Here is a 120,659-nt window from a genome sequence, read left to right as displayed (position 1 = left end):
ATTATCGGGTCAAATTTTTGTTCATGTGTCAAATGTCCAATAATAAATACATATAATTTAACTAGATCCGCATATTAGGTTGCTTATTTATCCCCCGTACATCCTCTGAAGTTTGGAGTTGGGGGAAATGGCTTTAGGCTGGGTAACGGTAAGTGAACCAGAGTTTCACCCATGTGGCCTTGACTAAGTCACCTGACCCACCTGAAGATCAGATTTCATCCTATAACATATAGGCAGGTGGCCTCTATGATCCCTTCTATTCAAGGAACAAGAGCCTTATGAAGCTGACACCCCGTTGACTCTCCAAGTTGTGACTACATCATCTATTGGAAGAAAACAACCAGGAGGAAACGGGAGAATGCTGACCAGTAAATTCTTAGACCAGCCTTTCTCAGATAGCACATAACAAAATGCTAGGATGAAATGAGTTACATAAAATGCACATAAAAATGACCAAGTGTACCATTTTTATGGCGAAGTTATAGGGAGAATGTGAATCTAATATATATTGATGAATTATTCAACTATATCTCAGTCAGCCAGGCTGAGTGGGTCACAGGGTAGGAGCATTTTTCAAGCACTCCCAGAAGGCTCCTGAACTCTTTTGAATGTTGGCCTGGAGGTTATTTGTGATCAAGAATGGACACACCAAAAATCTATATAAGAAGGGAGATAGGCACTTCCTCTAGAACAGGAAAATCGAAACCATTTGAGATGCCCCCAAGGGATCATTTGAAACCCTTTAAATATATGTCTCGGGAAAAGAGGACTTTATCCTAACTAGATTTCTGACCTGGAGAGTACCTTCAAAGACAAAGAAGAGTGAGGTCATATACAGAGAGGGTAAAAGAGATAGGAAGAAGAGTGAAGGAAGTCTCCATAAACTGAGACCATTGTGTCCAGGAGAGCTGGAGAAGCCATATGAGATTTCAACAAAGGGAGTTTTATTTATACCTTTCTGATATATGCACGATCTTTTAGGAAGCAGACAGATTTCTCAGCAAAATACTTGTTTAAAAGGCATTCGGTCTAAAGCCCTATCTACTAATTCCATCAACAGCCCCCATGGACTAATGAAAATCCCGAGGGCAGCTGGGCATTTGGGTTCTTTCCCTCTCCAGGGATTGGAGGCTCTCAGTCACTCCCAATGTTTCCCACTACCTAAACATTTACAGGTTTATGGGGGCAGATGTACACAATATTACCAAATGTGAAAGCCTCTGAAAAGCACACATTTGACCAATGCTGGAGACCTGTGTCTTCCTGTGGGTTTCTCTTTTATGAAGAGGTCAAAATTTCGCCTCTCCCAATCCTTTGAGTCATGGGGAGAAACCCGAGGAAGCATGGGTGGCCATAGCAAGTGAACACTTTTCCCTGCAATAAACACATTCCTTTGACTCGCCCCCAGCCACGGAGCCCCCACCACCATCTCCAGTGACAAAGGAGATGGCTTCCAGTAGAAGAGAGCTACTACTAATCCCATGATCACAACTGATATTGTCCACCGCATCCCTAGAAAAATACATTTCCTGGAAACTAACATTTGGTCCTTAAGACAATAGCCCCGCGCCCATCTTAACACCTGCTTCGATATTACAAATTAACACACGGTAAAGCAACCGAATTAAAAATTATGTCCACACACACCGTCTCCCCCACCAAAACATCCATCTGCTAATATTATGCAACGCTGGAATCTAAACTGGTCTGAATTTATAAAAAGCCAACAGGCATGGATACACATTCTCGGTTCTCGTGGCCGTGGCCACTCTAGGCAACAGCCCCAGGAGTAGACACGAACGTTCCTGTTTGGTATTCGTTATTATTTGAGGACACGAGACCATAGAAGGGGGCCGTTTGGGCTTTCCCCTTCTAAGGCTCTCCCCAGAAGGGCCCGATGAACGCCCACGCCGTCTTCTCCCACCAAAGGTGGCTCCTGCTCTCCGGAGCCTCCGGATCCTGACCGTAGCGCTTCTGTTCCCGGCCCTGGGGAAAGCCTCGTCTCCTCGAGTGGCCCTCGGCGCAGCCGGCAGATCCGCCCGCGACGCGGAGGCCGCGCGGTTTCATCATTAATGCTCCTGAAGGACAATAGCTCATCAAGCCCCACCGAAAGCCCCGGACCCGTCGCGGAGCCTGGGCTGGCGGGGGATGAGGCTGAGCGACTCCTCCTAGAGGTGGTTATGTGGAGAAGGAGCAATCCCTTCTCCCTCCTCCTCCTCCCCCCGCTACTATCCGCGGCCCGGAGAACTGCCGCTTGCCGCCATTGACAAGCACCGATAGAACCCAAAGAAAGGCAAAGAGTCCTGCCGGGCACCGGCGCCGCGCGGGCCGAACCTGCGCCCCGGGAGCGGCGCGCCGAGGGCACCGGGCGCCCGGAGCAGGCGGCGCAGCACCAGGTGAGCCAGCCATGGCGATGGCATTATTGTTCAGGGGGCTCCGGGGTCTGGAGACAAAACGCGCCGCGGGGGCAGCGCAGGGGCCGGAGAGAACCCCTGCATCTCCTGCCGTCCGGCCCCTGCGGGCGCACCCCGATAGCCGACCCTCCCCGCCAAAGAAAAGAGAGAAGAATTAATAAATCAAGCTGCCCAACTTGCTTCCTCGCGAAATAAAGGCGGGGGGGTGGCGGGGGTGCGAAAGAAGCGGTAAAATTGCCGCGGCCGGCAAGGAGCGGGGGCATCCTTGGCGAGGTGGGAGGAGGCGGCGGGATGCGGGGTCCAGCGGCGGGCCGCGGCGAGGCCGGCCCGGCAGGGAGCGGAGGGCTCCCGGGATGCGGACTTCGGGGCGCCGGAGCCGAGGAGGGAGGCGCCCGGCCGCCGAGGGGACTGCTCCGGGGCGGTGGGCCGCTCGGGGGGCCTCCGAGGGTGCGGGGCTGGGCGCCGGCCCGCTCGGGGCTGACAATGGAAGGGGCGCGGGGGCGCGGGCCAGAGGGAAGGGGGCCGGGGGCCGCGGGCCGGGGGCGGGCCGCGCCGCGGAAGGTCAGGCCGGGGACGCGGGCGGCGGGGGCGACGCCGGGGGTCGCTGCGCGGTAGCGGGGCGCTGCGAGCTCCGTGAGCCCCATGAGCCTCGGCTGGCGCGGAGGAGGGCTCGGGGCCGGGCACTCCCCTCCGGTTCCCTTTCCGGGGCGCCCGGTGCCGCCGCGCGCTGCGCTTTCCCCGGGAAATGGCGGCCCCTCCGCGGAGCTCGCTCGAGCAGTCCCAGCTTCCCGCTTTGCGCGGGAAAAATACAATAATAATAATATAATAATTAATAGTAATAATAATAATAATAAAAGGGAAAGGGGGATAAAAGTAAAGTGGCCGCGACGAAGGAAAGGGCTGCGGCGGGCGCCAGACGGCGTGCGAGGCGCGTGCGGGGCGCGGCGGGCGGGACCGGCCCTGCCTCCCCGGCTCGCAGCCCGCTCTCCCCAGCACCCGGTGCCAGCCTCGCCCGCCGCCGAAATCGCGCCCGTCGGTGTCCTTCCCCGCCTTGCCTCGTGGGGGCGCCCTCCGCTCCTGCCCTCTTTGTTCCTCCCAACAATGGCCAACAGGCCTTCAGCCCCCAAAGGGCCAAATGCGCCTCTTCTCCAGGAGTTCCCGGGAGCTGATTGCTGCGGCCGCGACCTGGGCCACCGCGAGCTTGATTTCGGCCGGGTCACTGCTGGGGTTTAGTGGCAACGGACCCACGGTGAGCATAAGGGGCCAGAAGAAGCTGGCTGAGAAGCCAAAGCGCGGGTCCCTGTGTGTCTGGGGCAGGGCAGCCCCGACGGAAAAGGGGGTCCCCGCACCCCAGCGGCGCTGGTGACCCCAGGGAATTCCGAACAAGGCCCGCGCCTGCGCCCCCCAGACCTCAGGGGCCCACTCCGCTGGAGGCGGTCAGTCCACCCTAGCAAACGGTTTCCTCGTTTTTCTCATTTGTGTTTGTGTCCAAATACCCCTGTGCCCCCTCCCTGGGCTGCACAGTTGCTACTGAAACGGTTCAATAGGCGAGAGGAATAGAACCGTTATCCAGAGCGAAACGCGCCTCCATTTGTACTGTTTCTTATTTAGCGACACACAATTCTCAGCTCGTTCATATTTAACTGAAAGTTATCTCTTACCCTTTTGGAAAACTCCTTTTTTTTTTTTTTCCAAGTGAGTGTTCAGAACGGCAAGATTTGGAACCACGCTCACGGATTTTTAGAATCGCTTTAGCCCAAGATTATCATACAAATAAATATAGGCTCTGCCTGAAGGAAAAGTTTATCTTGCATCCAGTAATTCACACCTCTAAAACCTCCCTTTCCTGTAACCAAATTGAAAATATATTTATTTCCGGTTCTCTGCTCCAGTTCTGCTAGCCTGTCACAGGTCTTCCTCACCTGGATCCATTTATGGCCATGCTTCGGACATTATGAATGATTTCCTCTATTTCAGAACTCTGTAAAAGAATTTCATTCCTTGGATCTAGAATGTTCCAAAGAGGGACCTTACTCCCTCTCTATCTCATCTTCTGTCTGCTTCCCAGGGATTCTGAGGCTTTTCCCAGTGGGTGGGACACCCTGCTAGCTGTTGTCTGAGACAGGCAGGTCTGCTTTCACTGCCTCCTGCCTGCAGAGCACGAGGGAATCCTGCTTTAGGCAGACAACTTTAAATGAACGATATCTGTAACTTGGCCAGGGGGAAGGATGTACAAAAATCCAACCAAGTTTTTGAAAAAATTTTTTTCGTTCTTAAGAAATAACCTCAAAGATAAATGCTTTTTTGGCACAGGGATGAGCAAAGATTGTGATTGGAGATCACTCCCCAAGCATCTACTGGGACCCAATTATTAAACACCTCTGGTTGGGGGAACCAATGCACATATGTAGAAGTCATGGGCCTTGCTCTGAGAGAGTTCAGGTTCCAAGCCTAGGAGATAAAATATGTATGCAAGTAAGACAAGGTAAAAAATGATTACTCTTGGCAAGCTAAGTGGGAAACCAGTTACTTTCTTACACTGCTAACAGGTGTGTCAACTGGTATAGCCAATTTGGAGGGCACAGTTAAAGTCAAATAACAAGCACACTCTGTGACCCAGCCATTCCATTTCTTGGTCTATATCTTAGGGAAGCAGGCACAGATTATGTAATTCCCTCGCATTGCAGAGTTTTGGCAGTTTTGAAACTGAAAGCAACCTAATGGCCATCATATGGAATGGCTAAAAAGAATCTGGTACATCTATCTTCTGGACAGATCAGGCAGCATTTAAAAAGAATGAAGTAAGCCCATATATACTGAGACAGAAAGGTCACCAAGACATACTAATGAAAAAGGCAGTTGCAGAACAATACATACTGTACGGTACTATTTATGTAAAAAACAAAAACAAAATACTATGTATTCTATAAGTAAAAATGCACATATAAAAAGATAGGAAGGGCATAAAGACACCCACTGAAAGAGACGAGAACTGGAGAAATTGTCAAGGAAGAGTTTAGTCATACAATTATTCATACCCATCTGTAACCATTGTTACAACATTTGGAATTTTACTATTTGAATTAATTTCTGTATTACTTGCATAACTAAATACAATTAAGAAGTTACAAGTGATTGATAATGTGTAATAACAGTCCCAATAAAATGCTACAACAGTTTTTAAAGGGAGAATAGAATTTTAGTCTGGAAGAAGGCTGGGAGTAGGCTTTACAGAGAATGCAGAAGAAGGGGATAGGATCCGAGGCAGGCAGAAGGAAGACTGACCAGACAGAGCTTCTCCTCTTTCTTCAATGTCATCACGTTATCACGTAAATTCCCTTGCGAGGCTGCGGCTGGCCTGCCCTGCCAAGGTTCAGGTGGGTGAGGGAACTAAACCAATAGTTTATACTTGTCTACTCGCTATGTTTCTGTGAATATCTTACATTAGATTTAGATGAGAGAAAAAAAAAATGAACCAGTAGAGGAATTTCTGACAATGATACTGGAAGGTAGTATTTTAAAAAGGAAGATAGTGAAAACTTCAGGATGGGGAAATTTTTTTTCTCGTAGATGCACACAGGGCTATATATGGGGAATTAAATTGGAGGGAAAGATGAGCATTTGAGAGGATAATTCACTTCCCCTCCCCCCAAAAATTCACAAAAGGAACCCCCCAAATGCTTTTGAAACAGATATTTAAGGGGTACCTGGCTCAGCCCTTGGAGCATGCAAATTTTGATTTCAGGGTCATGATTCCAAGTCCCACATTGCAGGTGGAGACTACAGTAAGAAGGAAGGCAGGAAGGAAGGAAGGAAAGACGGGGACATTTAAGGCTGGTTTCCCTTATTCACTCAAGGAATATTTATTGAAGATCAAATGTGTACATAACACTGCCAGGTATAACTGAGTACAGGACAAACAGCCCCAGACCAGGGTTCCAGAAGTGGGGGTGAGGGGCTGGTCATAGCTCTGGTCTCACATGGACTGTGTGGTCATAGACAAGCTGTTTACTGACCCCCGCCCCTCCCCTGTCACACCTTCTGTGGTGGCTAAAAGCAGGAGGGGTGCACTAAAAATGGTCGATCACTCTAGTCCCTTTCAGTCTTAGATCATGACCTTGCGAAATCCTAGGATTCTAACCATGTGGTGACTGATTGTGAATTCCCAGACAGATGGAATTTGGGGGATTGGACTAGGAGGGGCCCCAAGTGCCCCATCTTGGGAAAAATAAAGGTACTCACTGTCTTGAAGTTCTCAGTAGCTTGGGTAGCTCTCAGTGTTTCCCCAGGGTGGAAATTTCATCACCAGCCCTTTACACAAGCTCCTAGGAAGCTGTTGCTGAGCTCCAGCTTCGTGATGTACACAGACCACCCAGCGCTGCAGGATTGTCGTTGTTGCTTTTGAACTAGAGGGGAAATGCCTGCCTGCGCTCCATGAAAATCATCCCCTAGAATTGTTTCTTCTCTGGAAATAAGTCCACAATTGGTAAGGTTTATGAAATGCCTTATTGCCTGCCAGGCACTGTTCCAGACACTTTCTCCATATTCACTCCTTTCATTCTTCCAACAGCGCAATAGGCGGGTACTATTATTAGATCCATCTTATGGGAAAGAAAAGAGAGGTGGAGGATGTGCCCACAGCTGGAGGTAGACTTGGGAGTCGGGTCCAGACACCCTCCCTCTACAACCCACATCCTCCCCTCCATGGGGTGAGAACAAGGGCCTGCGGGCCTCCCTAGGGAGTCTCAGATTAGGTTCGATACGCAGATTTTTACTTTAAAAACTTCTCTGCATCACCATTTTACCTGCCTCTGTCAGATGGAAGATAAAGATTATCCGATTGAGCTACACAACACTGTGCTTTAAACTGTCTTGTCACAAAGTATTAAATAAGATGAATTTGGTGGTTTCGCTGAAGCCCTTGCTGTTCATTTATCCATCCCGCCCTCCATCATACTTCGCCCGATTTATTTGACTGGCGTTGCCAATTTGGACTAGGAATGGAGTAAGTAATTCAAGTCAGAATTCTCGTGCTTTGACAGAGAAGTGTGTGTGGAAATCCATGTCCAACCAGCAGCCCCAACCCAGGGACGTTCACTCCAGCTCATTCCGGGGATGCCAAGATTAGCTACGGGCAACCATAATATTGAACCGAAAACTGTGACACATGATCTGATCAGAGATTTGGGGTTATTTCTGGATAAAAGAGGCAATCCTGATGATATAGTTTGGAGGGCTAAATTTGGGGTGTTTCCACCACAAGTGGAAAAAAACCTAACAAAGTAAAAATCAAACCGATCATGGGAAACCCACACCCTGCATTTACTGCGTTTACATTAGCCGGGTGCTAATAACGCCATATATTATGCGATGTATATTTTGGACTGCCTTAACCATTCAATAAAGCCATTAAAATTAGATAGTGGTGGCAGAATATGAAAAGGTAAATTCCAACAGCTTTTGTAATAGACAACATAAACTTTTAGATCAGGTGATTATTCATGGGGTTCCCCAGCAGGATGCCAAGCTTGCGGATCGATCACGCTTCCAGAATTTTCGTGCAGTGCTAACCCACTCCAGTGTTGCCCCCGTGCTACGAAATTGGATTTCACCCCCGCTGCTCTTCAGTGAACACTATAGATTATTGTCTCGGGTGGAGAAGGGCAGTTTCAGAACAAAGCAAGGTAGAATATTCAAGTCTGGTTTTTCTTCCCTATGATTGCTGTGGATGACAAGATAGTCCCTTCAAAGGAAAGGTCACCTGGCTATGACTTCATTCTACTGGGTTGTTCCATGTCTGTGGATGTAACAGAGGGGAGGGGTGTCAGAAGGAGGGACCTTTTGAGCATCTTCATAGAATAGGACCATCTTTCAAGTGGGAAAGGACCTCACAGGTTGGCAGGTGTAATGGCTGTCATTTCTCAGAGGCCCAAAGCAGGCAAGGCGGGGACCAGCCATCAAGGTTCTCAGGGACTTCCCGACTGCACCCAGGACTGCTCCCCTTCCTTCCATCTGTTTCATATGTTGGAATTCCTGAAAGATTGTTCTTTTTGTTGTTTGTTTGAGCAAAGTTAGCGGGGTTGTCGGGGAGAGGTATTGAAAAATCAGTGGGTTTGGCTAAGGACCACAGGTGGTGAGTACAAGACTGGAGCCCCCACCCGCTCACACCACACACCGCCCCCCCGCCCCCCACTCCAGTCCCCTGTACCTCCCATCTGCCATTGTGCCGCACCCTCGAGGTCTAGCGGCTTCTGCTCATAGATGGAAAGGCACCCCACGGTTGCCCTTACCTAGTGCAGCAGATAAAACTGCCAAGCCCAGTCCGTACACGCACACCAGGAAAGGGCACTGTGTGTTGCCCGTATAGAACGCGGCAGCCGGAGTCACAGCCCCCACCCCCACCAGCACCCACAGTGCAGCCACTGCCTTAGGACCGACAGTTAGGAAAACAGGGTGGGAGAGACAGGCAAGGAAGGGATAGAGGAAGAGGAGTTCCAGGGCAGCTGCCTCTGTCTTGAGCACCCACAACCGCCCCCACCTATGCACTCAGGGGCCCACCAGTTATGGATGTCTCTGGAAGCCCCTGGTGGATCAGGCAGTCCCGGGGGGCTACAGTCTCCTTGCTGTCTAATACTGGCATGCTCCCACCCAGCCCTGAAGCGGGCTCCCGCATCTCCTCACCCCTCACCTGAGAAGCTCATCTTGGCTCAAAGTTGGTCCCCTGCTCAGAGGATAAGAGGCCACCACTGATAGCAATAAACCTCACTACGAATCTGAAACTGCTCGATTTTGAAGAAAGAAGACAGCTTGCCCACTGTTCTGGTTTGTTAATTCCCAAGAGCAAAAAGACAAGAGACCAGCCTGGACCCAGGGAAGGGTTTGTTTTTTATTTTGTTTTCCATGAATAAATAGATTCAGGAAGACAGTTTTCTTCCAGGGTGCATGACTGAGATCCAATAAGAATAAAACTCTTTTTTATTCATTCATTTATATCATTTCTCAATCAACTGATACCATAGATAACCAAATATATTTATATTGTGTTAGACAATGGCAGGCTAATAACAAAGAGACTGAATATATATTAACAAGTTGTCCTTTTGTCTTTTAAAAAAAAAAACTTGAGCTCACGTTTAGCAAAGGTAATAACACCTGTTAAAAGTCACTGAGTACCATCCTAGCAGGATATACTCTATATCCAGACCCTATCTGTCCCCCCGGCCCCATGCTCTGCTCTCTCTCGCCCTTCCCTTCTAGAAGGAGATGGGCACACACACTCTGACTCTGGGTTATAAAGAATTCACTGGAAGCTGACGTCCTCCTAGATTATTCCAGGACATGACTTGAAAGACTTTTTTAAAAGGGAATGATTTGTAACCCAGTAGTATAATTTAAATAAATTGGGTTAATGCTTGGTTCTAACGTTCACGGTTGGTTAATTTAGTTCATTTGATCCGCGCGTCATTTTGATGAAATTGCATTTGATATAGCTCTTTACATTATAAATTGTTAATGTGCTCTAACATATATGATGATAAAATTATTGACTGTTCTCATTCACTTAAAGGTGGCCTTGGAAGAAAACGGTTTGGAAAGTATTACTTGTGCAATAATGATTTGCCCTTGGACTTCATAAATGGAAATGTAATAGAGCAGGTGATTTAGCTAGTATTACTGAGAATGGTTTTTACAGCTACAAAATAATACTAGCTATTATTATTTTAATACAGCACATAGGGGAACACACCAAAATATATTAGAATTCTATTAGGTGTGAGACTAAGAGGTTTTTTTTTTTAAACACCCTTTAAAAATATATTTCTACATATAGTTAATACATTTGTATTGAATTCCCTTATGTTCTACCGAGTTTTATTTCATCTCATTTTAGTCTGCCAGAGGCGAGTTTTGAACTGACAGAGTAAAGATGCTTCATTGCGGCGTCTACCTCGTTTTTTTCATAAATATTTACAATATGAGATATTCTGAAGCACGATCCTACAGATTAGAAAAATATCACGGGGATGAGAAATGAGTACATCTCAGCAATTTTAAAACAGTACTTAAAGTTTTAAAAAATTCATCCCCATCATTAAAAAGCTACAAGTGCTCTAATTTCCGGTTTTAAAGTAATATATAGATGAAAGCATTTTGATTCACATACTTTTTTATGGGGATTCACTTGTTCACTGACTTACTCAACAGAAACTTCAGGAGAATCATCTAGGAGGCAAGGTTTGTCTAGATAGTGCATGGATAAAACAAGGCCCCAGGCTTGTTGATGTTCAGGGGTCGGGCCCCTCTCGTTGGCCAACCCCAGAGTCCCTCCTCACTAAAGCAGAGGCAGCAGGACCAGATTTCTCTATCCAGCGGGAGCAGCCTGCAGGCAGATGGGGGACCAAAGCCCGCCCCGGAGCATTTGCTGCCCCCAGCCACTCCCTCCCCACAGCCGCCGATCGCATACTTCTGAAGAGAGCAAGCTCAAAAGAGTAATTTAAAATAAGCTGTCTTGTCATTCCAGATCCTTTGTCAGGGTGGTTCATCAGCCCAACCAACCCTCACCTGTGACGCGCGGCCCGCAATGACTGTTCCCATCTCAAATGACTGCTCTCTTTAAAAGCCGCTTTGCAGCACCTTAACAGCAGAAAAAGGGTCACTGAAATCAGGATCGCTGGCGGCTTCTGATGGACCATCTCGCTGATTGGTTAGAGTGTGTCATAGTCCTCATGAGTTTACATATAATAAACATTGCAAGAAGTTGTTGGAGGCAGAAAAAATGGATTACTCTTGATCAGCTCTTTATGCTTGAGAAAGAATGTATTTAAATTAAACAAAATATTGGTCCAAAGACACCAGACTATTTTGTCTTCTCAAGAAGGCAGGCAGTCAGAGTGTTAAGCAAAGTTTGCTGTTTCCCATCAAAAGCAATTCATTCAATAAGGGCAAATGCTTGGGATTTTTCTTTCCTTTCTTCTCCTCCCTTCTGGGATTACAGTATAATTATAAATATTGTTTATAGGAATCCCATATGCTATAGTTGGGCAAATACAGACACACTGAATTTGATTCGGTTATATTAATGGGTCTTACATAATCTCTTGATAGGAAATTGTATATTCCTCAATTATCTCAAGACCAGTGACTCACCTGGTGATGAAAGCAATCTAAATTTTGACATATGACATTGTTACTCAATTATAAAACAGTTGAGCTTTTTCTCTTTACCAGCAAACTCATTTCTAGGCTGATTCCCAATTGATGTTCTTTAGGATGTTGAGTTATAATGACACCTTCCATTTCCAGTTCTACATGATGGCCAGAGCACAAGGGCTTTCCCTCTCCTGGAGCCCACAAAAATAATGGTTAAGAATTTCAAGGAGGGGCGCCTGGGTGGCTCAGTTGGTTAAGCGACTGCCTTCGGCTCAGGTCATGATTCCAGGGTCCTGGGATTGAGCCCCGCATCGGGATCTCTGCTCGGTAGGGAGCCCGCTTCCTCCTCTCTCTGTCTGCCTCTCTGCCTACTTGTGATCTCTGTCTGTCAAATAAATAAAATCTTAAAAAAAAAAAAAAAAGAATTTCAAGGAAATTCGAACAACAACATTTGCGGAAGGCTGGTGTGGGTCTTCAGCCGGTAGGAGATCTTAACAAATTGCTGGAAGACCCTAGTGCCTCGGACCATGCAGACAGTGTCACACGGGAGAGCCTCCCGTTTAAGGGTAAGACAAGAGGGAGCTGCAAGGAAGGTGAGCAAGGGTGAGAGAGGGGGTGTTGCTGAGAGTCTGTTTCCAGAACAGCCAGCTGAATTGGTCTCTCTCCCTCCCCTCCTCCCTATAGTTTCTGGCCATCCGACATGTATCCATCCAACTAACAATCTGGGTTTCCTCTCTAAAGAAATAGACTAACTATGTGGGGCACCTGGGTGGCTCAGTTGGGGAAGCATCTGACTCCTGATTTCAGCTCAGGTCATGATCTCAGGGTTGTGAGACCGAGCCCTGCTTCCGGCTCTGCGCTGAGCATGGAGCCCACTTGAGATTCTCTCTCTCCCTCTCCTTCTGCCCCTCCCCCTTCAAAATAAATAAATGTACTTATTTTAAAAAAGAAATCTATTAAGATTTTTTTTTTTTTAAAAAGAGAGAAACTGAACAACTACAGGGCAGGTCTAGAATTTCTAGGATGCCTGCAGCTCCACAAAGTGATGCTTTCCCATTCTGGCATTTGGAGGCTCTCAGTCCCTGACTGGGTGCCCAGGTGATACGTGCTTGGCAGGCCCTATGCACGCATCCAGAGGTCCGAAGCAGGAACCATCCCTCGCTAATAACAACAGCTGAGAAAAGCTTTTCTATCTGCTGGTAATGATCAGACTTGGCTTTCATTCTTAAACATGAAGGCATGACCAAACTCACCAGACATTGAAGGAAATCTGACATGAAAGAGAAAGAAAAGAAATACATGGGATAACTGACTGGACCAAATAATTTTGAGAGCAGACGATCACATTAACACACCCTAACTAGTCTCAGAGAAACTTGAAGATGTGGTGCATTCATAAAAGGCAGCGCTGATATGAGAAAAGGAATGATCAGAGAACAAGAGAGAGCTCTTGGAAATTAATAATATGGTTGCCAAAATTAGATGTTAAGAGGGCTGAAAAAATGGAAGGAAAAAGACAAGAGACTTCGAGGAGCAATGCAGGAGCTCCAACCCCTGGCTTACAGGCATCCCAGTAAGAGAAGGGACAGGCGGGAGGAATAAAGAGACAGGGCAAAATGATCAAGTCTGGAACAGAAAATGTCCGGAGTTATTAAAGACTCCAGTCTTCTGACTGATTGAGCAGGGTGAATGGGGTCGGGGAGGACCCATACTTAGACATCATCCTTAGACACATCCTTGTGAAATTTTAGAATAGAAAGAGACAATCTAAAAGCTTGGGGTTGGGGCTCCTGGGTGGCTCAGTGGGTTAAGCCTCTGCCTTCGGCTCAGGTCATGATCTCAGGGTCCTGGGATCGAATCCCGCATCAGGCTCTCTGCCCAGCAGGGAGCCTGCTTCCTCCTCTCTCTCTCTGCCTGCCTCTCTGCCTACTTGTGATCTCTCTCTGTCAAATAAATAAATAAAATATTTTAAAAAGTAAAAAAATAAAATATTTTAAAAATAAAAAAATAAAAGTTGGGGGCACCACACTTCTCTGTAACACGGGATGAAAAAGACAATGGATCGATGGTTTCAAAATGTTGAAGCAAAATTATTTCAATGCTGAAAATTATATACCCTACCAAATGATCACCCAAAGATCATTAAGTAAAGACAGTTCCATTTATAAGAGACCAAAGTGTACTTCCCTGTCCTGTCTCCGAAGAGTTACAGGAGGCTCACCCCAAGCAAACCAGGCAGCGAGCAGAGAAGGAGGAGGTGAGCAGTGAGGGAGGAGCTGGGAAGATGGTGCCGGGATGACCACTGGGCAAAAGCACCATTCCAGACTGGAGCGTGAGGTCAGAGGTCCGAGAACTTTTGGGTAAAAGTCTCTGGGAATTAAGTGGCCCCGGCAAAGAACGATGAGTGAGAAGTGGCGGGGGGGAGGGGGTGTTAGGCTATGGCAAAGCCACACTTAGGAAAGCATGACCAATCCTCGTTATTCACAGATTCCGTATTAGCAAGTTTGCCTGTTTACTAAACTTTACTTGTCACCGCCAAATCAATGCTTTTCAGTCTTTCAAAGACACACACAGAGCAGCAAAACATTTGAGCCAAATCACTCACCTTCCCAGCCAAGTTCTACCGAGACTGGCCTTCCTCTTTTGTCTCTCAGTAAATTCATGCCCTTTCCACGGCCTGTGTAGCGCCGTGGTTTGCACATCTGTGTGCTTTGCATGGATGATTCCACTTTTCGAAATGGCCCCCAAGCACTGTCGTGAAGTGCAGTCCAGTGTTCCTGAGCACAAGAAGGTTGCGAACAAACGTGCCTTTGGGAGGAAATACATGTGTTAGTTGAAGTTCGTTCAAGTTTAAGTGATAATCACTAGTTCCCATGAGTTCAATGTTGATGAATCAACACTACATATTACATAAGGTATCTGTGAACAGAAACACACATAAAATGAGGTTATATATTGATTTCATTGATGAAAAAGTGATGACCAGGGGCTCATGGCCACCTAACCCTGTTTCCCCTAGGAGCCGTGCTCCCTATTCACTAGTCCGGTGTTCCCAGTTGCTTTGTAGAACACAGCTACTGCCCCTCCCCCCCGTGCCCCCTCAGCCAACAGTGACTCCTAACTTGGGGGTGGGGGTGGGGAGCCCTGTAACAAAGGCAGGATCTAAAGGTGAAGCCAAGTGAAATGTGGAACGACTGTTGAACAACACGTTTTCAGAAAGCAGAGAATCCGCTTGTTAATCCTGAGACACAAGGCATCCGGAGCTGGACCACAGAAGGCCAATGTGAGCCCCGCACCCACCTGATTCTGAAGGGCCAGTCTTTATAAAGTCTTAGTCATATAAATGCTGCCTAGGAGCATTTCACTTTCAAAATCAGCCTAGAGCCAAAATGAAGATTTCACTGTGATTCTGGAACCAAAGGAAGGTTGTGAGTGGGGATGATGGTGGCAGAGAGGACAGAGGTAGGAACGGGGAGGAGAGGTAGGGAGTGGAGGACCAGGGAAAGCTCAGGCACACAGCCCCAGCCTACGTAACAGCAGCTCAATAGGGATCCCTGAAGTTGGGGGAGTCAGAGCTTGAAGTGTGTTATTTAAAGTTCCCAAGGTAGGGGTGCCTGGGCGGCTCAGTCGATTAAGGGTCCCACTCTTGATTTCGGCTCAAGTCCTGATCTCAGGGGCATGGGATGAAGCCCTGAGTCAGGCTTCGTGCTCAGCGTGGAGCCTGTTTGTCCCTCTACCTCTGCTCCTTCCCCTGCCCCCCTCTCATGCTCTCTCTCATTCTCAAATAAATAAATAAAATCTTTAAAAATAAATAAAGTTTCCAAGGTAATCAGCAGAAGAAATAAAAACGGTAGTATGCTGTCAACAGCTAGAAAAGGGAGGGGAAAGTCCTTGTCCTTCTTAGGCATTGATAGACTATCTAAAAATGGAAGTAAATCACCAAGTAAAAGTATAAATACTAGAGCTGAGGAAGTGACCTCCAGGACTAAAATTATAGAACTGTTCCAGAATGGCCTCTGGAGGCAAGATTGGGGGTAGAAAAAGTGGGGTGGGAAACTACTGCTTTTCATTTTGTGCATTTCTTTGTCTTTTTGCTTTATATTACTATGTGCAAGTATTACGTAGATTTAAAGATAAAATAAACTCAAATTCTTATTTTAAGATTTTATTTTTAAGTCCTCTCCACACCCAGTGTGGGGCTCAAACTCACAACACCGGGATCAAGGGTCACCTGCTCCACCGACTGAGCCAGCCAGTCGCCCATAAACACAAAATTTTAAATAGCTAATTTAAAATTTTTTTTCTTGCTTCAGGGTGACCTTGAACAAGTCATAATTATATGTTTCAGCCTGCTGGTGATGCGCCCTAACAGAGAAGTTCCCAGACTTTCTCAGTTCACAGAGAAATTAGTGTCTCTGCCATTTTTCTTCCAAGTGCCTAGGCCAGAAGAAACACCTATCGGTTCTATTTATTAAGAGGTGAGGTCCAAACACCTTCGTATTTATGTCCTAACAATTAGGAGCTATTTGAAAGAAACAAAAAAAGAGTACATAAATAAGAAGAAAAAAGGATATTTGTATTCTGTTCTTAAATAGCCACAATGAATTACAAATAGCATGTATGTGTGTGTTGGGCACTGCACAACTTCCCAGACCTTAGAATCAGGTTGGACATAGCCATTCTCATTTTCTGTTCCACATCAATTTCTCCCTGGCTTTTGCTTTAATCACAGCAGCAACCAAAAACTCAGCTTTGTAAGATACGGAACCATGAGAAAGAAGTACAATCTGTCACGAGCCCCTGGTAGGAACACTTTGACCTGGAGGCTATAGGGTCCCACAGTGTTTGGGTATCACTTTATTTCCCTTGAAAGCTTAAACATTTGCTGACTTGTCCCAGGGCATCCTGGTGCACAGTTTGGGAACCATGTCTCTAGCATCTATTTGAAACTCTATCATGGTCTGTCTTGCAACTTCATTGGAAAATATTTGAGGACAAGGGCCATGTATACTCCACAACTAATGTAGTTTCTTGTTCAATAATAAATGCTTCATAAGTACTGTCTTTCATTGAATTGATGATGTCATAGATTGGAAGATGCATACTGATTTCCAGAGATAGTAAAATATAAAAAAAGAAAGCACTATAAAATCAGGGAAATACAGTAGTTATTTGAATAAGCCGGCATGAGTTTATTGCCCGTGTCTGAGTCAACGCTGCAATTTACTATCTACCCTTGTGATATCTGTGAAATCTAGCTCATCGGTGTCCTTATGGGCTTAAAAGCCATTGTAGGAATAAATCCTAAAACAACGGAATCTGAATGTGCCCTCTGCCCAGCACACAAAACCAGTTTTGTTCTCCCACCTGTGCTTTTGGAGGGAAAGGGAAATGAGCAGGCGACAAGGCATTCTCTGGTCTTCTTCCCTGAGCCCCCACTGTTAGCATGCTGAAAACTCTCCCATCCGCTTTGCAAGTCATCAGGAGACCTTATATTTTGGTTTATCTTGGTCTCTCTGATATGAAAGGACAGATATATTGCAGATCTAGGTTCTCTCTGGTCTGGTCCCCAATTCCTCTTAAGGACCCCAGGATTGGCCTGGAGGGTGGGGCCGGTTGAGCTTGGCCAGGCGCAGCCTCCAGGGGGCGCCCACGTGGTCCCTGTAACCACCGGGAGAGCTCCATCCACCCATATTCTCGTCTTCAAACTTGTAAACAAACATAATGCAGGGTAGTCCTTAGCTGTGCCTAATTAGAGAAAAAATTGTTTTAGAGCAGAAGGTAAATAAGTGTAAACATTTAAGTATTAGTCTGATGGAAACAAATTTCACGTTGCCATACTGCTTTTCTCTTTCGACGAGTGGCCCTCTACAATAGATTTCGGAGATTAACAGGAAGTAGATAAAAACCTGTTCAAGTTTTTCACTCCTAACTTCCCAAGACTGGATAGAGTCAGGGGAAAGGGAGTCCTGGGAGGGAAGGCAGTTCGGGGTTACAATGTCTCATCACTCCAGGCAGAGTCCAGCCCAGGCTGGGGGCGGGGATGGTCTGTAAAGGGAGGTCTCTGGAGCAGATGGTGGGTGCCAAGCACTTCCTTCCACCTGTGGGGTCCAGTAGGTGTGACACGTCAGCCCCATCAGCATCCTCTGAATCCTTAGGGATTCCCGGTTGTGGTCTGGTTCTTACAATATCCGGGTCCTCCCAGCATCTGGGGCCCCGGAGTTGGGTGCCCATCTGCTTAAGTGTCTGCAAAGATGGGTTCCCCGGGCACAGTCTCCCTCGGAGACCTCAGACGGAGCCACCTCCCCAGCTCTAAGGCCCTAACCTGGAGGAAAGTCTGGAAGTGAGAAAAAGAAAGCCTGGTTACAAAATGCTATGCATAGGGTGATCCCGACGTTTTACACTGCATAGCTGGTATGCGCCTTTGTCTGATCTGACCCTGCTTTTCCCTACCTGGCTGTTTTACCTTCATGAGTGTTTTAGGCGTCAGTCCCCTAATGTCACCTGTTTTTAGGGAAACTTGTCACTCCACTTGGCTGACATTGGGGGAGTCACTAGGTGGCTTTACCCTGCATACTTAGTCATTCTCTGGCTATTTTCATTTGAGAAAAACATGGCGGGGTGGGGAGGGATAAGTAGTGGGTCCTGCCCCCGTCGTATTCATGCTTTGTGTGTCCTTCTCTCTGTTGGTATGAGAGATCATGTCCGTACAGCGTGCACAGTATCTGCAGGCCAAGTCCACCCTGTGACAGACTTTCCAGGTGGTTTTCTTGGCAACCACACGGACTGATCTTCTCCCTCCCCCAACTTACCTGTTACTACAAAAAGCATATAATTCGCTTAGCGGAGTCCCCAATGCTAATACATCTTTATGAACCTGTACAGGCTCTCAACTCCTTAGAATTCATTTCCTAAAGGAACTAAAGCTTCTTTACCAGAACCATTTGAAAGTGCATTTCATGAACCCTGGGGTGTTTCAGACAGCAGTGACCTTCAGGATCAATGAGTCACCTCCCTGTCTTACAGATGAGGCCCACACCAATGACAATCAGAGCTCTCCTGGCTACTTATGTAGAAGCGGGACCTCGCCCTGGGCTTCTTGCTCCGGATCCTAGGGGCTTTCCATTGGACCGGGAGCCACCTCCGTTTTGGACCCCACCAGCCACTAACACAGCTGTCGTGTAGCTCTCTCTGGGGACAGGACCAGTTCACTGTGCTCTATGAGCACCCTGTGCCCCGGGTCAGCAATGACCAACAGCGGGTACTGCAGACTTTGACAGATGCCTGACCTCAGTTTCCTTAACGTAAATTGATGGTTAGGACCTTAATATTGTAGTTGCTTGTTTCCTCCAAAGGAGGAGATCTGAGCAGCTCCATGAGAGGTAGCAGCCTGGGACAATGGAAGCACAGAAAATGTGGGAGTTTTAAAAAGGTTGTTATTGTTTGATCCCTGTGCCTTATTATGAGAGAGACAATATTCTAAGGCTATTTTCTCCTCTTTGCTCATACTTAACTTTGATGAATACCTACATATTTCGGGGGCAAAACGACTCATAAAATAGGAGTACAGTAAGTACATATGAGCGCGTAAAAAATAACGTATGTGAAGTATGTAATAAAATGCCTCAAATGCACATTATTCACCTCGAGGATGAGAGGGTGTCGAAGACAGGGTTGGTTGCCAATTCTATAGGGTTTATATAAAATTTCTCAGTTGTAACAGGGTAATCAGCTACTTTAGGAACCTGAACTCTTTTCATTCTTCCATCCAGATTGAATACATCCCAGCTTCGTGTCTTTCCCACCAGCCATGCCTCAGTGTCGCACTTTCTTCTGTCATATTTTTGTCCACTTTCTTGGGCCTTTTCAAGGTCACGTTGGCTGTTGGTAAACTAGGCTAGCTAGCATGTGAGACAGGAAGCCTCCGCAAAAAGAGCCAATCTCAATTTCTTTTTGACTTTCTTATTTTGCTTTCCCAAATGAAATAGCCAGAAAGAATGGCATTGCCCTTGAAGCAGAGAACTTTGACTCATTAACGGATTTCCTAGAAATTGTGTTTCCTTTTCTTTTCCCCCCCTTTGGTCATGCCTGTTTGTCCTGTCTCGTTTGCTTTTACTCCCTCAACCAATGGATGAAGCTCTATTATGATTCTCTGAGTGAGCTTTTCAGAAGTGTATAATTATCTTATCTTCATACAGAAGACCGGTTCCTGAAATAACAGTGAGCTATTGGCGTGTCTGTCCGTGCGTTGTATTGAAGTCACCTCTTCAGGCTCTTTCTGAAGTTTCTCCCCCAAATCAGTCTGGACCCCTCATTCAAAGAAGGGGAAGGCTGGGCTGCTTTGCAGCTTTTAATTTGCTGGGTTTTATTCCTCTGCATTTAGCATGTTGAATAAACTGCATCTTCTGATGTCTTTCTGATTTTGAGAATTGGAGATTGGAGAATTTAGAAAAGCACTTTCATCCAAGAAATGTCCAGGAGCTCTGAGTCGTCAGAGCCAACTGTAACAGGCATTGCCCTATTAACAAAGTACCCTGGAGTCAGACAGGCAGAAGCAAATCAGGGCAAAGAAGAGTCCTATTCATTTTCTTGCTGCTGCTATAATAACTTAGCCCCAGTTTAGGGGTTAAAGCAGTATGAATTTATTCCCTGACCGTTCTGGAGCTGAGATGAAATTCAGGTTCTCCGGGCCTAAGTGAAGGTGTTGGTAGGACTGCTTCAAGCTTCTGGAGGCTCTGAGGGGAGAATCCATTGCTTCTCCCATTACACCTGTTCCTACTCACTCATCTCCTGCTCCCTCCTAAAAGAACCTTTGCAGTTACGCTGGGCCTGTTCCAATACTCCAGGATAATCTCCCCATCTCAGGATCCCCGACCTCATCAAATCTTCAAAAGAGTCTTTTGCCATATAAGGTGACATAAGCAGGGATTCTGGGCATCTTTGGGGCCACTGTCCGGCAGACAACCGCACCATGACCCCTTTCTCTAGTGACTTTCTTTGGCCTCTCCCTGTGAGGTTGGGCTGACTCAGTGGGGACGGGAGATGTTGACAGGGTGGCTGGCAATACCCCGTAAAGCCCCCATGCCCAGCTCCCAGCCCTCAGTGGCTGGCGGTGGCTGCCAGGTCTCAGCTGTCACCCTGGGGCCACCAAATGTGTCACTTGGTGTCCTGGTGCCCCATCACCGTTCCCCAAATGCTTGCCAGCCCCACTTCCTCACTCTGCCTTCTTTCCTTCTCAGCATCGTGTTAGAGCCAGGAGGCCTCCGTGTCAGCAAGCTGAGAGGGAAACTGAGGCAAGATGTCGGGCCGGAGCGGGAAGAAGAAAATGTCCAAGCTGTCCCGTTCAGCCAGGGCCGGTGTCATCTTCCCCGTGGGAAGACTGATGCGGTACCTGAAGAAAGGGACGTTCAAGTACCGGATCAGCGTGGGTGCTCCCGTCTACATGGCGGCAGTCATCGAGTACCTGGCAGGTAACCTGTTCCCCCCCCCTCCTGGCTCCCTACCCCGGCCTTCGACCCCTGCCACCCCGGGACAGGGAGGATCACTCCCCTCAGTCACAGGCTCGAGGCTCCTGCGGGTGCTAACGGGGTTTCCACGTGCCTGCTTGGCTAAGATTCATTTTGCAGGCTTTAGGGGAGGGAAGAGGGCACAAAGACAGGGAAACAACATGGAAAGAAGAGACCGCACCATCAAATGGCTTCTCTAGACCAGCCATGAAAAAGGTGTGTTTTGCTTTCGGCAAACACAGCGAGTAGAAGTGTAGGTTCCTGCATAAGAGAAACTCCAGGGAAGACTGGGGGGCGGGGGACATGCTATTCACTTTGTAACAGGGGGTCTTTGCTTTGCTTTGACATCTTCCCTGAGCGTTGGGTCTCCTGGTGTGTAGGCGCTAGTCCTCGGTGTCAGTGAATAGTGTTGACCCCCATCAGAACCAGCGCCACCCAGTTCCGTGAAGCCCGTAATGTTCCAGGTGCACCCTCCGTTGTATACAGTGGGTCCATAGGAAATAATTCCCATATTGATTGTTAACAGTACTTTTTTTTACTAAAAGATGAGATTTTTGCTGTGTGTGGTCTTTATATGTTAGAGTAACTTCCTGTTCAGCTCTTTTTTTTTTTTTCCATAGAAAGAGAGAGAGCACAAACAGGGGAAGAGGGGGCAGAGGGAGAAGCAGGCTCCCCACGGAGCCCGATGAATTCTGGAATCATGATTCTGGGATCATGACCTGAGCTGAAGATAGATGTTTAACTGACTGACCACCCAGATGCCCCTAGTTTTCTTTCTTTTTTTTTTTTAAGACTTTATTTATTTCTCTAAATAAAGAGAGAGTGCACAAGCAGGGGGAGTGGCAGAAGGAGAGGGAGAGAGAGAATCCTCAAGCAGGTGCCCTGTTGGGCGTGGAACCTGACATGGGGCTCGATCTCATGACCTGAGCATCGAAACATCTGCCCTCTTGGCCCCCATCTGTCACCAAGCAACGTTAGCAGTGAAAGGTTTGCCTTAATCCAGCTGTGGAAGCCTTCCCCTGGAGCTTCCTAGGCAGACCTTGGCATCTTAAGCCTGTCCCTTATTGTGAAATGAAAGGTTTGTCCTAGGCTTTTCACTGGCATCCTTTAGGAGGTTGCAGAGAAGGGCTGAGGGCTCTGTAAGTTGGTCCAATCAAGTGTGAGAGAACTGTGTTTTCAAAGCACCAAATATCCTGGGGATCTTGTTGACAAGGTCTGGGGTGGGGCCTGAGACTCAGCCTTCCTCGTGCGGTCCCAGCTGGTGCTGATGCTGGTCCAGGGATGGCTCAGAGGAGCGAGACTCTAGCCAGTCTTGTAGCAGCAGCAGCCTAAACCACTTAGGGAATGCTTGCCTAAAATGTAGGATCCTGGCTGCTTGCCCCCCCACCTCCACCCCACATATACTCCCTGTGGTCTGATTCACTGGGTCTGGAATGCGACCTGGGAATCTGATGTAAAAATCTGCCGGCTCAGAGAGGGAAAGGCGAATGAAGCTTTAAAACTATCACTTAGGAACACATCACCCAGTGCGACTAGGAGATACCGAGTAACCAGAGATCCCACAGCCTCCAAACAGGGAGCCAGGGTTCCCCCGATGTCCTACAACCCTAAGCCATGCACTTCTGCTGCACTACATTGTCCCATTAATGCTGGTATAATCAAATAATAGTTAAGTACATCCCATGCCTCCACTCAGTGAAAGTCTAAACTTGGGGCATAACAGAACAGACTTTGGCCTTTTGACTCACTGGCATCTCTGTTAGTCTGTGGTTCCAATAAAAGCTGGTGTTTCCCTGTTCACTCATTTAACCAATACTTGTTAAGCATCAACATGTCGGTGTACAGCAAGTCCTTAGCCTCTCCCCGGTATTAGAACTGGACCACTGATAGGATTTTTAATTTATGTCGGATTAGAGCCACCAGACCCCATAAGAATGCCTACTGAAGCCCCCAAACAGGCAGGAATCCCCGCCCTCAAGCAGGTGCATTCCGGGGAGGAGAAGCAGCAAACAAATAAGGGAAGTGTGTGTGATCTGGTGACAAGAGCTAGGAGATAAATAAAGCTAGGAAGGAGAGAGGCGAGGGGCGGGCGAATAGCGCTGGTTGAGGACCCACTGGGGGCGGGGCAGGGAGTGAGCATGTGTGTGTGCGTGCGTGCGTGCGTGCGTGCGTGTGTTCGTGCGCGCATGCGTGCGCATGCGTGCGTGCGAGTGGGTGCTCCAGGCAGGGGGAAGGCAGGTGCAGGGTGTTGGAGGAGCAGCCGTGGGCCCGAGAGCCCTGGGGCCGAGGGAGCGGCTTGGCCTATAAATGAGGCGGGAGGAAGACTGAGCCGGTGGGAGATAAGAGCTTGCACTGAGAGTTTTGGGGGAGTTTTGAGCGGAAGTGGAAGTGATGGGACCCTCTGGGGAGAGGGTACCAGGGCTGAAGCAGGGCGAGTAGCAAGACACTCTTGCAGAGATCCGGTGAGTGGGCGGCGAAGGTACTGAGAAGCAGTTAGAGTATGGATATATCTTGAAGGCAAAGCCAACAGCATTTGCCAATGTGTTGGACATGAACAAGGAGAGAGGATGAGCACCTGGAAGGATGCTATTTCCAATAACACTGCTTCCCCTGGGGCCAGTCCCAGCACCCAGTAGGGTTCTGGGCCAACGGGAGGAGGTGAAGTTGGTCCACAGAAGCCCAGGCCTGTTCTCTGTGTGCCTTCCTTCCCTTCCTGTCAGTTTAAATCTGGTGTGTCAATTTACAGGCTCTGTTACCTTGGCTAATTCCTGAGCCTCTTTGAGCTCACTCATTTAACTCCATGAATGAGCTAACATATTTTTAATGCCAGTTGCCTAGAATACCCTCAACAAATGGTCATTCTTCTGTTGTCCCTTCATTGAGAGCTGATGAAATCATTCGGGGCAAAGATAATGACTAACTCGGTTCACGTGTTACATTTTCCAGCAGTACTTGCATTCTACTGAAACAAGTTTTAAGCCAAAGAAATGAATCCTTATTAGTTTTGTTACTTTTGGGGTGGGGTGGCAGCCATCAGTTGGTTTTGTTTAGGAAAAGAGGTTCAAAGCATGAGAGCAACCTGTCACCCTTGAGACGACTTTCAGCATCCATGACACAAATCTCGACTGAACTTCTCCTTCGGATCAGGCCTTGAAGATCCGGAGGAAAGCAGAGGCCAGCTTCTGCCTCGGAAGGCAGGGCTGGAAGAACAGCAGGGCTGAGAGCATGAAGCACAGCAAAATAAGCCGCATACGTGCTGGGCAAGGAAGTTACCGGAGCTCTGGAAAGCATGTGTGGAGTTGGGATGCCGGGGGCTGCCTCTTGTCAAGTAAGAGTTATTAGGACCGAAACTGGGTTCGCAGCTCTGGTTTTTCTTAAGTTGACTGATCTAAAATCCTGATGCTAGGCTCTCATGGGGGTGTGTTCTAGGCATCAGGATTTTTCTAAAGCTCCCCCAAATGATTTTGGTGGCAGGCAGAGTAGAGAATTAGTAGGAATTAAGCAGATTCTGATGGGAGATTGAGCAGGGTGGGGGAGATTTTCAGATGGGGTAGAAACAAGAGTAAAGACCTGAAGTTTAGAGGAAGTGTGTGGCCCCTTCCAGAACGTGGAGGAGGTTCGTGCCTGGAGCAGAGTTGGGCAACGGGAGGGGGTAAGGGACGAGATGGGGAATGGGCAGGCGGGTCCTTGAGGTCGTGATGAAAACGTATATGTTATGCACGCCCAGGGACATAGGCGTGTAGAAGAGAGGCAGTGGCATCTGGGAGACATCACTTGGACTTTAAGTGAACGGTTGGCAGGAAGCAGATCAGAGTGCAGGAAACCACTGGGGCCGTTTTCATGTCACTGTTGAGAATTGATAGTGGCCAGGACAGGGGTGTGCAGAGAGGATGATGAGAAAAGATGGACTTCTAGGGGAGATATCGGGGGGGGGGGGGCAGGTAGAGTCAGCTCTGCTCCATGATGGATTGGATGAGGGGAAGGGCATCAGCGATGGCATGAACCTTTGAGCCTTGGGCTGGCTACTTTCTCTCAAGCCAAGCTGCCATTGGTTGAGGAGTGGAGACAGGGACCCCCATCTAAGAGGACTGGCCAAGGGGATGAGAAGAGCTAAGCAGCTGGTGTGTGAGACTGGTGCCTGTCGCGAAGCCCAAAACAATGGCAGAGAAACTGGGTGCAGGGGGCGGGGCTGAGTGTGGGCCCTGCGAGGTGCCCGGGAGGACAAATTCTGGCTCTGCCACTTATCAGCTGAGGACTGTGAGGTATGTAGGTTTACCCTCACAACATCGTGGTAAGCATTACGTAAGACAGTGCATGAAAGGGGCTTCACTTGGGGGTCCACGGTCGCAGCTCGCCCCAGGGCTATGGCTGTTATTGAGTGAAACCCTTCTAGGCATGCTTGGAGCCAGCAGGGAGCTGTGAGCTGGAGGTACAGATGGGAGTATCGTGGGCAGACGGCAGTAAGGGCCGCACTCTCTCTAGGTGACTACTATATTGCAGATTTTTTAATACTTTGGAAATTACATTTCAGCATCATTGGTTTTCTTTGCCATCCTATGTATTTTATTTTGTACATTTCAAACTTTATCCTGACACTCATTAGGATGGTTATTAAAAGAATTACAATTTTTGATAAGGATGTGGAAAATTGGAACCCTTGTGCATTGCTGGTAGGATGGTCATTTGGTGTAGTTGCTGTGGAAAACAGTTTGTGATTCCTTGAAAAGGTAAACATAGAGGTCAACCAAGGAATCGAAGAAGAAATAAGCAAGTAGCTGGAAACAAATGAAAATGAAAATACAACAGTCTGAAACCTTTGGGGTGCAGCAAAAGCCGTCCTAAGAAGAAAGTTCATAGCAATAAAGACCTACCACAAAGAACAAGAAAAATCTCAAACAGCCTAACCCTACACCTACAGGAACTAGAAAAAGAAAAAGCAAAACCCAAAACTAGCAGAAGAAAGAATAAAGATTAGAGCATAAATAAGTGATAGAGAAACTAAAAAAAATGTTAGAACAAATCAGTGAAACCAGGAGCTGATTCTTTGAAAAGATAAACAAAATCGATAAACCTTTAGCCAGACTCATTTAAAAAGAGAGATGGCTCAAACAATCACAAATGAGAGGAAAAAACAACCAACACCACAGAAATACAAAGGGTTATAAGAGAACATTACGAAAAACTATGTGCCAACAAATTGGACAACCTAAAAGAAATGGATAAATTTCGAGGAACTTATAACATTCCAAAACTGAAGCAGGAAGAAGTAGGAAGTTTGAACAGAGTAAGCGAAGCAGTAATGAAAAAACTCCCAGCAAACAAAAGACCAGGACCAGACGGCTTCACAGGGAAATTCTACCCAACACGTAAGGAAGGGTTAGTACCTATTCTCGAAATATTCCAGAAAATATAAGAGGAAAGAAGAAAACTTCCAAATGCATTCTATGAGGCCAGCATTTCCCTGACACCAAAACAAATTAAAATACCACAAAAAAGAAAGAGAGAGAACTACAGGTCAATATCTCTGGTGAACATAGATGCAAAAATTCTCAACAAAATACTAGCAAACTATATTCAACAATACATAAGAAAAACATTCGCCATGATCAGTGGGATTTATTCCCAGGATGCGAGGGTGGTTCCATATTTACAAATCAAGCAACGTGATACATTGCGTCAGTAAGAGAAAGGATAAGAACCATAGGACCCTCAATAGATGCATAAGAAGCATTTGATAAAGTATAACATCCATTCATGATAAAAAAAAAAACCCTCAAAGAAGTCCATTCAGAAGGAACATACCTCACTATAATAAAAGCCTTATATGAAAAATCCACAGCAAATGTCATATTCAATGGGGTAAAACTGAGAGGTTTTCCTCTATGATCAGGAACAAGACAAGGATGTCCACTCATCATTTTTATTCAACATAGTAGTGGAAGTCCTACGTACAGCAATCAGACAATAAAAAGAAATAAAGGGCATCCAAGTTGGTCAGAAGTAAAACTTTCTGCACTATTTGCAGATAACATGATATTTACATAGCAAACCCTAAAGACACCACAAAAAAACTACTAGAACTGATAAATGAATTCAGTAAGGTTGAGCATATAAAATCAATGTACAGAAATCTGTTGCATTTCTATACACGAATAATGAAGCAGCAGAATGAGAAATTAAGGAAACAACCCCATTTACAATTGCAACAAAACTAATAAATTACCTAGGAATAAACTTAGCCAAGGAGGAGTAGGACCTGTATTCTGAGAACATTGACGAAAGGAATTGAAGGTGACAAAAAGAAATAGATCGGAAGAACGAGTATTGTTGAAATGTCCACACTACCCAAAGCAATCTATAGATTTAACACAAGCCCTATCAAAATTCCAACCGCATTTTTCACGAAACTGGAACCAACAACCCTAAAATGTGTATGGAACCACAGAAAGACCCTGAATGGCCAAAGCAGTCTTAAAAAAGAAAAAACTGGAGGCATCATAATTCCAGACTTCAAGTTATAAAATTGCAGAACTGTAGTCATCCAAACAGCGTGGTATTGGCAGGAAAACAGACACATAGATCAATGGACCGGAATAGGAAACCCAGAAATGAACCCAGAATTATATGGTCAGCTTTCAACAAAGCAGGAAAGAATATCCTGGCACCAACAATGATCTAGCCTCCCAGGCAGAGGGAGAGAAGCTGCAGATGCTGGAGACAAGGGGCCCATCAGGGAAGTAGGACCCATGGGGCCTCCGGAGCTGGCTGGAGGCTCTGGTCGAAGGGGATAGGTCTCTCCTCTGGTTCCCAGAAGCAGAGGGACAGCTGGGTACAGATGAGCACACTACAGTGTCCCCATACGAACACATCAGCCTCTGGGCAACACCGTCCTACCCACAGAGCATCACCTTTGCTGTCTCTCCTCACTGAACCTCGTAAAAGAGCTTATAAGTCTCACCATTCGGCTCTTCTCTCCTGCCCTGATCTCAACAGCAGACTGTGCTCTTCATGCCCACAGTGGATGGGCAAGAGAAAGCAGTCTGCCTTGCCCGATTTCTCCAGACTGGCTGCCAGGTTGGGCCCTGGTTCATACATCACCAGGATGTTAGAGTCATGCAGTGTTTCTAAGTCCCAAGAAAGGGGGAGGAGGTTGCACAGTCTAGTAGCAGAGGCATGCTGAACTGCGCATCTAGAATGTTCCTTCCACCTGAGACATTCTCAAGCTTCCCAGAATGGACATCACATTCATATTTCAGTGTGTCATCTGTAAATGTTGGTCCAGCTCACATCTCCAATAGAAGTGAGGGAAGATGGACTGAAAAGCAAGCCCCCAATCCTGGAAAATAGTTTTGTATTTACCAACAATAGATATAACATAAATGTAAGATATTAAAAGTGAATAATTTAAATAATTTTTGTAGTGAGGAAATGTTCTATAATATACTTTTAATTGATAGGACAAATAGGCCTTTAAAAGAGCTTGAATTTCCAGGTACCTTAAGTCACTGTGTCACATAGAAACCCATCATTTACAGCATTTCCAGACAGTTGGGTCTTTCCATTTAACAACATGCATTTGTTTATCTAATGATTTTCATTTATTACATTTATGTTTTGAAAAGATGACTTTGGCATCCAGGGCCACATGTATGGTTGTACAGGTTGTACACTGTGCAAGGACACACATTCCACTCATGTGTGGGAATATCATTCCGCTCATAACCTTGAAGATTTGTATATTTATTATGAGGATCGCCAGCAGATGGCAGTAAAGGGTGTTGTTCTGACAAAATCAGGGAAGCAAAGTGTCTGGCAGAAAGGACCTGGAATTTGTACAAAGGTGCCTATGGGCCAGCAGTGGTGTTGTTGGCATGGATCTGGAGGAAGACAAAAATGGGGGCAAGGAAACCATTTGGGCAGCCATGACCACTCTCTGGGCTCAAAGAGAAGAGGGCCTGAACTCAGGCCCTCAGGCAGCAGGTATGGAGAAGAGGTATGACTCGTGAGGCCAGGAGGAGGTGAGAAGGGGAGATGGAGGGAAAGACTTGCAGGTCTCTGGAAGGAACTGCATGGAGTTAGAGCTGCCACCCCAAGGAAATGATTTGGATTTGGGGATGTGGTAAGTTCCATTTACGGGTGGAACAGCCAGGGGAGGCTGTCCAGGGGACATCCCATCAGGACTGGAGGTGCGGATCTGGTGGCACAGAGAAGCTAGAGCCGTGAATGGATGGGGTTTCCCTGGAAGACTGCATGGCCTGGGCAGACCAGAGGGCCCAGACAGACCCCTGGGGGCATCATCACCTCATGGGCAAATGGGCAGGAAGGAAGGGGCTGAGGAAGGAAACAATCTTGAAGGCGTGGCCACGCCGTGCCCTCTGCCCCAGCCCTGCAGTCACTCTGCTATTTCCGGGCTCCCGTGGGCTCAGGTAGCCAATGCTGGTCAGACTGTGGACAAAACAAGAGGACCCAGCTCTTCCGAGATTATGTGTATGATGAGATTTCCAAAATCCCTTTTGGCTACAGAAATCATTTTTTTTTAATGACCAGATTCTAAGCCATATTCCAGATGGTTCCTATTGCTGGAAGTGTGAATTCCAAGAATATAGAAGTCTATAGACTCCCAAGGAAGTCTTCACCACTTCACAGAATAATAATCTTCCCACAAAATTTTCAGCGAAACAAATTTGTGCTATAGAAATCCATTTTTCCTACTGACTGCCAATAAAAGGATACTTATGTTCTCAAAATCAATAAAATCACTCAAGAATGTAACAAACATTTATAGTTCATGTGAATATATGGGTCATAATAACATTTGGAAAATATTAATAATAATGTTATTTCAGACTTTTAAACCATGAAGTCCTTGTCCCGAGGAACAATCAGACCACCTATCCAACAGGGAAGTCCTTGGTCTAGATTTTCGGCTGTGTATTGTTAAGAAGTTTTTCTCTTTCTACAGCAAAAGTCTACCTCTGTTTTTCTGCTGGAGTACAGAATTGAGGTTTTTCTCTCCTCTCTGATTTCAGAAAGGGCTAGTCCGGGAGTCCAGTGGCATGCTGGCCAGGCTGTGCTGCCTTGGATTCCGGCAGGCTGTCCGTCTGTGAATCCAATGTGTGTGCATCCTGTCTGTCAAGCTGAAAATAGCCCAACCTCAGGGGGCTTCCTGAAGGCTCCAAGTCTGTCAGGCTTCCCATTTACCCTGCCTCTCATGCTGACAGCTAATTTGCAGAACATGGCAGGGTGCTTAACGTCTTCCTCTAAGTGCGGGAGACAGGCAGAAAAGTGGTAGTCCCAGATCCTGAATTCAATTCAGTGGCTCAGAAGTTTAAAAGTGGGGGGCTCCTTTACCTCCCCCACCCAATCTAGAAAAAGGGCTGAGAGGAGTCCTCCTTCCCCCCAGGGAGAACCCCCTAGATGAGCAGGTGCAGGCAACTCCTTTTTATTGTACAAATGGGGAGCTGTACATTTTAACCTAGAGTCAAAAAAGCCAGCCTATTTGCGAAAACTTCATAACTACAGTTCTTTGTGATGGATACCCTTCTTTCAAGGGAAAAAAGGGTTGGTCAGCAGCTTGAACTAGCCAACCAGATGACCTAATAGGGCATGAATTTCAAATACTCTATCACATCGTCCCAACAAGCGTGGTCATACTTCTTAAACTACCATCCCCCAGTCTTTGATCCTGAAAACACAGCCACTGTATAAATGGATTGTGGGTAAACACGATATTCATTGCTTAATAACCTGGAAAAGATCTTGTGAGAATGAATTTGCAGTGATTTACAACTTTTCATTATGGAAATTCTATATAAATATTTAACTCTAATGCGTATTTTATTCTAATTTTTTGTTAATCACATTTGCTTAGTTAATATGGCATACTTAGGCAGTTTTTTTATTGCCATAGATTTTTATGAGTGATGGCAATTTCATGTGCTATTTATTTGAAATTAGGTTGATTGTAAAAACTCACACAGAATTGCCTGTTAATTTTAGAGCTTAGTATTTATGCCATTGTACCAGCAAATTCTCCCAACACACACACACATACACACACACTTCGCCACCACAGTATCAGTGAGACAACACATTGGCACATGCCTCTAGCGTTCTAAGTGAAGGAATTTTTCCTTAAATCTTCACTAATACTTTTGAAGGTGGACAAATTTGATTAGCAGAACATCCGTCTGAAGTTGATGAAGAAAGAGAGGAAAGGAGGAAAGCATATAGATGGTATGATCCAATTCTACAGATTTTTTTTTTTAATTTTGACTAAAAATTTTGATGACACGTAAGAGAATTGTAGGAAAATTCCTCTTTATCAGCCCTTTCACGTTTATCAAATGACATGTTTGGTAAAGTCAGATCCTGAGGGATATGTGGAACCCCCCCAAACCCCAAATACCTTCCTTCCAAGCCTTGTAGGTATCCCGCATTCAGAATTCACTTTCCGGGTTAAACATTTCCTCATCCCACAGTACGAGTTAGTTCTTCCCATCCACTTTCCTTTAGGACAGGAGGGACCTGGGGCATCAAGTGAAGAGGAAAAGGAGATTCTGGAAGATGTCCCAGTGGGCACCAAAGATAGACTCTGCCTACATCACTATCCTCTTCAGAGATGGCCCTGCTCTCCTGAGACTAAGAAGAGACTCCAGTCCTGTGTTAGGGCTCCATACTGGTCAGCATTAACTCCTGCTGACTGTGGCTTAAATGGGAGATGTTACTTCTCTCTCATACAAAAGAAGCTGAGGAAGACAGTCCAGGAGTAAGGAAGGACAGGCCAGTCAGGAGCTTCCACCATCACAGGAGACTCCAGTTCCTTCTGTTTTGTTCTTCCTCTGGGCCAAATTCCAGCCATCGCGTTCCCAGTCTGCCAGCAGAAAGGGAAGGAGGGCACAGTCCCGCCATTGATGGACACTTCCCAGAAGTAACTCACAGGAGGATGCCTCCCTCTCATTGGCCAGAATCTAGTCACATGACCACAGTTTTCAACAAGACAGGTTGGGAAATACCTTTTTCTCTTGTGACGGTGGGCTCAACAAAAAGTCAGCGGTCCAGATGCTAAGGAAAATGAGGGAGAATTAATGTCGAGGGTCGCTGGAAGACTGCCATGGGATCATAGAGCAGGACTTGCTAAAATATCGTCAACGTCTGTAACCTGAGTTCTTTCCAGCTTTCCGGATTTCTTTCCAGGCCTGGCATTAAAACTCACAAATGCATCAATGTGATCACATTCAAAGACCATTTCCAAAGAAAAGCTCTAGAAATCTCAGACCCCGTTCTGTGATTGCCTATTAACTCTCCATTGTGATTTCAGCGGAAATTCTAGAACTGGCTGGGAATGCCGCGAGGGACAACAAGAAGGCCCGGATAGCACCGAGACACATCCTGCTAGCGGTGGCCAATGATGAGGAGCTCAACCAGGTACGTCTTGTCTGAAACATCACGACAAGCCATGTTTGCCGGACACACAACGGCTCATGGACCCGGTTGGCTACGTTATCATTCCTGCTATAGTTCCCAAGCATATTAAAAAAAAAATTTTTTTTTTTCAGATTGTGTAGGAGAAGAACCATTTCTGCTAGCTCAGTCATTCAGAGAGAAAATTGCTTCTGGAATAAACCCATTACCTACTCTGGGTCTTGCCAGACCTTCTTTTCCTTTCTAGAAGTGAGCTCTGTGTGTGGCTGGGGAAGATACAGTGCAGAGATGCTATTCATGGTTTCTTCACCTGAATTTTGTTGATGATTTATTCTGATGAGGACAGGAGAATCTTCTTCTTAGCATAGAATTAATTACCAAGTGTTGTGAATGCCTCCCCCGGGAAATGTGAGATGGATGGTGGATGGTGTAAGAATTTTTATTCTAATCATTTTCTTCTCAAACTGTGTGTGGTGAAGAATCAGCTCCTATTTCCAGTCCATCATGGACTGATAATTTCCAAATATACAATAAAAACTAATTGCCAGAAACATTTTTAAAAAAACAAAACATACAAACCACAAGCCACAATTCTTTGCTATTTGATCCAGTAGATATACCATACCTTTGTCAGCTTGCTTTAAAAGTTTCTGGGCTCTTCCTTGCCATATCTGTACTTCTCTTGCCCTGGACAGTAACTGCCTGTCTATGGGCCAGTCCTGGCTGCAGACCACCCTTGGAGTCCCCAAGCTGTTTCGGGATGTGCAGACTGGGCTAATGCAGCAGCACATGTCAGTTATGTACAAAGTAAACATTAATGGAGAGGCGCACAGTCCAGCGTACTTTACAGATGGAATGCATGATCCCCAGAGCGTGGAGACCACTGATCTGTTGTTAGCTGGGTCTAGCCCTAGCATGGACCTTTGAACCCAGTTTTGTCAAGCAAAGCTCTCCACCTGCAAAGCTCTTTATCCTCCTTTATGTCTAGAATTCCACACCTGGGCAACATTGCTGGCTGCACCCTTCCACCCTTTCCTCGTGCCTGCCTTGTTTTGCTTTCTGTACGGGACCATGGGATGCCTGGATACCTACAGAGACACGCTCTACCGGTGAAACAGGAAAGCCAGTGAAACCACTAATCACACAGTGTCTCTGGGAAAGCAAAGGCCAGATGTAACACTTGTTTTGCCATCAGTTAGAACAGTATTAAATCCAGAACCAGCAAGCTCTTTGCTACCTGAGTTTACATGTTTCTCTTTCTAGCTGCTAAAAGGAGTGACCATTGCCAGTGGAGGTGTCCTGCCCAGAATTCACCCCGAACTTCTGGCCAAAAAGCGAGGGACCAAAGGCAAGTCGGAAAGTATCCTCTCCCCTCCCCCGGAGAAAAGGGGAAGGAAGGCGGCATCGGGCAAGAAGGGAGGCAAGAAATCCAAGGCAGCCAAACCACGGACATCCAAAAAGGTGAGCCCAGGTTGCTGTGTGAGCCAGGGGCTCTCAGAGAACAGGAGAAGCTGAAACAGTCAGAAGATGAGAGTGTAGCCAGCGTCGCTGATGGGCTGGGGACTCTCCCCACTGGGAGAAAATGGCAAGGGGCCTCTGGGACAAGAGCTTAAACCACCAAGCAAGGTCTACTAGAGGTTTCCAAAGCCAAAGCACGGGTGGTCTTCACATTGCCAGATGCTTCCACTGGCCCCGTCAAAATCTTAAGTGAGAGATGATAGCCTGGAGTTTATCATTTCTCTTTAGAGCTCCTCATCGTGCACAAAAACACCTCTGTCTCCTACAGACTGTGTGTCTGCCACAGACAGTCCCCTGGGTCTAGCCAGTGAGATGTGCTAGGTAGCCACAGCTGGGAGATGCCATTTACAGAGTAAGACTTTCATATGCTGTCTAGTACCAGAACCACTAGCCACATGTGCTCTTTGAATTGGAATTCATTAAAACTAAATCAGATTAAAAATCCAGTTCCTTGGTTACATCACCCGCATTTCAAGTGCTCAATAGGTGTAAAACGGTTCTGTGATCACTGAAAGTTCTACTGGACAACGCTGCTGCAGGGGTTGTCACATTTCCATTCCACAGACCTCTGTGATAACACAAAAGGTTTGTAAGGGTTCATTCCGCTGCCTCCATGCCCCAGGGAAATCCTGGGGAGAAGGGAGGTAGAACAGTGGGCTAGGAATGACCCCGCTTCGTTCTGAGGCTTGCCATCATAAGCTGTAGGCATTGCAGAGGACAAGAATAACACACCTGTGTCCAGATTTGAGTGAGGAATACAGGTACCTTTGAACTTCTTTAACACTCTTTCTTTGGGGCGGTACCCTTTTCTTTCCCTCGTGTCGCTGTCCTTGCTTCCCTCCACTGAAAGGAACACCTAACCACTTCCTTTCATATCCAAGGTGGTCATAGCCACAGGAAGAACTTAATAACGCCACTTGGGACTTTTTCTGGATTAGTTCCCATCTGTCCTTCTGATTTCTACCAACAGTCCAAACCAAAGGATAGCGATAAAGAAGGAACTTCAAATTCCACCTCCGAAGATGGGCCAGGGGATGGATTCACCATTCTGTCTTCTAAGAGCCTTGTTCTAGGGCAGAAGGTAATAAAGACCATTGTGATGTGCTGTAGTAAAAACGCTATTGCATTTTTATGACCTCCTGTTTGCCACAAGCAATGATGCTTCCTTCATCCCTGCTCCCCCAAAAGGACTCTCACTCTGGTCTTGAATTATTTACGTATAGACTAAAGGGCTTTGACAGGGTTTGTATTGTGAGAATCAACATGCTCTTTAGCGCCGAGAAGTGTTCATGGTGCCATCAGTCAGACAAAGATAGAGAAGCTTCCAGGTCAGGCAAAAGAATGGCACCATTGCCGGAAACTCCCCACGCCCCCCTCATTCCTGGACCTGCCCAAAACATCCTCAGCTAACTCTCTCAAATAGCTCTGGGAGTCCAGCCGGACATGGTTCGATGTGATTTATCAGAAAAAGAAAATAGAAATAGATGTTTCCTGAACATCTCCGGTGTTAGAAATGAATTATTTGCCAATAATTCAGTCTGCTTGCCTTTCTAGACTGCAGAAAGAAAACAAATAGGGCTATGCATTTGAACAGTCTGCGGCAGCCAAGACAGACATGCAAATAATTCATTCCCACTAGCATAAAGTTTACGGAATAGACCATTTATCTACCACGTCAAACGGGGCTGAAGTAAGACACACACAGAGAAACAGTCAGTGAATCACATCTCTGGGAGCTGAATGTTTGCAGCCTGGTAAAAGGATCCACCGCGACTGCAGCAGATGGGAAGAGCGTGTTCAAGAAGAGTGTACCTGGGGCGGGTTCCTCATTTTTCACTGATGAGCACAGGGAAGCAAAGAGACGGCATTGAGGTCCCCTGCAGGGGCTGGCTATGGCTGCGCGACAATTAGCTTTCTGTCCCTTACCTAGGGGAACGTGACTGTCGTGCTCACAGGGGAAACAGTGGAAAATGCCCTGCTTTCCACTGAGCTGTGTGCACCTAGGGCAGCATTTCACAAGTGTAGCCCCAAGAATGTGGTCTCCCAAAGGCAAGGTGGCCCGATGAAGGCAGGTCAGGGTCCCGGAGCCCATCACTTTTCTTGAGTGTGGTCCCTCGGCCTCACGTTCCTGCCCCCAGAGGTCCAGGCTGCTCTGGGGAGAATTGGGATGCTGAGCAGGGAGGGGGAGAGCCAGCCCGGGCTTCCCTCCTAGGAGCCACTCAGACTGTGTGTCACCGCACACCAAGGCCCCCAGGACTGGGAGATGGAGGCATAGCTCTAGGGAAGAGAAGACGAGGCGAGGGCCCAATCCTGCTCCTAGAACAGGAAGCAGACTTGTCGCATGCTGCCGTCATCATAGTGAAAACTAAATCCACTGAGCTGCAAAGAGCCCACCAAAGGCCAGATACCTGGCAATCTTGACAGTCACTCTATGCCCCGGTCCTTTCTGCGGACATTCGCTATATATAATCATGAGAATTAACAGATGAGACGTGAAATGTGAAGATTTTAACTGGATTTGATCTTTCCCACACACTCCCATCTTCCCTTCCTGACGCAGCTGTCCCTGACCCAGAGTGACATCAGCCATATTGGCTCCATGAGAGTGGAGGGCATTGTCCACCCAACCACAGCCGAAATTGACCTCAAGGAAGACATAGGTAAGGTCCCGAGGCTCGGGTAGAGGGGCCAGAGCATCACCCACTGCTTGGGCACATCCTTCTGAAGTGGGTCATTGTCGACTTGATACCTTCTCCTGGTGGAACCGTGTCACACCCTGCTTGTCCCCAAACAGCATTACTAGAAAATAATGAATTTTCTTTTGAATCTGCGTGTATTTCTGAAATGTTTATTGAGGTGTTCTATAAAAACATCATTAGGGACACCTGGGTGGCTTAATTGGCTAAGCGACTTCCTTTGGCTCAGGACATGATCACAGGGCCCTGGGATTGAGCCCTGCATGGGGCTCCCTGCTCAGCGGGAAGCCTGCTTCTCCCTCTGATGCTCCCCCTGCTTGTGCGCACATGCTCTCTCTTCTGACCGATAAATAAAATCTAAAGTCTCTTCAAAAAACCCAGCTCGTTAGGGCACACCTGGATGACTTTTCCTCTAAGTGAACACAAGTGTGCAGCGGGCACCTTGATCACGGAGCAGAACCTCACCAGCACCCCAGAACTCTACCTTCCTGCCCTGCCCCAGTCCCCTCCCTCCAAGTGCTGCCACTGTCCTGTCTTCTCACAGCACAGATGGCTGTCCTCTGTTTTGGATTTTATACAAAGTCATGCCCTGAGTCGTCTTCTGTATCTTTTGCCCGACTCTGTATTGTGAGATCCACCCATATTGTCACGAGGGGCTGGAGCTGGGTCCTCTTCCTGGCTCCCCCGTGGACTCTGGCGGCGTGCTGACCATTCCGCCGCGGGTACCATTTGCATGGCTTCCAGTTCGGGCTATGATGAATCATGCTGCTGTAAACGTTGTTGTACGTGTGTAAGCTCACACTTATTCTGAGCTTAAAAATTAACACCTTTGGTAAAAAAGGAATCGGACGTCTGGACAAAGTTGTACATTGAGTCACCTTTCCGGGGGACTGCCACCTGCCGCACGGGTGGTGGAGGGAGCTGCTTCGGGCTGGCTGGATGAAACTGGGGGGTGGGTAAGCTCTCGAGAGCACTGGACATAGTAGCCCTCGGGTGACCACTATCTTAGCCATTTTTTATAAGACGAAGTGCCTTAAGCTCACCAGTGAAAAAGTAAAGTGAGCAAAGAAAAAAAGGTCTTTGTCCCTGGGGTTCTGGGCTTGCTTCTGAGGTTGGGATTTAGGAAGAGGCTGGCAGCTCAGCCTTGGGTGGCAACACCGGGGGCCCCAGAATGCTGGGCACCCTCAGGTTTCCCCTGTGGCATCAGAGGCCACTTGCTTTGCTTAATGGAGACAGGACAGCCTCAGGGGTGAGGGCCGGTGAACCACAATGGGGAGAAGCAGGACTTGCACACAAAACCTAAAAATTTCTCCTTCCTACTTCAGACCCAGCCCTGGTCGTACCAACTGCCCTGAACTCCCCTGGCTCCCCACCCCCGTGGAAAGACAAACCCCGTCCCCCTGACAGAGCTTTAGCCCGAAGCTCTGTTTTGACATATATCCTAGCTTCTTGAAAACAAAACGAGTAGCAGCGTGTTACTTTATCATTTCTGTAGTTTGCATTTTTATATCAGGAAAGTCATCGTGATTTTTTTTTTCATTTTTTTAAGTGGCGGGGCGGGTGATAGGGTAGACAGGATACAGGTATTGGGGCGGAAACTCAGGCCTGGATTCTACAAACCACCTCCTAACTGTGTGACTTTAGGCAGATTCCTTAAGCTCTCTGAACCTCCATTTCCTCCACTGTAAGTGAGGATAGCAACAGCACCTGTGTCACAGGGCCGCTGTGAAGAGGAAGTAGGGTCACACATGGATGAAACTTAGCACAGGGCCGGGCTCACCATTCCAATGAGTGCTTGTCTTTTTTGTTGTCATTGCTCTGTGTTTAGAAGGGGGCTCTGCTGTCATGATTCCATTTTCCACGACCATCATCCAAACCAGTCATCCCCTGTAGATGAGACCCTGGTTTAGTCTATTTTATTTAAAGATTTTATTTATTAGAGAGTGTGCGCGCACAAGTTGAGGAGGCTGGGGACAGGGAGAGAGAGAATCCCAAGCAGACTCCACACTGAGCGCAGAGCCCAACTCAGGGCTCGATCTCTGGACCCTGAGATCCCGAATTGAGCCAAAATCAAGAGGCAGACGCTTAACCAACTGAGCCACCCTGACACCCCTTTGAGTTATTCTTTTTAAAAGCATTGTGTGTTACTACAGGAAAGTTCGAGCACACACAGAAACAGCAGAGCGTGATAAACCCCACACACCCTGTTACAAGCGTATCTACCCAGGGCCAAGGCTGCTTCAGTGCCTCCCACCCGCAGCCCCCAGACCTCACACCATCGAATCCGTGGATATGTCAGAATAAGGGCGAGCTTTTTGACAGCATCACCACGATACCATGATCACAACTAGAAAAAGTCATGTCATCAAATATCAGTCACTGTTCAAATTTTAATCATGTCATTAATATCAATTTATTTTTTAATGTGTTTGATTCAGGATCCAAATAAGCCCACATGCTCCAATTGGTTAAGTCTCTTATAATCTACAGCCTCCTCTTTTACATCTTTTCCTCCTTTCTTGCTCGCTCTTTTTTTTTCAATTGATTTTGTTGAGGAAGCTGGGCGGTTTGTCCTGTAGGGTTTCCCAAGCCTGGATTGTACTGACTTCATCCTCCTGGTGTCATTAAACATGTTTCTTCTCTGTTTTTCTTATAAATTGGTAGTTGGATCTAGAATCTCAGTGAGATTCAGGCTCCAAATTTTTTGGCAAGACTGTTTGGTCACTGTTGGAATGTTCTTCCATCAGGAGGCAGGTGCCGCCCAGTTGTCTCTCACTGACGCTCCTTGTCTAGGTTTGTCGGTTAAGGGTGGCGTGGGGTGGGGAACTGTATCCGAATTCCAGCCCTCCTTCCTTCCTTCCCTGGAATGTTTCCATGGGGGTAAAGTCCCCTCATCCACATTTCAGGTTGCGTTCTTCTTGGAAGTCTTTAGGGAAGAGGGTGGGCTCACCTTGCCTTTCACAGGTTCCCACCTGGTCTCTTACACCTGCTGCCTCTGTGGCTCGGTGTGAACAGGGCTGCCGGCTGTAGTTCCTGGATGTCTCAGGACTCCTATGACCCCACAGCTCAGCACCGGCCAGGAGTCTGAGGGCCCAAAAGGAGACTTGAAAGCCCGAGGTGACCATTCCTAATGATGTCACTGAAACTCAAGCACATTCGTGAAGAGATCCCCTCAGCTCCCCAACCCCAGGGGAGAATGACTGCTGGACATACATGGTCCCCAATATCTTGTGCGACATCCTGTGGCTCTCCAAATACACTTGGGTGTGTTGGTGGGGCGTGGGGAAGACCCCTCACCCAGCTCCCAGGGAAACCCCTCAACTGAGTATTAACCACCATCATAATAACACTGAAGAGAGAGCCAAGACTTGTCCCAGACAGCCAGATGACCCAATCCACCAAAAGCCGAAAGCACCTGGGGAGATAGGCCTTGTCCCACACCCGGGGGCAGCCCCCATCTCGTGTAGACACAATGCCCAGATGTCAGCTCAGAGACTTGGGGATCCCCAGTGTACTGACAGAGGGTTCCTGCCAGCCAGAAGGGGCATCCTGCCATCTCCTGGGGGTTCCTCTTGGCCTCTGTGGAAGCATGATTCTGAGATACCAAGAATTGTCCTAACATCAAAGAGCCAAGGGATCTCCCATCAGGAAGGTCCTTAGAGTTTAGCCTCTCCAAACTGCCTTTTTCCATTGAAAACCACGACCTGATCAAGACTTACCACACATAGGTGGTGAGCTGGGAGTAGGGCCCTAGAACTCTCCACCTACCCCAGCCCCGCCCCAAGGTTCCTGCTAAGTCATCTGTCACTACTGGCCTGGGACCAGCCTTGGGACCTGGTGACAAGAGGCAGGCTGCAGGTTCTGTGAGAAAGCACTGCCTTCAAATCACCAAGACATTGAATTTGACCAACCCAGCATGGGGACTGAACCCAGACTTCAGAACACTGGAACCCCAATTTTTTTTTAAAGCTCACCTTTACTACAGCATAGGGAGTAACGTAGGCAATGGTATTATAAGGGCGCCGAACAGTGCCAGGCAGCGGCCCCCACGGTGGGAAACACAACATAATGTGTAGACTTGTGCCATCACTGTGTGATGTGCCTGAAACTCAGGTAGCCTCATGTGTCTACTATACTTCCATTTTAAAAAATCACCTTTAGGTTTCGTGTCCTGAGGCTGCTTATGACGCCATCACTCCCTCAAAACTCCCCTTAAAAGAGTTTGCTAGAGGGGCACCCAGTTGGCTCCATCGGCTGAGTGTCTGACTCTTGATTTCAACTCAGGCCATGATCTCAGGGTTGGGAGAGGGAGCCTGGCATTGGGCTCCCCACTCAGCGAGGCGTCTGCTTTAGATTCTCTCTCTCCCTCTCCCTCTGCCCTTTTGCCCACTTGCAGGAGAGCGAGCTCTCTCTGAAATACGAAGTAAAATCTTAAAAAAAAAAAAAAAAGAGAGAGAGAGTTTGCTAGAATCTAAGTCCTGTGGGACAAAAGCCGAGACCACGGCCAGCAGTGACCACTGGCAACCAGGACTCCCACTGCAAGCGTGATTCCTGCTTTCTCAGGGTGGTGGGTGTGTTTGTCTTCTGGCCTACTGAAACTATGTGACACGGTGTGGCAAATGACTTTGGAAAGGACAACAGCAATGGCTTCCCTTCTTCTCTTCCTCAGGGAAGGCCTTGGAAAAGGCTGGCGGCAAAGAGTTCTTGGAAACGGTGAAGGAGCTTCGCAAATCCCAAGGCCCTTTGGAAGTTGCTGAAGGTGAGTGTGGCCTCGAGCCCGGGTTCCCAGCACAGCCTCAGCCCCCTCCCCGCCAGCATCACTTGCTTCTTGCACAAGCAGTGTGCCAAGTAAAACACACCACAGTCAAGATGAGACCCACTTCCGCCCCACTCCCTGACTCCTGGCCGCGTCGCTCCAGTCACTTTCTCCTCCCATCACTGCTCCTACCTTTGACCTCCCTGCCCACCCACCTCTGGCCCGCTTAGGAAGACCCAGGTGATTATATTTAGGGCACCCCCCCGATAACCCCAGATAATCCATCCCGCAGGTCTTCACTAACTCACCTCTGCAAAGCCCCTTTCGCCATGTAAGGTAACGCCCCCAGGTTCTAGGGATCTGGATGTAGGACATTGGGGTCAGGCCACTCAGCCGTCAGAGATGATGCTGGCGGGTACCTCCTGCTGGGAACCATGGTCAAGAGGTCACCCACCCTAGCGGCCAGGGGCAGCACGTGAGGGCCGCTGACGCATTCCTCTGGAGCTGGTGTCCACTGCCCACAGCAGGCTGGACAGGGCTCCCGCTCTCAGGCAGCTGTCCGGTCCCGTCAGAGGCACAGAACGGTGCCCAGCCAGCTTCTCTCGCTGCCCCATGCACGCACAGCCGAGAGGCTTCCGTGAGGTCCGGCCTCGGCCCCTGGCTAAAGGGGAAGGTATAGGAAATAACGCGCCGTGTTTCTCTCCTGTCCCAGCCGCTGTCAGCCAATCCAGCGGACTTGCAGCCAAATTTGTCATCCACTGTCACATCCCTCAGTGGGGCTCGGACAAATGTGAAGAACAGCTTGAAGAGACCATCAAAAACTGCTTGTCGGCAGCCGAGGACAAGAAGCTCAAGTCCGTGGCGTTCCCACCGTTCCCCAGTGGCAGGTAAGATGCGTTCCTCCGATGGCCGCGGGAGGCCGGGGGTCTCCCCTTCCAGACTGCGGCCTGCGGCTCTCCCACAGTCACACCCAGTCTGACCAATCCAGAAGAGACGACCGAGGGCTGCCGGCTCAGCCAAGTGCGCTGACCTGGTCATGGGGCCAGAAACCCAGTTTCCAGCCTCGGAAGCAGTGTGAAGGGAGAGGAGCAGCTGGAGAGGAGCTGGGAGCGGAGCTTCTCTGACGGGCTTCCATGGTCAAGGCCCGCACCCGCAGCGGCTGCCCCGTCAGAACACGTGATCGGAAAACCCCAGGCTCTGGGCTCAGCTGGTTAGGCGTCCGACCCTTGATCTCCGCTCAGGCCGTGATCTCAGGGTCAGTCACGAGCTCAATCTTCGCCTTGGGCTCTGCTGGTCAAGGAGCCTCCTTAAAAGAACACCAGGCTCAAATGTCTTGCTATTCCAAGTGTTGCCCGTGGCCGGGCCGCGCTGACTCTGCTGTGTTAGAGTGTTTGAGTGCAGAGTCTCGGACCCCAGCCCCACAAAAAACTACCACCTCAGAGTGCCGGGGGGGCTTGTGAACTGCTGGGGTGGAGGACAGCCTGAGGCTGCGGCCCTCACAGACACTCCCAGAGAAGGGACAGGCTCCCACCAAAGGTCTGCTTTGGGAGTTATAAGAGCTGGTTCTAACTGTCACGGATGCAGCTGAGTGCAAGAGCCGCAGCAGGTAGGGAATGAGGCTGTCTGTCCTCACAGGTGGCCTGTCCTCTCCCATCACCCTCGAAGTCAAAGCGAGCTATTGCTTCTGTTTTGAACATGCTCTCTCTCACAAGATGCCCCTCTGTAACATGGATAGGATTTATATACCCAAGATGTTCTCTGAGGGGAAGGCTCTGAGGGGAATGGTGAGGCCTTGCTTCCTGCTATCATCCCACCCCAGACTGAGCCAGCAGCATGAGGTCTCCATAGCCTGGCCCAGAGGCACAGCGGGCTAAAGTCTTTGTGCAGCCGGGCCCACAAGTTGTGATGTTCTGGGCTGGGACACCAAAAGCAAATGAGAATTCCTGTCCAGCGGGCTCATCCCATCCCGGCCCAAGGGGGCTTGGTGGCCAACCCCAGACGACTACGATGGCTGTGTCCCCAGAGGCTGCTGCCATGGCCCAGCCCGGCGGACAGCCACATCTCCGCTGGGTGCTTGGAGGCCCCCACACTCAGATTACAGCGGCACGTCCGTAGGGGGCCCGTGGCATGTCCCTAGGGGGCCCGTGAGAGGACCAGTGAGCATACATTTTCCCCTCTCACCAACGACCTGACACCATGCAGCAGTTTCAAGGGCGCTCAGAAAAACTAGCTGTGCATTCTAGAACACCAGCTATGTCAGTGCTGAGCTGGTCATGGTTTTAAAGCCTGGCTCGACTGGAGGCAGGGGACATGGATTCCTATGTCCCTGTGACTCGGGCTGAGCCCACCAGACCTGTCCCAGCCAGTGTGACTCCCATAGAGGAGGACCCGCCTGTCCCGTCCCAGGCTGCCCCTCTGCCTCGGCTCAAAGGAGGTGGTCCGTGGCCCCGCCAGCACACAGGAAGACCCCATGAGACAGAAACCAAAAGGCTTGGTGCCAAGATAAGAAGGCACCACGCTGCCCCTGGCCCCGGGCTGAGGGTCAAGTTACCCCGTGGGTCCTGGGAACCAAAGTGACATCAGCTCTTCTTTCCCTCCAACACAGAAACTGCTTCCCCAAACAGATGGCCGCCCAGGTGACCCTCAAAGCCATCTCAGCCCACTTTGACGACTCGAGCTCGTCCTCGCTGAAGAATGTCTACTTCCTGCTCTTTGACAGCGAGAGCATCGGCATCTACGTGCAAGAGATGGCCAAGCTCGACGCCAAGTAGATGCCCCCCGCCCAGCCACGGTGGCCCACAGGAATCGGAGGAGGATCCAAGTCACAGGAGAGGGGTTTCTTTTTTAAGAGGAGAGAGGAAGGGTGACGGCAGGGGAGCGGAGGGCAGCGGGTCACGGGGGCTGCCAGAGCGGGGCCTGCCCACGGAACAAGCCCTCTGCCTTTTCTATTCTCGTTTCAAAGAGCCTCCATCTGTAATCAACCAGGTCTCCACGAGGGGTTTCTTTCCATGTGTTTCCTTCCTGTTGTTTTAGAACTTTTTTAAAAGACAGACTTCGTTTTAGATTTATAGCATTGACTTTTACACACACACACAAAAAAAATCCTTTCAAAATTCTTAAAACCTTGTTTCTCCTTTTTGCAAGGGAAGAGGGCATAAAAGTGACTTGGGCTTTGTCGGCTGTCTGTTTTTGGGGGCAGAGAGAAGAACATGAGAAAGGCGTCTCACTGGTGCTTTCCTTTTCTGTTTTTAGTGCCCCCTCCCCTCCCCCCATGACATCTGTATCTACTCCTAAAAAGATTTTGCTTCAGGCTTTTGTTTTATTTTGTTTTTAAAGAAAAAGAAAATGAAAGGAAAAAAAAAAAAAAAGAAGATCCAGTGTCTTTCTTACAACATAATCTTTTATTGCAACATTTTCCTCAGTTTAGAAAACTGTGTCCCCATGGGTGGACACTTGTAAAATGTTATAAATAGAACAAGCCTGTCACGCACAGGCTGAGACGCCCACCCTGCCAGACCCCAGGGCAGACAGCACGGACTGGTCTGGGCAAGAGGAGCCTGCTTGGCCTTGGTCCACAGGAAGGTAGTCCTAGGCGAAGCCTCCGGTGGGCAGCCATCCTACGGGAGAGAGGCACAGGTCTCACGTAGGCCTAGAGAACAAATGGAACTGACCTGGGTCACAGCCCAGGCAGGGAGGACTGAGAACCCCCATAGGCTGTGTCCTCAGGACTCTGGCCAAGGACCCAGAAGCCACCATCAAAAATGAGCAGGGCCTGCATTTATGCAGATGAAATCAGCAACCACTTCCACTCTGGGGATTTAACCTCTGTCTTCCAGAAGAGACTCCCTCTAATTGAAGTCCTCTCCCCGACACAGGAGTCATTTATGTACCTTAACACAGCCAGTGGCAGGCAGGACCCCCACAAGTGTCACTGGGGTTAGCCAGGAAACCAGAAGTACAGAACCCCAGAGGTTCCCACAGGGTCCCCTGCCCCAGCATCAGCAGGAGTTTTGTCCCCTACAGAATCCACTGAGACAGTAGCCTAGAAGCACACAGGGGTTCACCTGCAAGTCCCACTCTGCTCCCTGAATGTGAGCCCAACGGCAGCCCACCCAAGGGTCCCGTTAGCTCAGCTGCTTCTCCTTAACGTCTCTAGCGGCTGGCCCGCCAGGCTTCGGTCTCAACCCACTAGCTTGGTTAAGAACTCACTCTCCGTTAGGATGGACTAAACGGGAGGGCAGTTTATCTAATTTTTTCTTCTTAAATGTAACCTAAGGTGTATAATCAGAACTTAGAAAAGGAAATATAGAAAGTTTTGTGAAAATGAAAGACCACAGGGACTAATAGTTTGAAATTAGGCTCCTCTTAACAACCTGGGTATCGCAGAATGCACCGGCTTCCCCACCCAGGATGCGACGGCAGAGGCTTGGGGTGCAGGCTATGTCTACCCCAGCTCTCCTTCCATAGCTGGTGTCACCATGCAGGCTCCTCTTCCTGCCCTAACAGACAGGATGCCAGCCACCAGGAGACCCTGCTCTCTCCTGCTCTAAGAGCCCTGAGTCCCAACACATGTGCCCATGCAAGGAGCCTGGGGAAGAGAAAGCCAGCTATACCTCTCGCCAGGACCAAGTGAACCCCTCAGCCAGCACAAAGGCAAGCAGACCTCTCCAAACCCAGAAAGAATCCTCTAGAGGGTGTCTTTTTTCCAATGGCTCACTTGCTCCCTCTCCCAGTTTTGGCTTTCTGTAAGCTGTGTCCGATCAGTACATCCCCAGCATCTCACTCCAGGAAAAGGGCGTCTACCCTTCGGCATTCGTCAAGTGGATAGCACTTAGCGAGCAATCTGTCCCCCATCCCCCACCCCCAACCCCAGCAGTACCTCATCTCCCACCCTGCTCCGGCTCAAGGTGGAGACTGCCGCATGGTCTTCCAGCTGGAGGAGACGAACAGGTCCCGGCTCTTGGCCAGCCGAACCATGAGTCGCCCCACGTAGAAGCCACTGATCTGGCCCACACCATCGTTTCTCCCCATGGCCAAAAGGAACGTCAGTGCCCCTGTGGAGCAGACACGGGTGGGTAAACCAGACCCCCGCTCACCATCCATGGGCCTGCAGTTCCTGGGGCCTCCCATCTGAGGACTAGGAACTGTATAAGACTTTTAGGAAGATGGATGAGTCTCTGAGGTACACGCAGCTTCCTTACCTGGCTTGTAGGCCTTAAGGGGCCTCTGTTTCATGGAGCTGACAATGTTGGCCACAGCCACGCTGGCATGGAGGCCGGCATGATACGCCATCTTGGGCTCCTTCACATCGGCACAGTCGCCAATGGCATAGATGCGGCTGCAGCCTTCCACCTGGAGATGCTCGTTCACTCGCAGAGCGCCGTTGCTGGCCAGGTGACTCTCTGCCGGGCAAAGGTAACCCGGAAACCCTGTTATGTGGCCACTAGAACACCAAGAAGAGGGCCCTCTGGTGCCAGCTAAGCCCCCCTCCAAAGGCACATCCTCGATTTAGTTTGCCTCAAGACCCATCTCAGAACTCTTCTTGCAAAGTCAAGGTTACCATTCCAGGAGGGAAACTGGTCAGAAAGACAGCACCTGCCGTTTTACACAACCTGTGTGACTGTAAATTACCACGACCGACAGTGACTCACAATGACAACGTGGCAGCTCAGCCAAGTCTTAAATTTCCCCTTGAACATGGACCAGACTTTTTAAGTAAATGCAGAACTCTAGTAAATGATAAACTTTTCTTTTTAAGGGACCTAAAAGAATTACTTTTGAAAATATGGCATTAAGACAAATGGGTGTCAAATGCTGGGATCTCTGTCCATTACAGGCCCTCAATCCTCCACCCCACACGTGGCCTGGACCAGTTGTTTCCTTCTGCTGGGACTGGCCAGTTCTTTCCCACAGGACCCAAACAGGACCTCCCTGTCCAGGAAGGGTGCTACGAAGTCAATGGGAGCAGCCTGGGGACACGGCAATCCTGGGGCTCAAAGAAGAGTCACAGAGTCTCCAGCTCACACACGAAGGCCGGGACTCCACCTCCCCCAGCCTCCAGTTAGCCGGGGAGTTCACTACTGAGCCTGAGGCTGCATTATTTCCTCTATTCCCAAGAATGTCATTCCACGTTTGGATCAGGGTCTGGAGAGAACAGCACACCTGTGAATAAATAGGCAAAGGCCTGACCCAGGAATTGCCTCCCCTCCATGTTCACAGAAAATGAAACGGTGGATCTTTCCTTCCCCCTGAAACCTGTTCCCCGCTCTCACCACGAGGGAGTGGGCTCCGACTTTGAAAGATGGGTCACCTTCGCCATTTTGGCCTAAGTCACGGCCATAGTGGAGGAAGGCACCGGGAGAGTGGACCCAAGCCTGAATTTAAAGTTTGATGTCACCATTCAGAAGAGACCTGAGCTGCTGGGGAGGGGGGAGGGGAAGGGAGGCGGGGCGACACTGATGCCTGGGGGAGAGGCCTGCAGGGCCTGCCATGCCGGACAGTGGGGCGGTGGCCCAGGCAGTGGGCCCAGCTCCTGCTTACCGAACGCACTGTGGTAGGCCGAGCTGTTGATCTTAATACCGTTGCAGACGATCACCAAGTTGGTGGCCACCTCTGTGCCTTTGTCCGTGCGCACCTGGATGCAATCCCGATACTCGTTCAGAGGCAAATCCTCCAGGTTGCTCACGCGCTCACCTGTCAAGTGGGATCCGTGAGCGGGAGGCCGGCAGGGGGTGGGCAACGGCATCAAGGCTGGGGCCCACCTAAGAGATCCTTTGGCTCCCACCTTCCTGCAAGCCCCTCTGCCAGTCCACCCTGCTGCCCCCAAGAGGCACAAGGTGGACATCCGGCCACCCCGGAGGATCCAAAGGCAGGAAAGTTCCCAAAAGCAGTGTGGGAAAGTGAGGCTGAATTTCCCAAGAAGTTCTGGGAAAAGCTGTTGGAGGAAGACCTCAAGCACGCCTCCGGGAACGTCAGCCAGCCACGCCATCCTCACCAGGCAGGGAGGCGCTCCAGGTGCACCACCGACTAAGGTGTGAGCAAGAAAGTCCTGAAGAGGGACCAAGAGGTGGCTCAGCCGGTTAAGCCGCTGCCTTAGACTCAGGTCACGATCCCAGAATCCTGGGATCAAGTCCCGCATTGGGCTCCTTCCTCAGCAGGGAGCCTGCTTCTCTCTGTCTCTGCCTGCCACTGCCTGCTCGTGCTCTCCCTCTCGCTCTCCCTCTCTCTCTCTCTGACAAATAAATAAATACATACATACATACATACATACATACAATCTTTAAAAAGAAAAAAGGAAGAAGAGAAAAGTCCAGAAGCTCGCCTACACTCTACGCTGCCTCAGAGGAAAGGTGGTGACACTAGTGGGCAGCCCAGCGCAAGGAGACCAGGAGCTGGGCGGGGTCTGCCCAGAGCAGAAACATCACCCCTCCCTGCGGAACGCACAGAGGCTGAACCCCATGAAGTACGCCAGTCACCGTGCCAGGGTCAGGGCCCCAGTCTCTAAACAAGCTGTTTGGTGCTCTCCCCCTCCTCCTGGCCTCGACAAAGCTCACACTCCTCACCACCTCCTGAATATAAACCAAAGAAAAACACGCGCCAAAAAAAAAAAAAACAAAACAAAACACACACACATTGTACCACAGAGACACCATAATTCAGGTCAAATCCTGGAGAAGCCAGGCCGGGGCTACCCCTGTGGCCCAGGAGTCCCGTGAGCACCGGGGCCTCTGCCCAGTCCTCTGGGCAGACACAGCCCACAGCAGGCCAGCAAGGCTCAAATGCCCAACCCCGGGACGGGGGGGCCGTGGAGCTGGGGCGGTGGGCGGGGGAGAGGGCGAGCAGGAGGGGGCCTCGCACGTACTCAGCAGCAGCTGAACGCCTTTCTGCAGCAGGATCTCCTTCGCTTCCTGCCGAACACAGGGCAAGAGCTCCTTGTCGGCAAGGGCCACCTGGGCATGGATGAGAGTGACCTGGACAGGAGACCACGGGGTGGAGAAGGAGCCCCTGAGTCTCAGGCTCGCAGGAAGAGGCTTACCAACGTCCACACCAGCCTGTCTCCCTCCCCACCTCGGCACCCGCAGAGAAGTCAACTGCCTGAGGCTGGAACCAGGGAAGGCGGCTGGGCGCGAGCCCACATCTAGTCTGACTCTTCCAGAAGGCGCCAGGGCTCTATTCCCCACCCCCACCCACCTCAGGGCCACGGGGAAATTATTTACAGCCTACGTGTAAGCCATGCACACCCTGGCTGTCAGGCAGGCCAGCATTTACACTACAGCCAGGCCCGACGCCCACCCTTCCAGGCGCGGCTACTCGCTGCGGGCCAGCCTGGGGAGGCAGGGGCAGCCTGGGACGGTGCTCGAAGCTCGGGCTTTAAAACTAGGTGGCCGGGGCGCCTGGGTGGCTCAGTGGGTTAAGGCCTCTGCCTTCAGCTTAAGTCATGGTCCCAGGGTCCTGGGATCGAGCCACACATCGGGCTCTCTGCTCAGCAGGGAGCCTGCTCCCCCCCCGCCCCACCTGCCTCTCTGCCTACTTGTGATCTCTGTCAAATAAATAAATAAATAATCTTTAAGAAAAATAAATAAATAAATAAAAATAAAACCAGATGGCCTGAGTGGAAGCCTCATCTCAGACGCTCACTCGGATGCCTCCCGAAGAGTCCGTCAAACAGGGATCCAGGCCCACCCTCAGGAAATTGTGACGACGGACCGAGAAACCCTGTGGTAAGCACGTAACTCAGTACGCACTGAGTCCTGAATAAAGGGGTGGGTACTGTTACTTGTATCCGCCCCCTGACGAGTGATGACTACTTCAGCCTCGTCTTTACCCCATAAATCAAAATTAAAACCCTTTCACATCAATCACTCATAATAAGGTCCAATAATTTGTCAGAGAACAGCTACATAATTCAATCAGCCCATATGGATCTTTTCAAAGCCAACCTGCCTTTCCCTTGGGAGGAAGCAGCAGCCACGTGGCTCTGAGAAGCCGGGCTGGCGTCAGCTGAGCAAGCTGTTGCCTCAAGGACCTGTAACGACCGCACGTCACTGGGCCCTGGGCCGAGCCTCTACATCCTGTGGGTCTTTCTTTCCAGGGTTCCAGGCAGGTCCTCCTGCCGCCCCCCATCATTTTAAAGGGCATTCCTGCCAGGGGCGCTGGCCACTCCTTCCCCAGCACGGGGAGTGAAAGGACAGCATGGCAGGGACCCCCGTGCAGCTACTCAGGGCAAAGGCTTTCGTCACTTGAAGACCAGCTGCTGCTTGCCCCAGACAAAACGCCGCCCTCGGGTGTCTCTGAGCAGGCCAGCTGCCACCAAAGAGAGGGAATCAAAGTCTACATTTATGTCTCAAGAGGCTGAACACAGCAGGGGACATGAGAGCTCACAGTCTGCTAGGCTCACTGACCTTGGCTGGACTGGCTCACAGGCCCCCTCCCTGAAGGAGGACATGCCCTGGCTCCCCAGGACGCACTGCCAGCAGAACAGGACATCAGGGGACACCCCACTGCAGAGGGCGGGGCCTGGGGTCGTGGAGTGCCACGGCCCAGGCCCCGAGTCAGTCCCCCAGCTCCTTGCACGCCATGCAGAGAGCCCAAAGGCAAGGCCGCATGCCTACGTTTTTCTCGGGGAATTCGGTTTTAACCTCGGCTGCCATTTCCACTCCGGCAGAACCGCCTCCCACCACAACCACCGACTGGGAGCGCTGGACCTGGAGGGGAAGAAAGCAGGAAACACGCCCTCAGACCCAGCCTGCCCAGGGGCTCGGCCAGGCTGGCGGCTCCCTGACCAAAGAAGAGTCCAAATTTGGGGTCCAAACGTGCTTCCTCGGAGCCGGGTCGTGCCGGGTGTCTCCCCGCATGTCCTCGCATGGTTCTTGCTTGGCCCCACGAGGCAGGCAGCACCCCCACCCACCATCCAGAGGACCACGACCCAGGTCTGTCTGAGCTCACGGCCAGGACCCTAACCTCCACATCCACATCTGTTTATGATGGGCCAAGAGAGGCTCCCTAGGCATCTAAGAAGCGTGGCAGGGAGGGCAGGACCCAGCCACAGTCACACAGTCGCACTCGCCTTGGGATCCTTCTGTGGGGCTCTGTCCCTTGTCTTTCAGCCAGGCCAGACCCTGCCCACCCCTCAGGGAAAACCACCTGAGGTCACGGACCCACACCTGCTCTGTAAAATACAAAGCCTTGCAAACGGGACCCCAAGGGAGACATGGCAGGGATACACCAGCCACTACATGAGGTCGAGGGTACTCCTATCCGGACTTCGGTGAGGGACAAAGGTCTCTGCCAGGGAGTCTGGGATCTTCTCACTAACTCTCCATCTTCACAGCTGCACCCGGGGGCTCTTTGCTGCTGCCCCATGCATCCCCACAGTGGTTCCCCTCCCCCAGGGCCCTGCCTGACCCTCACAGCCCCACCTGGCCCCACAGGTAGCTCACCTGCTTCACCATGTCCTCGTAGGCCTGGATAGCAGCCTCCCGGCTGGAAACCTTGTTAAACTTGCCTGGAAAGAGCCCGGTGCTGCCAGTGGCCAGGATAAGATGTGAGAAGGGCAGGGCCTGGAGCGGGGGGGGGGTGAGGGGGTGGAGAAAGGAGGTGAGGGCAGGCCCGGGCTTCTGCCCATGATCGGTCCCACCGGGCAAGGAGCATCGGGCGGGAGAGGCCTGGGCACACTGCGGCCGCCCTCCTCTGAAAGGAGTGAAACCATCACACTGAGCAGGCCAAGAAGAAGCACTAGAACCCGGCCAATACCGAAGGGAACAGCTGCGCGTCCTGCCGGGAATAAATTCAAGGAAGACTGATTCGCACAAAGTCACCGAGGACAGAAATTGGTGCCCCTAAGGCCAGGCTGGAGGTGGCCCTTCCCACAACATATGGCAGCTCCCCTATTGTCTCCATCACTGCAGGGCCACACCAGGCTCCAGGCTCTTCCCAGGGCTTGGGAATGCAGGGATGAGTGAGGGCCTCCCAATCCGGGGGATGTGGTATCATGTGTCCACCTGCCCTTTGATCCCACACAGCCAGGATGGCCCCACAGGCCAGCCGAACCAGGACCTGGTCTGGGACACCAGCTTTCAGTGTAGACTCTGGGGTGGAACTGCCTGGGTTCATATCCTGGCCAAGTGTCTTACCAGCTGTGGGATCCTGGGCCACTTACCCTCTTCATAAAGAGAAGCTACACCACTCCCTATGGAGTCATGGTGGGCACAAAATGAGACCACATAAGGCTTAAGACAGTACCGGGCATACAGGAATGGCTCGGGGAAAGTCTGTTGGGGCCAGGCCTTCGCTTATGAGGAATCTGCTACCTGGCCGGCACCACATAGGGGCCATCGAGGGCTCTCCAGCCTTGAGACCACCTGGATCCCCTTCAAGCGGCAGCTGCGGAGCCCTGGGGACCCCCTGAAGCCAGCAGAGGGGTCGGGTCGGCCCCCACCGTGCTTACCTCGCCGTCCTCGAGCAGCACTGTCTGATTCTGCAGGTCTATCTCCACCACCAGCCCCTGCCGGAAGTTCTTCTTAAAGGTCACGGAGTAGGAGATGAATGTCTTTTTGGCAAACCCTGGGGAATGGGCACAGAGGAGGTCAGAGAGTGAAACTGGGCTGCCCACGGGAAGCCAGAAGCACTCAAAACCTTTCCTAAGGGGTGTCCTTGGCCAAAGAGCTGAGCCAGTGGTATTCGGGGAACCCCCGCCCCCAACCCCCCGCCGGAAACAGCCACCTAGGCCTCGAGGCCCCTGAGCCACGAGGGCCGGGTCCTCGGGGAAGCTGCAGCTCCTACTTCTACAGCCTTGATATGATAGCTGCTTAAGGCCAGGGACCTCAAGAATCTCCAGAATTTCTCTAAAAGTGGAATTTAGGCCTTGCCCTAAGTGGCAAAACCACCCCTAAACCCACAGTGGTGACAAGACCACTCTGACAAAGAAAGCCCCAGAAAAGAGTCCATTACCACTTTCCACGGAGGCCCGCAGGGCTGCCACGTTGTGGTGGAAGGAGTCCTTCATGTCCACCAGCACGAAGGGGATGTTCAGAGTCTGCAGCTGGCTGGCAGCAGCAATCCCACCAAAGCCCCCACCCACGATCACCACACGCACGGCTCCCATGTCCACAGACACCTGGGAACCCATCTCGAACCAGGCACTGCTGGGATAGGAGGAGAGATCACATCAGAGTCAGGGGGCTCAAAGGCTTGGGGGGCGCACAGCAAGAAGGCCTCAAATGCCAAGACTTGATCTTTTAATTTATTCCTTATTTTTATTTTTTTGTAAACTCTACACCCAACTTGGGGCTTGAACCCACAACCCCAAGGTCAAGAGTCACCTGCTCTACTGACCGAGCCAGCCAGGTGCCCCATGACTTGAACTTTTTAAATTATATAACTGTCTATTAACAAAATTCCAATTTTGTAACATGTGGGTTAAATTCCAAAGGAATAGGTGTACCCTAATTCCGTCCCATTCCACCTGTCCCCTTCTCAGCGGAATCCGCAATTACCGAGTGTCCACGAATCCCTCCAGAGATGCTCTGCGCACCTACAATATTCCTTTTTGCACACATTAAACAAATCGTTGTGCATTTGTTTTGCCCTTATAAAGGCAGGACTTGCAGACTTCGTGGGTCCAGGTGGGTGAGTCCGATGAGGGCAGACGCAGAATAACAAGAGGGAACTGGCAGGCACGGTAAGGAAACTGACCACACTTCTCTAAGTGCCACACGGGCAGATGACAGACTCTGCCCGGCTCACAGGCCACCACCTTGAGCCCCAAGTCGAAGTAGATCAATTAGCAGGTTATGCCCATCAACCCACAAAACAGGATGTGGTACGATGGAGGTCAGGACAGGAGGGTGGGGAAAAGGGGCCTGCAGTGGGCAGGTCATTCCCCTGAGCGCTCCTGGGACAGCAGGTGTGCACCAAGACGGCTGGCTGAGCCACATCCCCCAGGAAAGGAGACAGGAGGAGACATCTGCGGTAAGAAAGAGGGTAGGGGACATGCGCTGACCGTGGAGGCTCCAGTCAGAGGGCGTGGGGTACAGAGTCCTGCCTGATGCCCATGACAGGGGAGCAGTCACCCGTGAGAGCATCTGCAGAGGGCAGAAGCCAGATCTGCAGGCCAAGGGTGCCCCAGGCTCACACTCACACAGGGACTGGGGCAGCCTGACCAGTTCCTGGCAAACTGAGAACCAACTTTGGTTGAACCCCTAAGAAGCAAAAATTCAAGGACCATTGCCTGGCACCGAATTGGACACTGGAGGATATCTGAGGCAGAGGACAGCATTGGGCTGGGTCACTAGACACTGAACCGCCAAGCCCAAAGGAAAGAGATAGCAGTTTGCCGGGGCTCTCCTAGCCAGCCTGGGGCGCTGCCCAGGGGGCTCAGCCTCCTGAGGGCCTGGGTCATCCAGGCAGAGTGTTCCAGACTCTGCCTCCAGGGAGGGCAGAGGGGCCAGCTTGGGGCTGCAGCTAGGGGCCCTGTCCCCAGCCCAGCTTAGCCCCAGAGAAGGGCAGTCGTGGTACAGGCCTCAGGGCTCGCTAGGGTGGGAGCCCAGCTGTCGGAGGGGCTGAGATGCTGAGAGCATCCTGTGGGGAGAGGACAGCTCAAGGGCAACCAGCCATCAAACCTCCTCCCAGCCTGTGCCAGGCTCCACGGAGAGGCAGGGATTGCTCTCTGCTGGAGAGCAATGCTAAGGAAAGAAAGTCTCCCCTGCACAGAAAGCAGCAAGGGGAGGCACCTGAGTGGCTCAGTCGGTGAAGTGTCTGCCTTTGGCTCAGGTCATGATCCTGGGGTCCTGGGATGGAGCCCTACACTGGGCTCCCTGCTCAGCCTGGAAGCCTGTTTCTCCCTCTTCCTCTGCCTGTTGCTCCCCCTGCTTAGGAGCGCGTGCTCTCTCTCTCTCTGTCAAATAAATAAATAAAATCTTAAAAAGAAGCAGCAGCAGAAAGCAGCAAGAGAAGCCAACAGCTGCTGTGGGCTTCAGGGAGGGGAAGTTCAAGGCTGTGGGGGGTGGGATGTGGAGGGGGGAAGGCAAGGAAATAAGAAATTGAGCTTAAACATTTTTTTTAATTTTTTTACAGATTTTATTTATTCATCTGACAGAGACAGACGGATCACAAGTAGGCAGAGAAGCAAGCAGAGAGGAGGGGAAGCAGGCTCCCCACAGGCATAGAGCCCAGCGTGGGGCTTGATCCCAGGACCCCCAGATCATGACCTGAGCCGAAGGCAGAAGCTTAACCCACTGAGCCACCCAGGCACCCCAACATTTCTTTTTTTTTTTTTTAAGATTTTATTTATTTATTTGACAGAGAACAAGAGAGAGAAAGAAAACAACGGAGAGAAAAGAGAGGGAGAGAGCAGAGAGGGAAAGGGATAAGCAGACCCCTTGCTGAGCAGGGAGACCACCTCGGGGCTCGATCCCAGGAGTCCGGGATTATGACCCGAGCCAAAGGCAGACACTTAACCAAATGAGCCACCCAGGCGCCCCAGAAATTGAACTCAACCTTGAAGGTCAACCTTGAAGGACAGACAGCAAGCTGCTCGAAGGCTCAATGCGGAAGCGTGTTCCAGGTCATCTGGGATCCTCTCAGGCAGCACTACAGGAAAGGGGAAGGCCACTACTCTGTTTTGCATCATCTGTGTGGCCTGGGACAAAATCCCTCCCTTCTCTGGGCCCCCATTTACCCCCTGTAATGGGAGGTGATGCCCTAAGATAGCCTTGCACACCCAAGTTTCCAGGACATGGTGACCCCAGCAAGATGGCCCCCAGATCTTCCCACACTTAGAGAGGCAGCTTATGGACCTCTAGGCATTGCTCTAATTGGTATTCAAATGCCTGCTGCTTCCTTTCTCCCCTGGGGGAGAGAGAACCTGGGCATGGGGGAGGGGGATTTGGCACAGGAAATTAGAAGAGATTTAACTCTGTTTCTCCTTGGCTAAATGGTCCCCAGTGCACTGAGACATTGTACATTCCACCCATTTTACAGATGAGAAAACTGAGTCCTCAGCAGCGCCATGACCAAGACAAGTCTCCAGCAGGCAGTGCCATTTTCACTGCTCCAGGCCTTCAAAAAGGTCATCCAGAGCTGGTCCCCTGAGTGTTCATCAGGCTGAATCTGCCAACTGGGCCAGAATGAGAATACTTCCTGGGGCGGGGACCCAAGAGAGCCCAGGGACCCAGCCAGAGGTCAGTAGAGGATCCCAGGAGCTGAGCAGAGCCTGTGAATGAGGAGGGCTAAGGAAGAGCTGCACCACCAGCCCCCTCCAACACAGCCCCCTCCGTGCCAGCCTGCTCTTGGGGCCAGCAGCCTGAAAGGAGGTTGGGGAGAACACAGAGAACTCGGTTTCCAAGCTGGCTGGACACGGGCACTAGAGATGATACACAGCACGCTGGGGAGATGGGGTCCATCCTGGGTCAGGTCACACCAGACCACCCAGGACAGCTCAAGGAGGAGCCCTGAAAAACAGTGGAGCCAGGGGCCTTCACCACCGAAGGCAAAGCTTAGCCCACAAAGTCCAGGGGCAAGAAGGGAGGGGGTAGAAGTTTGGGGAACAAGGTGGGGAGGCCAGGAGGGCAGGTGACAGGTCCCACCACACACATGTTACGCTGCCAGGGCCATCCTCAAGCCTATATCCAGGCTGTGAGCACCCAGAAAGGAAAGCCCAAGGACCCAAGCCTAGGCCTGATGGACAGTGGGTTGGCCAAAGGACTTGAACCCCTGCTCCCTCAGCCCTCAAGGGTCATCAGCTGGCTTCCCCAAAGGGCTACCTTGGCCTAGATAACCCCTCCATGAAAGCAGACTGCTTCTCCAGACTCCCAGTGGAGGGCCTGGGGCCTGAGGGCAGAGCCAGGCCCCTGAGGGGCTGCCATAGCTAGGCCAGGGGAGGGGAAGGGCTTTTACACTCCAGGCTGCCTGAGGCCTCTCCTGGAATCTGTCCCTCTCCCCTACTGGCCTCTGGCACCCCACTTGGAAGATGGGGGCTGGCAGCTCTCCAGCCCATTCCACCCCTCCTCCTCAGCAGCCTCCCCTGCCCAAGGCTCTAGGACACACCAACGCTCCATTGGCTCTTCCAGTGTCAAGTCATGCCTGGCCCTGAGGACAGTTAGACTCTGCGAGGTCACAACTACTCTGGGGACACCGAATCCGTGGGCTTAAGCCACAGACCTGCGTTCCAGCTACACACCCTAAAGGCGGTCAAAAAGCACGTGGGCTATGGATGACGTTGAGTCCCTACGCTCCAAGCTAACAGTAGTGCCTGCCATTCGAATAGCCTCGATCAGTGGGAGATGCCTCAGCCAATCGAACCTCCATGCATGGCAGACGACTCTATTATACACCCCCACGATGGAATATCCTGGAGCCGTCCATTTTCAGAATGGGTGATTTTTTTACATGAAAATTTTGTCCATGACAACCCCACACCCATAGAACGTACGAAGCCAACCGTGAACCCCGATGAAAACTACGGTCTTCAGATGACTCTGTCCTCGGAGGTTCATCAATGAGTGAGGCTGCCATCGGGAGAAGGTGGGGCTGTGCGGGGGCGGGGGCGCCCAGGAAATGGCGGTGCCCTCCCCTCTGCTTTGCTGTGAACCTAAAACCACTCTAAAAGCATCAAGTCTCAGCGCCGGGAAAAGGTGTCTACGAAAAAGTCTACTAACAGCATGTAAGCCTCATCCCACGAGGCGCACCTGGGTGGCTCAGTCGGTTAAGCGTCTGCTTTCTCCTCAGGTCATGATCCTGGAGTCCCAGAATCAAGCCCCACATCGAACTCCCTGCTTGGTGGGGAATCAGCTTCTCCCTCTCCCTCTGCTTCTCCCACTGTTCATGCTCTCTCCGTCAAATAAATAAAGAAAATCTTCAAAAAAAAAAAAAAAAAGCCTAACCCACTGTGCACAGAAACGTGATGACTCTGTCGGCTAGCATTCATTGTGTTTTTATCTGTACCTCTGTACCCAGCAGCTGTGGATTTCTGTCCCCATCTTAGAAACCAGTTTAATAATTTGTCCAAGTTCAACCCTCAACACTCTGACTGGAACTGAGTTTCAAACCAAAATGCTAATAGAGGTCACTAGGTGATATTTTTACTTTCCTCTTTGAGACTTTTTCTTTTTCTTTTTTTTTTTTTAATTGCCTGAAAATTTTTAACTAAATATGTCATTTTGGTAGAAATAATAAAGGTTTAAAAACAGGGCAGGCCTCCTAACATCTATTTTTATAAATTGAGACACTCTTTTTTCCACTAGTTTAAAGTACACAGTCCAGCAGTTTCTAGTACATTCATAAAGTTGTGCAACCATCACCACAATCTAATCCCAGAATATGTTCCTCACTCCCCCAAATAACCTCTTATCCACTAGCAATAACTCCCCATGCCCTTCTCCCTCCAGCCGCTGGCAAGAACTCATCTTTCTGTCTCTATAGTTTCACCTGCTCCCTACCTTTTGTGTCTGGCTTCCTTCCCTTAGCATAACATTTCCAAGAGTCATCCGAACTACAGCATATTATGAGGATTCTTTCCTTCTTGTGGCTAACATTCCATCATATGGAGATACCACGTTTTGTTTCATTTTGCTTTTTAAGATTTATTCATTTATTTGGCAGAGAGAGACACAGCGAGAGAGGAAACATAAGCAGGGGAAGTGGGAGAGGGAGAAGCAGGCTTCCCGCTGAGCACGGACCCTGATGCAGGGCTTGATCCCAGGACCCTGGGACAGTGACCTGAGCTGAAAGCAGACACTTAAGGACTGAGCCACCCAGGAGCCCCCACATTTTGTTTCTCCATTGGTCAGTTGAGGGACATGGGGTTGTCCCCACCTTTTGTCTGCTATGAATAGTGCTGCTGTCAACATTTGTGTCCAAGTTTTTGTGCGAACATTTGTTTCCAGTTCCCTTGAGTATATACACCTAGGCGTGGGATTGCTTGGTTGTTTGGTAGAGTTTGGTAACTCTAGATTTAACTCTTTCAGGAACTGCCAGACCCACCAACCAGTTTTGAACCAAACATCAAGCCGAGGGGAAGAGTGACCCCGGAGAATCAACTACATCAGTCTAGACTCGGGAATGTTAGCATAAAGGCAGGTCCAAGAAGAGAACAAACCCTAATTGTCCACAACTCCTAGAGGAATTTTACCTTTGCCAACCCCTCCAATACACACACACACACACACACACACACACACACAATCTGGTTTACGCTTGTATTTTCTTGGTAAATCCTCTTTTCTCTGCCAAGAACACCAGCCTGACTCCAGGAGGATTCTTCTCCAGTCATGCAAACAAGAGCCCGCTATGAACCTACTGAGAAGCGAGGAAGTTACATTTATGCCAAAGCTGCTCAGAGGTCCTGCCTCAGAAGACACGAGAGCCATGCGGGCTCTGACCAAAGCGAGGACATGACCCCAGCATTGCTTCGCAGAGATTACAAATAAAACACACAGTTTTCTGAGTCATCCCCGTCACCCCAAGGGTAGATTTCAGCCATGCTTCCAAGTGGCCGTCTGGATGAGGGGGCCGCTGGAGTGTGGCTCACCCTGAGTGTCCCCTCTCAGGCAGCCACCCTCACGGTCAGGGAAGAGGGGGGCAGGCTGAGAGCTGGCATTTTATGGCCAGCCCCCCAGGGGATGCACACTGAATATAACCCAAAAGAGAGGGACTTCTGAAAGAAGGTAAAGTCTGAAGGGGGAGCTGTCCTGTCAGGCCCCAGGAGAGGGCAGCTCTGGGCAGACAGGCTCATTCAGGTGGCACATACATATTCATAGGGAAAACCAAGGCCAGGAAACTTGGACACCCTTCTGGGGGCAAGTCACTTTGTGGTTCCCTCAACACCCAGACCGACAGTCTGCTCTCCGCCTGTGTCTGGATCCTGGCTTCCTCATTTCAGGGCCAAAGACCCGGCTGGAGCCCAGCTCCACCCAGTAACCCTTCGGTAGCCCTGAAGGAGACCAGGCCCAGGTCTCCTCCCCTGGCATGGAAGCCCTCCAGATGCTGGCTTCGGCCCAGCGCTCCTTGGAGGCTCCTCTCTAGGCACAGGGTGAGGACAAGGCAGTCTGAGAGTTGGGGGTGCTAGTGTGGTCACGCACACTTACACACACTGACCTGAGCAGGCCTCCCTGATATTTTACATATTTACCTGTTTCACCTGCTGGCCTTTAAACACAAGGTACAGCTAGCCGCCACACCTGAAAGGCCCATCCCAACCTGACCCTCTGCCCTGCGCCGGTCCCTCTGCGGGATCCTCAGCTCCCCAGGGCCTCTCCCGTCCCCACCCTGACAGAAGGGCTATCCCTGGAGGGGAAAGGCGGGTGTGTTTACTGGGTGGTATGGAGAGGAAAGCGCCCCACATCACCCACTAGTAGCAGCTCCGGGTGAATTTCAGGCTTCCTGGCCTTCCCAGCCCCACCAGAGTTAGTTCGGGACCAATGGCCTTTGTCGCCGCGGAACCTGGGCTGCACCGGGAGAGAAGCGGACCTCCTAGCGCACGCCGGAGTCGGTCAGCACTCGGGTAAGCCCAGGTATTGCCCCCCTAGAGACGGAGGCTTTCCTCCTGCCTGATAACACTGCTTTTCACCCAGGGGTGACTCTCGAGCCTTCCCAGGGGCCGGGGAAGCGTGAGGGAGGGGCCGCCCGTCTTCCCCGGGAAGACTTTGCAGAAGTTTCGAGGGGCGGATGTTTCGAAGGGTCGAGTTTGCCCTCCCCTCCCCGGGACTAAACCTCCCCATTTTCGTGTGCTGGGGGAACTGGGGCGAGGCAGGCCTGGGCCCGGTTACCCCGCACTATCGCCCCCCCCACCAGGGCCCCAATGCCGCGGCACCGACCTCCAACGCCGTCCGCCGCGTCTTCCAGGCCCCGCGAGCCTCCTCCAGGCGTGTGTGGGGCTGAGCGGGCTCGGGGACGCTGGGCCCCGAGAGCCCGCCCCGTGCGCCACCCCGCCGGGCCACCCCCGTCCCCGTCCCCGCCCCGGCCGCTCCCGTGTAGCCGAGTGCTCCGGGCTCCTCCCGCCGGGCATGGGCGTGGCTTGGCACGCGCCTGCCCTCACCCCCGGGACCGCCCCCAGAGTGCGCGGGGGACACTTCGGCCTCCGGGGCACTGGCGGAGCCACCTCGGCGGCGGATCACCAGCCTCTGGCTGCACCATCGTAAATCCCAATCCCGGAGACCGCGCACGGGGCACCCTGTAAACCCGCACCCGCTGTAAACCCGGGGCGGGGTTGGGGGGTGCGGGCAGGATGGAGAATCAAACAGGCATGGTGTCCACCTTCCGCTGAGCTGACAGTCCGGGGTAAACACACAAAACCTGTATCGCTAACCGCAGTACCAAAGACGGGCAAATGAAGCGTCCCAAGGCCTCTCTCCAAGGATGAGCGTGCAAAGACCCAGAGGCAGGACAGAGAGCTGAGAGGGGGCTGCTGCAGAGGCCGCCACGGGACAGAGTGGCCCCGCGTGGACAGGGTGCGCAGCACCGCGCCCCACCCCCCCACCCCCGCCAAGGCCCGGGTGGAGATTGGCTGTGTCATCCCCAGGGCGGTGGGATGCCACTGTGAAGAGTGTGGAAGAGTGACAGATCTGACTTATGTCTGTAAGGAAAGAATAGGGGAGTGGCAGGGATGCCTGAAATTGGGGAACTAGTTAGGAGGGCGGTCCTGGAGACCAAGGAGCTTGACTGGGATCCGGAGAGAAACAGACCAGCGCAAGCTCTAACCTGGAGATAGGATATAGCCAGTTTGGTGATGGATGAGCCATCGTCCTCTATTTAATACAAATATTAGCACCTACCCTAAGAGCTGTGGAACAGATCCAACGAGTTCATCTGTGTGAAGTGTTTAGCTGGGTGCCTGGCTCACAGCAGCAATACACACACAGCAGTCATTTCTTATAGGTGTTTTATGTGGGCAGACAGTCTGCCCAAGGCTACACAGTATGTTGGCAACGTCTGGGCTCCCAGGCCAGTGCTCTTTCTGATACTGCCCTCCATCTTCCTGGTATTCAGGAATATTCACATTAGCAGTCTGAACTGTTCTGTGCCTTTTCCAAAAGCTCTGGGCAAGGACCTTGTATCCCCTGGTATACCCCTGGTATGAGGAGGGTTGTGATCGATGCAACCTAGAAGACGTTGGTGCCTAGAACCATCCCGAGCTGGAGGGAAGCTGGTGTCCTCCCGTGAGTGCCCTACACACATTATTAGCCCATACAGCCCAGGCTGTGTGCTGCCCCTTCCGCTTCCTTGGACTCCTTGCCTCTCTCCTATCCCGGCTGGCACCCTGGCCCCTGAATTGGGCTGAAGAAGGAGATTCAATCAGAGGTATGGGAGTCTCTACCTCTTTCTCTCAGCCCCTGGGGCCACAGAAAAGCAACCACACAGAGGGTTCATTGCCCTGCCCGTCCTAATGCTGGCCTTCGAGGAACCACCCGAGAGCTACAGTGTGGATACCCCAAGCCTTGCACTTGTCCTAGGCTTTGCAAACTTCCAAATAGTTTTTAATCTCTTCTTTTGCCTCCTGACACCCCTAGAGAAAAGTAGGGCTGAGGTTTAAACTCTGATGCTAAGGAGGGCAATAAGCACATTTGACCTGCTTTTGGGGGACAGAGACCTTGCTTTGCTGGACTGTGGATCCCCGGCATCTGGCATCGCCCCCACACGTTGAAAAAATGATTTTTTTTTTAGATTAAGGGATAAGTCACATACCATAAAACTCCCCCTTTTAAGTATACAATTCAGTGGTGTTACACTGTGCAACCATTCACCACTAACTCCAGGGCATTTCATCATTCAAAAAAAAAAAAAAAATCCCCATACGCAATTCCCAAGGCCACTTACCCCACACCACTCCTCTCTTCCCATCCAATGGGGCCCAGAGCCGTGAAACTGAAAATCAGGGCTCCCTACCTAATGGAAGACTTTTGTCTTTGAATTTGCAAGGGTCAGAGCTAGTTAGGAAGGTATGGTTTGAATGTCGAAACCCTGGCAGTCTTATGGAACTTTAATGATGTGTAGGAACCGCGGGCAGATTGTTTAACATCATGGAACCTAAGAGAAGGAAGTGTTGCTGGCTCTCAGCCATGATGAGCCCGTATTTCCTGACAGATAGCAGGTGGCTTTACTGCCAGGTCCCATGGCTGGGAGGAGCTCCAAGGTCCTAGGGTCAATTCGGGGAGCAGGTGAAAGAGAGGCAGGACCCCCACTTGAGGAAGAGGCAACCCTTAATTCTGGCGAGCCTGGTAAGTACTTTCCTTCTGCTCCTGTATTTTCAGTGAAATGTATAAGCCTCAAAGGACAGGGGGAATCTCCCTGTTTCCTCTTCTCTCCCCCAGAATGTGCTTTGGTTATAGTGCTTTCAGCTAGGGAAAGACTGTATTCGCAAGGGTAGAATTCTACTGCTGGGCCATCTGGACCCCTGAACTATGGCTCAAATTCAACAGAAGGGCATTTCTTGCTGGGTGTCAGTACCAGGCCAGTGGACAGGTTCGTGAAGCTGCCCCCTGCTTCACTCACAGTCATCCTGGAACCAGCCAGTCAGAGGCCATCTTTAACAAGTGGCTTCTGACCTCTTTTAGGAGTCGCCTCCATTCCCATCAAGGGGAGGGGGTGAGAGCGAAGAGGTTGTTATAGGCAGGCCTGGAAGTGGTATGCCTCCCTTCTGCTCTCATTCTGTGAGCTGGAACTCATGGACACACCCACCGTGAGAGGGGCCAGGAAACGCAGTCTAGCACATACCCAGGAGTACGAGGGATGCTGGTAAGCTAGGTCTTAGCCTCCCTGATTTTCTTCCTGCGCTTCTGCTTGTCTCTTCTTGGCCCCCTGGCAGGCTCGGGCTCTGCCTCTGTCCTGTCAACACTGGCAGCCCCAGGCCCTTCACTGAGCCTGCACCCAGCCTTGTGTACAACGCAGGCAGCCATGCAGGGCTTCTCTGCCCCACCACCGCCCTGCTCCCTGGCCCAGGAACCCAGCCATAGCAAGACCCGAGAAGATGATGGGTCCAATCAGACATCTGGTCTCTTGGGCATTTATGGAGGGAATTTTGAAAACGGGGTGTGTGATAAGGAGAGCTAGAGATCAAAGGGCCTGGAGAGAAGGGCCAGAAAGGTCTGGATGGCCAAATGCAAACTGTGCTTACAACGAAGGACAGACCCTGCGTGCGGAAGAGGCCGGAAGAGGGGGAACAAAGCAGAGAGGATGCTGGGTCCTCATGTATCCTTAGCGGCCCCTAGAGCCTCCCCAGGTTGACAAGGTTTCTGGCACCTGTCCACAAGGTTCTGAAGATTAAACCTATTTTTATTTAGGTAGAAGTGAGTCTTTGTTTCTAAGGCAGCACTAAAATGAGACCCAGTTTGGCAGGGTCCTTCTATGGTGTGGGGGTCCTGCCGGGGAGCTTCTGCCCAGCCAGGGACATTTCCCACCCTGTCCCTTGCTTCTGGGTGGGACCAAGTTCTCGCTGAAGGACAGTGAACAGTAATGAAACGCATCACTTCTGGTCTGAAGCAGTTAAGAAGCAAAGGTGGCTTCCTTCCCTCTTCCTAATTGATGTGGGAAACAAAGGCAGAAGAAAAATATTAAATTTCCTTCCTACCTATAGCCCATGGAAGGCGGTGCTCCAAAAACAATGGGAAGATGCCAAAAGAAGGAACAGAGAAGCTAGTTTGAAGGAGCTCCCAACGCCAATAGGCAGAGTGACATTCCTCTAGGGACTCAACTGCCTCGATCTTAATACTTTGCTGAGGGCAAAAGACAATCCTATCCCGAACCCCCCCCCCACCGATCCTGTAAGTCTACTTTAACATATAAAGTTTCCTTTAGAAATTTCCTTTACCTCTAAACTACCAAGATATGTGTTGGCAATCACTCCCTCCCCTCACCCAGGGAATTGGCCCACTGATACACATCTGAAGGGTTTCATGACTCAGGTTTTATTAAACAGTAATAAGTGACTTTTTCCCAACAATAGCTAGCCCCCTCAAGGTCCTGGAAACCTTGCTTCCAAATTCCTTAGAGACTCATGCTATCTCTAACCCCCTCCCAACTTGAAAGTCTATAATGGACCACTCCTCATGACCCCAGTGCAGCTTTTTCTGCCCATAGGTCCTGTCCCTGTGCTGTAATAAAACCACCTTTTTGTACCAAAGATGTCTCAAGAATTCTTTCTTAGCTGTTGGCTTTGATCCCTAATGTCTTTCCTACATCACCAGTGAAGTAGGAAAAAAAAAAATCAGTGGGTAGATTTGTGGGGAGCGGTAATGGTGGTCCATATGAGAAGAGCATCAGAGCATGGGCAGAGGCAACCCAAGGGGGTCAGAAGATCGATCACATGCAAGGAATGGAGCAAGCAAGTACCTGTATTTCTCACCAACAGGAGGGAGAACACATAGGAATAGGGGAGAGCAAGAAGGAACCTTGTGGCATTTAATACAAATCGGTACTCTTGGTGATAACTCAAGGCTTACCATATACAGAGACCGAAACATACAGATGGAGGGTCTACCCCAGAAGCAGCAACACCTCAGAACCATAAGCACACCTTTTACCTAGATCTTGGCTTCTAAACACCATTTTCCGGTAGTCAGAACCCTGGAGACCTGTCTGGCTCCAGGGAAAGTACAAGGCAAGCCCAGCACATTTTTGTTTGGAAGGCGGTGCTCAAAGAACGATGGGAAGATGCCAAAAGAAGGAACAGAGAAGCTAGTTTGAAGGAGCTCCCACCAGCCAACAGACAAATTCAGCCTCAAAACACATAGACAAAAGCAACAGACAACTTCAGCATCGAAATACATAATGACAACAATAGATTATAATCCATAGAAGAAAATATGAATCCATGAGTCCAAACAGGTACAATTAAACAAATGGAAGGGAAAGCCCACTAATAAATGTTGGAGGAATAGTGAAAATAAAGAACGACCATTTTGTAATGATTAAGGTTATCAAGCCAACAGACATAAATGGGTGATAAACATCATGGGTGAAAGTGGGGTAAAGAACAGCGGATTTATATCACTTAAAGTGATTCACACAAAATAGTTATTAATTACAAAGAGGGGGAAAAAAACCTTTAGGTCAGAGAAAACTCGCAGGTGCTGTCTTACTCAAATGACCAACATTATCATCTGTAATAGCACAAATATATGCCACATACCCCCCAGTAGGTCACAATAAGACGACATCACTAATGTGATCTCCCCACCAAAGAGGCATATCCTGAATCTCATCAGGAGGAAGCTTGGACAGACTCAGGCTCAGGCACATTCTCTGTTTCCTCTAGGAAGATCAAGGGCATCAGACTCAGGAAAGAGTGAGGAAGTGCTCCGGGCAAAGGGGGGAATCAAAGCCATGGTGAGTGGATGTAACTCATTATCCCAAATCAGACCTTTTTATTACAAAGAACATCACAGGGGCATTTGGCAAAAGTGGAATGAGGTGTCTAGGTGAAGGGCGTCCGGGAATTCTTGCAACCTTTCTACATGTTAAATTTTTTCAAAATAAAAATTTTTTTTTTTTAAAGCAGCAGGAATTGGGGCGCCTGGGTGGCTCAGTTGGTGAACCATCTGCCTTGGGCTCGGGTCATGATCTCAGGGTCTTGGGATCACGTCTCGCATCAGGCTCCCTGCTCAGAGGAGTCTGCTTCTCCATCTCCCTCTGCTCCTCCCCAGGGCTCATACTCTTTCTCGCTCAAATAAATAAATAAAATCTTTTTTTTTAAGATTTTATTTATTTGACAGAGATCACAAGTAGGCAGAGAGGCAGGCAGAGAGAGAGAGGGAAGCAGGCTCCCTGCTGAACAGAGAGCCCGATGCGGGGCTCGATCCCAGGACCCTGAGATCATGACCCGAGCCGAAGGCAGAGGCTTTAACCCACTGAGCCACCCAGGCGCCCCAATAAATAAAATTCTTAAAAAAAAAAAAAAGAAAGAAAAGGAGAAGAAAAAGAAGCAGGACTAGATCTGTCTCTTCCCGCATCCACCCGCCAGTTGGAGAGGACATAGCAGAGGACTCTGTGGGACCAGAGGGAAGCAGTCTCAGTCCCTTGACCACCCCTGCACCAGAGCCCCCTTCCCTTCCTGGCTGGTCCAATCTGCTACTTTCGACCCCACATAAACTTCTATTGTCTGAAGCTGCTGAGCTGGGGGTGGGGGGATCCTGCTTTATCCCGACTTATCTACTTACTCAACAGCCCACACTGTACTTTTCCACTTAAGGTCCTACACACCCTGAGGAAACATCTTGCCCCCAAACTCATCAGCTGTATTACTGTCCTCGTCAGAAAAGCAGGCGCATCTCCCCTTTCTCTCTCGGTGTTGTCCCAGCTCCTGTCCCATCACTTGGTCTTCTCCATGCCCACCTGTCCTGCTTCAGCCATCTTCTCCCTGACCTGACCCCATTGAGCTGGTTCCCCAGCCCACCATCCTGCTCCTTTCGAATTCCCCTCCACTTAGCACTGCCCAGAACACACACGGCTCACATTTCCTTGTCCCAGTTCCTGCTGCTCTCCAACTGGAACAACCTGCCTGTGTCCAGGCCATCACGTGAAGACCTACTCTCCTCTCAGCGTTCAGCTCCTAAGACACCTTGAGGAGACCTTACCTGATCCCCTCTCCCTAAGGCCCTAGGACACAGCCCATCACACTAATGGGCTGACACACCAGTCTCCCCAGAATGCCAAGCTCCTTGATACCCACTGGAAGGAATGTTCCCCTCCCACCCCCAGCTAAGTCAGCCCCCAGCCCTCACCCCCTGCTGCCACTACTTTACTATGGGGTTTCTCTCAAGCTAACTTTGGCCTCTGGACCATTCTGAAGCTGTGAAGAGGAGAACAACCATCGCAGGAGTTTTCGCTGTCCAGTTGACACTCAACAGGCAGATGCTGGAAACGAAGTATTCCCGGCGATTCTCTTGGCTTAGAGTTAGTCCCCCAGTCACCACCCCCACAATGGCATTCAACCTGTCAATGACCTCACAGTCATTTCTTGAGAGGGGACATATGCAGGACCCTGGATATGCAGTACATGTTCTTGACTTTCAAGGCTGGTCTTAGCTCCTTGGGGCTGCCATGGTCTCCTTCATACCGTGAACTCCCCAACCCACCCTCAGGGCCTAGTATAGGCCTGGATGCATCCTGGCTGCTCTGGAAGCCTTTACTGCCCGGCCAAGACCGCCACCTTCTGGGGGCTGCGAGCCCCGAACAGTGCTGACTGGCACCATGCCTGAGGCCAGGCCCATCTGGCATCAGAGTATCCCCTGTGCTCACAGCCCCGCCAAGAAAGCAGGACAGAAAAGGTGTATTTCTGTGCCTGGTGGTTTCCTCTTCCCAATTCAACTTTTGCAACAAAGAAGAAGAAAAAAGAACCTGATATATAGAAGCAGAGTTTCTCCTAGACATCCTCTTTATTCCCAACCTCCAGTGAGACACATTCTACCCCGTGAGATCCCTGAGGCCCATTTTATGGGCGGGAAAGTAAAGGCACTATGGCAGAGTGCCGCTAGAGGTCAGCGATACCCGACTTATGAAGACCCACGAATCCTAACCTTCAGGGACTCCACCTAGAGATGCAGCAGATCCAGAAAGACGGTCAGGGCCGGCCTCTCTGCCGAGGGTTTCTCAGTAACACAGCTGCTCTGGCGGCCAGCAGCCATCAGGAGACAGGGAACAGACGCAAAGCCGGGGCTGGCCCTGCCCTCCGCTGGCCTCCATCTCTCAGGACCAGGGCTGTTATGTGCCCGCACAGGGCTCCCCAGAAGGAGAAATAACACAGCTAAGTCTAGTGCCAGTGGGCAGACTGAGGTGAGGGCTCAAAAGGGCACCCCGAAAAAGGCTGCCAGGTTGGAGACCCATGGGGTCTGGTCCCAATTCCAGAGCTGAACAAGGTGTGTGGGGGGGTGCACCCTGTCCTCATCCCAAGGCCGCTGCTCGCTGTGGTGTAAAACAGGGGCTCTTCTCTCCAGAGGCCCGACGCTGCCTCACAGCTTGCTCCGCGGGGCCTCAGTCAGGGGCCTCTGTAGCCGCCACACCACCTTCACAGGCTCTGTGGCGCCGTCCAGCTGGCGGAGGCCATCCAGGTACCCCGTCTGCCTGTACCGCCACAGGGCCGGCTGCAGCACCGAGACGGGAATGCTGAAGTTCAGGTGAGGATAGGTGGCCCCCGTGTTATTGTCCCTGGTGTTGCTGGCCACGATGCCTGTGGAAGGATCAAAGAGGAAAGCAGGTGTGAGCCACGGGACAGACGGACGGACGTATGGATGGGAGCTGAGGCCCATCCCCAGCCTGGAGCCTTGCCAGAATAGTACAGTCCCTGCCTGCCCCTCACCCAGCTTCTCATGTCACTGCAAAACGGTCCTCAGAACTAGGAAAGTCACCTTGGAGCAATGCTCGTGACTGAAATACAGGACACGTTCAGATGTCGCCGGTGATTCCATGAGCGCTTTCTCTGCTCCCGGATGCAATCCAGGGCCCCGTCAGCCTCTGGCTCCTGTCTCTAGAGTCTTCTCCGGTCTGCATCAGTTCCAGTCTTTCCCCACCGTTCGTGGCCTTGACGCTTGGAGGAGCACGGGTCAACTGTTCCGCATAAGGTCCCTCACACTGGGGTCACCCAGTGTTTCCTCACGGTAAGCATGAGGTCTGACGTGCTTGGGAATACCATCCCGCGCCCCTCTCCGGGCGACCCGTCGGGAGGTGGAGGAGGTCTGTCGGCATGTCTGTGATGCTAGCTGACCTCCATCACTTGGCTAAGATGCTGTCTGCCGGCTGCTCTACAGTGGGCAACAGACTGTGGGCAAGTGCATAAGAAACTTGGGAAAAAAGTGTTTCGCTGGGACACGTAAAGGCTCAAGACAGAAAGAACCATCCGCACTTCAACACTGGCTCTAGCTGGTCAATCTGTTTCTCGCGGGGCTGTGAGGTAGGGATTCCGCCAGTACTATGTGTTCCACAGCTGAAGGAGTAAGGATTCCACTCCCACTAGCTAGCACAGGGCGAGGTTCCTCATGACCTCAGAACTAAGGGAAGGGGAAGCACCGCGGGGGTCCCGGTGCCGGCGTGCAGGTGGAGGCATCCATGTGTGCTCACAGTTGGCTTTTTTTTTTTTTTTTAATGGACGGGCTATTTTGTTTTTTATTACCAAAATTTTAAAATGGAAAGATTTAACCACCACATACTTTTTTTAAAAAAGGGTCACAGTTGCTAGTGAACAGCTGCAGAATTGGGCCATGTTAACCCCACAGTCCTGTGTCAGGAGGCCGCGGGGTGCTGGAGTGGGGCGCCGTTCACCCCGCGTCACCCCTGACGCTCCACTCCCTGCTGTCTTCACTCCTGCACTCATTCACTTGACCTGTGACTCTTGGACTAATCCAACTCCTGAGTGTCACAGATCCAACGAGGTGTGGGGACTTACCTGAGGTAACAGGGTGGCTTAGTGGCAGAGAAGGAACCGGGACTCGGATCTCTTCCCTCCCTGCTCAGCGTCTGTCCCCCTCCGCCCTCGAGAGCACAAGCGCCTGGCAACTTTGGCTCACTACCTCTTGGGCATCGGGCCCACCAACGTCCCAGGCCATGGGTGGCTCCCGGGGCAGGATGCCCAGCACTCACTGGATGGCACTGAGGCTCCAGCAAGGGCAAGGCTGGGAGAGGGCGAAGGGGCTGCTTACCCAGGAGGTCTCCTGTGCGGGTGGAGAAGAGGGGTCCCCCGCTGGAGCCGCCATGCACGGCACAGGTGGTCTGGAGCATCACCGGTCTGCCGTCCACCCGCACCACAGCGGACAGGATGCCTGAGGTCACCGAGGGCCCACAAGCCTGGCCGAAGATGCCAAAGCCCACCACGCTGACAGCTTCTCCTGCCCGGGGAGAAAGGAGGGCGAAGGCAGGGAGTCGCCTGTCTGACAGGACTCACACGCTCCCCATCCTGCTCCCTGCCCTCTCCAAAGTCCCAAACCTGCCCTGCCGCTCAGATACTCCCGCCTCCAGGAAGTCAGCCCCAGGTCCCCACGGGAAGAAGCCAGGACATCCACTGAGCTCCCCGCACCTGCTCACCACTTGTTCCTGACATCAGGCTGTTCTCTGGCCCTCATGTCCCTGCTGGACCAGGGAGCTGCTTTTCAGGGTCCCTGGTACCCAGCCCCATGCTCAATAAATGTTTGTGTGGGTGAAACATCTGCCTTCAGCTGAGGTCATGATCCCGTCGTCCTGGGATCAAGCCCTCCATCAGGCTCCCTGCTCCATGGGGAGCCTGCTTCTCCCTCTCCCTGCCACTCCCCCTGCTTGTGATCTCTCTCTCTGACAAACAGATAAATAAAATCCTAAAAAAAAAAAAAAAAGGAAAATAAATGTTTGTGACATTGGTTAAAAAAAAAAAGGGGGGTCATCGCTTCTTGGTCTTTTGGCTAAGATCAAGTGAAAAAAAAAAAAAAAGGTGGTCATGACGACGACCAAGAACCTGCCAGTAACTTCCTTTACCAAGTGCTCGTGCATGGCGCACGCAGCTAATTGCTTTACAGGCAACGTCTCACCCACACTTCACAGTGCCCGGGAGTAGGGAACATTATCGCCATTTTCCAGATGTGGAAACTGAGGCAGAGAATAAGGAGTTGCCTGTCCAAGGACACAGGGCTAGCAAGTGGCAGAGGAGATGCCTACTTGGAGAGCTCAGGCACTCCCCAGGCAGTGTGCCACACCACTGGGGCCTCAAAAGCAGAACAGTGCCCTGGCAGGCCCGCGGTGTTTTAAGGAGCCCCCAAGCTCAGCCCCTCCACATGACACTGCTGTAGGGCCTCAGGGGGAAAAAAAGGTGTGCCTTACCCTTCACAGGGACCCCACCACCCGCCCCCAAAACACACACCCCCACCACGCCTAGGACCGGACGCATGCTGGGCACAAGCAGGGAAACCTCCAAGAGCAACCCAGCCAGAGTGCTGAAGGCAGGCTGACTTCATCCCAGACTCATGCCACCGTCATCATTCTGTCAGGGGCGAGGCAGGGAGCCCACCTAGGGAACCGGGCCCCCAATCTAGAGGGTTCAAGTGCCCAGCACTTTGCTTCCTGAGGTCCGCCACAGACCACAGGGCACCCTGTTCTTTACCTTCTTGGAAATGCTCAGCCAGTACTGGCAGGGGGACATCATGTAGGTCCTCCTCCAGGCTCACTAGTGCTACGTCATAGGGACAGGTCTCCTGGGTGGCAAACACCACACGTCCCCAGATTGTGGCACTCCTAGGAGCAAGGGAAACAAAGTGAGCGCTAGCTTTCTGACCCTTCAGCGCTGGGAGGAAGCAAAGGGATGAGAGTGACTCTAGAAGTCATGGACTTGGGGGTTAACGGGTCTGGCGTTGGCCCTGACACATGCCAGGCAGGCATCTCTGGGCACACCCCTCAGCCATCCTGGGGTACTTCCAAACATAAGCTTCACACGTCTGTGTAAGCTCCCTGCGTCTCACCATATTCCTAACCCCTGACACCTGGAGAGCACTGTGGGCCGGCTCAGGTGTTAATGCTCTGTGCACCCCATTTCATTTAGTTCCCATCGAAGCCCTAAGAACCAGGTGCTGGTGTTATCGCCATTTGAAGTGGCACTTCTGAGGCCCAGAAAGGTTGAGTAACTTCCTCAAGGTCACACGGTTAAGTGGCAGAAGCCAGGGCACACATTCCCAGTGTTTTCCTTCACGGTCTCATTGCAGGAAAACAATCCTGCCAGTTGGTGGGGCAGGCGTAGGATTTCAACGCTATGTCCCTGTTTACATACATACATACGCCCTAGCACATCTCTGCTCTCAGTGTGTCCCAGACTGTGTTCCAAGACTTTACAAGTCAACTCAGGGAGAGGCAGCATAGACTGGCTTGCCTGGGATCACAGAGGGGCACCCTTTCCTACATTGCAGGAAAAGCTTCCAGCAGACCCTGTGGGCTCCCCAGAAACAAGTGTGTGTGTTGTCAGGGGAGGGGGAGTGGGCACCACTTCTGCTGGAAATCCTCATACCCTCTTCCTTATAGCGCCATGGCTATCCTGAGGGCTGCCGGGGGTGGGGGGAGGGGTTAACCCTGGAAATTCAGTAGAGGGATTTGGAAAGGCCTGGGCTGCAAGGCTGGGCTGAGCCGGGTACAGAACCTCAGGCATTAACCAAATGGTGCAATACTGCTCTGCTCTTGCCTAAGTCTGGCACCTGGGAGGTCCCAGAAACAGACCGCATCCTAGAAACTAAGCAAGGAAGCTAAGGCTGCTGTCCCTGCTACCAGGCAAAAGGAAGGAAAGAAGGCCAAGGGCCCTTTCCCTGCTGTGACAGAAGTGACTGAAGTCCAAACCTGGCTGCCAGGATCATCCAAAGATTGTTCCAGTGCGGCTGTGGGCTCCGCCCCACTCCCACATTCTAACTAGGTGTAACTCCACACATGTAATTTTTACCGGGATGGGAAGTTCTGCTTAAGGTCTAAGATAGCGAACAAGTAAGATTAAGAGACTCCTCTCCTGACCCCAGGAAGGCAGCATTCTGGGCCTCTGAGACCTCACCACCCCTCTCAGGGGAGACAGAACAGGGTGGGGAAGTCACCATCCAAGGAGCCTAGTGGTGTGTGGGAGCAGGGCTATGAGACAGCAGAGTTCAGACGGAATTCAAGCTGGAAGAGGGTGCTCAGAGACGCCCGCCCAGCCAGGGATGCTGAGACTCCGCCCTGCCCCCGCAATCCAGAGCTGCCTGACATTTTGCTCAAGCCCCGCTCACCCCCTGCCAAGGAGGCCCCGAACGCCCTACACTAAGGTTGTGAACGCCGAGGATGAGCGCAGGGACTCAGGTCTCTGTCCGCGCTACGCCGTCAAAGCATCAGCATGACGCCAGAAGGCCTCCATTATCCTCAGAGTTACGATCTGAGACCCCCGGGGCGGGCAGATTGGGGCAACCTTGCGGGCCTTACTTAGGGGGCGAGGCGCGCACGAGGACCCTGGACGCCTCCCGAGGGGCCACATGTCGGCAGGTCACCACGAGGCGGGGCGCCACGGCCACTCCGGAGCCCCAGACGGTGCCGCACTCCACCAGCACGGCCGCAGCCGCCCACGGGGGACCGGGGTCTCGGAGAGGCAGGCCCCACGGCGCGCCCATCTCCTTCGGCAGGAAGGCGGCCAGGGCGCGGGGGCCGGGACCCAAGCGGCCGAGTGCGGCTCGGGCGGCGCGCAGGAGAGGGGCGGCGGCGCAGAGCAGCGTGAGGCCCACCCACTCGCGGGCTTTCCAGCAGAGGGGCGCGGCCACCAGCGCCACGAGCGCCCCCGCGGGCCTTGCCGCGAACACGCCGCCGCCCTCGGTGCCCGGCAGGCAGCGCGCGTCGGTGAGCAGCAGCGGGCCGGTGGCGTTGCTGAGCACGCCGCGGCTGAGCGTGTTGAGGAAGATGTCCGGGCAGAAGGCCCCGAACGGGGAGCCGCAGGCCAGCAGCGGCGCGCCCTTGGGCACGGCCCCGAGAGGCGCCACGCCCACGGCCGGCCCGCCCTCCTCCTCCGCCGCCGCCTCCTCCTCTTCCTCCGGCTCGGGCCGCACGCGCAGCAGCGCGAACCATCCCAGCGCTCTCAGCTGGTCCTCCTCCTCCTCCTCCGACACCTCGTCGTCCGGCGCCGCGTTCGCGAAGCGCCACTGCTCGGCCGCCTCGCCCCCGAAGAGGCGCGCGAAGTGGGCTCGGAAGGCCGGGCAGCTCAGCAGCAGTAGCAGCTCGGCGGGCCTCGGGGGTTGTAGGAGCCGCCCGCGGGGTCGGGCCGGCGGGTCGGGCTCCGGGCCGGCGCACTGGGGCGTGCACAAGCCGGGACGGGCCCTCTCCGCGCGGCCTGCGGGGCTCGCGGCTGCCGGACCCCACTGCACGTGCAGGCGCAGGTCGTCATCGCAACTGTCGCTGGGCAGGAAGGAGGCGCCGGCCGCGGTCAGCGCCGCGCTCCCGGCCCGCAGGAAGGGGGTGAAGATGCCCCCGTGGCAGAGAACCAGGTCCGGGCCGCGGCTCAGGATCACTCCGCTGCAGCTCCACGAGTCCGCCTCGGCCTGCCCGGCCCGGGAGGCGCTCACCACGCAACCCGCTTTCTCGGCCGCCCTAATGGAGGGCCCCCACTGCCGCGCCATGGCCTCCAGAGCGATGCACACCGGGTTTCCAGAGGAACCACAGAGAGACAGAGATCCCCGGTCGGGCCCCGCGCGGGTCCCACTCAGCGTCACCCAAAGGGGTAAGCGAGAGCTGCAAACACGGACTCCAGCCTTCCTCGTCGGACCCGATTGGCTAAGCCCCAACTTGCCCGCCCCCATTGGCTGGGCTCGGGCCGGGCCCTGATTGGCTGCTCAAGCTGACCCCGTCCCTTTCCCCGCCCCCCCCCCCCCCCGCCCCGTTCGTTCTGGGCGCCTGTGCCACCGAGGGGCGGAAGCAGTCCAGGAGGATAAATTCAGGGAGAGTGGACGGCGTGTGATTTTACCGAGAGACGGGGTTTGGGCAAGACAGAGTACCTTTGCTGTTCGTTGGGCTGCAGGAGAAAATAGAAATGAGGGCTGACGTGGCTAGACTTGTCCAGGCAGTGATAGGACCTGAGTATCTGCTCAGGTCTAAACCAGAGGCCTCTGGCCCCCGGCTTGATAAGGGCAAGGAAATCCTTGGCCCTTTGGCCGAATTAGTAATTTGAAATTACTAATTGAAATTGAAACGCAGCTCACAGGACTACACCTAGGAAGCTTTTGATGCCAAAGCCTGAGACAAAACGGATGAAAACTGGGTTTGCGCAAAGTAAAATTGCCCTTTAAAACTATGAACAGTAACTGAAGTAAAAATTTTCAATTCTACCACCCTGTACTTTGCACTTTTCCCATACATTTATAACCACCACCTAGGATGTATCTAGGTTAGGGGCCCAACACTCTTTCAGTAAAGGGCCAGAGCCTCAGTGGAACAGTAGTTGGGAACCATACACTCTCCCAACGCCCAAGTCTGCAGCTGTAGTAGGCAAAACCTGAGGGAATGGATAGCTGTGCTCCAGTAGAAGCTTCCTTATGGAAACTGAAATTTGAATTTTATGTCACAAGACAGCATTCTTTTATCCGCCTCTCCCCCCCCCCGCCACAGGTCATACAAAAACAGGCAGCAGCCTGGAAGATTGTAGTGCATTATTTACGCAAGCATTAACAAAGATGATTCAATTACTACTAAAATTACATAACCTTTCTGCCTCAATTTCTGGATAAAACTAATGCTGTTTTATCCAATAAGCCTGCTGGAGAAAGTTAAATGACCCATCATAGTATGAGGTGGGGCTGAAATAAGCAGTCTTCCATAGCAGGCATGGTTTTCTTTCGGCTCTGTGACACCGAAGATGCCTCCATCACAGGAAAATCTAATTATCCCAACTTCCTAGCAATTAAGAGTTCCTTTCTCTCTTGAGTCCCATGATTCTCTCTTAATGACGCTCAAGGCTCCAGCATGAACCATGATGCGTCAGGTTTTTCTGTTTACAGCACATTAAAAAGGGTCCCAAGTCACAGCCAGCAGCCAAGGTGAGACCCCTTGAGTGCTGGGTTCATTGACTCAGTCTGTACTTCTCATGTCCCACTCTAACTCAAACGACAGATATTATATATAAGCATAGGACCCATGGCATCATTTTAGTAACAGGGACATTAGTTTCAATCACAAGATGCCTCTAACACTTTTAATACTTGGTCAAAAAGAACCTGTTGCGTTTTGCTTCCATTCTATTTGTCCCATTGCTTTAGTTTTAGAATCTCATTTGGGTTTTCTAAAAACAAGGCTCCCTACAAACCTGGTAAATGCACGAGCACACATTTCATTCCTTTCCCTGTTTTACCAAATGTAGCACTCAACCGAATCTCTCCGATTTTGTATAAAATGGTGAAGGGTGAACAGCTAAACTGGCCCCAGTCCTTACTAACATGTTAATATGAGATTTGCTAAAAAAGTATACACCACCAGTCCTGGGATCACCACATGTCTGAAGCCTCTCGAATGTACCAAGTTTATGACTTGCAATGAAATGTGTGAATTGGCCTAGCCCTTTTTTTTTTTTCTCCCAGTAGCAAAACTTGTCTCTCATAACCTTTGTAAATATTTCTTTCCCTAAGTAGGAAACTTTTGTTTCATCACCCCCACCACACAAACAACAAATGTCAAGACACATTCAAAACCAGAACAAAGCCTCGCAAATAAATGAAAAAATAAATGGCACAAGAAAGCAAGTCTGTTTTAACTTTTTATTAAAATGCTTAGGATACAGATTGACTTTCTTTTGTAAATGACTTTTAATTAACTTTTCCTGAAATAGGACACATATGCACTCTGATAAAACAGAATGAAAAGTCTCAATTCATGGAGTTCCTGTACAAAGCTCTGATCCTCTCTGTTAAGAGCCAAGCTCCTCACAGCAGCTTCTTTTGCAATCTTTTCATAGGAACAGTGTTTTCTGTGGAGCAGGAAATAGATGCCAGACTTTTCAATCCCCTCTTTCTCCAGTGGCCAAAGTAAACCACTTTCACAAAGAGCTGAGCTGTGTAGAATCCATAGTTTTCTAGCTTGCCTACGAAGGGGTCAGGGACAAAGAGGAAAAAACAAAACCGAAAACTAGCGCTGCAATCATACTTCTCAAGTCTCTGGATAAAGAAGTATGGGTTACCTTTAGCCAAAGGAAATTAAAATTATGCAAGTTAACTACCTAGTTCATTCACCATTAGCTACATTTGTTCATTTAAGGCTTTCACCCTTTCCAAACCAACAGTTTTGTTGCAATCCAGCTATGCTTGCTAACAGAGGAAAGGCACGCTATTCCCAGATTTATCCTTTAATGAGCCTCTGCATTTGTACCTGGCAGTGAGAAACTAGCCTTTCCTAATAGGTCAGTACTGAAAACTGACAATGAGAAATCCATTAAAGAGTAACACCCCTACTCGCCCCTGGAATATTACCCACACTTCCCTACCCTCACATTAGACACCAAAATTCCACTGAATGTATTTTAAACCTTTGCATCATAATTTTGTTTTGAGGAAACTACTTGTAATCTCTCATTAAAGAAAAATGAAGATATCCACCCATTTTAAGAGAGGGTCTAAGATCCTGAAAATCCAATTTTACACGTGGCACTAAGAAAAAGGAATGCTATAAAAATGATCATCACACGACTGGGCATGCTGAGGCTTTTATACTGAGCTCTTAATGACAAGTGACACTGGCGAAGAAAGAACACCACTACACAAAGTCCTCAGTTTCCCCAGCTTATTTCTGGCATGGAGAAAAGCAATTTCATACCACAACCCTCCCCCAAAAAGTAACCTAGAAAAAGAGCTCATGAACATTCCCATAAAGAAGCCAAATCTTGCACATGAGAATTTTAAACCCCACTAAATAAATCTTTCCTGGATCCAAACAAATGCTACAAATGCCAGGTTTTTAAGTTCTCAACTCACAGAATTAAAAGCCCTTCAACTGTAACTGCCCTGTGTGACTCACCTATCCTGAAAATGTTCTCCTAGACTCTGTGCAAAAGTAACGGACACACGCCTGTAGTATAGGAGAACATGGGGGATGTTCTCTTTTGATGCAAAAGTCATTCTTTTTTATAACTGAAAATGAAAAAGGTGCTATGGAAAGTTAAGAGCAAAGACTGCCTGAAATTTGTAGCTTTGTAAGTAAAAATAATAAAATCACCACTCTATATTGAACTCCTCCACAGCAAACCAACCGTCTGCTCTACCAGGTGAGGAACGACCCTGGCTGACCACAGTGGAAACCTGTCGCCACCACCAGGCCGGCCGGGCCCTCTCCTGCTCCTCTGTGCACAAGGTTGGCGCCACCTACCACAAGGCAGTCAGAGAGCAGGGGAGCTTTGGCTCACTGACCTGCTAACTCAACAGGACTAAGTTTACTTGACTGAGCTCTGGCCTCCAACATGTTTCATGTGCATAATTTTATGAAGAAGCTAAATGCCATTCACTAGACCAAAAAAAAAAAAAAAAAAAAGAACTCTGGACCAAGTAAATTTTGAACTCAGAAAGTTAGGAGGGACACCAATGACATTAACAACACTTTCTTTAAAAAATAGAATCACTTTCTTTGAAATCAACCACAGTGGTGAGACGTGTTTTTCTTTTTAGGTGCCCCAGGATGGCACACAGCTTTACACAGCAAATCCTGCCAACTTCCAAGTCCCGGGATGCTGAGCTGCACCAGCACGTGGGGCAGTGTTACCTCCCAACAGTGTGGAGAAGAGCACATGTCACCACTGGGCGATGAGAGAGCTGACAGAGACTCTTGGCTTCTCAACGCCAGACACGGTTGAAGAGCTTTCCTTGTTCTATTAGAAAAGTTCATGAGGAAGCTGTGAATAGGATCAGTCCAGAGAAGGAAAACTCTTTTATTTTCACTGTCCAAACATCAGTCAATATACTGGGAAAGCCAGCGGAAGCCCTCGCCGTAGCCTTGCCTCTTGAGCACGCTGCACATGAACACTTCCATGGGGCGGGCGTTCAGCTCCTTCAGGGTCACGTTCCCCTAAGGGAGGCAAAACCAAGAAAGGCCTGTTAGCATCCCCATGGTGGAAAAGCTCGAAAGGGTGATCACAAATCACACTCTTTGTTCCTCAAAAGCAAATGAAGTAGGAATTACTTATAAAAATGGGGTCAAAGCCATACAGATTATCTTCCGCAGAGCATCATGCTTTCAAGACAAAATAAGCAGCACAGTGAAGAGCCTTTACTTTGAACACACCAGCATCTGGAAAGTTACGGCAGCTAACCAAGAAAAAGGCCACTAGGACCCACAGAACCAGCATGTTCTTTGATGGAGAGAAGTCCAAGACTCTTGGAAATAAGGACATTCTTGAGGCACCTGGGTGGCTCAGCTCGTTCAGCACCACCGACTCTTGGTTTTGACTCAGGTCATAATCGCAGGGTTGTGAGATCCAGCGCCATACGGAGCTCCTCATTTAGTGGGAGTTGGCTCAAGATTCTCCCTCCCTCCACCCCTCCCCCAATCATGCATGCGCTCTCTCTCTCTCTCTCTCAAATAAATAAATCTTTAAAAAAAAAAAGGAAGGGTGCTTGGGCGACTCAGTGGATTAAGCATCTGTCGTCAGCTCAGGTCATGATCTCAGGATACTAGGATTGAACCCCACCTGGGACTCCCTGTTCAGAGGCCAATCTGCTTCTCCCTCTCCCTCCGTCCCTTCCCTTGCTCATGCTCTCTCTCTTTCTGTGCACTCTTTCTCAAATAAATAAACTCTTAAGGTTAAAAAAAAAAAAAAGAACACTCTCATTAGCACAAGCATTCAGAATTAAATTATATCAAGGAATTTAAGAATTCATGTTGTGTAACACTCATGCAGAAGAGGGGAAATTAAATTAAAGTCAGTGCTTCTAGAAAGAAATAGCTAATCAAGAAGAGGTAACACTTAGAAATAAGAAACCATAAAAAGAAAAAAGTCAGAAGGTTATCAGAGATCTCAGAAAAGGAAAATTTTTAAAACTGATTATGCCAAAACTTCAAGCTGAAAAAACCAGAATTCTTGCTTAACTACTGCTGATCTAGATTTTTTCTCTCACAAGCACTGCAGCAAGTTCTCCTTCCAACTGGATACAGCATATAACCTACTGATCCGGGAGACTCAGGTTCTTCTATTCCTGGTTTTATCACTGACTTGTTGTATAGATCTGAACAAATCACTCTCTGATTTTCCTCATCTTCAAATTAGGGATCACAGTCCTACCTCGCTCAGCAAGGAACACTGACAATAATCCAGTGCTTGGGTCTCAGTGCTTGGAAAGCGATCATGAATGATCACTCTACTTCATAACCTGAAATCTCCAGTCAAAAACAAAACTGATTTCTGGTTAAGGCGGCCTTCTTCAAAAAAGATTTCTCTGAATGAGATTTGAAAGAGAGTCAAAAAATTCTTAAAATTGGTAAGCCTGCCTTTCCTCCCAATTTCTTCATCCTCATATATCTGAGGAAAATTTCCTCAGACAATGGTGAAAGAACAGGCTCCTGCCTTCACAGTGACTACAAATCACCTATGGCAAAACCAATCCTAGGCCCAGTTAAACTTTTGAAAGACAAGTAAAATCCAGATAGTAAAACATGAATTTCTCAAACACTCTGAATTTCCTTAATAATATGTCCCCTGATGATTTTTCTCTTACCTTTCCTGTGGTCTGTCCATAAAGCCCAAATATCTCACGGAGTTTTTCTTCACTGATCGCATCTGTTCTGTCAATCTTGTTACCCAAGATCAGGATTGGCACATTGGATATTGTTTCATCAGTCATTAGCGCCTAAAGACAACATAAAGGAAGAACTAGGTGAGAATCTATGAATGCCCACTAGATCATGAAAAACACCCAGACCTTCACTTGTCTACAATGAATCAAATGTAAAGAGAAATATCTAATAGTCTTTATACCTGAGCGATGATCTAAAAATCTTGACATTATACAACATTTTTAATGTTACGTAAGAAGCCCCTAAAAATTACCTTGACCTTAGGTAAAAATCCTCTAACAGCTTCAAAACAATTGCAGCTTAAGGCTGTGCCTATTTACAAGGAAGGAGAACTGCCTCAACCTTAACTCTGAGATAAATCACTCAACCACAGACCATCCTCGGGCTCTCCACTAAGCACGGTCCTAGAAGACTGAATGCTCTGGCTAAAGAGTCTTGAGGAGGTCTTCAGGAAGCCCCCAAGTGTACACTGAGTGCTCAGTGTGTGCAAAGCACTATCTCAGGCACTGAAAGGAGTACAAAAAGAAAGGTAAGACATATCCCTGGCTTCAAGAAATCCTCACTCTATGTTCATACATCTGTCAGCAAAGCAAAGCAAGTGTATGATTAAGTGTCACAATGAACAGGGACAGAATACAAATACTAACAGACATTCGGGGAAATCAAATGGCAGGGCAAATGGTGGACTTAAGGAAAGTCTTAGCAAAGTAGAGGAACCCAAACTAGGCTCTAAAAGAGGGGCAGGATTTGGACAGATGGAAAGGAAAAGGAAGAATATAAGCAATGGCTTTACGGTAGGAAAAGAATTCAGAAAGCCACATGGAGAATTGCCTGTCTTCGTATGTTGACACACAGTAATAACAGAATGGGAAGGCATGATCAACATTACGGTGCCAGCCTAAGAAGTTAGCTGCAACAGATCCTGAAGACCCCAAATCCAGAAATTACTAGACAGAATCCGTGTGTAAGAGGGTGCCTGGGGGGCTCAGTCAGTTAAGCGTCTGCCTTCAGCTCAGGTCATAATCTCAGGGTTCTAGGACCAAGAGTGACATCCAGCTCCCTGCTCAGTGGGGAGTCTATTTCTCCCTCTGCCCCTCCCACCCCCACTCTCAAAAAAAAAAAAAAAAAAAAACTGTGCATAAAAAAAAAAACACAATGAATTCACACAAAGTATCTATGTGCACTCAAGTAAGAGATAATGACCTAGCCTAAGATGACAGCATCTAAGGGACAGTGAGTGCAGCAGGCACTGTGGAGAAAGAAGTAAAGAGACTGATGTCTGGATAATAAGACAAGTAAGACGGGCCTGAGCTGGCAGAGATTTCGAGCCTGGGAACCCAGTGCCCACTGACAGGAAAAGCCTGGAAAGGACAGTAGAGCTGAAGGGATAATGCGCAACACACTTTTGACCATCTTAGGTTCTAGGAAGTGTTAGACAAAATCAGAGTAAGGATGTCATTCGTTGATTAAATACTAACCAGATGCTACTCTATGTCTGATGCTTTGCTAAGTGCAAGCGTTTCACAAAGAACAAAACTAGGTCCCTTCTAAGTTCACAATCTGATGAAGACACCTACAAGAAAACCAGTAAAGACCAGAGACACTGATAAGGCAGCGAGTCTAGGTCCGAGAGGTCAGGGAAAGCTTCCTATAAGAGGTCATGGCTGAACTCTGGGATCTCCTAAAGGACATTTTTAAATTTACCAGTTAAAGTGGGTGGGGGTCAGATGAGAAAGCCAGGCAGGGACATTTGTGCATACTAAAGGAAGGACAAGTTGTTCTCTATGTTTGGAATGTAGTTCAAGGTAGGCAATAAAGAGAAAAGAAGCTGGAGAAATAAACAGAGGAAAGATCAGGAAAGACTTTATGTGCTATGCAAAAGACTTGTGGATTTTATCCAGAAGGTGATAGAGTTCTATTAAAGAATATTAAATAGGCCAATGATATGTCTGAAAAAGTTCCTTCTAGCATTTTAGAATGTGGCAGGGTGGTAGTGAAATCTCCGGTCATTCACAGTATCTGGACCGCATGTCCAGGTAGATGGTCGGGAAGAGTTCCATTCTGGGAGACCGGAATTGGCAGGTGGAGCTCTTTAGTAGGCAGCATTATGTGTGAGGCTGGAGCTCAAGAGAGGTTTAAACAAGAGAAATCCATAGGGGAGTCACTGGCATGTGGCAGAAGAAGGAATGAGAAGCAGCCTTGACCAGCCTGGGAGGAAGTACTGACCCTAGGGAACACCAAGGTTTAAGGGCTAAGGAGGGGAATGGGTGCCTGCGAAAGAATCTGAGAAGTATTAGCCAGAGAGAGCACACCAAAACCAAGAATGCAAATGCGAGCTCAAAGAAAGAGAGAATGCCAATGCCAAGAGGTCAAGTAAGAGAAGGAATGCCCTATAAGTGATTCTACAAGAGACCAGAGGTATAGATGCAAGAAACTATACTCACAAATAAATGGGGCACAGGTTCAAACTGCCAGGAACAAGAATGCAGAGAGACAGTTACAAATCAAATAAAAAGAAGAGGTGCAGGGTGACCCAGTAGGGATTAACAAAGACAACATGACAAGAACTGTGAAGCCGAGCAAATGCAATGCTGAGGAAGGAGAAAACCTGACAGTATCAAAAGCTGCCCATGACCCAAACTGACGACTGAGAACAGACTGTGAGGGTCTGTGAAGTCATTCAGTGCAAGGGGGGCAGACACAGAGTGAGAACGCAGATTCAAACACATAAAGAACCCTTAATCTCTCTCTTTAGGTTTCACTCCGAAACAGGGACCATCTATGGTATGTGAAGGGAAAAGGCATTCACTATGCCAGGGCAAGAGGCACACGCTGGGGAGTGTGGGAGCAAACTGGACACAGTCACCCTATGATAGATATAAACAAAGTTAACTTCCTCAAGTTCAAGCTGAGTTTCCTCAGGACACTGAAAAGCAAGATCTTCGATTTAAAACACGTCCTTCCTGTAACTAAGACTTTTATCAAATGGTAACTGGAATGCTGAAGTGCTGGCACTACTGACCTGTATTCCTTAAAAGAAACAGAGGCCAAGAAAAGAAAAAATATAATCGTACATTTAGCTCAACTTTAGATTCCATGAGGCGAGGATGATCTGCACAGTCGACCAGAAAGACAATCCCATTAATTGCTGGGAGGTAATTTTTCCAAACGCGACGTGCTGGAAGACAAAGTTGTAGTTGCGTTAATTTTTTTTCTTTAAAAAGTATTTTGAAAAATATATCTATTTTTTTGTCCTAAAATGGGCAAACCTTGGCTTGGTTTCAATAGCATTCAATTCCATATGGATTCTCCAAGTCCCAACCAGAATTAAATCAGAACAAAGGGTATATATATACTCTGATATTCCATGAACCTGGTTTTTTTTTTTTTTTTTTCAGATTAAAAAATCAAGGTTTTCTGCCTGATTTTCAGAAAAACTGCAACATCTGGCAATCCCACACATACCCGCCCACATGTCAATGATCAGCTGGAACTAAATGCCCCTTTTGAAATCTGGGCTCTTCCATTTGGCAAAGTTTCCACCACACTCTACTGTCTGAAACCCAGCCACTTTGACTCACTTTAAAATGACCAACCTCACCCCTAAAGCCAAATTCATCAAGATGCAAATTACCTGTCCAGACACCATTTAGTCCCAAGTTAGTTCCTAACTAACCAATGTGTACGTGTACTGACACACCCGCTCTGTCCACTCTCAGGAGATGGGGCCTGACAGGGGTTGAAGTTCCCAGGCAATTACCTCAGTCTCCCAGATTTAACCCAAGAGGCCTTATAAATTTTATTTATTTAGTTTTTTGTTTATGCCATGAAGTGATAATGGTTTGGGAAGCAATACTTTAATTATATTATCATTTCTAAGCCATTCATTTCCACTACTTTCACTGGGATGAGTAACAAAGCATATCCACATCAAATAGTTAATAATGGTTATCTCTAAAGAGTGTGATAGGGAGAGGCTGGGGAAACTTCCACTTTTTGCTTTCCATATTCATATGCTGAGTGTATATTCAATTTGTCATATGGAGCCAGAACTACTTTTTTTTTTTTTTTTTAAGTTCTCTCTATACCTAACCTGAGGCTTGAACTCACAACCCTGAGATCAAGAGTTACATGCTTTTCTGACTGAACCAGCCAGGCACCCTGAGCCTGGCCTACTTTTAGAAGTTAAAATTTTTAAGTTGTTTTTTTTTTTAAAGGAAATCTCCAAATATATAGCATTTTAGTAATTTCTGTAAAATGGTGACTAAGTTATTAAGATAAAGTAATTTGTTAAATAAATTTTCCTCAAACAAAACAAAACTACATGTAACACATTCCTCCCCTTCTTAATCTATCAAAACCTGAAAGCTAAATCTATCACACCAAATACCACCCTAAGTCTTAGTTCAGGGGTCCAAAAACATCTTTCCTACATTCTCAAAGTGGTCTCAGTTCAGTTCTTACAACTGTATTACACGTGAATTTCAATTTGTAAGCAGTTACAAATCCCTTTGAAAGAAGTGAAAAAGCCACCATATACCCATTCCTACCCAAATGAAAACAATACAAGCTCATTATAGACAAAAGGACACAAGATGATCTATAATCCTCCATCGAAATACACCTACTGCTAATGTTTTTGTATATATTTGTTCAATCTTTTTTCTGTACAGGTATTTTATGTGATTATGATCATACTACATATGATTTTGTGGGATATAAATATTAAGTGACTAAAATAAATGTAATTATGTTAATGAAATCGCTGACTACAAAATCATTTGGATCACTCCTTATATTTTTGGTTAAAATTACTTGGCTAAAAAATGGGGCACCTGGGTGGCTCAGTGGGTTAAAGCCTCTGCCTTCGGTTCAGGTCATGATCCCAAGGTCCTGGGATCGAACCCCGAATCAGGCTCTCTGCTCCGCAGGGAGCCTGCTTCCCTCCTCCCCCTCTGCCTTCCTCTCTGCCTACTTGTGATCTCTCTGTCAAATAAATAAATAAAATTTAAAAAAAAAATTACTTGGCTAAAAAATTAAAATTACCAATATTCTGTTCTTTTAACTACGCTTTTAAAAAGCTATATTTAATTCAACCTAATACAATGAATGCTCCAAAAGGAAACCTCTTAACTCAATTTAATAACAAATGAATAAATCTGACAAAATTTCAATATTTTTCCTACTTTGCAGAATATTTACTCCCACATCTTAAATGTTTGACTCCTAAGCCTAAAGTCCTGCCAAATGTAAAGTACGTGTCCATCAGAAAAAGATGCTCTGGTCTACGTATCTCCAAAACCCACACAAGATACCTGATAGGAATCTAGGAACCAAATGGACATGGCCTGCATAAGGCAAGAGGTACTACAAAAACAATAAGGTAGAAGGAAATATTCTACCAACCGCCCCAGATGGATAGAGTATACTAAACAGATCAGAGTGGTCACAAGCATTAAGTGGAAGCCTGCTTCTCCTTCTCCCACTCTCCCTGCTTATGTTCCCTCTCTCACTGTGTTTCTGTCATATAAATAAATAAAATCTTTGAAAAAAAAAAAAACAAAAAACAAAAGTATATATCCCTGTTATTTATTAACTTTTTTTTTTTAAGATTTTATTTATTTATTTGACAGAGATCACAAGTAGGTAGAGAGGCAGGCAGAGAGAGGGGAAGGGAAGCAGGCTCCCCGCTGAGCAGAGAGCCTGATGTGGGCCTCGATCCCAGAACCCTGGGATCATGACCTGAGCCGAAGGCAGAGGCTTTAACCCACTGAGCAACCCAGGCGCCCCTCCCTGTTATTATTTTTGCAACTTTTGACAAATTTGAAATTACTTACAAATAATAACAATTTTCTACATACTTATACTCCATTGAATAAAGGATATAAAAGAGACATGATTAAATTTGATATTGTACTAGATCTTGCTCAAGAGGAAAAATGCTATAAAGGAGATTATGGAGACAACTGACAAAAAGAGAAATATACACTACATAGTAGATAAAAATAAAACTTCCTAGGTTTGATAACTTACTATGTGTTAGAGAGAGACTAATAAATTGGAGCAAAAGGTATAAAGGAGTAGAGTTCTCTATATGCAACTTTTGATAAGTCTGAAAGTACTTAACAATTTTAAGTAATAAGAGCTCAATCATAATTTAATCACATTCTAAAAAGGTAAAAATGTCACACTGCTTAAAAAAAAAAAGAGGGAATAAAAAGAACCATAAGTTAACAGCATTCTTCCACTGAATCGTCTCTTACCTTGCTCATGCCCACCAAGATCAAAAGTTGTAAACGTCATTCCAGCAATTGTCAGCTCTTCTGATGCTGAAAAATGGTCAAAATAGAAAAAAGACATAAACTCCTCCATCCAACAAGGCCCAGCTCCCAGCACTGTAAGCCAATACAAAGGCAAAACTTAATGAAGCTTTTACCTTGGAAAGAAAAGGATACAAGAATGAAAACATTCTTAAATTATTCTAAAAAGCCAAGTTTCTTTTTCTCTTTTTCTCTCAAAGTTTCTGTCTGCTGCTTCTTAGAAGTAGATATGGGAGATGTGTCCCCTTAGAGAAATAATGAGAACTGATACTGAGAGTCCCAGAGGGTTAGATTTAGGGGTATGTGACCTGAGTGTCCTACAAGGAACTTTTTTTCAAGTGAGTTGTCTTTTGAAACCTCAGTTAATACAAGAAATGAGTCAACTGGGGATTTATCCTCAAACCATGACAATGACCTTCAAGTATCAAAAGGTCAGCTGGTATTTTCAAACCTACTTGGATGTAATGTTGGTACATGTTGGCCCAATCGGTCATCTTTGAGCATGTGTAGAAGAGTGGTTTTGCCTGCATTGTCCAAACCCAAAAATACAAGTTTTCCAGATTTCTTGTAGAGTCCTAAAAAAGAAAAAATAATTAACATAATTTTGCTTTCTACTTACCAAAGGCTGTTTGTGTTAGATCGTTGGACAAAATGTACAAAGTTTGAAACCTATGATATATTTCAAGGAAATGGTTTTACCTAGAAACTGGAGCACACTGCTGAAGCCATTGTAGATCCACTCAAAGATGAAAGACATTATTAATGCTTACTACCTGTATAAAATATGAAAGCAGCAAACATTAGCTTTCTGAATGCTAGTATAGTTCCGGAGAAGTTAACTCTTATTCTGTAGCTCTGATGCATGTTTATTGTCCCATGTTTTCAGGCACAAGATAATAAAGATTTTGCACCCTGGAGGGAAGTCTGTGGGGTTCTCAGATCTGTACAAAATCCTGGTTTTCTATCAGTTTTCAATCTATGATACTCCGAGGGCTTGGAGTTAAAGATACACTTTCGGGGTGCCTGGGTGGCTCAGTTGGTTAAACAACTGCCTTCGGCTCAGGTCATGATCCTGGAGTCCTAGAATTGAGTCCCCCGCATCAGGCTCCCTGCTGGGTGGGGAGCCTGCTTCTCCCTCTGACCTTTCCTCTCTCATTCTCTCTCATTCTCTCCCTCTCTCAAATAAATAAAAATAAAATCTTAAAAAAATTTAAAAAAAATACACTTTCATCTTTTACTGTGTAACTTTCTCCTCCAGACAGCTGCTCATTCACATTCCTTAGATACACCACAGCTATTACCAGTTAGTAAAACCTCTAGGAAATGACTCCATCAATAATCTAGATCAAAACATCGCATCGATACACTAAGCAGAAAATAAGAATGAAAAGCATATTAATCCTTCCTTGTAAACAGCTCTAAAACACAGTTACCAAAATCCCAATGGCTGACATGATTTGCCCTGCCCCACTTACCAATGACGATTCTTTTTTTTAAAGATTTATTTATTTGAGAAAGAAAGAGAGCTTGTGGGAGGTGAGGAGGGGCAGAGAGAGAGAGAATCTCAAGTAGACACCCCAATGAGCAAGGAGCCCCAAGCTCATGACATTGAGCTGAACCAAAAGTTGAAATCTTAATCAACTGAGCCACCAAGGTGCCCCACCAATACACTTTCTTTCTTTTTTTTTTTAAGATTTTATTTATTTATTTGACAGAGAGAGATCACAAGTAGACAGAAAGGCAGGCAGAGAGAGAGAGGGAAGCAAGCTCCCTGCTGAGCAGAGAGCCCAATGTGGGACTCGATCTCAGGACCCTGAGATCATGACCTGAGCCGAATGCAGCGGCTTAACCCACTGAGCCACCCAGGCGCCCACCAATACCCTTTCTTAAACAATATTTATTTAACCCCTTTTGCAGATTTGTGTCTTGACTTATAAAAAGATATGATATCACTATTTTGGAGAGACATTAAGAAATAAGATAATCTTTTCATAATATGAGTAAACAAGACATAACCCATTTTACAAACAGTGATTTTCTTAAAATAAGAGTACTTATTTAGGGCATAGAAATAGGTTCCTAGCCAAGTACAAACCCTAATTAGTACTAATAGTAGGACCACTTTTCATATTGTTTTCCGTAAGCCTAAACAAAACAAAAGATCACCCAAAGCTACTAGAAAGTCTACACACACTGGTAATGAGCAAGAGGACCTCTGAAAGAAGTTAAGAAGGTAAGATCTAAAGCCAGTGCTAGTGTCAAAGTTTCTGAGGTTCAGCATTTCCTGGTCACTGAACTTTTGCCTCAATATCTCAGATTTGGTGAAGAAAAAAAAAAAAAAAGAAGAAGATTTCCCCCACTTTCACTCCTCTTCATCAGCCAGAGCATATGAACACAAAGCTACGGTAGATGTGACCAACTGTTATCAAATGCAACTTTCATGAACTTTTGTTTCTTTTACTAGTGACCTTAACAGGGTTATCCACAAAAACCCACCTATATTCTTCCCTCAAAGAATGCTACACTGGGTGCCTGGGTGCCTCAGTCAGAGGAACTGTGACTCTTGATCTTGGGGTTGTAAGTTTGAGCCCCAAATTAAGGGCAGAGACTACTTAAATAACTAAATGTGAATACACACACACACACACACACACACACACACATATCTAGACACACATATATTTAATATACATATACATATATATGTGTGTGTGTATATATCATTCTTTTTTTCTGTCCAGTGACTGAGTTGGTTTGTTTGTTTTGTTTAATCAGGCCTGGGCACCTGGTGGCTCAGTCGGTTAAGCAGTTGAACAACTGCCTTCAGCTCAGGTCATGACTCCCAGATCCTGGGATCCAGTCATGCACTGGGTTCCCTGCTCAGTGGAGAGTCTACTTCTCCCTTTGCTGCCCATGCCCCACCCCCCAACTCGTGCTCGCTCCCTCCCTCTCTCAAATAAATAAATAAAATCTTTTAAAAAAAATCAGGTCTGACTATAAACTTGAGGGGCTTCCTAATGCTTGTTTTCTATGGCTCTTATCATGGAAAGCCAAATGAGACTTGGGAGTTTGGGCGAGAGCAAAGGCTAAGACAAAAGCTTTTGGGAAAAAAAAAAAAAAAAAACCTAACTGTGGGGTTTTTTTGCCCTTTTCAGTAACATTAAAATGTATTTTTGCAGGGTGCCTGGTGGCTCAGTTGGTTAAGCATCTGCCTCTGGCTTGGGTCAGGATCCTGGGGTCCTAGGATTGAGCCCCACGTCAGGTTCCCTGCTCAGCAATGAATCTGTTTCTCCCCCTCCCTGTTCCCCCTGCTTATGCTCTCTCTCTCTCACTCAAATAAATAAAAATTTAAAATATGTATATTAATATTAATATATATTACATATATTTGGGGAGGACAGGGACCAAATTTAGCATGTTAAATAATTTGTCTGGTAACTTAGTCAGCACTTTAAGAAGTTTAATGACTTAAATATACCTACAAAGCTCCTGTTTTTAAGTTTCCACTGTAGGTAAGTAAAAGAACAATGTGCCTCTTCTCCACAATTCCCCCGAACCAGTCATCTCTCCCTTCTACTTTTCTCACTCTACAACCTGGAGAAGTGAGGCTCACCTTTACAGAGAACCTCTCTTTAAGATCCCTCCCACTCTGATCACTCCTTTAAAACCCACTGTTACATATTCATTTGCAGACACAGGGTTGCAGTCAACACTTCTACAGACTCTTTGTAAAGTTTTACCACATCATTTTAGAATTCTTCCAAACTCAATGAATTCTCCAAAGGTGACAATGGGAAAACCCCCCGCGTAAGGATTCTTTCACGGTAACTGAATTAGTTCGATTTTCCAATTTATCTTCCCTTGACATTCCTGCTTTAATTAAAGGTCCCTCCAAAATGATCAATGGAAAAGTGCTTGAAGAAACTCTTCAGGTGATGTTAAAAAAATAATAAAAACCATTACTGGACCCAAAGTGTTGTACTGTATTGCTACCCATAGTTAAGGAAATGGCTTTGATGGTTCCTCCGTCCTTGTAATCTTAGGGTTTGTAACCCTCGTGAGCAGTTCTACAGTTTTATACAGTGCCTGCACATACATCTCATTTCAACCTCACACAAATCCTACTGGGCAGGGGTCCTTAGCCTTCGATAACAAGACAAGGACGCTGACACTCCTAGGTCAGCTGGCTGAACCAAAACTGCTCAGCTAAAGAAGTCTAAGTGCCAAAACTTAAACCTTCCTCTTAAAATGCCAAAGCTAAAGCTCTTCCTGTTAATATTACATAAAATTCCAATCAAAATCACAAAACTGCTTTTAAAGAAACATAAAACTTCCGTAACCTACCAGCTAAACAGATGATAATCTTTCTAAGTTTCCTTCCTTACAATTTATCACACCTTCTGAATGGTATTTTAATAACTAGCATTCTATTTATCTCCTATCCTTGATCCACTCTACCACCTTATGGCCTCTTGTGGCCTAATTGGCGTACTCTAAAATTTAAGAACTCTAAACTACCACAAAAGCACTGCCAATGGACCCCAAACTAAAATCTGCCAATTTCAGGACTGACATGAGAATGAAGTAAATTAAAAAGAAGAGCCCTAGCCAATGCTGACCATTAGCCAATAACGTGTGCATTACTCTCTATATATGCTCATTATTTCTTAGGCATCCTCTTTACAGCTTGGAGACACCATTCCTGACAGATCTGGGAGAGCAGGCTGTTGGTTCTGAGCGAAGAAACCAAGCTGAGCTGCAGCGTCAATACCAAAGGTCAAGCCCCCAGGCAAAGCACCACAGGTCCCTTGTCACGACCTAAGCAGATGGGTCGAGGTAGAGAAAAGACAAGGGCAGGGGAGACTACTAACCGAGACAATTTAGTGCCAGCCTTCACAAGTGCACGCCCGGCCTCTAGGATAGAATCATGAAGAAAACACTAATCTATACAAAATGCACTCGAAGGAATTTTTCCACGCACTGAAAAGAGGAAGGAAAAGAGGAAGGTGGAAGAAGAAAATATGGGGTTCGAGACCCAGGGCATCAGACGGTAACAGAGCTGAAAGTCGGGAAGGGGGGTGCGCACAGCTCTGGGAGTCAGGAGATCCGGTTCGAACGCTCCTCTTGTTATCTGTGGGGCCTTGGCCAATTCAGTGCCTCCCGAGCCTTATTATTCCCCCGCACCAAGGACAGTCATCAAGGACCCCCACCAGCCCGACCCAGGGCTGTGAGGCTCCTCCGAGACGGGATGTGAAACCGTTTCGCAAACCTGAGCGCACAGTACAGACAAGAAAACTGTTATCCCGCCCAGCAGCTGCGGGACCCCGAAAGGAATGCAGATCGACCCGACACCCCAAGGGCTGTGAGGAAACGGAGCAGACCGGCCAAGTCGGCCCGTCCCCACCCAGAACCAGCCCCGCGGCCCCACAGAACCGCCTGCGTGTCACTTCCCCCCCCACACACACACACACAGCAACCCCGCCTGAGCCGGCCTCCGCCCTGACCCTCCCCGCCGTCCGCCCCAGCCCCGCCCGCCCCTCGGCTCCTTCCTTCGCAGCAGCCCCCCGACTCACGGCCAAGGGGCTCCTCCGGCGGCGGCGGGCGGCTTCGACCCTCCCTCACAGCACACAGCCCAGCAGCACCCGGGACCGCCAGCTATTCGCCGGATATACGTAACACCCCCTCCCCCGGGACTTCCGGGCGCGTGCTTGCCCGCGCCCCCTCATAGCGTCACGGCGCTCAGTCACGCCGGGGCCTCCTACCGAAGACTCGGGAGCGGAGGGGCGGGCCTGAGGCGTGCAGAGCGATCCCGGGGACGGGCCACGTTTGGCTCCGCCCCCCGCCGTCCGGAGGGCGGGACGCGCGAGACGTGGCAGGGCCGCGGCTCCAGGGGCGGGGCGGGAGCCCGGAGTCTCGCAGTACTCTCAGACGCGCTGCATCGCGGCTTCAAGTCCGACTGCCGTCGCAGACGGTCGGGCCAAATCGGGAGCAGCGACAAGTGGCTAGGTAGGTTCTCAGAGCGAAGAGCTGCCCCGACAGCCCTCGACTTAGGGTGGATCCCAGAAAGCCTTTGCTTTCAGTCACCGTTTTCTGCGACAGCCTGTGTTTTGGAAGAACAGCTAATATTCATTGAGCCCTTAGGTTCCCCGCAGTGCACTGAGTACTTCGCATGCATGCCCCCAGTATTTGACCTTGATAACAGCCGTTATGAAGCAGATTTATTTTTTTTTCCCCTTTTGCAAATGAGAGAATCAAGGTTCAGAATAGTCCAGTAACCAAGCCCAAGTTCATAGGCTAGGAAGTGGCAAAGCGGCACGTTAGTTCCTACTCTGCCATCCTTCCCAAGCATTTTCTCATTTAATTCTGAAGTCAGTCCTATGAGATTGGTATTACTCCAATTTTACAGATAGGAAAACTAAGTCAAGTGACAAGATGAATGATGTTTTTGGATAGTAAGACCGAATACCAAAAACATTGAATTCTCCTTAAGTACAGTTATAAAATTTAACATAATTCCCATAAAAGAATTAACAGAATTAATAGGTTGTGTGTGTGTTTTAAACTACCCTATTTTTTCCTAAAATTCAAATGGAAAAAATAAACAAGACTATTCGGGGAACAGACTCTGGAAAAGAACAAGGAGGGGGACCTAGCACTATCAGATACTCAAATAAATATATTATAGATCCTCAGTAATTAAAACACTTTAGGAGGGCAAGGAGGGGAGCACCTAAGTGGCCCAGTTGTTAAGCATCTGCCTTAGGTTCAGGTCCTGATCCCAGGGTCCTGGGGTCAAGGTCCTGGGATTGAGCCCCAAATCGGAGCTCCCTGCTCATCAGGAAGTCTGCTTGTCGCTCTTACCCTCCCCACTGCTTGTGCTCGCTCTCTCTCTCTCTCTCTCTGACTCTCACTCTCGCTCTCTCATAAGAAAATAAAAACTTGAAAGAAGACACTTTGGTACTAGTGCATGAAAAGCCAAACAAACCCATTAGAACAAAATACAGAAATAGACCCAAATATGTGCAGAAATAAAATTTAAGTGGTATCTGACAACTCCAGTAATACTCAGAGGGAGCTGGACGGACAAGCTCGCCACTTTCCCTGCTCTTTTTATCCTGTAAGTCTTCTGCATTGAGTTTGAATCCTGTCCAGACACAGAAAGCCATGTTCTGAGGCTTCTCCCAGCTCTGGTAAGACCAGAACTGTTTCCGTAGGGCTTGGACCCCTAGTGTGTGTATCCTGGAGACATAGGGCTCCCTTAGCATGAGTTACTGCATTGGATTACTGGCCCTGATGGAAGGCTGGCTTTAAGAGGTTGGGGTGGGGGAGTCCCAAACCACAAGGATGGCTTGGGAGGCTCAGGAGGAAGGAAGGAGCACACAGGCAAATTATCAGGACAGCTGCAAACTCTCCTTACCAAGTGGGCAGCCTTGAGCAAGTTGACAGATACCTCAGATCACAGGGTACCCAGCTCTAAAATGAGTTAAAGAAGAATGTTGTACATGTAAGCAATTTTTCCAGAGTGTTTTCAATAAATGTTTCAGTTATATGTTTAAAAATAAATAATAAATAATAAAAAGGTTGGGACAATAGGTAGTACAAAACAAAACAAAAACCTACGGGTGCCTGGGTGGCTCAGGGGTTAAGCATCCGACTCTCGATCTCACCTTGGGTCTTAATCTCAAGGTCATGAGTTCAATCCCTATGTCAGGCTCCATGCTGGGCATGGAACTTACTTAAAAACAAACAAATAAACAAAAATACTGCCTAAACACTTAAGCAAAACTTTTAGTTGTATTTGACCAGAAGGCTATTTGAGCCCAGCCTTGCTTTCAAACATCTAACCACGTGTTTTCTTGTTTGGGTTTTTATTTTTGTTTTTTGTCTGTTACGTCTTCGTCAAAAGAAGAAAGTAAACCTGTAATTTCTAAGTAAAAAAAGAAAAGATGCGCGAATTCAACTACAAGAAAACAAGCAAGTTTTATATGACAGAAAAGTGCTGCCCTAACAGTGATGACACCATGAACCCCGAAGACAGCACGTTGGGAAAAAATATGCATAATCACATCACAAGTGAAAGGAAAAGACTAACTGTTGTTAGAAAGATGGGCAAGGGGGGGCGCCTTGGTGGCTCAGTCCGTTGAGGGTTGAGCATTTGACTCTCGGTTTTGGCTCAGGTCATGATCTGGGGCTGCCGGTCAAGCCCTGCATCTGGCTCTGTACTGGCGTGAGTCTGCTTGGGATTCTCTGCCTCTCCCTCTCCATCTGCCCTGCTCCCTGCTCACAGCAGGTGTGCATGTGCTCGCGCACACTCTCTCTCCAAAATAAAATCTCAAAAAAATTTTTAGAAAAATAGGCCAAGTATAAGACCAGACAATTCACAGGAAAAGAAATACAAATAGGTCTTTTAGGATAATAAATAGTAATAGAAACAGAGCAATTTTATGTAATCCCCCCCCACTCTATTCTTATCCCCTATACATGCTCAGTATTATTAGGTAGACAGGACTCAGAAGCTAAAACGGGGATTGAAAAACATGTCAGTACTCATAGCTCTCCATGTATATGTATATGTATATGTATATGTATGTATGTATATTTGTATATATGTATACATGTATATATATGTATATACATACATATATATGTATCTATGTACACAGTATGTATATGTGTGCGTATACATATATACATACATACATATACATATATATGAGGAGATTTATTTATTAGAGGAATTGGCTCACATAGTTATGGAAGCCAAGATGTCCCAGATCTGCCATCTGCAAGCTGGAGAACCAGGACAGTTGGTGGTATGATTCAGGCCAAGCCGGAAAGGCCTTGGAGTGGAGAATCAGGGGGCCGCTGTGCCTGCCCCAGAGCCTGAAGGCCCTGGACCCAGGAGCTCTGATGTCTGAGGATAGGAAACATGGATGACAAAGCTTAGGAAAAGAAAAAGAGAATTTGCCCTTCCTTTGCATTTTTGGCCCATTTGAATCCTCAAGGGATTGGGTGATGCCCACCTACATTGGGGACAGATCTCTTTCCTTAGTCTACTGAATCAAGTGCTCATCCCTTCCAGAAACACTCTCACAGACACACCCAGAAATACTCTACCACCTACCTGGGCATCCCTTAGTGCAGTCAAGTTGACACATACAATAAACCATCAGCATCTCTTGGAATTGCCAACATGGAGGTAATGGGTGAGCCTGATAAATGCAGTTTTAGGGAGTGACGAGGATGGGTGCTGGACTGGAATGACCTGAGGAGAGAAAGAAATGGGGCAGTGACCCAGGACAATGCCGTTAGAAATGTGGCTGTGAAGGAGAGACTGGGGATCTAAAAGGGCATAGATGATGAGAATTCATATTCTTTTCTGCTCAGTGGTAAAAAACTGGAATAAGTTGGGGCGCCTGGGTGGCTCAGTGGGTTAAGCCTCTGCCTTCAGCTCAGGGCATGGTCTCAGGTCCTGGGATCGAAGCCAGCATCGGGCTCTCTGCTCAGCAGGGAACCTGCTTCCCCCTCTCTCTCTGCCTGCCTCTCTGCCTACTTGTGATCTCTCTCTCTCTCTCTCTGTGTATGTGTGTCAAAAAATAAATCTTTTTTAAAAAAACTTAAAAGTTGGTTCAAATCTTGAGAAAATAAACATTTGACCTTTGTTATCTGGAGGATTTTATACCATGTTGATTAGAAAAATCTTTTATTTTATGTTATTTTATTTTATTTTTATTTAGAGGGGGGAGGGGCAGAGTGAGAAGGAGAGAGAGAATCTTCAGTGAGCTCAGCACGGAGCCTGGATGCAGGGCTCAGTCTCACGACCCTGAGATCATGACCTGAGCCGAAATCAAGAGTCAGACACCTCACTAAGCCAACCAGGTGCCCCCCAAAACAATCTATTTTAAAATTTGAGACGAATTGTTAAAATTTTCAGATGTTTCCCCTTAGACATCACCTAGAGGCAATTAGAAAAAAAGCACTTCTTCTTTAAGTTGTATGTTCCCCAGTTTACAAAGGGGTGGGAAAGGACATCTAACTTGAAGTCCTTTCCTGAAATATGTTTTTATAAATTTCTCTATATCTAGGTTCTGATTTCCTTGGTCATTATAGTTATACAAAAATAAGTTTTACCTTAGATTTCCTCCTGGACAGGGAATCCTTCCAAAACTGGATGGGTTTTGGAGTCAGAAAAATCACTAAAAGAGAACTATTTTCTGTTGTATCTTTGTTCCAAATAAATTCCATGTCCTCCTGAATAGTATATTACTTTCTTCATCCCTTGTTATATCCTTGTAAGAGTTGAGGAACTGATAAGCCAAAATTGCCCCTTCCTTCACTCTTTCCAAGATGACTCAGAAAAAAAAAAAAGGCAAATCAGAGCTCCCTGGGCCTTCAGTGAAATTACTTTCAACTCCCCGAAAAACTAGATCAAAGCATACACACTGTGACACTCAGGGAGATTTTCAAGTCTTTTTTTGTCCTGTTTGTATTAAGAATAATGCCTTATCTTTGTATTGGTGATTTTATGTAATACCATTTCATTCCAATCAAATATAGCACTCTCAAAAAGAAAAAAATGGGCAAAGGGCTTGAACAGATCTGTAAATGACCAAGAAACATGAAAAGATGCCCAACATCATTAATCATCAGATAAATGCAAATTGAACTGACGTAAGCGGCCACCTCACCCATTAGGATGGCTAGACTCAAAACAAACAAGAACAAAAACAGAAAATAAGTGTTGGCAAGGAGGTGGGGATATTGGAACACTTGGGCACTGTTGGTGAGAATGTAAAATGGTGCGGCCACTATAGACAACAGCATGGGGGTTGCTCACAAAGTCGAAAATAGAATTACCATCTGGTCTAGCAACTCCACTGCTTTGGTATACATCCCAAAGAATTGAAAGTAGAGTCTCAAAGAGATACTTGTACAGCCATGTTCATAGGAGCATTATGAACCGTCAAGGGGTGAAATTAACCTGCTTTATTAATAAATGAAATGTGACATGTACATGCAATGGATATTATTCAGCCTTAAAAGGGAAGGGAATCTGACACATGCTACAACATGAGTGAACCTTGAGGACATGCTAACTGAAATAAGATAGTCACAAAAAGGCAAATACTATAGGATTCGATTCATATGAGGTACCTGGAGGCGTCAAATTCATAGAGACAGAAAGTAGAATGGTGGTTGTCAGGGGTTATGGGAAGGGGGAATGGGAAGTTGTTTAATGATTATAAACTTTAAGGTTTGCAAGACAAAAAAATTCTGGAGATCTTTTCCTTAACATCATGAATGTACTTAACATTGTTGAACTGTACGCTGAAAAATGGTTAAAATGTTAAGTTTTTAAATGGTAAAATATTTTGCCACACTTAAAAAGATTTTTTGTTTTCTTTAAGGAAAGTCTACGCCCAATGTGGGGCTCAGACTCACAATCTGAGATCAAGAGTCACATGTTCCTTTGATTGAGACAGCCAGGCGCCCCTAAAACAAAATTTTTTTTTAATGCACATGTTTCATTTGGCATCTCGAGCATTTTTGCAGATTTGCATGTCATTTTTGTGCAGAGCCATGCTAATCTGTCTTCCATCCCAGTGTTAGTGTATGTACTGATGGAGTGAGCAGAACCTCTAGCATTTTCAGCTTTCCATGCAAAGTCTTTTTGGGGATCTCCATTTTCTGCAGGATTATTCCCATCCTCGCCAGCACTGGTTTTCCCTTTTCTCCCTCTGGTTGAAGGAGCCTTTCCAGGTGTAGGTTCTGGCTTTGAAGAAGCAGTTTAGGAGGCAACAGTAGAAACGCAAGTTTAGCTTACTATAGATACAGATAGGTGTATATGGAAATATGTATAGATATGTGTATATACACAAGATGGTATACACACGTATATTTCCTTGCTCTGTGAGCTGAGAGGACCTAGAAGCAACAGCAACTCAGTAGCCATGAACACACCTAGCATCCAGATCTTGGTTTCTAATACCATTCTCCAGTGAAAGGAACTGATGCTTCTTGAAGAAATGACTGATTCTGGGGCTGGGGCAGAGAATACACAAAAATAAAATTAAAAGGCAACCTATGGAGTGGGAGAAATAGTTGCCAATCATATATCTGATAAGGGATTAAAATATATCAAGAACTCATACAACTCAATAACAAAAAACCAATCTGATTAAAAAAACAGGCAGCGGATCTGAACAGACATGATTCCAAAGAAGGCATACAGGTGGCCAATAGGTACATGAGAAGGTACGTCACTAGTCATCAGGGAAATTCAAAACCACAGTGAGATTATTAGAATGGATTTTATCCATTTTTAGATGGATATTATCAAAAGGTGATATTTAGAATGGATATTATAAAAAATGGATATTATAAAAAAGACAAGCGATAACAAGTTTTGGCGAGGATGTGGAGAAAAGGGCACCCTTGTGCACTGTTGGTGGGAATGAGAACAATATAGAGGTTCCTCAAAAAATAAAAAATAGAACTACCATACGATCCAACTATTCCATTTCTGGTCTATCCAGAGAAGACAAAAACACAATCTTTTTTTTTTTTTTTTGTAAAGATTTTGTTTATTTATTTGACAGAGAAATCACAAGTAGGCCGAGAGAGAGTAGGAAGCAGGCCCTCTGCTGAGCAAAGAGCCCCATGCGGGGCTTGACCCCGGGACCATGAGATCATGACCTGAGCCGAAGGGAGAAGCTTAACCTACTGAGCCACCCAGGCGCCCTAAAAACACAATCTTAAAGAGATATCTGCTCTTCTGTGTGCACCGCAGCATTATTCACAATAGCCAAGATATGGAAGCCACCTAAGTGCCCATCAATTGTTGAACAAATAAAGAAGTTGTGGTATGTATACACAATGAAATATTGTTCACCCGTGAGAAAGAAGGAGATCCTGCCATTTGTGACAACATGGATGAACTTGGAGACAACATGCTGAATGAAAGAAACCAGAAAAAGGCAAATACTGTATGATATCAATCATATGTAGAATCCAAAAGAGCCAAACTCATAGAAACAGTGTATAGTGGTGGTTACCAGGGGCAGAGGGGTGGGGAAATAGGAGATACTGGCCGAAGGATACAAACTTGCAGTTTAAGATAAATAACTTCTGGGGACCTAAGGTAGACCATGATGACTATAGTTAGTAATACTGTATTTTATACTTGAAAGTTGCTAAGAGAATAGATCTTAAATACTCTCACCACAGAAAAGAAACAGCGATGGTATGAGGTGACGTGAGGGGAGGTGTGAGCTGATGCTGTGGTGGTCATCATTTTATAGTGCGTGAGCATCTCTGGTGAACAGACTGTACACCTGAAACTTACAGTGTTATCTGCCCATGTTCCCGCAACCAAACTGGGAAAGAAAAGGATTGAGAGAAAGAGACAGAGAGAGTGATAGAATAAGAGGGAGATGAAGGGAGAAATGTGTGATGGTATTTATGTATTTATGCTAAATGATTAGTATTTGTAGGGATGTATAAAAGAACATTTTTTTGAAAATGGGCTCTGGAATCAGACTGCCTAGGTTTGAATCCCAGTTCCTCCACTTACTCATTCTGTAACTTCACATAACTTATGTAATCCTTATATGCCTACAGTGGATAATGAGAGTGTCTACCTCATCATAGCATCTCTGGTGGCTAGCACAGTTCCTGCATACAGGAGGTCTCTGATGAAGTTTGTTCAGTATGACAGAGTGGATGAAGTAAGGACTTTTATGAAGATTAAATAAGATGATACCAGTTTTCTGGCACAACCCAAACATCCAATAACAGTTGAATATTACCACCAACATTCTCTCCAGACTCGGGTTCCCTTCCTTTGCATGGGCTATTCCCTCTGTCTGGACACCCTTCCATCTCTTCTGTGCCTTGTGGCTCAAGACCCAGGTCAAGCAAACTCCCCCTAGTCAGCCTTTCCCACACGGCCCTTTCCCGCATTGTCCTTCAACTTCTTTTCTACCATTATAGCACATCTGAGGTTGGTTTGGGGGTTTTTCATAATGGCCTTATTGTGATGTAATTCACATATCATAAAATTCACCCATTTGCAGTGTATTTGCAGTGATTTTCAGTATGTTTGCAGAGTTGGGCGGTCATCACCCCAATTTTAGAATATTTTCACCATCCCCCAAAGAAACCCCATTAGCCCCATTCCCCCTCACTCCAGACTCTGGCAAGCACCTGTGTACCTTCTGTCCTGATGGATTTTTCTATTCTAGACTTTCCTATAATGGAATCATACAAGATATGGCCTTTGTGTCTGGCTTCTTTCACTCAGCACCATGTTTTCTAGGTTCACCCAAGTTGTAGTGCGTGCCCATAGGTCATTCCTTTTGGCTGAACAATACCTAATTCACGGTTATACCCACGTTTTACTTATCCACTCAATTGGTGGACTTTTGGGCTATTTACACTTTTTGGCTATTATGAATAATGCTGCTATGAACATACAAATTTTTGTAGGGACACATCCCTCTGGGTATATACCTAGGGCTGGAATCGCTAGGTGATCTGGTAACACTATGTTGAACTTTGTGAAAACGTGCCTGTTTTCCAAGGTGGCTGCACCGTGTTGCATTCCCACCAGCAGTGCATGCGGAGGTCCAGTTTCTCCACATCTACAGCCATTTTTTTAGTGTACCGCCATACCGGGGAACTTCCTGAAGGCAAAGAGTGTGAAATGGTGGTTTCTGTCACCCCAGCTCTCAGCCCAGTGCCAGCCACAGAGAGAAACTTTGTTCCCACCCCTTCCTTGCTCCCCAGGACTGTAGCAGTTATAAAGACATGATATTTTCCTTGTTAATACATGCTCGAGGTAGGGGTCGACTACTTTATTATACAAAATGAGGACACTGAGGCCCAGAGAAGTAAGAAGACCTTCGCGATATCACACAGGGCCAGAGCCAGAACTCCTGACTCAGGACCGGCGGCCCAGAGGTCATTCCTGCAGTGCCCTGCAAACTGCCTCTGAATTGACTCCAAGACCAGAGGAGAATCCGCTTTGGCTCCAGGGGTCTGGTGCCATAGCCCCAGGACGGAAGGCACGCATAGCAAAATTGCCCTTCAATGGCATGTTTCTCTTTAAAATTCAGGGGAAGGCAGTATTCAAAAATCACAGCACGTCTATGTCTTTGAACCTGTGAATAACCCGGTGATTATTCCCCCTCCAGTACAATGGAAGCCGCATGTCTCTGCTCGGTGTCTGGGCACAGGCTGCATCCCCGTGGGGTGCTGGACCCCCCGTGTGGAAGGCCATGTGTCACTCTACCGCAGTGCCCTCTCACACCCTCTGCAGGAGCAGGCAGGCACCAGCTGCTGGTTATCAACTTGAGTCGTATGATGACGCTATTACGTTTCTGTTGGCAAAGGCACTGGAGAAGCCTCAGGTGGTTCCTGAACTCCTGCTGTGGGCTCGGGGCTGTGCTGGATAACACAGCATCAACATGGCTTCTGCCTGTGAGGGGCTGGCAGGCTGTTTAGGGATCCCAGCTCCGTGCTCACGGGGTATTTTAAGGAGCTAGGAGGAGAGACGGGGCTGCTAGGGCAGGAACAAGGGAGGACAATGCCATCCACCTCCGCAGGGAAGGAGCAGGGGGACAGGCCAGAGGAGGATGGCCGCAGGTGCATGGGTGCAGCAGTGAGGAGCCGCACATCCCACTGGACCATCCGCACTGCAGCTCCAAGGTGGAGGCATGGATATCAGCTGGCAGAGGACTTCCGGGGCACTCCAGTTGAGCCCTTTGTTTCCCAGGGATGGAAGTTGGGCATTGAAGGTGACCCAACTTATGAGTCTCTTGAGACCACCTGACAAAGTGCAGCCAGTATTATGTGGCTTGCCAGGGGAAAGAGACCAGCTTGTCACTGGGGAGAGCCATGGGGCTGGGAGGGTGTCCCATTCCCGGCCCTTTGGCTCTTCACAAAGGGCAGGGCCCAAGGCACTCAGAGCTTGGCCTTCCGAGCTGTGTGTTGCAAGTGAATTAAATGAGATGAAGTACATAAAGCGTATAGAAGAGGCAGGGCCTGATGCTTATTTACTAAGTACAAACAAATGGGAGCTTTTTTTTTTTAAAAGTAATCTCTGCACTCAACATGGGTCTCGAACTCACAACCCTGAGATCAAAAGACACATGCTCTATTGATTGAGCCAGCCAGGCGCCCCACAAATGGGAAGCTATTTTTGTGACTGCTGTTGCTGTGGTAGATGTTTGCTGATTATATTACAACCCACTGAGAACTCTTTCGCTAATTTATGAGATTTATGACTAGAGCAGTGGTTTCAGACATGAGATTTGTTAGAATTACCTGAGGGGAGGGACGCCTGGGTGGCTCAGTTGGTTAAGCAGCTGCCTTTGGCTCAGATCATGATCCCAGCGTCCTGGGACCGAGTCCCGCATCGGGCTCCTTGCTCGGCAGGGAGCCTGCTTCTCCCTCTGCCTCTGCCTGCCATTCTGTCTGCCTGTGCTTTCTCTCTCTCCCTCTCTCTCTCTGACAAATAAACAAAATCTTAAAAAAAAAAAAAAAATTACCTGAGGGGAACTGGTTCAAAATTAGATTTCAGGGCCTAGCCCCTCCCTGCTCTAATTCAGTGGGATGGATATCACGTTATCTATCATATATAGTCTGTATATGTATATCATGTTATCTATCATATATTTTATATATATATATATACATATATATATGGTATGTGTTTTACTTCTTTATTTTTAAAAAAAAAATTTTTTAAAGATTTTATTTATTTATTTGTCAGAGAGAGAGAGAGAGAGAGAGCGAGCGCACTGGCAGATGGAGGCAGAGGGAGAAGCAGGCTCCCTGCCGAGCAAGGAGCCCGACGTGGGACTCGATCCCAGAATGCTGGGATCATGACCTGAGCCAAAGGCAGCTGCTCAACCAACTGAGCCACCCAGGTGTCCCCCCTTTTTTTTTTTTTTAAGATTTTATTTATTTGTCAGAGAGAGAGAGAAATATTTTATTTATTTATTTGACAGAGATCACAATTAGGCAGAGAGGCAGGCAGAGAGAGTGGGAGAAGCAGGCTCCCTGCTGAGCAGAGAGCCGGATGCAGGGCTCGATCCCAGGATCCTGAGATCATGACCTGAGCCAAAGGCAGAGGCTTAACCCACTGAGCCACCCAGGCACCCCTACTTCTTTATTTTTTACAAATATCTTAGGTGAATCAGTGTTGGTGGTTCAAGGACCACAGGGAGAGAGGCCACTGGGAGCCGGGAGCCCTCTGCCAGGAGCTGTGCTGAGTACTGTCCATTGGTGTTCTCCTACTTCGATTTTCTTAAAAAAAAATTAGGTTACACATGATTTTAGAAAAACAATTCAAAGAGCACAGAATCTTACTAAGTGAAAGGAAACTCCCCAGACCCTGCTTCTTCCATGCTATCCCTAGGTTCCCACCGAGATAATCCTTGTTAACTGTGGTGGGTTTTGTTTCCAGAAATTGTCTATGCCCATACAAGCATATCCACTAATATATGTCTTTTCCCCCATGCTCACTTTGTAAAAAACACGAATAGGATCATAGGAGAGAACAGGGATTGGCAAATGCTCTCAGCAACATGTTGAACAGGAAATATTTTTGACTTTGCAGGCCATATGGTCTCTGTCCCAGCTACGAAACTCGCCATTGTACCTTGAAGGCAGCCACAATTCGCAAATGAATGGGTATGGCTGTGTTCCAAGGCTGCTTTAGTTATCAGACCTGCCGCAGGCGGGATTTGGCCCATGGGCCATAGTTAGCTGCTGCGGAGTACAGGGTTCTCTTACCACTTGTATAGTTTGAGTATCTTTCCCGTATCAGCTCTAGCGGTAACTATTCTTTAACTGCTACAAGGTACTGAGAACATATCTAGCCACTTCTCAACTGGACAATTAGTTTTCCAGGTTTTGCTGTACTAAACAAAGCCACCACACACTGTGCGCTTGGTTGACTGTTGTCAACTGGAATGAATTCTCAGAATAGAACTGCTGACTCAAAGGTTAAGTGGGAGTCTAAACTTTTGATAAGAGACTGCCAAATTCATCTCAGGCTTCTTTTTAAATTCAGATTGCCACACGACCTTGTGATTTTTCATTGCTTCATCTTACATCTGGTGAATATTTTGTTAACTTAAAGGTTTTGTAATAACCAAAGATTCCAAAGACTGACAGAGGGAACCATGAACTATGTGCTAACCAACTCCAGTTTATAATTTTTTAAAATAATTTATTTATTTATTTGACAGAGATCAGAAGTAAGGCAGAGAGGCAGGCAGAGAGAGAGAGAGGAGGAAGCAGGCTCCCCGCCGAGCAGAGAGCCCGATGCGGGGCTCGATCCCAGGGCCCTGAGATCATGACCCAAGCCAAAGGCAGAGGCTTAACCTCTGAGCCAGCCAGGCGCCCCAGTTAATAATTCTTTAATAAGTACTTGCCCACCATGAAGCGATTTGCACAGCATTCTTGTCAATGTGAAAGCAACTTCCCCTCTGCCCAGACTCTCAGAAAGCCGAGCAGCTCTTTCTAAATGTAAAGAACATTCTGTGCAAAAGCATAGTTTAAGCCCTTGCAGAGCGAACATGCAGATCAGATAGGACATAACTACCTTTACAGCTGCTGCACACACAGGCCTAGGCTCAATGATGGCGAAAGTGAACTGATTTCCCCTGGGAGTTCTCAGTCCGATCCTGTCCACAGCTGGGCCACTATTTCAGATTCTCTTGGCTGGAAAATGCACCTGATCACACTCCCTGTTGTTGAGATTTACAGTCACGAACAACCAGCCTCCACCAAGCCTCTCCTGTGACCCTGGCACTGAGGAAGTCCTTCACCCACATTCCTTCCACCGGTGAGGACAGCTTCATGACCATCTTACAGACAGAAAAACTAAAACTCAAGTAGGTTTAAGTAGTTTAACCGTGGTGACATAGTCAGCTTTGACTTCCAAGTCTACAGGAAAAAATACAATCATTTACTGCATTGAAAATTGGCAGAAACCTTGATGACTGATTCCTAACTACTGGGCCAAGTCTTCGGAAGTCCTGCACATTGTATAATCCCTTCATGACAAAACCTATTTCTCATCCTGACAAATCACTTCAGAAATCACATATAACTGTGATGGAGGCAACATTTAAAAATAGACTTACAAAGGGAGTCAGAGAAATATTGCTAAAATCTGAATGCTGACATTTCTGATTCTGGTCCAGACAAGATGGTGTAGACCCATTTCCCCCTGATCCTCATGGCAAAGTACAGCTATAAACCCTGGAAATGGCAAAACAGGCAGCCACAGGAAAACTCTAGGCGGCGAGCTGGTTTGGGACCAGGACCAGAGAGTGGCCCAGTGGCAGGGGCACGTGTGTCCTACCACCCACAAGAGAGTCCTTCCCAACCCTTGACCTAGCAATAGAAGGCAGCCCAGGGAGGCTCATTCCTGCCCCTTAGAGAGTGGGAGTCTGTCTGGTGGCAGGACATCAGCTGGCAAGGGGGATCACTGCGGGTCCAGCCAGGAATAAGCCACCAGGGAGGTATTCTCTTTCCCTACAGACTCCCTGTTTCCCCCAAAAGTTTCCTCGGTGGGTAGGCGGGCAGGCTGAGCCCGAGGGAGAAACCTTGCTATAGCAGGGGCACTGGTTAGAAGCCTCTTTATCCCTGCAGCCTAAAGTAAGACTCTTCTCGCCCACCCAGGGACACTAGCCCAGGAGGGTCGGGGTTGGGAGGACCAGTTCATGGACCCACACGCCCTTCCTCCACCAAGAGATACCCACCAGTGCCTTGAGGCAGCACCTGCAGGGACCAATAGAAGCCCCAGAGACACCAGGGGAAACGAAGCACACCAGATTAACAATGCAAAGCACTGAAAATTAAACCACCATTGAAACCACGGTCCACAAAGTGGGCCAAGCCTCATGCACTAGCCCTCAGTGGGGGATGCCTGCTAAAATCCAAGAGTTACATAGGACCATAACAGAGAAACGCCTAGGACATAGCTAACCCATCGTACCGTGAATGAAGAAAATCACCACTTAAGTGAAAAAAAGACAATGGAGTGATGAATCTTGACAAGGAATTTAAAGCAGCCATCTTAAAACTGCAATTAGACTGTCAATTAGAAATTCCCTTGAAATAAGTTAAAAAATAGACAACCTTGGCAAAGAAATAGAAATTATAAAAAAGAACCAAATGGAAACCATAGAACTAAAAATACAGTAACTTCACAGTTCCATAGTAACAGAACACCTGCTGGGCAGGTTCACTGTGAGCGTGGAGATAACAGAAGACAGGCTCCATGAACTCGAGGACAGAACAACACAACTCGGGGCGCCTGGGTGGCTCAGTGGGTTAAGCCTCTGCCTTCAGCTCAGGTCATGATCTCAGGGTCATGGGATCGAGTCCCGCATCGGGCTCTCTGCTCAGTGGGGAGCCTGCTTCCCTTCCTCTCTCTCTGCCTGCCTCTCTGCCTAGTTGTGATTTCTGCCTGTTAAATAAATAAATAATCTTTAAAAAAAAAAAAAAAGAACAACACAACTCACCCAGTCTGGAACAGAGAGAAAATCGATTGGAAAAACAAAACCGAGCCTACGGACCCATGGACGGTAGCAAAGGATCCAACCCTCATATCATCAGGCTCCCAGAGAAAGAGCACGGCAGTTGGGGCTGAAAGAGTATTTGAAGAAATACAACTGGAAAATTCCCACATCTGGTGAAAGACACAAACTTACAGATCCAAGGTGAGCAGACCCTGAACAGGATAAAATGTGAACACAGCAGTAATTATCTTCTGCGTGAACCGGCCCAACCCTCTGGAAAACAATTTGGCAGCTTCTTAGGAGACTAAGCGTCCGTCATTTGACCTGGCAATCACAGTGACAGGTGATGCAGACAACAAATGTGGGTGGCAATGTTCCCAGCAGCTTCACGGTGTAATAGCCAAAAACTGGAGTGAGCCTACAGACACACCAAAGAATACTACTCAGCAATAAAAAGAATAAAAAGCATGAACTATCAACACATGCAACAACCTAGAAGAATCTCCAGGGAATTACGCTCAGTGAAAAAGCCCCACAAGGCGACCCACTGCATGGTACCATTTATATAACGTTCTTGAAATGATAAAGCTGTAGAAATAGAAGACAGATTAATGGTTGCCAGGGATTAAGGAGGCACTACACCCCACTTGTGCTCTCTTGCTCTTTTTTTTTTTTTTTTAAGATTTTATTTATTTGAGAGAGAGAAAGAGAGCATGAACTGGGGGAGAGGCAGACGGAGAGGGAGAAGGAGACATCTCACTGAGCAGGGAGCCCAACATGGGACTCCATCCCAGGACCCTGAGATCATGACCTGAGCCAAAGGCAGATGCTTCACTGACTGAGCCACCCAGGCACCCCAATAAATAAAATCTTACAAAATAAGAAAAAAGAACTGTTGAGTGTCTTGTAGGATGCAGGAACTTACACGAGATATTTAGTTGTACAGGACAATACACCACACAAAGCAGCACAGGTAAAACTGGAAAATCTGAGTAAGATCAGTGGACCATATCAAAGCCAGTGTCCTGGTGGTCAGTCGTATCATACCATTGTTTTGCAAAATTGTACCTTTGGAGGAAACAGGAAGGTATAGAGAAACTCTCTATTATTTCTTACAATTGCGTGTAAATCCACAATGATCTCAAATTAAAAAATCTGCTTAATACAGGCCATTACATGAGTTACATCTTATTTACAAATGAGAGAACTGAAGTTGGGTGGTGGGTAACGGACCTAAGATTACAGAGAAAAATAGATGGGCTAGGATGGAAAATTCAGGTCTGTACAGCTCCAAAACCTACGACCTTAGTCACAAAGCTATTTGGACTAATAACTCAGAATACAATGTAAATGACTTAAGAATCTAATTCGTTGATTAGAGAAGTAAAGAAAGTAACTATCATTTCAAAATGTCAGCAAGGTTTTGCTTTCTGCTTTGCAATGGGTTGTTAGGAATTAGTAAGAATATAGCATAGAGGGGCGCCTGGGTGGCTCAGTGGGTTAAAGCCTCTACCTTCAGCTCAGGTCACAGTCCCAGGGTCCTGGGATCGAGCCCCGCATAGGGTTCTCTGCTCAGCAGGGAGCCTGCTTCCCCCTCTCTCTACCTCTTGTGATTTCTCTCTGTCCAATAAATAAAATCTTTAAAAAAAAAAATTAAAAAAAAAAAAAAGAATATAGCATCGAAACTACTATAAACATGAGGGATTTCATTCCCAGGTTCCTAAAAATAAAGTCAGTTTTAATCTAATAATTATGAAATTGAATTATAAGATCACTGATAGAAAACAAACACCAAACAGCACCCATGCCCACTTGGTAACATCAGGCTTCAGAGTAAAGTAAAAATATTATAAATGAAGTTTTGGCAAAATAATTTTATTTTCTAACACATGGTAAACATATACATCCAACATGCATTCATCTTGCATATTCACAAATGACTTCTAAATTACAACAACCGCTTTGATATTGAAACACGTACTCTTAGTTGAGATATGAAAAATGCTTTTAGATGCATAACATTCTGAATATATTAGTCACAGCAGAATTTGCTTTAGTTAGATTAGTTCTATGAATGTGAAGCTGTGAGAAGCTACTTCTGCATCTACGGCTCCAGATGAAAAGGGTGCGGCATCCCCAGCCTGTATTTGGCAGAATAGTCATTAGTTCTTCTGGTGATGGAACCACTTATCCACTGCATTTGGAGAAAAAGAAAACCAAATCAGAATCTCTAGTAAGAATCTCTCTAGTAAAATTTAAAATAGTAAAAAAGAATCAAAATACACCCAAAATATAACAATGAATATCATACTTGCTTTCATGTATCCTACCACAGATCACCTTAAAACAGACACCTGAAGTTCCACTATGGCAAAAACAGGTAATTTAACACAGTGTTTACTCCTGGGCTTTCTCACTCTCGATCCTAATCGATAAACATGTGATTCTCACCAGAACCACCTTACAGAGAATTCTAAATGTAAAGGGGGAGAAAGCTGTGTTGGTGGCCAGAGGGGGATCCAGAGCCCCATCTGCTCCCACATCCATGAGTCCTTCTCCCGGAATCCAGAGGGCAACAGCGGGTCAGGGTTTGGAAACTGCTGTGATGGGGGCTGGCGTGAAGGGTGGCAATGCAGCCATCTTTCTTCCCACATACATTATGGAACTCTAAAAATGTTTCTTCTTCCCTTCTTTCTCTTTCTCTGTGGATGTGGTGTGTAATATATATCTGTAGGTACAAATGTATTTTTCCCACACACAATTACACTAAACACAAAATGTTTAGTGTAATTTTACTAGAATATAGATCTTACCATCTGTTGGTACTGTGCAGGCAGATTCGCATGGTGGCGGTAACTAAAATAAAATATTAAAATGTATTAGTCTAATTCAAAAAAAAAAAAAAAAAGTAAGCCAAAAAGGTATACCAACACAAAAATTAAAAAAAAATCTGAACAGAAGATAACTTTCCTAATTTTTAGGTTCTAAAAATAATTTATAATACATAAGAACAAGGCAAGGTTCACTTTACTGCCAAAAAAACAAATTCAGGCCCTTTAGCTTTTGATTGAACAAGGGAGGATAAATAAAATGAAATGCTGCTTGAAATAACGGATTGATGCATATATAATGAATTTATATATACACATATACAGAAAAAGTAGGCAGAGTGTTCTCATTGAAAAGTTACGATTGTTAACCAATGGTTTTCCCCTTCCAATTCTTCTTACTCACCTCGACTTTGTCAGGATTCAGATATAAAGAGAAATCTAAATGTACTGGCTTCATTGTTAAATCATTCTTTTTCCTTGTACTACACCCCACTTACAAGGCAGTAAAAAGTCAGACTTCATATTCTTTTCCTCATTTAATATAGTAAATGAAAATAATTTAAGATTATCTAGTTTAGTCTTTTGGTTGATCCAAATCAAATAATTAAAAATAATATAAAGCCAAAATTATTTCTTTCATGAATAGTTTACTACAAGAAAGTCTTTTCTAGGGTTATGAACCGCTCCTGCATGGTGCCTGAAATTTGACCACCTTCTTAGTCCTCGCTATAACCAAGTCTAGTAAGTTCCCATTAATTCTTTTGGAAAAAGGGCTTAGGATATGTACACAGGATTTGGTTAGAACCTTCTGGAATCACTTTGATTGTTACGAGTGTACTATTTGCCCACTTAGAGTTGACTAGGACCCTTCTCAGCTTCTTCCTTCAGTCAAAAGTCCACTTGTGTGCACTCACGGTTTATAATTTCAAGACCTCACACAATGGTATGCAGCCAGGAGGGACTCCCAGTATTTGCTGAAGGAAGTACTTTCCCTCCCAATTATCGTCTTAATCTGTTTAGCACCAGGTACATTCTTTTTCAAGGAAAACGTGTACATACAGCATCCACAATAGCTTTCGCAGCATCGGGGTCACACTTGAAGGGGCTCCCAGACACTGTAGTATTCATGCTATTAAATAAAACAGAAGTAGTCATGAGTTACAGTAACAAAACTTGTCTCTTAAGAGTCAAAAAACAACAGATAGGGGCACCTGGGTGGCTCAGTGGGTTGAAGCCTCTGCCTTCAGCTCAGGTCATGATCCCAGGGTCATGGGATCGAGCCCCGCATCGGGCTCTCTGCTCAGCAGGGAGCCTGCTCCCCATCCCCGCCCGCCGCCCCGCTCTCTCTCTGCCTGCCTCTCTGCCTACCTGTGACCTCTGTTTTTCAAATAAGTAAATAAAATCTTAAAAAAAAAAAAAAAAAAAGCAACGGATAGAGATGGTAGGCCTGAAGAGATTCAAGTTTGGTTTACTTGCATCTCAGGTTTACTCAAGTTGTAGGATACAAAATCACTATATACAAAAATCTGTCACATTTTCCATACACTAATACTAAACTATCAGAAAGAAATTAAAACAGTAACATTTACAGTTACATCAAAAAGAATAAAATACCTAGGAATAACTTTTTTAAAAGTAATCTTCATGTCCAATGTGGGGCTCAAATTCACAACTCCGAGATCAAGAGCCACATGCTCTACTGAGCCAGGTGCCCCGACTTAACCAAGGAGGTGGGAAAGATGTGTACACTGAAAACTGTAAGACTCTAACAAAAAGAGATTGAGGAAGACACAAATAAGTGGAAAGACAGTCATGAACTCTAAGAATTAATGTGGTCAAAATATTCATACTACCCAAAGCAATCCAGATTCAGCACAATCCTTATCAAAATTCAGTGGCATTTTTTCACAGAAACAGGACAAACCTAAAATATGTTTGGAGCCACGAAAGACCCTGAGTAGCCAAAACAGTTTTGAGAAATAAGAGCAAAGCTGGAAGCATCACAGTTCCTGATTTCACGCCACAGTAATCAGAACAGTATGGTATTGGCATAAAAACAGATACACAGATCAAAGGAACAGTACAGAAACCCCAAAAATAAAACCCATTCATATAAGCTCAATTAATTTACAATAAAGGAGCCAAGAATATACAATGAGAAAAGGACAGTCTCTTCAATAATGGTGTTGGAAAAACTGGACAGCCATGTGCAAAAGAGTGAAACTGGACCACTATCTTACATCGTACACAAATATTAAATCAAAATAGGTGAGACTTGAATGTAGACCTGAAATCATAAAACTCCTAGAAGAAAACACAGGCAGTAAGCTCCTTGACATCAGTCTTGGAGATAAATTTCCAAAAGGCAAAGACAAAAGAAAAATAAACAAGTAGGACCATATCAAACTAAAACACCTCTGCACAGCAAAGGGAACCATCAACAAAATGAAAAGGCAACCTACTAAATGGGAGAAAATACCTGCAAGTCATATATCTGATAAAGGCTTAACATAAAAAATATAAAGAATTAATACAACAATAGCAAACGAACAACCTGATTTAAAAATGGGTAAAAGGACTGGATAGGAAATTTTCCAAAGAAGACATCCAGATGGCCAACAGGTACATGAAAAGGCGTGCAACATCACTCATCATGAGGGAGATGCAGATCAAAACCACAGAGAAATGTCACCTCACACCTGTCAGAATGGCTATTATCAGCAAGAAATAAATGTTAGTAGGATGTAAAAAAAAAAAAATGAAGCCCTTGTGCACTGTTGGTAGAAATGCAAATTGGAGCAGCCCCTGCAGAAAACAGTAGGAAGGGCCCTCAAAAAATTAAAAAAAGAACCACACTATGATCCAGCAATTCCACTTTAAGTATTTATCTGAAGAACAAAAACACGAAATGGAAAACACCCATGCACCCTCATGTTCACTGCAATGTCTTGATTTACAGCAAGACATGGAAACAATCTAAAGGTCCACCAATGGGCGAATGGACAAAGAAAATGTAGTAAATGGACTATTAGTCATAAAAGAAAATGAAATCTTGCCATTTGTAACAACAAAGATGGCACCCGAGGGCATTATTCTAAATTAAGTAAGTTACACAGAAAGATAAATATTGTTATGATCTCACTTATATGTGGCATCTAAAAAAAAACAAACAAAAATCAAGTTCACGGATATAGAGAACATACTGGTGGTTACCTGAGGTGAGGTGAAGGTGGATCAAATGGGTGGAAGGGGTCAAAAGTGCCAATTTTCAGTTATGACTAACTCATGGGTATGTAACATACAACCATGATGACTATAGTTAATAATACCATATTGCATATTTGAAAGTAGCTAGAAAAGTGGATCTTGAAAGTTCTCATATCAAGAAAAAAAATGCTGTAACTATGGGTGGTGATGGATATTAATTGGACTTAATGGTGATTGTTTTGCAGTATATACAAATATCAAAAATCATTACACTGTATACTTGGAACTAACATAATGTTATGTCAATTATACCCCAATGAAAAATAATTTTTTGGAAGTTGAAGATGGTAGACCAGATGAAATTTAAGTTTGATTTAGTTGAAAGCTTTCTCACCCATATAAAATATTCTCTTTATTTGGTCAAGGTATAGTTATTCTTGTTGCCAATTTTATTCTAGTACCTAAACAAGTTCAAATTTAGAAATCTAAGATGGAATGTCCTGTAATTCTTGCTGAAATAACTAAGAAATGCACATTAAAATGAGAAACATATCTTTCCAAAGTAGACAAAAGCAAAAAATCCTGTCAGTTCCTGTCAGTGCTGGTGAAGCATCTGAGATAAACTAGCCTGGTGGGAGCAACACTTGGTTCTTGGACAAATATTTCTGGAAAAAATCTTTTAAAAAGCCCATGGGCTTTGATAGAGAAGTTCTACCTCTGAGAATTCAAACAGATTTAAACAATGATCTATAAATATTCAACAGAAACCACCTCACCATTGATAAGAATGAAAAGCTGGAAGTAACCAAAATATTCAGCAATGGGGATGATTTAAAATGGTGTATTTAGGAGGTGGGATATTATACAGAGATGGAATGTTACCTAATATTATAAAAATATTCTTAATGATATAGGGAAATACTTATAGTGTTAAATGTTTTTTTAAAAAATCATAAAACATGGGGTGCTTGGGTGACTTAGTCCAGTTAAGCCTCTGCCTTCGGCTCAGGTCATGATCCCAGGGTCCTGGGATCCAGCCCGACATCGGGTTCCCTGCTCAGTGGGGAGCCTGCTTCACCCCCTCCCTCTACCTGCTACTCCCCCTGCTTGTGCTCTCTCCCTCTGTCAAATAAATAAAAATCTTTAAAAAAAATTTTTAAAATTACAAATAATAAAACAAATTATACATATAACATAATCCTAATTATTTTTTAAAGTATTACACATTCACACAAGCACTGTTAAAAAAAAAACACTCTACATGTTAATAGGAATATCTATGGAAAATCTAGTAAGTGGGATTTTTTAAAACATAGGTTTTCTTTTTATTTATTCATAATTCAAAATTTCCTATATATTAATTATTATAGCACTAGTACAACATGGGTATGATCAGAAATTGTCTACTAAAATGAAAAAGAAAATATCTGCAGTTACCTGTTACTTAACATGCGTTAAGGTCATTTCTATAGAAATAAGACACCACAAAAATTGAGAACTTAAAAGCAATGTATTAGGGGCACCTGGGTGGCTCAGTGGGTTAAAGCCTCTGCCTTCAGCTCAGGTCATGATCTCAGGGTCCTGGGATCGAGCCCCACACCGGGCTCTCTGCTCAGCGGGGAGCCTGCTTCCTCCCTCTCTCTCTGCCTGCCTCTCTGCCTACTTGTGATCTCTGTCTGTCAAATAAATAAATAAAATCTTAAAAAAAATAAATAAATAAAAAGCAGTGTATTAGGATCATACATTTTCACACAAATATATAACTGCTCATTTTATCTTGTTTGTGGAAAGACAGTGTTTTCACTTTACAGGACATTATCCTGACTCACAGAACAGAATATCCCTGAGAATTATTTTTATGTTAGGATTTTCTCATACTTAGAAAAAAATCTTACTGCCCAGATAACTTTGACATTTAAAAAAATGAACATAATACACACATATATAGTTAGAAAATTCAGACAGTCATAAAATGAAGGCCTTCCTCTCAATTATAATTTCTAGTTCTCCCCGCACCCCGGAAAAAAAAATTTAGACCTAAATACATAGATGCTGGTATAGGTGTAGGTATGTGTGTGTGTGTGGGGGGGTGCTTACCTTGCATAAATAGGATCATATCATATTAAATACACTACTAGGAACTTTGCTTTTCTCCCTTAATATATTTTAGATATCATTCCATATCAATATATAGAGATTTTTTTTTAATGTACCATTATAGATGTACTTAACGATTACATTTTTTTCCTAACATTTTGCTACTATAAATGACACTATAAAGAACATCCTTATACGTGGATCTTGGTGAACTATGGATATATTCCTAGCAGTGGTGGTGTGAAGAAATACATGCAATTTTAATTTCTTGACTGGATCCTATCAAAGTGCCCTTCACAAAGGTATATCCATTTATGAGCTCAATAGCTACATATGTATGGTCTTGGTATCTCTGGCTATCATCTGATTTTTTTCTAATTTTGGCAAATGTAATGGGCAATATCATCATCTTGCTGAATTGCATTTTAAATTATGAGACTGTACACCTTCTTCTATGTAAACTTCCTTCTCCTACCTTTTTCTCCATCTACTGAATTGCTAGTCTTTTTTGACTTGAACAAGCTATATATGTATTAAAGAATTTAGCCCTTCATTGTATTTTGTTTAAAAAAAAAAAGCAACTGGGAAAAATTGTCTCCTGATACATATGAAAAGTAAACCTTTCCTGTATGGATTTTAAGTTTGTGCTCTGTTTAAAAAGGCTTTCCCTGCTATAACCTAATAAAGAAATTCACTTAGGGCACCTGGGTGGCTCAGTCAGTTAAGAGGGCTACTTTCGGCTTAGGTCAGAATCTCAGGGTCCTGGGATAGCGCCCCATGTCCTCTTCCCTGCTCTGTAGGGGACCCTGTTTCTCCCTCCACCCCTCCCTCTGCTCATGCAGTATAAATGAAATTTTTTTAAGATTTTCTCAAATAAATAAAATCTTAAAAAAAAAAATTCCTTCTACTTTTTCTAGAATTTTTTCACATCGAAATGTGTGTGTCTGGCATTAAATACTGATGAAGACAAAGGCTGTAAACTCAAATACCTACAGACCACACCCAATTATCGTAAGGGTGCAGAAAGGCTAAACGTGAGAAAATGTGCAGAGCTGCCTCTAAGGGCACTCCTGGAGCACCTGTCTGGTCACAGCACCTCTTAAAACAAAACAAAACAGCCAGAACATGGTGGTGGCTGCTGGTGTGCACCTCTGGCGTAAGGAGTATGGGGAGCAGTTAGGGATCTAGCCTGTTTTCTTCCTAAACAGCCCGTGTGGGTCCATAACCATTCATCCGTAATATTTTGTTATAAACTAAAACATCTCTGGGTCTACCAAACTCCAAAAGAACTTCTGAGTGATAGGACCTTCTTCTTCAATATCAAACTTTCAGGACAACAGTATTACTAAACATGATAAAAACAATTAACACTCCACCCTGATACCACTACCCTCATTTTTTTTTTCTTTCAGAATTTTCCTGGCTATTTTCACATGCAATTTTTTTTTTCTAATGAAACTGAATGTTATTTATGAACACAGTTTACTTTTTTTAACATAATTTATATTCCTCAAGTGTCTTAAAGCTTTCTTCTTCTGGGTCCTGCAGATGTCTTGTTTATACCTTGGTTTGTGTTTTTTTTTTAAATACTATATTCTATATGGGGCCTTTTCCTCCATTATGGTTTCTGCTACCACTTGTATAGAAAGCTATTAATATATATATTTACTTTGTAGTTGGTCACCTTGCTAAATTCTTTTTTCCCCTAGGGTTTTCTGGATACAAAATCTTATAATCTATGACAATTTGCTCTTCCTTTACCAACATTCCTGGATCAAAATACATCCTTTCCCTTAAGTACTTCATTGACTACTATTTCAAGAACATTAGTTAACTGGTGATAGTGGTCATTCTCTTGTAAATTTTTGAGTATTCAAGAGGAAGCATATGATCCTGAACATCGTTTGGAGGCCAGACAGACTTGGATGCGAGTCCTAACTCTGAAACACTTATCATGGGGTGACTTTGGTTAAGTTTAACTTCCCTGCATCTCTCTCTCTCTCTCTCTCTCTTTTTTTTTAAAGATTTTATTTATTTATTTGACAGAGATCACAAGTAGGCAGAGAGGCTGGCGGGGAGTGGGGTGCCAGGGGGGGGAGTGGGCTCCCTGCTGAATACAGAACCCGATTCAGGGCTCAATCCCAGGACCCTAGGATCATGACCTGAGCCAAAAGCAGAGGCTTTAACCCACTGAGCCACCCAGGTGCCCCCCTCTCTTATAAAAGATTTGTTTGTTTGCTTATTTGTTTATTTATTTATTTTAGAAAGAGAGAGTGTGTACACAAGCAGCTCGAGAGGCAGAAGGAGAGGAACAGAATCTCAAGCAGGCTCTGACTTCCTGCTGAGTGCAGAGCCTGATGCAGGCCTCAATCTCACCACCTCAAGATCATTGACCTGAGCAGAAATCCAGAGTGGGCCACTTAACCGACTGAGCCACCCAGGCACCCCCCACATCTCTGTTACATGCTTAGCAAATATTTAACTGCTCAATAAATATTAGCAGTTGTTATTAGCAGTAATAAATTTTGTGTGCAGGGTAGATACTGGTTTAGCGGCAATGCATCTTCTATATTTATATCAGAGAAAAACCCTTGCACTCAAAATTATTTTACTTGCTACATTCTGAGCATCCTGATGTTAGGAAGCCTTTCCAGTTTCCCTCACAAAGCTCTGATCTCAACTGTCCCCTTTATAGTTTCAGTTTGTACTTGTTCAGAGAGTATCTTATGAATACTTTTCAGTTGCTTACATATCTACCTTCCCACTCCCTTTAGCACGGACTGACAAACTAGTTCTCTCTTTTCTAAGGGAATGCAATGATGCAGTATGTTTGTGTCATTAAAATCTCTGGAGCAAACTGGTCTGGTTTTTTTTGTTAAACATGCAGAGAAGAATTATTGCTTACCAACTGATTCCCTTTCCATCGGTTTTCTTCGTCACTAATGCTCTCCAATGGTCATGAGTGCTTTTAATAGTATCAATTGCAAAATCCTATAATTGGAAGAGAATGCATTACAATGACAGATAAGTGTTCTTTCCTTATTATCAACATTTCCCCAAAGACTGATAACTTTGTCTTTTCTGAATTCACCTCCCTGTGTCAAAAGCAGGAGAAAACATTTAAATGGATAAATTAATGTCAAGGCTGTCTTACCAATGTCTTTAAACATTTGTTTTATGACCATATAGTCTTTAAATGGTAACAATATAGTTAAATTAAAAAAAAACTAATACAGTTAAATTAAAAAAAAAACTAATATTGGGACTAATATAGTCTCAACACAAACAGGCTTAAAGCTACGCTTCTAAATGATGCATTACCTTATCTTTGAATTCTGCATTGAAAGCAAACTGGTTCTCTGGTTTTCCATCAGGAACCTTGTACCTTCTGAACCAGTCCACAGTAGCTTCCAGGTAGCCAGGTTTCAGCCGCTTGACATCATTAATATCTAAGAAGAGAATAAGTAGACTGTAAGATGCACAGGTAATTATTCATGGAATAAAAATCTCAAATATGCACTTTGAGAGAGCTATGGAATGGATTATCAAAGTAAAAGATAACAGAGCTAACCACCTTGTTGAAAAGAGAGCACATACACATGAAAAGGAAATCATCTATGACTTTAAGTATTAAGGAAACAATCAATACAATAATAATTTCTATTAGAGGTGAGGAGGGAGATATGACTGGGGGCTACATAATGGAAGAGTTTGGCAAGGTTAGGTAACTTCTGTGAGAAAGGCAAGAGATACCAAAAAAGACAGCCTGAGACTATATTCAGAGGTACACACCCCAATTACCAGAGACAAGAAAAATGGATTATACTAAAATCCATTGATGGGTGACATAAATGAGACTAGACTTCTCGCTGTATAGGATAGGCATTCTACATCACAATGCTCTAGTTCTGGCCAACAGGAAACTATCCTGTTTAAAAAAAAAAAAAACGTTTCAGGACACCTGGGTGGCTCAGTCAGTTAAGTGTCTGATTTTTTTTTTTTT

At 47.5% G+C, this 120,659-nt stretch overlaps 5 protein-coding genes across 8 annotated transcripts in view; 1 reads left to right on the top strand and 4 right to left on the bottom strand.

The window, feature by feature from the left end:
- The first annotated feature begins 1,785 nt into the window (after positions 1–1,785).
- On the top strand, positions 1,786–44,784 carry LOC116857340 (core histone macro-H2A.2). Its single transcript, XM_032841331.1, has 9 exons — positions 1,786–2,396; positions 20,804–21,034; positions 32,391–32,497; positions 33,758–33,955; positions 34,983–35,093; positions 36,573–36,672; positions 41,378–41,467; positions 42,177–42,351; positions 44,070–44,784. The coding sequence occupies exons 2-9, from the start codon at positions 20,863–20,865 to the stop codon at positions 44,233–44,235; spliced, it is 1,119 nt and encodes a 372-aa protein (XP_032697222.1). The 5' UTR covers positions 1,786–2,396; positions 20,804–20,862; the 3' UTR covers positions 44,236–44,784.
- A 58-nt stretch (positions 44,785–44,842) lies between these two features.
- AIFM2 (apoptosis inducing factor mitochondria associated 2) lies at positions 44,843–61,330 on the bottom strand. Of its 4 annotated transcripts, none has more exons than XM_032841298.1 (10): positions 61,276–61,330; positions 53,414–53,607; positions 52,911–53,026; positions 51,904–52,023; positions 51,076–51,168; positions 49,326–49,434; positions 48,005–48,157; positions 46,666–46,866; positions 46,344–46,518; positions 44,843–45,135 (listed from the first exon to the last, which is right to left on the bottom strand). In XM_032841298.1, exons 2-9 carry the CDS (start codon positions 53,589–53,591, stop codon positions 46,367–46,369), a joined length of 1,122 nt encoding a protein of 373 aa, XP_032697189.1. In that variant the 5' UTR covers positions 53,592–53,607; positions 61,276–61,330; the 3' UTR covers positions 44,843–45,135; positions 46,344–46,366. The 4 variants fall into 4 exon arrangements, with proteins under 4 accessions (XP_032697189.1, XP_032697204.1, XP_032697197.1 ...); XM_032841313.1 differs by having other exon boundaries at positions 44,843–45,113; XM_032841306.1 differs by having other exon boundaries at positions 44,843–45,081.
- A 7,990-nt stretch (positions 61,331–69,320) lies between these two features.
- Positions 69,321–75,621, bottom strand: TYSND1 (trypsin domain containing 1). The gene is made up of 4 exons (XM_032841285.1): positions 74,336–75,621; positions 72,513–72,643; positions 71,086–71,271; positions 69,321–69,620 (listed from the first exon to the last, which is right to left on the bottom strand). The coding sequence occupies exons 1-4, from the start codon at positions 75,514–75,516 to the stop codon at positions 69,403–69,405; spliced, it is 1,716 nt and encodes a 571-aa protein (XP_032697176.1). The 5' UTR covers positions 75,517–75,621; the 3' UTR covers positions 69,321–69,402.
- Positions 75,622–77,629: 2,008 nt separating this feature from the next.
- On the bottom strand, positions 77,630–93,666 carry SAR1A (secretion associated Ras related GTPase 1A). The gene is made up of 7 exons (XM_032841272.1): positions 93,555–93,666; positions 88,681–88,754; positions 88,437–88,556; positions 87,925–87,990; positions 84,736–84,839; positions 81,583–81,714; positions 77,630–79,936 (listed from the first exon to the last, which is right to left on the bottom strand). The coding sequence occupies exons 2-7, from the start codon at positions 88,736–88,738 to the stop codon at positions 79,820–79,822; spliced, it is 597 nt and encodes a 198-aa protein (XP_032697163.1). The 5' UTR covers positions 88,739–88,754; positions 93,555–93,666; the 3' UTR covers positions 77,630–79,819.
- Positions 93,667–110,375: 16,709 nt separating this feature from the next.
- PPA1 (inorganic pyrophosphatase 1) overlaps positions 110,376–120,659 on the bottom strand; it is a 36,125-nt gene continuing 25,841 nt past the window's right edge. Inside the window, exons 7-11 of the mRNA XM_032841260.1 lie at positions 119,978–120,105; positions 119,562–119,647; positions 112,412–112,481; positions 111,335–111,377; positions 110,376–110,715 (exon numbers count right to left, since the gene is read on the bottom strand). Coding sequence (XP_032697151.1) covers positions 110,684–110,715; positions 111,335–111,377; positions 112,412–112,481; positions 119,562–119,647; positions 119,978–120,105 — 359 coding nt within the window. The 3' untranslated portion in view covers positions 110,376–110,683. The remainder of the gene's footprint in view (positions 110,716–111,334; positions 111,378–112,411; positions 112,482–119,561; positions 119,648–119,977; positions 120,106–120,659) is intronic.

The sequence above is a fragment of the Lontra canadensis genome, unplaced genomic scaffold (genome assembly GCF_010015895.1).
Source record: "Lontra canadensis isolate GAN:19392208 unplaced genomic scaffold, GSC_riverotter_1.0 scaffold3, whole genome shotgun sequence".
In the NCBI taxonomy this organism is placed as follows: domain Eukaryota; kingdom Metazoa; phylum Chordata; class Mammalia; order Carnivora; family Mustelidae; genus Lontra; species Lontra canadensis.
Note: the sequence above shows the minus strand (reverse complement) of the source record. Positions and strands in the feature narration are given on the sequence as shown.

Coding starts and splice junctions, on each gene's coding strand:
- SAR1A (XM_032841272.1), bottom strand. CDS start 88,738: ATGTCTTTCATCTTTGAGTGGATCTACAATGGCTTCAGCAGTGTGCTC. Junction 88,557..88,680: donor CAGTGTGCTCCAGTTTCTAG/GTAAAACCATTT, acceptor TTTCTTTTTTAG/GACTCTACAAGAAATCTGGA. Junction 87,991..88,436: donor TGTACCAACATTACATCCAA/GTAGGTTTGAAA, acceptor ACCATTTTTCAG/CATCAGAAGAGCTGACAATT.
- TYSND1 (XM_032841285.1), bottom strand. CDS start 75,516: ATGGCGCGGCAGTGGGGGCCCTCCATTAGGGCGGCCGAGAAAGCGGGT. Junction 71,272..72,512: donor GGCTGAGCATTTCCAAGAAG/GTAAAGAACAGG, acceptor CTCCCCGGGCAG/GAGAAGCTGTCAGCGTGGTG. Junction 69,621..71,085: donor CCGCACAGGAGACCTCCTGG/GTAAGCAGCCCC, acceptor ATCCTTCCACAG/GCATCGTGGCCAGCAACACC.
- LOC116857340 (XM_032841331.1), top strand. CDS start 20,863: ATGTCGGGCCGGAGCGGGAAGAAGAAAATGTCCAAGCTGTCCCGTTCA. Junction 32,498..33,757: donor ATGATGAGGAGCTCAACCAG/GTACGTCTTGTC, acceptor TTCTCTTTCTAG/CTGCTAAAAGGAGTGACCAT. Junction 35,094..36,572: donor GCCTTGTTCTAGGGCAGAAG/GTAATAAAGACC, acceptor TTCCTGACGCAG/CTGTCCCTGACCCAGAGTGA.
- AIFM2 (XM_032841298.1), bottom strand. CDS start 53,591: ATGGGTTCCCAGGTGTCTGTGGACATGGGAGCCGTGCGTGTGGTGATC. Junction 51,169..51,903: donor ACGAGGACATGGTGAAGCAG/GTGAGCTACCTG, acceptor CTTCCCCTCCAG/GTCCAGCGCTCCCAGTCGGT. Junction 46,867..48,004: donor GGCCTACCACAGTGCGTTCG/GTAAGCAGGAGC, acceptor TTTGCCCGGCAG/AGAGTCACCTGGCCAGCAAC.